The sequence below is a fragment of the Pinus tabuliformis genome, chromosome 5_1 (assembly GCF_031772625.1).
Source record: "Pinus tabuliformis cultivar Carrire ecotype Pingquan chromosome 5_1, CPIR1, whole genome shotgun sequence".
NCBI classification, from domain to species: domain Eukaryota; kingdom Viridiplantae; phylum Streptophyta; class Pinopsida; order Pinales; family Pinaceae; genus Pinus; species Pinus tabuliformis.
The window spans coordinates 983,135,097-983,279,275 of record NC_142305.1 but is presented as its reverse complement, the minus strand read 5'-3'; positions in this window follow the sequence as shown (position 1 = coordinate 983,279,275).

Sequence of the window (144,179 nt, the reverse complement as noted above, 5' to 3'; positions counted from 1 at the left end):
ATATTGACAATGGTTTTTCCTAGCCTTTCCATTTCTTGGATGGCCATGGTGTTTTGTATTTCTTTCCTCTTATTTTCAGCTAATTGGTTCTCATGTTCCTTATGGTTGTGGGTTGAGTTACTAGTTCCTAGAGCCTTGGTTGGACAAACGCTTTGGAGCCCTTAGTGGGTTGAGTTACTAGTCCTGGAAACCCTGGTTGGACAAATGATTTGCATCCTAACATTAACTGTGGGTTGATTTACTAGTACTGGAAGCCTTGGTAGGACCAAATGATCTAGAGCCCTAGATGGCTTGGGTAGAGACTGATATGGTGATGGTTAGTGATGTTCGATCATGAGGTGGAATCACTGGTTGAGGGTTGAGGTGGTTTGGTCTCTGGAAGCCATGGTTTGGTTTTGTTTGATTTGTTTCAAGAGATCCCACATTCATGCTTGGAATATGGCGCGGGGGTGATTGACTAAAAGAGAGATTTGGTTTAGTTCAATTTATGGTCAGGTGGTACGTGGAAGTCCTGACTTGGTTGGATTTGCGTATGTTAATAAGAGTTTCCTCGATATTTTCATGAGAAAAATTGCTTGATATTATGTGTATTTAATAGTTGTTTCCTCATTGATATATCCCTCGCTATTTGTTGGTTATAAGTATGTTTTATGACAGTTATGGTGTATGCCTCTCATCATGTTTTGGTTAATATATGAAATTTTAATGAATGAATGACCTACTAGATAACAAGGAAGCTATTGTGAGGAGATATCAGTCCTCTTTGACGATTATCAGATAAGTATGAGACCCCTATGGTCATATCTATTGTTATGACATGTAGATTACATGTTTATGATATGTTTGACGAAATTCATGTCATGCCTAGTAGGGGTCAGATCAAGTCCTTGTTCAAGTGTTTGAATTAGTAACCTTGTTTCAATGTTATTTATCTTTTCTAAAAGTTTCATGAAGTTCTGCGCAGTGGATTGAGCCTTGGCCCTAAAAAGATGGCACAAAATTCGAGGTCGTTGGCACTGAACTACCTAAAAAAGGCCACAATTGCATGGATGCCTTGTTGTGGGAGTGATTGGAGGGTCCCAGTAACATGCATGCCTTGTCATGGGAGCGATTGAGGATCTAGGTTAGTGAAAAAGAAAGTTATCTCAGGGGTTGGACAACTGAAGGGGTTGGTTGGCTCCTGAAGGTTCTGAAGCTTCTTAGGAAGGTTTGATTGGTCTTGTCGTGCCAATTCCACTTCCTTAATTATACATGGGAATTTGAATCATATCATAGTAACTCTTCATCACATGTTTAACCCGATGGACTGGTTAGCTTGGGTAAATGTGGGAGGAGGGTGTTACAATAGACCTAACAGATTCTAAATCAAGATCCCTATTCAGTTGCAAAGCTAGCAAAGGTGTCTTCAGTCCAAATATGCGTTCTTTTAATCCTTAGATTGAAACTATAAAGGAATAAATCATTATTGTGCTAAAAGGATTAAGAGAAATTTCATTCAATAAAGTGAGATCATTTTCTCAAAGAAAACAAGATGAATCTCACATAAATTTCAAGTACAAGCCATAAGATTTTCCATATGTCATAAAACAAATCCAAGAGTGAAGAATTTTTTGAAAGGGATTGTACATAGAAGAAGGGATTGGATTAATGTCTCAGTTTGAAGTGTTTGATGACCTCATGTCAAATTCCCATTGAATATTTGATATGGCTACAATTTGTCTAAGAAGAAGGATTGTTATTTTAGTGTAAATGGAAAGTTTCATGTAACTCGTGGTTTTGGCTACCGGGTCTGATATAGGATACAATTCATATTGTTTAAATACATCATTTCCATACAAGATCATTACAATTATGTTCAATGATAATTATGAGGCTTGGGAATTCAGATGCCAAGAAAAGCTATAAAGAAGTCTTCCAAAAGTCTAAATTTTGGTGCTTGGAATATAAGGTATGTCTCATCACTCACTTCTTTTGAAATGATTTTGCTTGTGATCAAAGGTTCTTAGAATTCATCTAGAAGGAATGATCTCTAAATAACCTTGTCAATGAATATGCTTGACCTGTATTAAAGTTGTTTCACAAGATATTAAACAGGACTATGATATGTCTGTCAGTTAGATAATAGGTCTGTGTCAAAGATCCAATTTGTTTTCTCACATTAAGGGATCCTTGAAGAGAAATTATCATAACAATTAAAGGAGTCATTTTATCTACAAGTTCATTAATGAGATTCTCAAACGATATTCAATTATGCTTGTGAAATATACAATGAATCTGTAGCATAAATTCATCACAAATTCATATTGTGGTTCAAGGCAAGACAAGGCCATTTAAGGTAAATATGTTCACATATGCTAAACATTTGAATAACAAAAATATGTTTTCCTTGAAAGTGATTAGAAGAAGGATATTGAAGCTACAAATATTTTTAAAAGTCTTGGAAGATGCATTACATATGATGATGCTAAGGCACATATAATATTCACAAGTACATCCACAAGGAATAATTTATATGAACATATTCTTTGCACATCAAGGAAAGAAAAGAAAAAGGGACAACTATAACTAGTATGCCTTTGATTAAGAACAACATTTGATGAAGGAAGTTCACTTATAGTGAAAAAAGGATAAATATCTCTTAAAATTTAGAGTTCAAATATCTCTTGATAAGTTTGAGTCACTTGTAGATATAGTATTGTCCTATCATAGCAGGCCAAGGATATAAATGTTTGAAGACATATTGGATTGAAGTTTTTGAATGAACTTGTTGTTATACTGTTGGGAATCTTGCATCTACTACTGATTCTATGGTTATTTGGGTTCTATGATGTAGGTTTAACCCCGTACAGAAATTACCTGCATACGAATTCTAAAAAACAAAAAATAAACAATGGCAAGAGAATAAAACATAAAACAAATATACACAAAGATTTTCCCCTGGATCCCAAAACTGGGACTACCAGATTGATTTTCATTATGTTCCTTTCAATGTTACAATACATATTTATACATGCCGAAGCATTCATAAACCCAATCCATTTACCCTGGATTAGAACATAACTATAGTTCCCTTGACTAGATCTACAAAATACCATGGACAGAAAACCATCATGCTCAAAACCATGTGTAAAATCCATGCACAAAACCATAGCTAGGTCCACCCACCTAATATAGGGTCCATTTTCCTAGGGCACTGCCCCAGACCCCGTGCAAGGGGGCTACCACCCCCTGCTTACCCTCTGACAAAGGGGCTAGCCACCCCCCTTGTGACCCCTCAGCAACGCCTTGCGCAACATACAGGGGAGCGTACCACCGCCCCGTGTGGGGTAGTCATGGAAAGAATATAACACAACCCAAGATTATCCCAACTATTTTTTTCTTTCCATAGGGGGCCATAAGAGATATTAGTCATTGATTTGCCCATGAAATTCCCATTGTTTCTCTACACCAAGAAAAATTCTTAGTGCTCACAAAATTTTTCAATGCATCTGTACTATTCTTCAAAGTGTCCACCTTTACCAACAACATCTTTTTGTCCTCAACCATATCCCTCACAAAGTGATACTGCACATCACTGTGCTTTGTCTTTGAATTATAAGAAGGGTTATTTGCCAAGAAAATTGCACTTTGGCTGTCACAATATATCCTTATAGCTCGCTATACTAACCCCATACTTAAACATAATCTTTGCAACCAAAATATTTCCTTGCTTGCATGAGTGGATGCCATGTATTCTGCCTCTGACTACAGACTGTCTCTTACTCATCCAACTGACTGCACCTCCAAATAGGTTAAACACATACCCACTCGTAGATATTCTCTGATCCATATCTCTAGCCCAGTATCTACTAACAAAGCCACAAATGTCCAAAACTCTGTCCAATCCTGGTCTTCCTTGGTAGCACAAACCATAATCACTAGTTCCATGCAAATGCCTGAAAACCCACTTCACTATTGTTCAATGATCCTTCCCTAGTTTTGAAATAAAAATTCTTAATACTCCCACTACATGTGTAATGTCTGGTCTAGTACAAACCATTGCATAGATCAGGCTACCGACTGCACTTGCATATGGAACACGAGACATGTCCTCTTCCTCTTCTTGTGTCATGGGACATTGTTTAGCAGATAAATTTACACCTACAAGAATAAGAACCTTCATCGGTTTACTATCCTGCATATTAAACCTCTGTAGTATTGTCTCAACATACTTTGTCTGGTTTAACTAGAGCTTCCTCTTTGCCCGATATCGTTTAATTTCCATGCCCAAAATATAGTTTGCAACACCAAGATCTTTCATGTCGAATTTGGAGGACAATTGGGTCTTCAAATCTCGGATAATTTCTTTGTCATTTCTAACCAGCAACATATCATCCACACACAAGACTAGATAAAGAACATAGTCACCAATTGATTTAAAATACACATAGTGTTCTGCTTTGCTTCTGGTGAAGCCAAGTCCCCGTATAAATGTATCAAATTTCTGATACCACATCCTTGGTGACTGTTTTAACCCATACAAAGAATTTTTTAACTTGCATACTAGTTCTTTATTACCCTTCACTGCAAAGACTTTAGGTTGATTCATGTAGATCTCTTCTTACAAATCCCCATGAAGAAATGTTGTCTTAAAATCCATCTTCTCTACCTCAAAATCAAAAGCAACAACAATAGATAAAAGTAATCTAATAGAAGCTACCTTGGCAACAGGAGAAAAAATAGTGGTTTGCAGATTTCTGTGGTGTGGTTTTTGTAGGAATTTACAGGGTAAGTTCCTCAGAAAGAACACCAAAAGGACACCGCTCACAACCAGATCACAGATCAATACGCCAGTATTTTTGACGTGGTTAAAACCCTCAAAGAGGGAAACAGTACACGGCCTGTCCCAACGTGGGTACTACAGGCAATTTATTAATCAAAGAATGAAAATTTACATAAGCTTCTCTCATGCACGGATTACTCGAACAATGACCCTCCATGCGCTTTAAATAGAACTCATGGACCAATCGGGTGTCAAGCCACGGATCAAGTGTCGATAATACCGAGGAGAGAATGAACCGTCGGATCACTACATATCGTGACCGTTGGATTGAAGTTACAAAATGTACAACGGTAAAGAAACACACTTTACCTAACTCTATACCTAACTCTATACTAGACCAAGTTGAACTTAACTATTTCCTATGTGTCGGAATATCCTAACATCCCCCCTTAAGAACAACTTGGGATAGGATTGAAGGATTTACAAATATGACACAATAGGAGAAGGAAGGAGGCACTAGAGCCTATCCCCCTTAGTGACAACTTCCTGAACTCCAAGCATATATCGAAGTTTAGTGAACTTCGCCTCTGTGAGAGCCTTTGTGAAGATGTCTGCAACTTGATCATCTGTTGAACAATATTGCACTTCAAGAACATGGTCATGAATGAGCTTTCTGATGAAGTGCATGTGTAGTTCAATGTGTTTGCTGCGCTGATGCTGGACTGGATCTTTGCATAGCTGAATGGCACTTTGATTATCACACCAAAGTGTGGTTGGATGCTGCTGCTCAAAGCCAAACTCTGATAGGATCTGACGAAGCCACAAGGCTTCCTTACTAGCTTCCACGGCACCACGATACTCTGCTTCTACTGACAAAAGAGAAATGGCAGCCTGTTTCTTACAAGCCCATGTAATAGGTCCTGAACCAAGAGTGAAGACATAACCGGCAGTAGACTTCCGATCATCAGGGTCACCAGCCCAATCAGAATCAGTGAAACCAACTAACAGAGGAGCTGTTTTGGCACTGTAATGAATCCCAAACTGTACTGTACCTCGAACATAACGAAGTATTCTTTTAGCTGCTTTCCAATGACTTTCACGGGGATTTTGCATAAAACGAGCAACAAGGCCAACAACAAAGGAAAGATCAGGACGAGTATGGGTTAAATACAAGAGTTTTCCTACAAGTTGACGGTATAAGGTAGCATCAACTTCAGGAGAAGTACAAGAGACTAAAAGTGTGACTCCAGACTGAAAGAGAGAAGGGGCTGGCTTACAGTCTTCCATGTGAAAATGACGAAGAATATCACAAGCATACTTGGACTGGGAAAGGAAATACCCTCCTTGGATTGCAAGACTTGAAGACCGAGAAATAGTGTAAGTGTCCTAAGTCTGTCATTTCAAATTTCTTTTTAAGGCTGGACTTCACATGGTTTATAAGGTTGAGATCACTACCAGTAAGAATAAGATCATCAACATAAAGAACAAGGATGATAAGAGAGTTGCCCACTTTCTTGGTGTAGACAATATTGTTAGAATGACACCTAGAAAAGCCAGATTCTAAAAGAAAGCTATCCATTTTGGCATACCAAGCCCGAGGAGCTTGCTTGAGGCCATAAAGGGATTTCTTAAGTCGACAAACAAGGTTGGAGTCTGTTTGTATGAAGCCAATGGGTTGTTCCATATAGATTTCTTCCTGCAAGTCCCCATGCAAGAAGGCAGATTTAACATCCATCTGATGGAATTCCCATTTTAAAGAGGCAGCAGCAAGGGAAGAACAAGGCGGATAGAGTTCATTTTGGCAACAGGGGAGAAGGTTTCAGTGTAGTCAATGCCTTCAACCTGTGAAAAGCCCTTAGCAACGAGACGAGCTTTATGTTTATCAACTTTCCCATCTGGTCCATACTTGGTTCTGTAAACCCATTTACATCTAACAAGTTTGCGTCCCTTTGGTAGAGGAACAAGATCCCATGTATCATTTGTCATCAATGAATGATTATTCTTCATTCATAGCTACTTCCCAATGTGGATGGCCTGAAGCTTCTGTAAAAGTGTCAGGATCATGATTTACTGGAGCTTGAGCCAGTAAAGAAGAAGCTCTTTCAAACTGAGAATGTGTACGTCGCTGATCTGTAGGATCACCGGCAAGATCACCTGCTGCATCCCGAGTAGCACGGACCCATCTTGGAAGTTGAGGATCCTGAGAAGGTGGAGGAGGATTATCATCCTCGCTTTCATCATCTGAAGAAGAAATGTTTTCAAAAGTAGAAGAGATAGGAAGAGGTGGCACATCCGCCGGACTAGGCTCGCAGGCCGATTTATTTTCATCAAATTTTACATCTCTTCTAATGATAACATTTTTGGACTTAAATGGAATAAGTCTATAACCTTTTACATCTTCAGAATATCCAACAAAAGTACATTTCTCACTCTTAGGTTCTAAAGCTTTATGCTTTTCATCTGGAATATGGGCCCATGCTTCACTTCCAAACACACGAAAGTGACTTACATCTGGTTTAATGGAACTCCAAGCTTCTTCTGGAGTGATATTCTCTAGAACCTTAGTAGGAGTGCGATTGATTATATAATTTGCACAATTAATTGCTTCGGCCCAAAAACTAAGACTGAGTCCTTTAGATTGCAGCATACAATTAGCCATTTCCTTTAAGGTGCGATTTTTCCTTTCAGCTACACCATTTTGTTGTGGAGTGTATGGAACAGTATGTTGCATTTGAATTCCATTTCGGTGCAAAAGTTGATGAATGTGTTTTTAACATATTCTCCACCATTATCAGTTCTTAGCTTAAGAATTTGATGTCCAGATTGTTTTTCAACAAAGGCTTTGAAGGCCAAAAATGTGTTAAATACTTCGCTCTTGAGTTTTAAGAAGTATACCCAAGTGCGTCTGGAGAAATCATCAATGAAAGTTAAGAAGTACTTGCAGCCAGAGAATGAAGCAACAGGAAGAGGACCACATAAATCACTGTGCACAAGCTGTAAAGGGGCTGAGGCGTGCCAAGAGGCACGTTTGTCAAAACTGTCCCGATGATGTTTTCTGAGTACACATCTGGAACAAACACCATCTCTGCAAGATACCATAGGAAGACCTGTCACCATATTTTCTTTACATAGATGCTGAAGGGAGCGATAGTTTAAGTGACCAAATTGCTCATGCCAAAGTTTGCTCACTTCATCATTATGAGCAACAAATACTGAGGGAAGATTTGATGACCCAAAGTTGTGAAACTTATACAACCTTGTGGAATCATCAGCAAGACCAGTAGCTAGAATCTGTTTAGGATCTTTTAGATCCTTGATTACAACATCATGAGGTGAAAATTCAACAATTTTACCTTCACCTGAATGAGTTATCTGATAGACAGATAGAAGGTTGCAGGATAAGGTTGGAACACATAATACATCATTAAACTGACCATTGTCTAGATGAACAGTTCCAGTCCCTACAACATTAAGAGATCTATCATCACCAACATATATATTTTTGGTGTTACAATCATTTAAAGAAGAAAACATGGCTTGGTTTTTGGCCATGTGATAAGAGGCTCCAGAATCAATGAGCCACTCATGAGAATGAGAAGAAGAAGAAGATACATTTAATGCATAACCAGACTGAGATGATTGACAACGACATGCAGAAAGTGCCATTCCGGAAGTTGAAGTTGAAGTAGGCTCCACATGGATGTTATGTTTCTTCATTGCGGCTTCCAAGGCTTCCATCTTCTTAAAGCATTTAGATTCTAAGTGGCCATCTCGATTACAAAAGTTACAATGTCTATCAGTCTTCTTCCATTTGTTTTTATTGGTCTTATCATTTTGCTGAAATGATCTTTCATGTTGAGGCTGAGTTGGTTTAGGACCATTCTTTTGAGGATATGACTTCTTAGGATTCTTTGAATTTGGTTGCTGCTGGGCGGCTAACGCTTTCGTAGAAGAGTTTCCAAGATTAAGAAGACCAAGGTGTAAGAGTTTTTCTTGTTCTCTTATTAAGGAATCACAAAAGGAGTCAAACGAAGGGGCCTTGTAGTCTTTTCCTTGACAAATGAAAGCTTCCCTTGTAGAATGGAAAGTGGAAACAAATACAGAGTAGGCTGGTCCCAACTTAGTAAGGATGGAATAAATAAGGTTACCATCTTCTTCCTTAACTTTAACACCTTCCAAGAGATATCTAAGGGTCTTGAATTTGGACAAGAAATCTTCAATGCAAGAAAAATTATTAGGATCCAAAGTAAGCAACTCATTTTCAAGTTGATGGGCTCTAATTTCATTTTTAATCTCAAAAACTTTAGCGAGTTTTTCTAATGCTTCATGAGGAGTCTCAAGTTCTGCAATGTGGAATCTAAGATCAGGAGAAATAGACATCCCTATCAAACCACGTGCTTGATCTTGTCTATTTTCCCATTTTGCAGCCTTGTCTTCATCTTTTGGTTTCTTCTCTTGGTCTGTGGCTATTCTGAAGAGACCTTTACTTCTAAGTAAATCTTCCATGTAGGCTAACCATTGGAAGTAGTTAGTGTTGTAAAGAATGACTTGGCATGGACTTTCCATTTAAAAAAAAAAAAAACTGAAGCTGAAGATGCTGAAAGTAAGTGTTCCAATGGATAGATCTCGAAAAAATAGGCGGATTTAAAAAAAACGGCTCTGAAAAAGGCTTCCGGATGAAGAAGTTATGGCTTTTTGAAAAAGAAATTGTTGATGTTGCCGGCAAAGTGCGCGAATGTGTGGGAATGAAAAAATCTGCCCCCACAAAATGGAGACTTGAACTCAAGACCTCTACTCTCTTAAAATAGCTTTGAACCAATTGATCTATACAAAAAATTTGAGAGAGAGAGAGAGAGAGAGAGAGAGAGAGAGAGAGAGAGAGAGAGAGAGAGAGAGAGAGAGGAGAGAGAGAGAGAGAGAAGAGAGAGAGAGAGAGAGAGAGAGAGAGAGAGAGAGAGAGAGAGAGAGAGAGAGAGAGAGAGAGAGAGAGGGGCTTGGTTTGCGTGCTTGCCTTGAGAAAGCTCTTTTTCCTACAAAACACAACACAAAACCCAACACGAATATGCAAAGAAAAACGAACCTTGCGGCTCGAAGTTAGCTTTAGCCAAAAAACTAGAAATTTAAAAAAAAAATCTCAAAGTTAGCTTTAGCCGAAAAACTAAATATTTTTCTCAATGTTTCTGATTTTCCGAGATCACACTAAGGTGCAGGGAAAAGAGCATACGCATGAGAAAAATCCTTCCTTTCTGTTTCTGATTTGCCCAGATCGCACAGAGTCGCAGGGCAAAGAGCATACGCAGAAATGAAAGGTATAGATCCATTTAAAAAAAAAGGGCTAAATAAACCGAAACCAAAATAAGCAAAGAGAAAATAACAGTAAACTGCAAAAAAAAACACTGTATACCTCCCGATCTGAAAAATGACGCAGCTAGGGCTACCGGAAACCTTTTCGCGTGAAACGAAAGGGGTCACTGGAACAGATGCTCCGAACGCAACAGAGTAGTCCTCTCGGCCCGAAAGCAGTCAGAAACAGCAGATCTAGGAAACGACAGCCGCATGCAGTTCTACCGGCTTCAGATTTGGATCACAAACGGACGCGGCCCTCAAATAGCTCTGATACCATGTAGGAATTTACAGGGTAAGTTCCTCAGAAAGAACACCAAAAGGACACCGCTCACAACCAGATCACAGATCAATACGCCAGTATTTTTGACGTGGTTAAAACCCTCAAAGAGGGAAACAGTCCATGGCCTGTCCCAACGTGGGTACTACAGGCAATTTATTAATCAAAGAATGAAAATTTACATAAGCTTCTCTCATGCACGGATTACTCGAACAATGACCCTCCATGCGCTTTAAATAGAACTCATGGACCAATCGGGTGTCAAGCCACGGATCAAGTGTCGGTAATACCGAGGAGAGAATGAACCGTCGGATCACTACATATCGTGACCGTCGGATTGAAGTTACAAAATGTACAACGGTAAAGAAACACACTTTACCTAACTCTATACCTAGACCAAGTTGAACTTAACTATTTCCTATGTGTCGGAATATCCTAACAGTTTTTGTGCATTTGGATTAGGATATTCCACAGTCTTCATTTTCGCACTGTCTACGTTTCGAGTCTAGATCAAGACTCAATTATCGACACCTGCAAATGACCGTTTTCAACCAAACGATAAAAGTAATCTAATAGAAGTTACCTTGGCAATAGGAGAAAAAATATCACCAAAATCAATTCCTGACACCTGTGGATAACCGTTTGCTACCAAATGAGCTTTGTATTTCTCCACTTTTCCTTATGCATCCATCTTCTTCTTGAGCACCCATTTTCTGCCCATGGGTTTCCTTCCAGTAAACAACTCCTCCAGATCCCAAGCCTCAGTTTTGTGGAAATATGCCATTTCATCAACCATGGCCTCTTTCCATAGTCTTCCATCCTCTGAATCTACTGCTTCCCTCACAGTTCTGGGATCATCATCAATAATAGATAAAGCAAAATTTGAACAAAAAGTAGATGGAATATACCTTTCTGGGTTCCTTCTTTCTCGAACTAATCTTCTCACAAATGGGGTTTGTGGCTCTTCATCTTCTGATTCCTCTTTTGTTGTAGAGTTTGATTCTTCCTCCTTTAGCTCAAACTCTATATTCTCAGGTTCCTTTGGTAGGACTTCATGTTTAATAACATATTTCACCTCTCTAAGCACCAAATATCAGCTGTACACAACCTTCCTTGTTTCTGGGTTCCAAAGATTATAACCTTTTAAACCATTCTTATACCCAATAAAGATGCACTTTTCAGATTTACTAACCAACTTTATTATTTTCTCCTTTGGAACATGTAGAAAGTTTCTTACCAGTCCATACCTCTCGTGGAGTCTTACCCTCCAACATTGATGAATGTGATACCTTGACCAGGTAACATGCAGTCTCCACTGCCTCTGCCCTAAATTCCTATCCTAACTCAACACCACTGAGCACACTTCTTTCCCTTTCCATCAATGTCTTGTTCATTCTTTCTGCGACTCCATTTTTCTCAGGTGTGTATGGAGTAGTCTTCTTCCATGCTATACCACACTTCCTACAAAACTCTTCAAATTCCTTCTTGCAAAACTCTCCACCGTTATCTGTTCTCAACACCTTTATCTTCTTCTTTGTTTGGTTTTCCAGCAGAGCCTTAAATTATTTAAACTTATCAAAGAATTTAGATTTATTCCCGAGGAAATATATCCATGTATTCCTTGAGAAGTCATCTATAAATGATACATAGTACACAAACTTTCCCAGTGATGGAACTGACATAGGTCCAAACATATCACTATGCACAAGCTCTAATATTTTTTTCACCCTCATACCACCAGAGGGGAAACTCACCCGATTCAGCTTCCCCTATACACAATTTTCATAGAAATAAAAATCCAGCGAGCTATTAGACATACCTTCTACCATACCATTACCATGAAGTATTCGAAGGCCCTTCTCTCCAATATGTCCAAGACTTTGATGCCTTAGCATGGTCTTTTCTCCGGAGACCACTAGATTTTATGCTCCACTTTCAGGAACCATAGAACTGTTGCACCCATCAATCACAATGCTACCTTGAAGCTTGTACAGAGTTCTAACATGAACTCCCTGCATCAATACCAGTGATTCCCGAACCATCTTGCAGGTATATTTCTCGAACACTGTTTTTACACCTGCATCATCCAACTTGCTTACAGAAATAAGATTTATGGCCAATGTAAGAATATGAAAAACACCTGAAAGTGTTATAATCCTTCCACCTTGCAACTTCAAATTGACTTTTCCACAACTAATGATTCTAGTCTTGCTATCATGCCCTAAGAAGACATCACCACCATCATATTTCTCATACTTGTAGAACCACTCTCTGTGGGGAGTGAAGTCAAAGGATGCACGTGAGTCAATCAACCATGCCTCATGATCTAGATGTGTACTTGAAGAAGAAGCCAAGTACACATCCCCACCTTCATCTGAGGTGGTTTTTGCCTCTACAGAAGGATCATCATCAGATCCCTTTCCTTTCTTAGGAGCTTTACATTTACAATCCATTTTTAAGTGCCCTTCCTTTCCTCATTTCCAGCACACTTTTACAGGTTTTCTTGGAGATTTAGATCTCCCACTCGAGGAATTATTTTTGTTTCTGTTATGGGACCGTCCTTATAACGACAAGGCATCACCATTCTAGACCTCCATATTTTTCCGTCTCATCTCCTCCGACAACAAGGATGAGAGTATTTAATCAAACTGAAAGGCAGTTGCATTGCTACCTGTTGCAACAACCAGACTATCCCAAGAATCTGGTAGAGAACACAACAAACTGATGCACTTATCTTCATCTTAAATTTTAATATCAACATATAGTAACTGGCTTACCACAGTATTAAATGCATTCATATGCTCTGTCACCGAGTCTCCATATTTCATCTAAGGTTATAAAGCTTTTTTTGTAGGAACATTTTATTCACCAGAGACTTAGATTGGTACAAATTCCCTAACTTGTCCCACAAAGCCTTTGCCGAAGCTTCCCCTGATACATCCATACATATTGAATCTGAGACACACAATCGTATTGTGCTCTTTTCCTTCCGATCCAATTTCGCCCAGTCTTCAGTCGACATTGTTGTTGGTTTAGTACCTGGATCTACCATGATCGACTGATGTTTATCCACTAGTAGATCCTCCATCTTGAGTATCCACAACTCAAAACTTTGACCATTAAATTTCTCGATCTCTATCTTTCCACTTCTTGCCATCTTCTTTCACCACAAGAATCGATCTCGCAGATCTCCCACTGAACAAGGTGTGCCACAGGCCCGAGCATAAAACCCCTTAGCAGCAAAGGCATCCCCTTGAAGCAAAAATAACTTTGATACCAAATGTAGGTTTTAACCCCGTACATAAATTACCTACATATGAATTTAAAAAAATAGAAAATAAACAATGGCAAGAGAATAAAACATAAAACATATATACACATAGATTTTCCCCTGGATCCCAAAAACGGGACTACTAGATTGATTTTTCATTATGTTGCTTTCAATGTTACAATACATATATATACATGCCGAAGCATCCATAAACCCCAATCCATTAACCCTGGATTAGAACATAAGTGTATTTCCCTTGACCAGATCTACAAAATACCATCGACAGAAAACCATCATGCCCAAAACCATGTGCGAAATCCATGCACAAAACCATAGGTATGTCTGCGCACCTAATATAGGGTCCAAAAAAAAATTTCCCAACGCGCTTCCACAGATGCCGTGTAGGGGGTCTACCACCCCCTTTCTTACCCCCCGACAATGCTCAACACTATGTACAGTGGAGGCTACTTCCCCCCGCACGTGGGGTAGCTGTGGAAAGACTATAACACAACCCAACATAAGATCTATGTAATACTCAGTTTGGAATGATGGAGTCTATTGAAATGAAGAATGAGATCACTATCATTGATGACCATGTCTTTAAAACAAAATGTTACTCCCATCACAATGTTTTAAAGAAAGCAGAGATACATGGTTTATCAAAACTAAGGATAATCATTGGATGAAACATCCTTGTTTGATTGATGCCAATGATGGATTTCATCACATGTGTAAAGAGCATATCGATCCTAAGTTTTTCACACATGGATATGAAAATTGGAAATCTAGGTTTTGAAGATCCTAGCAAGATAAAAAGGCTTGGATAAGAAAACCTTAAGGTTTATGGATAAAACCCTGTAATTGAACCTAGATCAACATTTCCATTTAAAGAAGAAACCATAGCTCATGCAAGGAAGGAATGAAAATATAATGATGAGGAGGAAGAGCTTAATAAATTTGCAAGATGGATGCAAGAAGGCTAAGATAAAGATGGAGCTGACATTTTCAAAATAAAAGTAAAATATATCTCTCTACTTTGATTATTATTATTATTGTTTTAACTATTAGTTAGTCTCTTGTCTTTATATCCTTTGATTAGTTATAATTGTTCTTCCATGGCCTCCTAGTGAGGATTCATATACGTAATGAAAGTTTCCAAGGCTATGGTAGCATATTAAAGAAGTGGAAGAGTGAAACAAAGCCTATGACAAGAGGACTTTCCCAAAATCAGTGATTGGTATTGAGAGATATTGCATTGGATGATATCTAAGCCAAAATGGAGCATGAATATAAAAAAGGATGAAGTATATCTTGATTGTAAGGTAGTGGTGAATTCCAAATAGATCTACAAGATCTAGTGTGCACTAAATGGAAACATAAAGAAATATTTGAGAGCTCTTCCAAAAAGGGAGAGATTTTTTTTCTCTAGTTGACATGTACGCTTCTATTAGAATTATTGTGGATTTTGTCATGGAATTACATCAGATGGATGTAGAGGCAATTTTTGAGGAAGAAATGTACATGGGATCATATTAAGGCTTTGAGGGTCATGAATGAATTATCTTGCATGCAAATAGAATATTGTACCTCAGACTTGGATTGATGGATCAAGGTTGATCCTGTATGATTTGTTTCTTACGAGAGTAGAATGACTCATGAGTCAGAGGGAGTAGCTGTGGAAGAAATATTTTCTATCGTAATAAAGGGAGCAGTTAGGGAGCCTTGTTTTAGCTCCAGAGGGAGTTTACCTCTGAGTCTAAGATGAATGACCTAGATTTCATGCATTATCTCCTTGAAGAATACTATTGAGATCCATCAGAAATTTTTTGGATGATGGAATACCATTAATATTGTCAAACTAGATAGTTGATATGCTACAGTATATAGAAAAAAATAATGGTAGAGGGAGTGGATAGGATTTCCACAAAAAAATCTATCAACTTATGGTTGGGCCAAGGCATGTGGCTTAACATGTGTTGAAGTACCATCATGGTACAGTTGGTCATGTCATAGTCAGTTATGGTTTGAGATAAGTATCAAACAATGAACTACATCTATAGGAATACATAGAATCAGATTGGGAATAGAGTGAAAAAGAAAAAAAAAAAGAGTTTATATTGCTTCAGTTTGGGCTCCATTATGATTTCTTGGATGAGAATAAAAGAAGACATATGTCAAACTTAGTACTGTTGAGGCCAAGTATATTATAGCTTGGTTGGAAAGTTGAGAAGAAGTATGGATTTAGAGGCTACTTATAGGATTTTCTTGATCAGGTGCAGATGATGACCATGACGAAAAGTCGAAGCACAATGAAATCTAGTATCAAGACATGGTACAAAAGGAAGTAGTGTGGCTTTAGTACTATTCCTTGGTCACAAGCATATTGCTGAAAAATATTTTCTTCCAGGATGAAGTCTATAAACTTCAAGCACAAGATTGGATTGATTTAGCATGTCTCTCTCAGTAAGAGGGAGTGATGAAATTGTAGCATCTAAGACAATCATTCTTTGTGGGTCAAGTTTACTAGGATCAGGGAAAATGGTCCATAGTGATAACATCAAGGACATACCTTCTCCTTGTGTTAAATATGAATAGAATTAGGGAGAATGGTATAGCAGAGGATACTCATTCTTCCTATGTAAATTATATTAACTGGAATTAGGAAGAATGGTCCTAGAGGCCCAGGATCACTTAGTTGAGTGGGTTCCTTTCAACATCAAGTTTGGAACTCTCTAGATAGGTTGAGTGAGCTCATTTACCACTAGGTCTGGAATTACTCAAGTAGAGTGTGGCCTTTGGAGACTTGCCATGTGTCAAAGATATCAGACCAGAATGATGGTGAACCAAGACTAGTTAGTATACCATGTGTCAGATACACCAGAATTGTGGTGACTAGTTGATGCTAATGATGTACCATGTGTCAGGAGTACTGATCAGGATTATGGTGAGGATACATCATAAGTTAGAGGTACCAACTAAAATTATGGTACTTTGTTGATGTTGTTGATTTACCATGTGTCAAATTTGTTTGACCAAGATTATGATAATTGAATGATGTTGATTATGAATTGTTATAACCTTTTCTTAGAGAAATTTTTCAACATGAGAACATCTATATAAGTCATTATGAATACCTCCCTAGCTAAGAGGGAGCGTTGAATTTTGTAGCAATGGTCGGTCTTCATAATGAATATTTTAAATTTTGATGTATTTGTAATGATAAATATAATGCATGTTCTTCATGGTATTGTCAAAAGAAATTTGCATGTTCTTCATATCATTTTCAAAAGAGAAAACTCATATTTTGAAAATTGATTTTTTTGGCTCAAAACAAGCCAAGTCATTCCAATTGGCACCTAATTGGCCATCCAGAAGTGTATTATAAAGCACTCAACCTACTCCTAGGAGCACAACTCAAATATTTTTTATTCAAGAAAAATTAAAATCATCTGAGGTATGAGAATAAGATGAATATGAAGCACATCTATGTTGAAGATGGATGAATTTCTGTGATATTATTATGATGAGGAAAATGATGAATATCAGATGAAGGAGGACGAATTCCTGAGGAAAACAAGGATAAAATTTTGAGACATAATATGGACAAAGTTTTTAGCATATCATGGCAGCAGGACCAATATATTAGGATACAGAAGTAGGTCGAATTTTGACCCTAGCAGAGTAGAGAAGACTAATCTCTTAGGTAAGATGTTTGACTTGACTAGGAAGGAGTTGGACCAAGTTCGACCAAGTCTACTTTTCTAGTTAGTTTGACCTTGTGATTGAGAAGATGATCTAGGTGTGTCTCTTATTGAATTGGAGAATTTCTCTAAGAAAACAGTTGTTGGGTTTTTCTCCCATGTGGGTTTTCCCAAGGTAACTTTGTGCTCTTGTTTCGATGTCTCTTTATGATCATACTAGAATTTTGTTTTACTATTGATATACTCTAGGTAATTTCTTTCTGATGAATATGAATGAAAGAAAATATTAGCCTAAAAAAATCATAAGAGGTGATTATCAATTTAGAGGATGCTTGAAAAATCAACAAACCACCTGAACTAAACCCAATTGACTTAAAAAATTTAGGCATTGGGGATTTCTTGGGAAATCAAGCAGCCTCGTTCTCACCTTGAAGGAAAATGTGAGGTCGCCGGTAGGTGCAAACTCCACATTATCTCATTTAAGAATGGAATCTCAATTAAGAGCATAAACATGTCTTTCATAGGGTTTGAACCTGGGTGGGGAGGTTAATAATTATTCCTCCTAATCACTCGAGATAAACCTAATTCACACACACATAATATGTTGTATCATTATAATTTTATTATTTTAGGTTATGTTAAAGTAAAGAACACATAACACACACACATAACTCAATATCCATTGAGCTATGGTATATCAACAACTTCGATTGGTTATTGTTGAGATTAGCTAAGTTCAAATATTGGTGGGCTAGATCCTCCTCTACACGGGGACTACTAATTATGGCTTGTGGCTTCATTATGTTTATGGTGTCGAGAAATCAATGTATGTAGATATTAGGGTTTTGATTCCTCTATTCTTGATAATTACTTATGATATGTGTTGGATTCTCTTACTTCTTTATTATGTTATCTTCTATCAAGCAATTACCAAATAAAAATATGTGAATATCATAAGAACAAGAGATAAAAGATGTAGGCACTCATCTAGGGAAAAGCACCTTTCTAGGGGAAAACATAGTCAAACTCTTCTTCTCTAATAGAACCAAGTCAAAGTGATACAATCCAAGACCTTTTGACCAAGACAAAGACCTCCTCCAATCACTAAGTCAACCCTCCTTTCAAGAAGACAAACTTTGCCAAAGTCAACAAGAGTCAATACCCTTCAAATTTTATCCAACTAGAATTTTGGCCCCTTGAAACTCAGAATTTTGGACGTGTAGTCACTACAGAAATTTCAGCCCCTGCAACTTGTCCAAAAACCCTAGAAAAACTCACACATGTGAGAGAGAGATGCCCAAAAATTTTGATTTTTGTTCTTCATTTGATTTATCCTTCTTGTCCTTAGCTTCACACTTATTTTTCTTCTTCCTTCACTGCAAATTGAACTTGTGGATGGATATATGCCAAAGAAATCGAATTATCCTTCTATTTATATTGCTTTCATAGGGTTTAATTTCCATAAACATGGTCGAATTCATCAAGGTAGGGACAACTTAGGGAGGAGGTGAAATATGATTGTTTTAACTCAATTTTTTTATTTTCATGATACAAAAGCCCAAGAAAGGTCTAATATATATAATAATGACTCTTATGACGCGAGAAAAACCTAGAAGACTACAATGGAGGCTTGAACCTAATGAAAAAGTGAAAAGAGCATGAAACACATGCTTCAAAATAATTTTTCTTTTTCTTCTCTTTCAAATAATCAATAAATACATAATGATAAAGTACAATAGAAATTATGAAGACCAACCACAGTTACATTTTCAACACTCCCTCTTAACTAGGTAGGTATTCATAATTGTACAAATAGGTACAAGGATGAACTCAAATTGACATGTTCTTAGAAGAGTATCAACATACACAATTCTAGGGATTTAGATACCATAACTGCCAAGGTATCCTCCCAACAGGGACTAAGGTGTCATCAAGGCAACTTGCCACTATAGGTACCATTAGGCTACAACCCTGGTATCAAGTCTAATTGTATATATGTATGAATAATTAATTCATAAATAGATAAATAATTTTAAATAAATGATGAATAATAATTAAATAGATAGTTAATTAATTATTTAAGTATTTTAATTATTATTAAGTTATAAAATGTTATCATCAAAAGTTGTGACCAATTGTTGGGCACAACCCAATTTGGCCTAGTTTTTGGCAAAGTGAAGCATAAAAACTAATAGCTTGTAGACTTGAATGTAAAAGTCTACAATGACGATGAATGTCACAATGACGACCCACATATATATATACCTAAGCAGGTGCCCTTTCGTGACTAGGCATGTCTTTTAGACATGCCTTTTCACTTAATGAATATTTAACATAATCAATATTTAGTTATTTAATATTTACATTTATTTTATTTATTTACTCGTTATGAATTATATTCATAACATAGCCCCTTCCTTCAGAAGTTTTGTCCTCAAAGCTATATTGTTGGCAATTTTCTTTGTAGTTGTCATCTCAGCATATGGAAACTCGCTGTCACTAGTGGCTCAGCTTCTATAATTCGTTAGTAACTCTATTTTGAGTCCAGGGTTATGTCTACTCTTAAACCCATGGTTATGTCTATTTTTTTTTTAATAAGAGGTTTTTTTTAAGAACTCCGATTTTTTTTGTTTTTTAATTAATAATAATAATAATAATAATATTAGCATATAATTTTTTTAATCGAACTAATTCATAACAGTAAATTATATGTTATAGATTAATATTTTAATGTCATGTAAAATTCACACTATTTGGTTGACCTATCATGACGCATAGCTCTCTCTGTATGCATTTATTGGAATCCTTTCCTGGATGCATGACACATAGCCCTCACTGTATTTACCATTACACCATCCGTAGCGTCAATGGCTAAGATGGCTCCATCTGCGAGTCTGAGAGCTACAATCATCTCGTTTGAAAAGTTAACATGGCCTTGAGTCCTCCAGAGATAATAAATGGCATTTCCATCCCCCAAAACAAGAGACATGGTGTCAGTATACCACAGGTGCTTCTCGTTGTGCACATCTAATGTCACGATATGATGGGTTTGCTCAATCAACGTTGTTAGCCTCACTCTCATGTGATGAAAACAATTTTAAGTCCAAAACAATTAAATTAATTAAAATCAAGAAAGTTGGATTTAATCCTACCTTTCTAGATTGAGTTTGTTCCTCATGGTTAGAAGTCAGTTTAGGCCTAGTTGGTTGAGATATTCTCTCCAGCTAGTTAGGCTCCTAGATTAGTATTTGATTGAGAGATTTTCTCAACCATAGTGTCCAAAATAGACGTACTATCTTGAGACAAACTTCCTCATGTATTTATTTGTATTATTATCATTATTTGTGCATTGCATTATGAGAGAGGAATATAGTGAGGCTGAGGCTGAGGCCTTTTTCACCATTTCTATGTCTCTGGTATTTTTTCATATGTGTTAATTTTGTTTAGTATTCTACACGTGGTATTAAAGCAGGCTGCTTGGTGACTAGCATGGATCAAACACAGATATTTTGTGGATATTTTGAAAGAATTTGCGGCATTTGAGGTCTTGGCGACTAAATTATTGAATGTCCACCATTCAACCTGAATTGTTGTTCTAGAACTAAATTTGTTGATTGTTGAGTATCATTGTTGAGGAAACCCATAGTTAGACTACCCTCCTGCATATGAAGAGCTCCTCCTGCAAATAAAGAGATGTGTTGGCATAATTATAATGAAAACAAAGCGTTGAAAAGACTCTGGAGCTGCTGCGTCAGAATATTTTGAAATTTGTTTGATCACTGTGCATCACAGATTTTGTAGTGGATCGACGCTGCTACATTTTGTGTGATTGTTGACTTTGAAGCAGTGGCCAGATGAATGTGATGAAGAGTTGTTATGTTTTTTTTGGGTCATCGTTTGACCCACAAAAGTAATTATGGTACGATAAAATGGGCATTCATGTGTTCAATGTCACTTCTAATAGTGTAGTGTTGATACACAGATCCCCATCAGAACGCAACGAGTCTCTCTTTCAGGGAATGTGTTGGTGCTTTCGATCATCTACGCATTGTGCTGTGTGTTGCCCTTTTCTTATGGCAACAATGCTATTGCGACTTTACGTTGCCTTTAAAGTTGCGTAATCAAGGCCGAAGGAGTGAGGACAAAACCAATTTTTCTTTGCAACGCCAGTGGATTCAACCTACATGCCCGCATTTGCTTGAAGAATTACTTTATGTCTGTGATAGTAACAATTATGGGATTCTCACACACAACGATATGTGCTGAAAATGAGCCAACATCACGGAGAAACTAGCGGAAAAGAAAGACCAGCGTTGAGCGCCATCGTGGAATCCATTTTGGAAAGGATGGAATCCATATGTATGGTTTTTTATATGCTTAGAGTTTAAAGCTTGAAACATTAATTCACTTTTTAAAAGTGATTTCAGGAAGGTTAATTCACTTTTTAAAGTGACTTTATTTTAAAAATTTAATGGAACCTAAAAAAACGAAAAAGGTTGATTATTAAAGATTTTTAATGGAGAAATAAGGTGTGTTTTCTTATTTAAGGTTGATTATTAAAGATTTTTAATGGAGAAATAAGGTGTGTTTTCTTATTTATAGTTTTGAAGTGAATTTTTTTTGGAGTGATAAGGGATTTTGTAATATTTATGGAGAAATAAGGTGCATTTTTTTTAAAATTTGGAGTGATAAGTTGAATGTCGAAGTCTTGAAGTGATTTTGTGGAGTGATATGGTGAATTTTTTTTGTAATTTTGGAGTGATAAGTTTTTTGTAAATTTGGAGAGATAAGTGAATATTTTTACTTTAAGAGAGATTGAGTCAGTGAACATCTAGTTTTTGAAGACAATTTGCCTCCAAGGAGTTCTCAACCTTTGTGTTTAAGAAGTATTCAACGAAGATGTTGTAAAGATGAAAAGTTGATGTACTCAAATATTTAATAAAGACATATTTTTTGTGGTGTTGATGTGTCCTAGATTCGCCTGAAATTGAATAACAGGATTTTAGGTACACCTTGTGTAGTGATTGATTGTGCATGTTTTGTGTCTAGTTTTTACACTACAATTATCTTATCTAACACACACAAGGAGTCTAAATAAAGTGAATGAAGCAAGCACATTAATCAAATCATCTGAAATTAAGAGGCTACAACGAGCATTGAATCAAGCATAAACAATCACATGCATTTGCACAACTACAACACATAATCAAAGTTGGCAACATCAGCGTTCTACATCAACGAGAAAATTCATGGAAGGCAATCAAGTTAATGCAACTACAAACTCATGCATTTCAAAAGACTACATCAACATTCAACCACAATTAGTCATTGTGTAACTTGCCAAATCATAATTTGTAAGTTAAGTTGTAAACAAATTCAAATAAAATTGAGTTGAATTGTAAAGGTGCATTCTCGGTCGACACCGACACCCAAATTGTGAATTTATAGGAGGTAAAGTGAGTCGATTCTCTTCAACTGAGTCAATTAAGTGAGTCAATTCTCTTCAAGTGAGTCAATATCATTTGAACTTGTCATTGTTGAAATTGGGTGCATTTTTGGTGGTATCTAACATCCTCATTCTAGTACAAAATTCAAGCGAGCGAGATTTTCAAATCTTGCAAGTATTACAAGAAACCGTTAAGAAAAATTAAGCAAGAAAGCGAGAAAGTACAAGCGAGCGTTTCAAAACTCATAATGGGTAAAGGAGGAAAACGTCTTCAAAGTGTAGAACTGGAGATTAAAGATTTGCAAGATTTCAATCATGAGTTATAGAAAAAAGTTGAAACACTGGAATGTAAGTTGAAGCATAATCAAACCTTAACCAATCAAATTCCTAGTACATTAGAAGCAGTGAAAGACTTTCAAATTGAGCTCGAAGTGAAGAAAAAACTCATTCATGAAATTCAAATTAAGTTAAGTGAAAATAAAGATTTACTAGATGCACAATGTGTAGAGAAGACAAATGCAAGTTGTGACACAGAAGACCTCATCACAACAACAGATGAAATTTGTGATACAAGTGATCTTATTCATCATATTGATGAAGGTTGCGACACAAATTATCTAAGAAAATAGGTTGATATAGGTTGTGACACAAGTGATTTCATCCAATCAGTTGTACTACTAAATGATGCAACAATTAGTACCAAAGATCAAATTGATCAGTTTGATGCAGCATGTCAAACCGATGAGTTGTTAATGCTTGATGCCCAATGTGACATAGAAGGTTTAGTAAATCAAGGACAAAATGTTAGAAGCAGCAACAAGTATGAAGAAGAACAAAAGGATATTCTTTCCAAGAAATTGATCAGACCTTGGGAAGAAATCTCCTTCAACAAAGATCGACATGGCCTAGGATACAACAAAGAAAACACTTTGTTTGTTCTAGATTTCTCAAAACCGGTTCAATTTGTAAATGCTGGTTTTCTCGACAATGATCAGAATATGGTTAAGTGTAGCCATTGTAAACAAAATGGACATATGGAGAGTAAATGCTTTGAACTCCATCCTTGTCACCATTGTGGCACGAAAAATCATTCATCCGAAAGATGCTGCAAGCGAAATCAACCACATAGAGTGAAGATCAATTACGCATGGATTGATCCTTGGAAGTGGTCATCTACAGTCAAACAATTGTATATGTGTTACCGAAGGATTCAGTCTCACATGAAGACCAATTCTACAGTAAAATGAATATGGTGAAACTCTCCTACACCTGAAGGGGGGTGTTATACAGTAATTTGTCACTGTCTTCATTTCAGTCTTTCTACTGTGTCATGTGTCCAAGTCAAACATGCTCACATTAGACAGATGCTCTATGATGTTGTCAAATGACCCACTTTTCCTAAGTTATCTGCCTCATCGCATATGTTGGCTAAATAAACGCACTGAAGAGTGCTCCTAAATAGTCCAGAAGTGCTGCCATCACGGAAGTACACCTGATTCCCGTGATGGTTTGATTTTATGTGCCAGCACGAGGTTGCTTGTAATCTTTAGCGATGACTTGACTAGCTATGTTACTCAAGATCAGTTATGTCCCCGCGATGATCTAGATTGGGCAAATTTGTTCCAATAGTCGGCCTTCCAGATGACTCCAGACCTGGTTGTTGGCATTGTTTGTATCGCCCTCTTTTCTCTGGCGTGGCTGTTCCGTCATTTGTGCTACCTTCCTTGGAGATAAGCTCACTCTTCCACCTTTCATGGAGACTCCTTCTACTATTTAAACTCTCACCATTGCTATGCATTGCTAGTTTTTGATAGTTGGCTAGTTAAGCAGTGTTGTTAGTGTTTTTGAGTTTGCTAGATAGCTGGTGTGAGTGTGACAAGTGTGGGATTGTTAATAGTTTGTGGAAGGTTGTGAAGTGCTCTTAATCTTGTGTGAAACTTATGAGTGAGAGAGACTTGTGTGTTGGGAGATCCACCTTCAAAGAGTGAATGCTTGAGGAACATGTTGGCTGAACCCTTCTGAGAAGGCTTGTGACGTTAAGACTTCGGTTGTAAGCTTACTCTTATTTCATTATTAATACAATCAATGATGTTTTCTATGTCTTGTATGTAATGTACTTGATAGCTCATGACTTCTTGACTTTGTGAGTAAATAGTTCATTGTTGTTTCCGGTTACGTGCTTTGTTGTATTTCCTTTGCATTGTTTCAGGTTGATCACTCGTTAAGGAGAAGGAAGCGGAAGCTGGAGCAGCGCAACGGAACTCCATCGACCTTCGGTTGAGGTAAGCCTCCAACTATGACTATTTAAGGAAAGCTATTGTTTATCTGTCCGTGTTTGTGACTAGACCCACTCTAGGGCTAGAGGGGTTGCCTCTGTCCGCAAAGGGAACACTTTCTTGCATCACAGGGGGGAGTTCAGAAATCAAGTGCAAATGATTGTCTCTCCTTTCAACTGACAAAATTGAAGGTGGTTGTCAAACTGAAAGTCTCGACGACATTAGAAAAAGCAGAAAATGGGAAGTCTTCATCAAATTAGCCAGTGGGCATCGACAAAGCATCCAGTGGGCATCATCAACAAATTCACCAGTGGGAGATCAAAAATTTTTGCCATCATCAACATCACATATCTAGTGGGAAGTTCCACATAAAAAATTCGCTAATAGGAATTCAAAAAAAAAAGCAACAATGAGTAGTTTCCAACAAACAACAGTGATAAGTTTTGACATCAGCAAATTTTCCAGTGGGCATTGTCAATATTTTGTCGTTGGACAAAGCAAATTCGCCAGTGGGCGTCATCAACATTTTATCAGTAGACAAAGGATGCTGATTGAAAGAAAAGGATAGATGGATCCTTTTGTAGCTTAGCATGTGATGGAGTTGTAAAGAAAAATCTAGAGATGAATCAGACTTGCAATTGATTCATGTTCTCTTTAGATTGGAGATTTTTTTCAGCATCCAGGTTTGGCGGTTTTTCAGGCAATGTTTTTGGAGGATCGACAATTTCAACATGAGAACTTGGAAGATGGTTCCTGGTTCTTATTTTGGACTTATCATTGAGGGGGGGAATGTTAGCCTGACTCTCATGTGATGAAAACAATTCTAAGCCCAAAACAATTAAATTAATTAAAATCAAGAAGGTTGGATTTAATCCTACCTTTCTAGATTGAGTCTGTTCCTCATGGTTAGGAGTCAGTTTAGGACTAGTTGGTTGGGATATTCTATCCAACTAGTTAGGCTCCTAGATTAGTGTTTGGTTGAGAGATTTTCTCAACCATAGTGTCCAAGATAGACATACTATATTGAGACAAACTTCCTCATGTATTTATTTGTATTATTATCATTATTTGTGCATTGCATTATCAGATAGGAATACAGTAAGGTTGAGGCCTTTTCTGCCGTTTCTATGTCTTTGGTATTTTTTCATGTGTGTTAATTTTGTTTAGTATTGTACAAGCATGTCCATGAATAGGGTTTTTCTGTGTTGAAGGTGCTTGGCAAGTGCCATGCTTCTGACCAGAGTAGGGTTTGACGTCAAGCCCAACAATAAGTCTGTGGAAACATATGTGGTGGAGTCCTTGACACCCACCTCGAATTTAATGTTTCTGATCGGATCAATGATGGGTTGCTCTAAAGTTTGGGTGTCCTCCTCCATGACCAGAGTTTCGATGCCCTTGCCATATCAAATTGGACAAGTGGAAGTAATATTTTTATTGTTATTCACATGCTCCTCCGAAATCGTTATGTTACGCAACTGTTGAAAAATGTCTATGCCATCATCATCTAATAAGACAAAGGGCGATTCTAGGTCATGACCAATTTCTTCTATCTCATTATACTCTAATAAGTGCAAGGCCAAATCTATCTCACCACCAAGTTCTTCTTCGATGTGATTATGGAAGTCCAGTAACAGTTCGTCTGAGAGGCTTACGCTATCATCTTCAGAATCCGTTGAATTGATATTATTGGATGATGAATGAGTTGAGGAAGTTGACCTTCTTCCACCCTACACACTTCTGCTTCTTTGCCGTATTGACCCGCTTCCTCCATGGTATTCCATATCGAAATATTTCAAAAATGAATTGATGTTTTCAAGTATTTTGGACCTAATTTTATCCAGCATTTGCTTTGTGTTCTTATTTTCTTGTTCCTCAAGATAGTCTTCGTCCACATCAAGACTAGTTGAAAATTTAGAGATTTCAACTTCTACACATGGAAATGTGGAAGAAACCCCAATTTCTGAGTATAGCATACTAGTAGCCCCATCACTTTCAGATACATTAGGCACAAATTTGTTTTCAATGTGAAATGCAACAAGAGAAAATGAATTTTCAGATTCAAACATGGCTATTGAATTGGGCTCGAAATTAGGAAGAATTGCAAAGCTATCCAGATTCTTAGATATGGTAGTGGTTTTGGAATCATGTAGTGGAATAGATACCACATCATTGTTGTCAATAACTGGCACGAACTTAATTGGACCAAATTCAAGCTCTTTCAGTTCCACTTTTTGAATGGAGACATCCATAGTAGAAATACTCACATCACCCTCACCGCGTTCAAATCTCAGACCGTTAGTTTCCTCATGAAGAAGAAAGGACTAGTTTGTACCTATAGTCTCATGCAGTTCACTTGAAACTTCTGTATCTTCCTCATTGTTATGATATTGTTCATCTTCTTTCCCTGCTTTGCCTAGTTTCGTTTCTTCATTGTCGTTATTGTCTTCCTCTGCATAAATTTTCTTTAGACATGCTGAAACTTCTGCACATGATTTTTCTAATTGTTGAAACACTTCTTGAATTTTGATAAACTTCTCAATGCATTCAGGACATGAATGTAATGGCACATTGTGCAGCGAACAACGTTCAAAGACCCACATGATTATATTGTGTGCCATGCCTCTGATACCACTAAAGCATAAAAACCGATAGCTTGTAGAATTGAATGTATAAATACACAAGAGGTATATAATAATAATAATTTATTATATATGAAAATGTATAAGTGATGAATTTTACAATGAGGATTTGCATATATACCTAAGAAAGTGTCCTTTCGTGACTATTTAACATAATCAATATTTAATTATTTAATATTTACATTTATTTTATTTAGTTACTTGTTATGAATTATATTCATAACACGAAGACACCGAGTTTTGTGGAGTGGAGCATGCAGTAGAGCAGTTTGAATATACCATTCGGTATAAGGGCTTTGGGATAAGGATAAACCCTTACTTTTTGTAATAATGTAAAATATCAATGGGTTTTGGGACCATAGCTGCTTGTTTTAGGGAGTCCATGGTATTTGGACCATGGTATTGTAACGATGTAACCCTTGATGTAATAGTATATATAGGGTCAAATAATAAGAAGAAAATCATCAGTTGTGATCCAGATCTGTGTTATGGTTGAAATTTTGTGATCTGTTGTTTGGGAAAAGAAGGCAAGGCTCTGTAGCTGAGTGCGTAGGGGTGTGAGTCTGCAACTGAGTGCATAGATGACCTACAATTTAGTGTGCAGGTTAAGAACTATTTATTGTACAAAGAATCATTATATTAGAAACAATTCTTGTGGATGTAGCCCCACATTAAGGTGAACCATGGTAATTTTGTGTCTTCATGTGTATATTTTCTTATTATTTGTTGTAGCGTAACAATTTATTACAATTGCACTTTATTTAAGGACAATGATGATTTTGGATTTATATGATATGTTTAAGTGGTTAAATTAATGCAGTGAAGTAATTTATGAATGTTAGGAGTAAGAAAACATAATAATACCCCATATCCACATCCTTCAAGGCTACAAAAACCTGGTTCTACATCCTCCCATAGTCACTTCTAGTGAGACTGTGATCTTCTTGCAGGTCGTTGCCAAAAGGGCCAGTGATTGAGGGTTTTGTTGGTGCGCAGTATAGATCAAACCCAGGTCAGCCAAAATCATAACCAAAAAATGGTTCTGTTGTGGCACCCTTCGAAGAAAGAGATTCAAGACTGGCTAGAACTAAAAGAGTGAGAATTTGAAGAACAAGAGAGCAAAAACCCTCGTCTGACATCTAAATCTTGGTTACAGAAGTATATTTTCACAGATCAATACGAAATTTCCTTCGCATAATTTCTCGTTGATTTGTATGGGTGGATATCAATGTTGACTAAAATAAAGACCTGTTTTAAAGGCAGAGAACCTTTAGTGTGGACTCTTGAACTGATACAATGACTCAAGAGCACTGGCAATAGGATTTCAAGGGATGTCAGTTTCTCGATTGATAGCATCTTGGGAGGATTCATTACTGAGTTCACAGTAGACTTGACTGTATCCTACAACGAAGTAGAATGACAATTCCTTAAAGGACCGTGAGTTAAGTATTTGAAATCTATGAAACTTTGGATTAAGATGCTTCTATGTGAAAAGGGAGTTTTACGGATACAATCAGATTGCTAGTTTACTTATGCTTGGAAGAAAAGAAAATAAATTTGAGCCAGAGATCGTAGTAATGCTAAGTGGAAAGAGATATAGAATATATACTAGAAATAGAGCTTGTGGACAAGTCCCGAAGACCTTTGTAGAGACTAAGTATAGTCCTCTTTTGAGTGAATCTGAAAGTGAAAGAGAAGATAGCCACCTTGATAAACCCCAGGTAACTTTGCAATATTCACCTTCCTAGCCTGAGAGTTCACAAAATCCAGAATCCAATAATATCTATGGTGATTTTGGCTCTCCCCATCCCCCTCCTCCTCCCCCTTCCCCCCCTACTCCCCCTACCTCACATCCCCCTCCCCTTACTCAACCCCCTCCCCCTCCAAGAAGAAATATGATTGATGATATTAAGCTGTCTATTTTCAAAGGAACTGGATCGGAGGATCCATAACATTTTTTTGTTCTTATACAAATCTGTATGGACCATGAATCAAATCAATGATGAAAATATAAGGAAAGCGCACCTCGTTACGAAATTTTGAGATATATAATTGACATGGTATATGAAGTATTCAAATAATTAGATCAGAAAGTTTATAGATATTAAAGAAGCGCTAATCAGAGAATTTAAGAAGCCGAAGTCTAAGTCACAGTGTATCACTGTGTTAAAAGAAATTAAAGAGAAACCTACTGAGTTTATTTGGGAATTTGATCAGAGATTTAAGGTATTTTTGGATCAAGTGAGCTTCGAAATAGCTTCGTAGAAACATCGAGAATGACTTATAGTTGTGCTATTACTGCATATCAGATTACCATTGACACAACAAAAGATAACAAGTCAAGATGAAGCTCTACAAATTGCGATGAAGTTGGAAGCTTCACCTATAGGAGATACTAATGCATGTATGCAACATATTCAAAGTTATTTGGTGAAACTAACCCTGCAGATACAAGATATCAAGAAAAGAAAAGAAGTCAGAGAAGAAGTATGGTGTATGAAGTGTAGATTGGAGGGCCATTCTAAAGAGAAATGTCCTATCTTTAGGGATTACATGGCTAGTGGGGCACCGAATCCATTAAATGCAAGATCCAGCTTGTGGTACAATATATGTAAGAGAAGAGGCCAAAAATGCTCAGAAGATTGTTACCTGTTACAGAAATATGTGCAGACTCCAAGGAACCTATATTGCAAATTCTATAAATCAGTAGGACATGATGAGAATAATTGTTGAGCTTATGAACTAATGATGGAACGCGGTGTTGACACTTATAGAATGCAAGAAGAAGAACATGGACATGAAGGTAGTGGACATTGCGGTGGTCAAGGAGGCTACCAAGGAAGAGGTTGAGGTGCTGGAGTTGGTCAAGGATGTGGATAGATCATTTTTAATAATTGCAGCTAGGCAGGTCATTTTTGTGAGGGATTGTCAGAACCCCATGACAACATGTAAGTACTGTAAATCCTTTGACCATGTCATTTAAGAATTCCATATACTTATGGCGAAGATGCAAGAAAAAAGGAATCAACAGCTGACACAAAATATTCAAATGATGACTGCTGAAAGGAGGACCGATGAACCTCAAATTAGTATTTTCAAAATTAGAGTTGTGACCAGAAGTGATAAAGTAGATGAGAAGAAACAATATGAAAGTACATGGGTTAGAAAAATTGTTGAGAAAGTTCTTGTTTTTTATATTCAAAAGGAAAAAGAAGTATTTATGGAAGAAAAGTGAAGCTTTATGGATATTGGAGCTTCGACCTCTAGTGTGCATCCAAAGCAAAGAACTAGTTGTGATGGGTCATCAGCTTCAGAACTGAATCAAGCTTCGATGCAGAACCAGGCTTCAACATAGGATTGAGCTCCGACACATGACCAAGATTCATGAAACCAAGCAGGTATTATAAAGTTTTTTCTATAGACTTGTATGAAATTGTTAAGAGATAAAAAGGTTGTAGAAGGGATTTAGGAGTTGATAGATTCTTGTGAATCCAAAGAAACACTGGGAAGTGAGAGGCATGTAGTCAATAATTTGTACCGACAAAAAATAACCGAAAGAGAGATGAGGCTTAGTGCATAGATAGGAGTATATGAGATGGATCCAGTTATCCTGGATATGGGATATGATGCTAATGTCTTAACGAAGTAGACATGGGAGTTAATGGGTAAGTCGAAGCTACAGTGGTCACCTATTCACTTAAGGATGGCAGATCAACAAAATATATTCTCCTTAGGAAGACTGCCAGGTGTAACAATGGACTGTTAGCATTATAAGACAAGTGTTGTCCTTGATGGAAAATCACACAGATGATAAATTATAGTGCAGCAAAGTTATTTTCAAGTTCACGCACTTTCATGCAGAGAAAAGTTTCTTTCATGTAGAGAAAAGTTCACGCACTTTCATGCAGAGAAAAGTTTCTTTCATGTAGAGAAAAGTTCACACACTTTCATGTAGAGAAAAGTTCACGCACTTTCATGTAGAGAAAAGTTCACGCACTTTCATGTAGAGAAAAGTTTCTTTCATGTAGAGAAAAGTTCACGCGCTTTCATGCAGAAAAAAGTTCCTTTCATGAAGAGAAAAGTTCATGCACTTTTATGCAGAGAAAAGTTCTTTTCATGCAAAGAAAAGTCCACGCACTTTCATGGTTGGTTCATTGTATTAGTCCGACAGTTTTTGATCCTATGGTTTTGGTCCGTGGTATTGCATCCAAAAGTGTTGATCCCAAGTATTGGGTCCATGGTATTGTTTTGTTATGGTTTTGGACCATGGTATTGAGTAAGGCCTAAGACTATAAAAGGAGAGGAAGATCATTAGGCAAAGGCATTCAGAAAGTCTTGAATATCTGATGAAGGATGAGATCCAGTATGCAGGTTATGGGTTGATGATGCATTGCTTGATCTGAGCTAAGGAGGGATCTCACCGGTTGATGGAGAACAAGATCTAAGGATAGATCGGGATCAAATGGTTTGAAATGAACTATCTCTATATGATTGATTATGTTTATTCTAGATTTGTATACTGACGCATGTAATGATCTGAACTGGGTATAACTTAAGTTTGAAATCGCTGCAAGTCATGATTGAATATTATAGATTTGTATGCGGGTTGGCTTTGGTGTAAGCGCGTATGTACGCGGGTTTGGTTCATTGTAGTAGCGTACACCATTTGAGCTATGATGTTTGAAGTTACAGGTGGTTCTGGTTGTTGATGAGTTCTGATGACAATTTAATGGTGTCAGTATTCTGCATATCCTATTTGGTTGATTGTGTTTAGCTTCAGTATTGATGGATGAGAACTAATATTGGATCAGGATCATAATGACTCATATTTATGTGATCTGATGGACTAGAACTGGGTGCTAACACATATATTATCCTTGTATATGTAATAATCTGGATATGTCTGAAGTCAGGAAGTGCATCAAGTTATAAGTAAGTAATTGATGACATATACGCTGGTTCACTTTGGTGAAGTTGCGTATACACGCTGGTTCAGCACTTCCAAGTAGCATATGCACTCTGATGCATGATTTTGATGATATAGTTGGTTCTGAATATTGTTGCAGAGTTCAGTGTTCTGCTCTGTGTTCTGGTGACTGTGTTGTTGACAGGGTTTCAATGTTTCAGTGATTCGGAAATTGATGATGCTAGTATTGATTGTTTTGTGCTTCAATGATATTTATGGTTCCAGTATGAAAATTTGATGAAACGTGGCCTTCAGATTATAGTTTTGTGCTTCAGGAGTATCCAGTCTGAAAATATATGAAATGTGGTCCCTGGAGGATGAAAGGAGATTGTAGGCCGGCGCCTACGTACTAGTACATCAGCTAGTACAAGAGCTAAGGGGGTTGTAGCTCCCATCCAGGAGAGTCTAGAGAACGAGAGAAGGTTGTAGCCTTCTACAGGTAGAAGCCTGTGTACTGATATAAGACTACACCAGTACAGAAATATTGTAAAATGAAGTTTCTTATTAAAGGAAGATAGTGATGACTTGCAGCAGGTGGTTTTCACCCACATTGGGTTTCCACCTTATATCATGGTGTTCATGTGTGCTTCTATTCTATTTTACTGCACCTGCTTACTGTTCATATGGTTAATGAAGTTCTGATGCACTAACTAAAGATCAACATTTAATGGATTAACTGAATCATAAGTATTCTGGATATACACTAGTTGCATTAGACACAGTTGCGTATACATGTGGGTTCCCTTAACTGAAGTAGCGTATATGTATCTAAGTATGTAAATGAAAAAGTTTTATTGATTTGATAATACTGATTCACCCCCCCCCCCCCTCAGTATTATTTCCAACATGGACATTGAAGGAGTTCACACTACTGCTGATTTTGAAGTAATAGAGATCATTGATGATGATAATCCTTATCCTGCATTACTTGGACTTGATTGGTTGGCTATAATGATTTTGAAGAAGAGACATATGATATTTGAAGGGAATAATATGAGAGTAACTGTTCCCTTGGATCCAACAAAAGGGGTAATATATACAGAACTAGTTAGAGAATAATACTGCACAACTGATATAGATAATCTATCAAATGGAAGCAAAGGAACAAGATTGGGTTAACCCTATTCCAGAAGGCAAGTTGACTCGGGAGCATGATAGTTCTTGTACCTCAGACAAGAAGAGTTGGAAAAATGGCATAATAGGTTGCATGAAGTATCCACAAGGCGATGTGCAAAAATTACCAAATTATTTCATTGTATGATATCCAAGGCATGTAATATGCCTTCTTATGATGGCTTGGGTGATGTAAATACTTTTCTTGATGATTATAAAGAACATGTTCTAGAGAATGAAAGGTTGTTAGCCTTGGATATAGCCCTGAAACCTACCCTTGCTAGATGGTGGGGTGCACATAAGAAGAATATAGAAGGTTGGCAAGAATGTTGAAGATTGATGTGGATAAGGTTTGGACAAATAGATACAGAGGCATATCCAGCTATGCACTACAACATGGAAGGAAATTCCACAACAAGAATGGGTACATGGATTCATTCATACATTAGAGACAATCTGTAAGAATTGGTACCTAGAAACAAAGCTTCGACATGGCACCATGAACTGGGTAGACATGGTTGATGGTTTCATATTAACATTCAACTTTGAGGATGATTTCCCATACATAGGTTTGGCCCTTCAGGGGGTTAAGAAGAATTCTTTGAGAATGTAACCCCACTAACATAGAAGCAACTTGATTTGGTTGCGTAGATAGAAAATGCACTGGAATTCTATAACCTTACTGCAGATGAAGAAGAAGATCCTCAAACATCGACATAGTAGAATTAGAAGGATACCGCGAAGTAGCTGGATTTGAGTGAGAAATACCAGATATAGTGAAGCCACTGAAGACCAACAAGGTGAATATAGGATAAAAGAAGGAACCTAAGTTTGCAACAATAGGAGACTATTGGGATGAAGAGACAATCAATAAAGTTATAGAGTTACTTCAGGAATACCAAGAACTATTTCCCACCAAGTTCTTAGAGATGAAGGGTATAATAGGAGATCTAGGAGTCATGAAGATTCCCCTTAAGCCTAATTGGAAGTCAATCAAACAAAGACCTTACAGACCTAACTTGAAGTATAGGTTGAAAGTAAAGGTAGAGCTTGATAAGATGATAGCAGTAGGAATTATTGAACTAGTACAAGAATCAAAATGGGTGAGTCCCATGGTGATGCAAGAAAAGAATAATCAAGGAGAAATTAGGATCTATGTTATCTGAGGAAGTTGAATGATGCAATTTTACATTATCCCTTCCCTATCCCTTTCACATATGAAGTTCTAGACAATTTAGGATGTCAAGAAGCTTATTGATTTACAAATGGTTTTTCAGGGTATCATCAGATTAGGATTGCACCTAAAGATCAACATAAGACCACATTTTCTACATAATGGGGCTCATATTAATACATAGTAATGCCTTTTGGATTAAAGAATACCCCTGCTATATTTTCTAGAGTGGTGGTTGTAGCTTTTAAGGAATAAATCCATAAGTTTTTAGAAGTATACTTTTATGATTAGACAATATTCGGATTGTTAAGAAAGCATGTTGGAAGCTTAAGGCTTGTGCTCGACACATGTAGACAATATCAGATCTCTTTGAACCTAAAGAAGTGCATATTTTGTGTAACTTTTGGAATATTGTTGGGACATATTGTTTGTAAGCAAGGACTAATGGTGGACCCTGCTAATATTTCTATCATTGTGAATTTTCCTCCACCTAAGATAGTAAGACAACTTCACACTACATTGGGACATACTGGGTATTACAAGAAATTCATTAAGGGATATGCACAGATCACTATGCCTATGGAGAAATTTTTAAAGAAGGATGTAACTTTTTAGTGGAATGAAGAATGTCAGAAGAGCATCAGAATATTGAAAGAAAAAATGGTAGTTGTGCCTATATTAATGTTCCCTGATTGGAATAAGGAATTCCATGTCCATGTGGATGCCTCTTGTATAGCTTTGGGAGTAGTATTGGCACAACCTGGTGCAGGAGAAATTGATCATCCTATAGCTTTTTCAAGTAAAAAGTTATCTAAAGTAGAAAATAATTTCACCACTATAGAAAGGGAAGGACTGGCCATGGTATATGCTTTGCAGAAGTTTAGAAACTATTTGTTTGGATCACACTTTAAAATGTTTACAAATCATTCTGCACTGAAGTATTTGGTTAATAAGCCTGTATTAAGAGGAAATATTTGCAGATGGTTACTGTTATTCCAGAAATATGACTTTGAAATCATTGTTAAACCAGGAAGACTGAACACAAAACCTGATCATTTTTCAAGATTGGAAAGAGGGGAAGAACCAACTAGCATAGAGGATAATCTCCCTAATGCACAATTATTTTCAATCAGAGTTGCAAATGACCATTTTGTAGATATCAATCAGTTTTTTACCACAGGGATGGCTCCTTCAGAGTATACTACACATCAAAAGAAAGAATTAGTGGTTAAGGAAACTTATTTTTCATTAATAGAAAGACACTTATATAATATGGGACCTGATGAGATACTACACAGATATGTCCTTGAACATGAAAGACAAATGAATTTAGCAGAAGCTCATGGTAGCGCAGCTGGTGGACACTATGTAGGAAAAACTACCGTGCCGAATATTTTGAGAGCAAGATTGTGTTGGCCTACACTATACAAATATGCAAATGAATATTGTAGAACATGTGATGTGTGTCAAAAAACAAGAAAACCTTCAAGAAGAGATGAGATGCCTTTAGTACCACAAGTTACATTGTAGGCCTTTGATAAGTGGGCCATTGATTTTGTTGGACCCATCAACTCACTTATAAAGTGGACTGGTGCGAAGTACATAATTACAACAAATTTATTACATGACAAGATGTGTCGCATCACAACCAGTAAGGGACTGCAACGCATAAATTGCTGCAAAGTTTATTTTTGAGTACATATTGTCTAGATTTGGATGTCCAAGGATTTTGATGAGTGACTAAGGTTCACACTTCTTGAATAAGACTATTGAAGCATTAACGAAGGAGTTCCAAGTTTATCATAAAAAAATTACCCCTTATCATCCTCAGGCAAATGGAACAGTAGAATAATTTAATAAGATTTTGGAAAATGCACTTACTAAGGTATGCAATGTGAATAGAGATGATTGGGACGTTAGAATTCCAACAATTTTATGGGCTTATATGACCACATGAAAAACGTTGACAGGTTAGACACCATTCAAGTTAGCTTATGGGAAAGAAGCTGTGATGCCCATGGAGTACATCATCCCTAGCTTGAGGATTGCAAATTTTACAGATATGGCAGACCCTAACATAATGAAGGAAAGAATGTCACAGTTGATTTCTTTGGAAGAAGAAAAATTTATAGCAGGGTTTCATCAACACGTATAAAAATAAAGAGAAAAGTCTTGGCATGACAGACATATCAAGTAGAAGAAGTTCTAGATAGGATACTTTGTTCTCCTCTATAACAATAAGTTTATGAAATTTCTAGGAAAATTCAAGATGCATTAGTTGGGCCCCTACATTATCAAGCATATTACTGATGGAGGCACAGTTCAATTAGTGAAGTTAAATGAAGAATTGATCCAAGGAAGAGTAAATGGTAGCAGTTTGAATCTGTACAGGGACAACCCTGTCCCTACAACCAAGCTCTCTAGAAGAAATGAGAAAATTCTTAGTTCCACTTGCAGTTGAAAGTGAGAACTGGACTATAGAATACACTACAAAGACCTTTGACATAGGAAGTTACTTCACTACAATCTATATTATGTTGAAGTACATAGGATATGTGACATAAGAAGGGTTGTTTGCTACAATATGGATGTGTCAAAGTTTTATGGAAAAACGAAAACATGACTATCAAAATGGAAAGTTAACATAAAACACACGGAAAGTTGCATTTATGAGGACAGATTAAAAGATCTAAGGATAGATATGAAATTAATGAACACATTCTAAACACAATTTGAATAAAATCTAAGCTAATGATGGGGTCAAATATTCAGAATTTCTATAAAATGCCACGTCCCGCCCAGATTTGGAACTTTTCTGAATTGAGAGTTCGAGTGTTGATAGTGCGAAGAAGTTACACAAATTTTCATTGTCATATGTTGTATGAGCATTCTTGGGAAGAAATTGGCCTTAATTTTTGTGAGAAGGGCTTACCTGGAATCATAGAAGCAGTCGCAGCAACCACTGGTATGTCTACAACAGCATCAACTGCAACAACATCATCATAAAAACAACGAAGATCTCCATGGAAGAAACCAACAAAGAACAAAGAAAAAAGAAGAAGCAAGACAAGAAACCTGTTGAACCTCAACAAGAAGCTGAACAAGTCAAAGACAATGAAGAAGAAGCAGAGGACATGCAGATGGAAACAAATGGTGAAACATTTACATCACCTCTACCACCATACATTCCACCGAGAAAATGAATGCCAAACCACTAAAAGACTCAAAGGATGCAAAGTTTGGCACCTTCACACCCTTGTTGCCAAGAGGAAGTAGCATTGACTGGGTAATTACTTGGGAAAATACTGTAGCTGAAGTTTGCAGACTACGAATTCAACAACAGGAAGAAATACCCACAGTTCACACCAGACTGATACTTGAAACATGTAAACTACCTAGACAATGGTGTGACGAGGTTAGAGTTGTAACAATGGGAAAATGGATTGGCGTAGTCAAGATTGATGAACATGTTGAATGTGTCGCACTTCGGCATATGTCCAGGGAGCACAACTTGTGTGCGACAGTTGCTCCTGCTGGTGCATGATGGATGCTTGTGGATGGGAAATAAGATCTATATGGATCCAATGTTGATATGGAGAATCACCATACTGCCATATAAAGGGCAGAACCCCACAGAAGAATTTGTTTGAAAATATTAGGATCATGCAATATCCAGAAACATGAAGAAGAAGTTTGGTTTCAAAAAAGGAAAGAGGGGATATGATATAAAATCGATCGGTGACTAGGAAGTTTGCTTCCCATCACACATATTGGCTGAGAAGATCATGAGAAATTGTCGGGCTAATGAAGTCCCTATAGCAGTAGTTTCATTCGCTACGCAATGCGCTAATGGGGTTCAGTACAACTTGGCGGAATACCTGTCATGCGGAAAGAGTCAATTTTGCGGACAAAACCGACCTCCCTAGAAAACAAGGCTTTTCTAGTGACAAACAAAACAATCAAGCACTATCTTTCCCTAAATATGCATTTAAAATAAAAGCAACCAGGTGTTTAAGGCTTACCTTTAGTCCAACGCTGTTTGTAGTAGCCATGCCTCTTCGATCCAGATGAGCTCCTTCTCCTTGAAGGCTGCATACACTAACAAGCAAACGATTACATAGCACCTGAATAACTCATATAATAAAACATATTCATCATAAAGACCAAGGAGTTTATGAAACAAATCATATATAACAACTTGTTGAGAAAAATGAACTTAATTGTATTAATTGGAAACAAAAGAAACCTTACAACCAGTGCCTTGGTGTTGTGCAGGTCCCTCCCAGGGTCCAGCAAGAGTTCTCCTCTACTTTGATCAGCTCACCCACTTCCAAATGAAGCTAAGAAAGGAATGTGATCTATCCTCTCAAGCTCTATAAGGGAGTCCTAATTTCAGCAACATCTACCCTTAGGAATGTTCAGCTTTCAACCTCCCCTCCCTCTGGCCCAATGCCTGTATTTATAATTCTTTGGAGGAAGTTAAACAGGTCCACCATCAACGGGATAAGCCCCTCTTTCAAAGGGATAGTTCCCCACTTCATGGGATAAGTTCCTCTTTCATTGGGATGCATGAACCATCTGGAGGCGCTCAATCCACGTCAAACCATCTTCTAGAATGCTCTAGAATCGACCGCAAGTAAGTCTTTTGAAGTAAAACTTGTGCCTTTTGACTTTTACAGGGGTACGCACCCACCCCTTTACAGACAGAGCGTACAAGTACACAGGTATTATATACTTGAGGTGCGTGCACGAAAGTAAGAGTAAGAGAAAGTGTGGAACCAGAGTTATATTGATTTTTTAAAGGCTTTCTCTCTTTTTTGGAATTTGACATGAGGAGCAGAGGTATAAGACTTGCCAAGGAGGACAGTATGGTTATTGATGGAGCCATATTGACTGCAAATAGTCATGGTGACAAATTTTAGTGTAACAGATTGCCCCCTAAAGTGCGAGGTCTGTAGTAGATTAGGGTTTCATATCATCTAGGAAGGGTGAAGCACTTTATCATTTCGAGGATTATCTTGTGGAGAGCCCAGTCGGAACCTGCAAATATTCAACACAAAATACATATATGAGATCATATCATCGCTGAGGTAGGCATTCCCATACTCAGATCAAAAACTTAACTAACAAACTAACTACTGCTCTGACATAGGAATGATTTCGCAATACATCATAATCATAGACACATGTAGACACAGTATGGACGCAGCCATCTGTTTATAATTAGTCTACTATATAATGAATACAAAACTCCTCGTAGCCTGGATGGCAGAAACTAGATCCAGGGTCTTCATTTCCGCTTCCCGAAATAGTACGATTCTATCCATGCGAATAAATGAGTTGATGTCGAACATGGTAGAAACCACTTGATTACCAGTCAATGATGTAAACTGTTAACAAGTGTGAGAGAGACCACCAGTGATGTCAATGGTTCTCAAAGTACCCAGTACAATCCATGAGATGTGAATGAATGTGTTGATGTCGAACATGTCACAGAATCCTTTGATCGAAGGTCATTGATGTAACCTGTCGTCGAAGGCGAGAAACCTGCCATTGAGGCATGCAGATTTCAAGGTACTGATGATTCCTAGATCATCTTTCTAGATAATGTGCTGATGTCAATAGAAAGCGACCCGTTGCAGGCAAGCCCACAACACGAAATCATAGATCAAGTTGAAGAAATGTAGCTGTAAGGACTGACTCAGGGATGGTCAAGATGGATGACAGATATTTTGCAGATGAATGGTTTATTTGCAGTGACCTCTTGAACACATAACGACACAAAAGATGGCTTGGTGACAATTGACCCAAAGTTAATACCCAGAAACCGGCTGAAGACTTTCAATGTGGTTTGATCAACTGTTAGGCAAATGATTTCCCAACGAAAAGTGTCGTGTTAAAGAGTGGTGATAAGGTTTTTTTGAAACAAAGTATAACAAATAGGCTCATTTTCCTCTCTTTTCCCCCACCATTTCTGGCAAGTACCTCTTTATTTTTTACAAGCTTGAGGAGGATAACATTTTTTTGATTATAAGCTCACCCTTCGGATGAGTCCAACTTAGTTTAGATTCGAACCCTAAGAAGGAGTGGTCCGTTCCTGTTTGTAATCAAACAGGTCCTTTACTGTGAAATTTTAACGAGTCCAGTATAGGAGAAACTCGGCGTTTTTCAATTTTAGAGAGTCTGAAAAACTTAAGAAGACTCCAGGGTTGACTTTTTTCGTAAATTTGTGTCTCCCAAGCCCGAAAAAGTATAAAATAATACTTGAGAGAACCGCTTGATCTTTACGACCAAGGAGTACTTTCATGATTAGTGTCTCTGACCTGAAAAGTAAAAAGCGATCAAGGACACGTCGTTTTATTTCCAATATCGAATTTGAAACGACAAAAATCCGACAATCTTTTCATGTTTTTACGGTTAGAAAAGGGCTGTAAGAGGACCGTCTTTTAATTCCGTTTTAATGAGTGTAAAAGAAACGCTCGGCAATCTTTTCATGTTTTAGGAGTCAGAAAAGGGCTTAAAGATGACTCTGATGTTTTTGTTTGTAAAAAATGACAATTTTCCCTGAAAATCCTTTATCCTGCACAAAAACCAACACATTACTCATACCTGTTGAAGATAGATAAAAATACTTTGAAAAATACCTTTTCATGGTGAAAAATAAACAAATTTACCATTTATTTACCCAAAAAACCTATAAAAAGGGCTTTTACCAATTCATTTTTACCATTTTACTGTTGAGGAGAGAAAAAGGGCTTTTGGCAAGAAACTTCCCATGGACACTGCGGAGAATCCGACCGTCGAAACCAAACGCCATCTCTTCCAGGTAATTTTCAACATCCTCCTCTTTAATTTCATCCGTTTAGAATTCTTTTTAAGGCCCCAGATTTCATTTTTGGGAGGTTTTGGGGTTTCAAAGACCGCCTCTCGGCATACGCAGGCACCACACTAGGGACCCGCGTACCCCGACATTTTCTCAGTTGGAAAAATTTCGGGGGTACACACCTTGCATTCAGGGACCCTGTGTACCCACGCTCTGTTCCTAAAGGCGGGATGTGTACTCCGCGCAACAAGTTTTTAAACCCTAAATTCTCCAAAAAGGACCAATTTTTTTTGATTTTATGGAATCTAATGGATGTTTCATGCTTGTAGATTGTTCACCATGCTTGATTGGCGTGAGAGAGAGCACGAAGATGTTGATTTGGCCGCCCTTAATCATCAACCGTCAATTGATGCTTTGAAGGCATGCGACCTTTATAAATACTGGGCCATACCTGGCATGAGGGCCCAAGTGATCTTTCTAGAGTGGCTGGTAGAAAGATGGAACGTTCAGGACCAGTGTTTTTATATTGGAGGTCACCAGCTTGAGATGGAGCCGGCAGATATCTACTTTCTCACTGGTTTGCCCAAGAGAGGCGAACACTTGACTCTGTTCGGGACTAGGCCAGGTGGCCAGTCTGTCGCTAGTCTCCGACAAGAGTGGTGTAACACTCAGTCTCAGGAGAAGGGGATAGAGATCAAAACTATATCCCGTCCTGAACTTATGGTGATTGCCTTTACAGTTACCAGACTTTGCGGGGCTGCCGCTTTACACATTGCCACTGGATCCCAGATGTGGATGGCGATTGACTGCTATCGAGGTACCATTTTCAACTGGTGTGATGTTGTGTTGGCCAATGTAAAAGGCCAACTAACTAGAGCCAAAAACGGACAGCTAAAGACCTTTGGTTATGGGGCTTTAGTTGTGAGTTTTGGCTTAGAGAGGGTTCCGATGCTGATCCCATAGCAGCTCACTGTTGAGGTTGGGCTTCCTCGAGAGCCCAAATTGATGCGATGGGTTGCGGTTATGGCCCGTCATCCTGATGAGGGGACGAATATTGTCCGATTTACTCCGGAGTACTTTCACTGGTTAGAAGACCAGGTCTTTTTCTATACAGGATTTTACTTATGCCGGAGTTGATTTTCGTGGAGATTCAGACATGGTTCTTCCACCAGGAGAACAATGGGATGATACAGGTAACTTCATTTTTCACAAGTTTTTTAAACTATCTATTATTTTTGTTTGTTTTATATCGTCTCAAAACTGATAGTAATAATTTTCAAAATGCAGATGTAGGCCCATGTCGTCTAGCCAATCTCTGGCCTTACGAAAGGAGACTACCAGTTGCAGCGGCACCGGCCCCACAGGACGAGGCCACAGAGACTTTGGCTGAGTTGGAAAGTGACCTAGAGCGTCTTACAGCAGATATACTGGAGACTACTATAGATGACATTCCAATCAGGCTTCAGTGCTATGTAGTCGGGGTCCCAGGACCTTTTAGGAGGTTCTTGTGTAGGGTGGCCCGTGCAGTGGTGTCATATAGAGATCATCACCAGTGATTGGATGGTCGTTTTGTAGACACATGTGACATTTTGGTTTTTTGTACTTATAATTTTTGCCGATCATAAGGTGTTTTTCAACCTATGATCGAAGACGATGTATTTTTTGACACACTCCTATATATATATATATATATATCATTATTACCAGCTTATCTTGTAAATCATGTTATGGAATGGTTTTAAATTTACATGTATGATTATTGCAAATGTCTATTTAACATTCGAGAAGCAATTGCATCTGCTAATGTATTTAAAGGCCTTGGAATATGCTGATATTCGATGTAATCAAACTCACGTTCCAAGAGACGCACTCTCAAAAATAACCTTAATAACACTGGATTTCTAATGGCATACACTCTATTAAGCTGTAATACAACGAGTTCAGAATCTAACCTCACTATCAAACGCCAAATCCCAAATGAAATAGATTCAGACAATAACTCAATCACTGCACTGTACTCGGCAATGTTGTTTGTTGTTTGACCGAGGCTCACCCCATGCATAGATACTAACTCGTCAGAGGGCGAATAGATAACCCAAGCTGCGGAAGAGATATTCCGTGTACTATGACAAGCACCATCAGCAAATCCAATGTATGTTTGGAGAGGCATCGACATCTGCAATATCAAGAGTAAAACCAAGATAAGCCAGAATAATGACGAAAAACACACTCTCTAAGCTAAGCACACTGTCTAAACTAACAAACACACCAGCTAGAAAGAGAAACTAACCTAACTAAAAATCTCCATACCCATTCTTTTAAGCATAATACCTCTTCAAGTAAAGACCATTTTTGGGTTTACCTAAAGAGTCCCTGTCAAAGTCTACCAACTCATAGGCCCCTTTTGCTAGCTTTCGCTTGACAATATAGGGCCCATGCCACATAGGAACGAATTTTCCAGCACCTAATTTATCATTAGCTTGATCATATAATAACACTAGGTCTCCTTCCGAAAAATTTCGAGGGGTCACATTTCGATCATACTGAGCTTTCATACGTTTTGCGTGAGTCTCGATCGCCAATGCAGCATCACGTCGATTCTCATCTAATTGAGCTAAGTATAATAAACGCTTTTCCTCTTCGGAAGTAGCTGGAAGTAACTCGATGGCCATTTGCAGTGACGGGATTTCACATTCAATGGGTAGCACAGCTTCCAAACCATAAACTAGTTGGAAAGGAGTGAACACTGTTGATGTTTTCATTGAGGTTCGGTACGCCCAAAGCGCTGAAAATAACATGTTGTGCCAATTCGACCGATGAATACCAATGATTCGTCGGATCATGATAACTAAAACTTTGTTGATGGACTCAACCAGACCATTCGCTTGTGGATAATAAGGAGTTGAACTATCGTGACGCAAACCAAGCTGGCCTGTAAGTTCTGTCATCATAACGTTTCGAAAATGGCGCCCATGGTCAGTGATTATCGCTTGTGGGACACCAAACCTAGCAATTATATGATTGAACACGAAAATTGCAGCTGTCTTTTCTTCTGCCTCAAATGTAGGCATCGCCTCGGCCCACTTAGTAAAATAATCTACCGCAAGGATGATATACGCATGCCCCCCGCCGAGTGAGGGTTACATGTAATAAAATCGATACCCCATTTGGCAAAAGGACCAACGAAAATTATAGGGTGGAGAGGAGTAGGTGGAGCACGCATCTTTCGATCAAACACTTGACAGTTGTGGCATTTTCGGACCACAGTAATACAATCTTTAAACAAGGACGGCCAGAAGTAGCCAGCGCGCAATATCTTTTGGGCTGTGGCATACCCAGACATATGACCACCACACGCTCCAGAGTGACAGTCATTCAAAACCCTTTCAGCTTCCTCATGTGTTAAGCAACGTCGAAAAACCATGTCTGCCCCACGGCGATAAAGAGTATCTCCAATAATTTTGTATTGTTGGGACTGGAATCGAATTTTCCGACGTTCCGACTTTGAAACTTCGGGCCGAAAGGATTGGGTTTGGAGATAGACGATGATATCCCCATACCATGGATCTAAAGTGCTGATTAGAAACAAAGATTCGTCCGCAATGGGCTCCTCTGCCACAGTTTCCGTGTCAGCACGCGGAAAGTCACACATTAACTCTGCAAAAACTAAAGATTTCTTAGACTTAGATTTTTCAAACTCCAAGTCGAACTCCTGCAGGATAACAATCCATTTAGAGTACTTGCCCCCTAGCAATTGTTTGGTCAAAATATAGATCATAGGGTTGCAATCTGAAATGACTGTAGTTTTACGGAGTAAAATGTAGTGACGAAAACGTTGGACAGCTTGAACGGCTGCCAATGCCAATTTCTCCACATGTGCGTATTTTAGCTCAGTTGGGTTTAACGTCCGACTAAGGTAATATATCACATGTTCCATTCCGAATTCCTCTTCCTAAACTAAGACCATTCCAATGGTGGAATGGGAGGCGGCGAGATACAAAAAATAATCCTGGTTGTAGTTGGGAGGATGCAGCAACGGTGCATGGGTCAACGCGTGCTTGAGTGCATCAAAAGATTTCTGAGCTATCTCATCCCAAGAGAATTAAGCATTCTGTTTCAACAACCGTGTAAAACCCTTTGTAACCTCGGCGTAGTGAGGAATGAATCGTCGTAAAAAGTTTTCTTTCCCCTGCAAACTTTGGAGTTGGCGAAGACTCGAAGGAGGAGGCAATTTGATGATAGCTTCGACCTTCGAGGGATCAACGCGAATGCCGGCTTTTGAAACTACAAACCCCAGCAATCGACCCGTTTCTATACAGAAGACACATTTGTGTGGGTTCAACCGAATACGATAATGCCTACACCTCATGAAGATTGCACGTAAGTGGACAAGGTGATCAGCTCGGTGTAATGAATGAGCGGGAAAATCATCGAGATACGGTTGCACAATGTGTTTGATGTCATGAAACGCATAAGACATCGCCCTTTGAAAAGTTTCTCCGGCATTCTTGAGCCCAAAAGGTAATTTGCAATAAGGAAATGTCCCCCATGGAAAAATGAAAGCCGTTTTTGGTTGATCGGCAGGTAGAATATTGATTTGATTGTAACCGGAAAAACCGTCCATAAAGGAAAATATTTCGCTGCCGGCACAATCATCAATGATTTGATCGATATAGGGAGTTGGGTAGTTGTCCTTTGGACAAGCTCGATTAATGTCCCTATAATCGATGCATATTCTTATTGTTCCCTATTTTTTGTTAACCGGAACAATATTCGATACCCAATCCGTTAACGGGATCGGATAAATGAAACCTGCTTTCAACAGTTTTTCGACTTCTGCTTTGATTGCAGCAGCTTTTCTTGGGTGAATCTGACGCAAACGTTGCCGGACGGGTTTAGCGTCTCGGTAAGTTTTGATCTCATGAGCAACAATCGCGGGATCAATTCCTGGCATTTCCTCATAGGACCAGGCAAACACGTCGCGGAATTCTTGAAATAGGGCCTTGTATGTCTGAATTTCGTCATCCGTACACGAGGCTTCATAGGCAATTTCATATGGACTCAAAGGCATAGCATCACCAAATGAGTCTATCTCAGATTCAGAAGGAACAATCCAAGGATCATCATAAACAATGGTGTCTGATGTAATCATATGAATGGATGCAAATGAAGACAATGCGTTGATTGGAGGAAAAGGAAAAGTTCCCAGTAAACCGGCGTCTTTAACTAATCCTACTCCAACATCCTTATATGGGATAGTCGTTTTACCGACATGCTGAATACTCTCTGAAGAGGTTGGGTCGGATGAAAAGTAAGCCAGCTGATCTATTGTTACGATCTTTCCATTATGTGGGAACTTTATTACTCGGAAGACTGACGAAACGACCGCTGTCATAGCGTAAGACCAACTTCGACCCAAGAGAAGGTTGTAGTCTAGAGGGGCATCAACCACCTCCACATCTAGACTAACGGTTTTTCCTTCAACCCCTATAGGTAAATCCTGTAGAATTCCAAAAGGATGAAACCCACGACCATCAAAGCCCTTAAGAATTGTCGGGGATTGATTTAGTGAAGGAGAACCAAGCGATCTCCAACACTGTATCGACATAATACACGTTGAAGCTCCCTCATCAATTACAGTCCGATGAATAGGCCCGTTTTTGACTATCACTGGGATCTGGAAAGCCATTTGATGAGGCAAACACGGTGTACTATTTTCTAGATCAAAGATTATTAGGTTCGGGTCCTGAACATCAACAGCTCCTATAGCCAACAAAAGTAATTTACGCTGTGCTGGGCATGATTGCAGCACTTCCAAAGTCGACATTGCTGAGGGTGAAACAACTAAGTCCTCAACAATGTTATAATTCTGGGCCGCTCTCGCATGTGGGTTGAAAGCAGACTTTCGAAGTATACCCTTGGCGGGCGGTTTGATTACTAAGTCTGGATTAGGCTTCTCGATCTGTAGTGGATCGGGACCGGGAGCTGAGGTTGATGGATTAGAATGAGAAGATTCTGCTTCTTTGCCATCAACAGGACTTTTACTACCATAATCTTGCGATCGAGTCGCAATCCTTACATGGGACATCATCAATATGGGTTCTTCATTGGCATTCGAGGAAGAACCTATCATCTTGCTATCTTGATTTGGAAATGGATCCCTCAAAACAGCAGGAGTTTGGGAACCTTTGACGATTTTCGCAACCTCTGCCCGATGAGGGCAGTCTCTTGTAAAATGATCCTCTTCACAAATAAGACAAGGATATCGAGGTTTGCGTTTTTCCTCATTGGTTTCCGATTTTTCAGTTTTCTCCTTTGGATTTTTGTCTACTTTATTCTTCTTCTTTCCTTTCTTCTTTCCACCGGATTTTGATTTAGCCGTAGATGATTCTACAACGTGAACATCGGCAAAAACCTATGCAGAAGAATCTCCTGTCGGGGAATCAGGCAAGGTTATGATAGGAGAAGAATTCTTGGAGGATTTCTTCTTACTTTTAGTGTTCACCGTACCAATCATGCCATCAGTAGCATGAGACCCTGAGGGAGCAACAGCTATTTGATTTGACTTGGGAAGATCGGGGATCTTTTCATGTAACGTACCTGACTGAGTATAAACTAAGTCAAGGTACTGTGCTTGAGCAATCACTTGCTCCTCAGTAACTACTCCGGCCTTAGCTACGTCTTCAGTAATCTTCGGTAACAATGATTTAACAAACCATTCAGCTAAGATCTGGTTTGGGATAAAAACTTTCACTAACCGCCTTCAACGTCTCCATTCATGAATATGATCGGAAATATAAGTGGACGTCGATTTCTTTAATGAAGTTAGTAACTCCTTGCCATTATCATATATGACCGGCAATTGAAAATGAGTTAAAAACGAGGTAGCTAACTGGCTAAAATTATAAAAAGAGGCCCGTGGTAACTCAATATACCACTTGGCCGCAAGACCAATGAGAGTGCGCTGGAAAAGACGTAAGCGGATCGAATCATCGGAGATGGAATTAGAGGCACACCAGAGGTGGTAAGTCATCACATGATTCGACGGGTCCTCTCCAAATTTACCTTCGAACTTGGGAATGTCACTGGGAAACTTATTCGGCATTGGCGGCCAAAACAGAAGATAATTAATTGGATCGTTCGTTAGGAGCGACAAGTCAGGTAAGTCCAAAGTTGCGATAAACGGTAACTGCCGATTAGGATCCCTAAAACTCTGGGTCACGAGACCAACCCCAGGAGGAGGATATCCGGGATAACTTGGAATAGGAATTGCGTTCGGGATATTGTATCCTCCTGGAAAACCAGGATTAACCGAACCATACTGGGGTTGTTGAGGTTGTTGATAAGTGTACCTAGGGTACGGTTGATACTGATAAACTGGCTGCTGGACAGTAGGACCGAATTGGTACTGTCCCTGGTACGGTTGATAAGTGAATTGTGGTTGACTTGTGACAACCGTACTTAAACTAGGTTGTCCTACAGGCATCTGAACCGTAGTTTGAATCGTGGATCCAGACGATGGTAAAGATGTCTGAGGAGTAGATACAGTAACAGTAGAAACCAGAGCTGTCGATACTCCAGAAGTAGGTGGGGTAGATTGAACAGATGTTGCGGCAGTTGCAGCAGTCGTTTGAGATGGAGTACTAGGTGCAATAGGCCCAGACTGAGAAACTACCAAAGGTACAGAAGTTTGAATATTAGACTGGACTGGTTGCTGGGGTGAACCAGAAACTAAGGGTTGTCCAGTTTGAGATGACAACTGTACACTTGGCTGCAACACCTGTTGAATTTGCGATGGATCCCACACTAAGTTCATTCCAGGGTACTAACCCATAACAGGTTGAGGATATGGGGGACCATAACTAGGTTGAGGGTAGGATTGATAATTGAAAGGTACATTTCCCGTTCCTTGAACATAAGATTGACCTTGGGGTGGTTGGAAACCTTGGTTCGAGTACTGACCTTGGGGTAGATACCCTTGAGGCATGTACTGATACTGGGGTTGACCTTGAGGTATAAACTGATACTGAGGTTGACCTTGGGGTACATATTGAGGCTGGGGTTGACCTTGAGGAATGTACTGCACCATGGGTACATACTGTCCTTGAGATTGCCCCCCAGGCGTTAATTGAGGCTGCCCCCCAGGCGGTAACTGGCCACCTTGAGGTTGAGAATTGGGAATAGAACCTGACATCATAAGAATGTTTTCTACGCTCAACGGTTTATTACCATTGTTTCCAGTTAATAACCCATGTTCAATGGGTTGAGGAGATGCTCCCGCAAAAGTACCAGAAAGTGACTGATACTCAGAGGGAACAGAAGGACCGCCGTACAAAAAGGATTCAGGCGATTGAGTAAAAATGGACGACTGACCAGACATATTTACAGGAGTATAAAGACCTCTAGGTGGATAAGGAGCACGAGGTGGTGAAAAACTTAACACTGGGTTTTCCAAATAATTAGTTAAAGAAAGATACCAAGTAGTACTTCTAGGTGGACTGTAAAAAATTGATTCACGCTCCCTTAGATCAATAACAGGTTGATTTTCAGGGATAGGGATGCCTATTTCTTCTTCTGGAGCAAGTTCTTCAATAGCTATCAAACCATAAGGAAGATTCTCGGTGATTACTCTTTCTACCCTAGGTGAATTAGGAGCACTAGAAGTTGGAGAGACAAACCCCGATGTTGGAGTAACAGGTTCAGATATCTCAGGTTCTTCGCCTATATCACTAGTAGATGAAAAGCTACCAGCAAGTTCGGAAACCAAAATAGCTTCAGGATTATAACCTGTTTCTAGAGTTTGGTAATTAGGATGAACAACCAACGAAGACTCTCCTTCTTCAGGCGACCCAACTTTACTGCCACTAGGAGTTACGAGGACTTTCAAATCTTCGTAATGACCTGGGACTTCTTCAGGAGGTTGGCCCCGAAGTCTATGGGACTTCCTCAACAAATCAGCCACGGTTACAACCTCAGGAGACTGGCCCTGAAGTCTACGGGACTGTCTTGGTAATTCAGCCACAGCTAAAAACTTTTAACTACTGCACACGCAAACAAAGTAAAATCTCAAAGCAAACCGCCTAAAGTCTCTAAAGAACCAAACAAATTCGAATCACACGCCTAAAGAATCTAGGGCGTCAAACCACACACAAACAGTAACTTTCCGGACCAAAAACACTAGTTGGTGATGAAATCCAACATCGCAGAATTCAGTACAGAAATGGCGGGTGGAATAGTTACCCCGGCAACCTGCTTAATGAATAGACTGGCACAAGTTCCTCCACTTTAACCGTCTCGAGTGAAGTGAACCGCCCAGAAAATCCAAGTGAGTCTAGCCGACGTCTGCTCCAGGTACAGTGGGATCTTCCCTCCACCGTCACCTTAGGAAGAATCCTAAAGATAATAGTCACTAAGGTCACCAACAGCAACAAATATACCTGGGGGAACAGTCTACAATCCGATACGCACGCAAGGGCAGAGTAACAAGCTCAATCCCCTTGCCGGCTCCTTGACAATAATCCAAGGTTTACCGACAAGTGACCCCAGGCTTCTCGACAATGGTTAATCCGAGGTTTACCGTTTGTAGTACGTGCATATCTGGCGTCGTTCCCAATGAAGGAGGATTGATCCCCTCATTGGTTCGGACACGATCTCGTGCTTCTCCTTTAAGAGGAGCTTTCCCAGAGCATAAATGTAACAATTGGATTTATCCTACCGCAAGATAAGCTACTTGTTTGTTTTTACTGTCTTGGAGAGTTAATTACTCTCCTACTCCAAGACACTAGCCTGATCTATGTTGGTGTATCAGAGCCCTAGTAAATAAAAAGTTACTAAGTTAATTTTACTTTAAGCGTTATTTTTTATGGCTTTTCTTTAGGACAAAAGGTAGCGGAGATGAAACTTATGATGTGTAGACTCGACTCAAATCCACTAAAAAGATGCACCTAGGATGAAAAAACAATCTTTCCTTTTCAATGAATTCCCTAGCTAAGAGAGTTGGAGAATGCAAAATTTATAAAGACAACTTTCTGAGCAATGAAAATCAAAGAAAAAATCTCTTTATCTTTTCCAAAGCACACAACACAAGACCACTAATTATTTCACGAAAACTTCCTTTCTCTTTTCAAAGACTTCAAACGCTACTAAAACAAACTTTCTTCAAAAGAGATTTTGTATTTTTTCCTATTTTAACAAAGCATGTAAAACTACTTAACAAAAATCAATTTTAAGATCTATGAAAATCTAAGAGAAATTTACCTAAAAGCAAAATCAATGAGGTGAAAGCCTACAAAATATAATTCCAGGTTTTTTTACTCAGTTACAATTCAACCAAGTACTAATTCATGCAGAATCATAAATCAGTCAAAAACAAAAATAAAAAGCTTTTGTTCTTTTTCTTAAGAATGAAATTCACAGCTTAACAAACAAGCCTTCTCGAAATTCCGCAAAGAGACAACACAACGGTAGGTTTCTCACAAAGGTGGATTTTACGAATGGTCTGACTCCTAAGAAGACTGAAAAGACCAGGGATATCCAAGGTTTCTACAACTTCTAAATCCAGAGTCACTACAAGACCAATACAAAAATCAAACCTAGGGCTAGAATTTCTATGAACTTCACTAAAACCCTTGATGCTAATGAAACAAGTCTAGATGAAAACTTCTGACAGGTAACCAGTGGATCTGGGCAGCAACAAACAAGCTATAAACAAAATCTAATAGGTAAAAAGGAAAAAATGGAAATTTTCTAAACTTTTGACAGGGTACGCAGGCAGCCCGTTTGCACAGGTGCAGACACGCTCTGTGCGCAAAGCAGAAGTGCGTACAGGTACGCACTGTGCTTAACTCAGAGGGTGCGTACTGCTCTCAAAAACAAGAAAAGTAAAAACTAACTCAATCCTAAGCTATTCCACCCAAATTCACAGTCAATCAGTCAAAAACTAGAAAGAAATTAATATTTCTCAAATCAAAGTATCAATCAAAAGAGAAATCAATCAAATCCATGGAATCCCCAGTGGAGTCGCCATTTTGTCATGCGGAAAGAGTAAATTTTGCGGACAAAACCGACCTCCCTAGAAAACAAGGCTTTTCTAGTGACAAACAAAACAATCAAGCACTATCTTTCCCTAAATATGCACTTAAAATAAAAGCAACCAGGTGTTTAAGGCTTACCTTTAGTCCAACGCTGTTTGTAGTAGCCAAGCCTCTTCGATCCAGATGAGCTCCAAGGATTTTATGAAACAAATTATATATAACAACTTGTTGAGAAAAATGAACTTAATTGTATTAATTGGAAACAAAAGAAACCTTACAACCAGTGCCTTGGTGTTGTGCAGGTCCCTCCTAGGGTCCAGCAAGAGTTCTCCTCTACTTTGATCAGCTCACCCACTTCCAAATGAAGCTAAGAAAGGAATGTGATCTATCCTCTCAAGCTCTATAAGGGAGTCCTAATTTCAGCAGCATCTACCCTTAGGAATGTTCAGCTTTCAACCTCCCCTCCCTCTGGCCCAATGCCTGTATTTATAATTCTTTGGAGGAAGTTAAACAGGTCCACCATCAATGGGATAAGCCCCTCTTTCAAAGGGATAGTTCCCCACTTCATGGGATAAGTTCCTCTTTCATTGGGATGCATGAACCATCTGGAGGCGCTCAATCCACGTCAAACCATCTTCTAGAATGCTCTAGAATCGACAGCAAGTAAGTTTTTTGAAGTAAAACTTGCGCCTTTTGACTTTTACAGGGGTACGCACCCACCCCTTTACAGAAAGAGCGTACAAGTACGCAGGTATTATATACTTGAGGTGCGTGCACACAGGTAAGAGTAAGAGAAAGTGCGGAACCAGAGTTATATTGATTTTTTAAAGGCTTTCTCTCTTTTTTGGAGTTTGACATGAGGAGCAGAGGTATAAGACTTGCCAAGGAGGACAATATGGTTATTGATGGAGCCATACTGACTGAAAATAGTCATGGTGACAAATTTTAGTGTAACAATACCTTTGCAAAGAATTTCTGGATGACTACCGCGAGGTCTAGGAGAAAGGTACCACATTCCATTATGCATGGTTGATATTGATAATTGCAATGTTGTCATGGAGAGAGCTAGAGGATTCACAGTTCCCTCTGATAGCTTCAAATGTATGTGAAGTCACACGATATGCTTCACTTTGGTATACCACTCAACCATCATGAGCAATGTAGAACAAGATGCTTTTCATGTTATATCACATGGATTTACATATGTTAGTGAACCAACATCCTCACCTCTTGCCGAGCCTATACGAGCAGTATAGCTTTGCTGCAAAGTTCAAAGCTGATTTCTGCAAATTCCATATATAGGGTTGCAGGGACACAAAGAAGAAATGACATCCACAGCCATACGTAGTAATATAAGATGATCTCCTTACGCAGGTACAATAGTTGCCCACAGAATGGATGACTGCACTCGAGGTAGAGGCAGAAGATAATGCGAGGTAGGAGGACACCTCATAGCATAGTGAAGTGAGTGGAAAGGAAAAAGATAAGGATGAGAAGGAATCAGAGGAAGAGGAGCAACATGAAGAGGGTCACTAGGATCGTCCTGAAGGAGATGAGAATAATAAGGAGTCTGAAAAGATAGAAATAGAACAAGCTATTGCAAAAAAGAGGAAGGCACAGGGCGAAGCTCAAGAAGAAGCAGAAGGAAGATAAGAAGAAGGATATCACGCCAATGGTACTTAATAATGGGGACATGGAGTAGAATGGGGATAGGATTCAGGAGGTGACAACAAATTCATGGAATAAGTGGGAAGATTGCTACGACGCACTTCTCACAGGTGTGCAGGAGTGGATCACAGAACTTAAAATTCTAGCGCAGATAGTTAGACAACCAACATAGGTCATGGAGAGGATTAAAGAAGAAAGGAAAATAGAGGCTACACTTGTAGCAAGGATAACATCGATACCTGTCGTAGCCTTGCAGTTTCACTCAGTCGAGGTTTAGTAGTAGGAAAAGGAATGGAGGAATGTCAATATATACATCACAACAATACTATTGTAAATACTACACAATCTGCATAAGGAAATAATAGATGAGTTGAAGTTTCCCGAACAACATACCTCATAGTTGAATATTCAGGTAGAAAGAGAGCAAGCTTTGCTACAACAAAATCTTGACCAGGCAATCCAGGAAAGGTATTAAGAAGTTTAGCAGCAACATACTATCAAGGAAGTAGTCAAAGCCACATGCAGAGAAGTCCCAAACCTTGATGTCCGAGAAGAGGATCCAATAGAAGACAAGGTCACAAAGCTCGAACTTGTAGTGAAAGGGTAAAAGGAAAATATTGTCACAATACAATTTAAATATGAAATGCATATAAGTGATTTGCAAATGAAGCTGCAACCAACCACGCCACAGGAAGTGCAGGAGCAGAGGAAGAATGACCTAAAGGATGCAATGGTTAGCATCTCCACAACTGTGGTAGAATGTGGGAAACTTTTAAACGAGAGTTTACAGATTTAGAATTCGCTGCAAGAATGTACAAAAAATGCAGGAAGAAAATTAGCAGAGGCAACAACAGTTGAAAGGGATTTGGGTAACTACAAAGACCTTACCATTCTCGCAGAAGCTGACCAAAATCAATGAGGGAAAGGCCCTCCATAATAATATTGAGGAACTAAAGAAGGAAGAATAGGTTTTAACAAAGATGACTCAACCATGACATGATGAGGCTCTCCAACTATCACAGGTTGTCGATGAGGAGCTTCAAGAGCTTCAACAAAGGGAGACAATAATGGTGCAGAAGGTTGTAGAGCCTGCGACGAAAGCACTGTTGGAGGAAGTTCCCAGTGAAGAAAAGAAGGTAACAAAGATTCTACAACAGTTCAACAATACCTACAACAGTATTGCAAAAAACATCAGAGGCAAAGTAGTTGAGTGACTCAGGATGAGTCACATGTAAGTGTTGGGGGCCTGTTGGGCACAACCCAACTTGGACTAGTTTTTGGTAAAGATTTCATGTTTTGTGGAGCAGAGCATGTTGGGATGGGGACTCCTAGGTCTAATTTTTGTCTAAGTTTTAAGTCAATTTTGATGTAAGATTGTAAAGTCTATGCATTTTGAGGAGAGAAGCGCACAGAATGTTAAGAGTCAAAGGGTCTTTTAGGTAGGTCAAATCCTTCTATCTTATAAAGGGATGGGTTGTTTTAATTATACATTGAGCTCTGCCCAGGTAATGTAATGTAAAAGATATAAAAGGGAGTCATCTAGGAGTCATTAAGCAACTTATGAATAATTGGTGAGTAAGATTTTGAGTCCGTAATTCTGTATTCTGGAAAAGGGGAAGGCTCCTATAGTTGAGTGTGCGGAGACCTTAGTAAGTCCATGACTGAGTGCACAAACCCCTGCAACTATGTGCATAGGGTCAAAAGAAGTGTCTTTGTTGAAGATATGGAATAATAAAGCATAATTGAAGCAATTTTATGTGTTCTCTATATATTTATCTATTTCTGTGTTTATGCTTACCTATAATTTGATTCTCTATGATATTATCATAATTGCATTGTGAAGGTCCATATCTTCTTTTATGTGGTAAATTACTTATGTTAGAACAATTAGGTGAAGCTTGTAGATCTAATTAAGTAGAAACCGATTTAAGTATATGGTTCTAAAGGTAAGGGTTTGCGAAGGTAAAATCAGGCCCTAGATTAAGGAAATGCCTCGCTACTACATCAAATAGCCTTCTGGATGTAGAAACCTGGTTCTAGCATCCCCCAATACTGCCTTGAGTGAGACTGCATTTTGCTCTAAGCGGACTATTTCCGAAAGGGTTGATAGTGTAGGGTTTTTTTGGTTAGCATAGTTAACTCTAAACCTGGGTCTAAGCTCACTCAAGGGAAAAAATGGTTCTGTTTCCAGGACCGAGATCTATCTGAGGGATGTGTGATGTGGCATTTGTGGATACCAACTAAGAAAGAACTTGAGAAGTGGGTAGATCAAAAGTTGCACGAGTTTGCAACTCAGGAAAATCGGAACCCGCGCTGATCTAAAGAGAGGTGGCTACAAAGTTATCTCTTCAAAAAAGATCACAAAGTTTTCTTTACATCATTCCCTTGAAAATTACACGAGTGGTTTTCTACACTAGCAGAAAACAAACCTACTTGGAAACACGACGATCCTATTATATGGACTCCTGAACTAATCAAGCATCTTGAAGGGTATGATTATAAGGTTGCAAGGGCTATCGACTATTGGATTGATAGTATTTTGGGTGGTTTCATCACTAAATTTTCAATTGAAAAATCTGTATCTTATAGCAAAGTTGAATGCCGATTCTTTAAGGGGCTGAGAGGTAAGTACCTGAGATCGTTAAAAACTTGGATTAAAATATTGTTTTGCGAAAAGGGTGTTATGCATTTGAATTGATGTTTAAAAGAGGTCATACCAGATCTAAGCGAAGCAGAAACATATTCATAGCCGATTGGGACAAATATATTGAGGGCGCGTATAATCCATTATTGGGTGAATTAAACAGCGAAGGAGAAAGGACTAGCCCTAAAACACCTGGAGGTGTGCTGCAGATAGAAGGTTAGGGAAATTCTGGGATTCCACATCCATCCACCCCATCTCCACCTTCATCACCACCTCATACACCTATGCCTCCACCTCCACCTCCACCTCCACCTTCATTTTTCAGTATGGCGAATACAATGAAAATTCCTGTATTCAAGGGTCAGGGATCAGAGGATCTTGATCAGTTTTGGTTCATAGCAGAAGCTATGTGGAAGGTGTAGTAGATCAATGATAATGACATGAAGAAAGAAAAATTGGTTACAACACTACAGGATAGAGCGCTTACATGGTATATCAAATATAATACAACCAATTTGAATTCTACATTGGCTGAGACAAAGACTATGCTAAACGCATAATTTAGAAAGATGAAATCAAAAGCTCAATGTGTTATTGAAATAAAGGAGATAAAGAAAACAACTAACGAGTCTACGTGGGATATAGATCAGAGCTTTAATCTTTAGATTTCAGAAGAAAAACATAAGGAATGGTACATCTCTTTACTATTTCCACCCTTATAACTGCCTTTGTCTCAAAAGAAGATCAGATCTTAGGCCAAATCATTAGCGACCGCGACAAAGATGAAGGATTCATTGACCCAGGATACGCATATAGGAGTCTAATAGATCTAGTCACAGTTAGCAAAGCCTGCATATGGAATTGCAGGATCTGAAGAAGGGAAAGGAGGTTCAATCGAGACTATGCCTTACAATTTGGTGCATGAAGTGAAAGGCTGTAGGCCACTATAAGGATCAATGCCCTGTGTACCAGGACTTTATGATCTAGATGGATCTCTAGACACAGTGCAAAGGAAAATGCTCAACATTAAAAGCGGTGGAAAGGTAATTAACTTGACATTAGATCGAAGTGCTTGTTGCCTTGATTCCAATGGTGTGAACGACACTCCAATCCGAGTCCGGATGAAGAAGATAGAGGCAGTGAAAGTTGGGTTGACTTTTGATGACTAGGAAAGATTAACAAAGGTGCAATTTGGAATTTTTCCAGCAGATGGAATCCAGCGAACTTCGGCCAGATTTCGGGAAAAATTGTTGCCTTGTTAAAAGGACTCCTTCGGTCCAAAACCAAAATTTCAAAAACGCACGGGTTGTTTTTTGATAACAAAAATATATTAAAAAAGGGTGGTAGGCCACCAACCCCACCACCCAAAAATAAACACATAACCAAAGGAGGGGCGGGCCATGACCCCTGGCCGCTCCCCCGACCACAGAACTATCAATATAAGATGGGAGGGATCAGCCATGACCCTGACCCCTCCACTGCTCCCACGGAGCCACCACATCCAACAACAAAGAAATGGGTGGGTTGGCCCTTCGGGCACGAACCCTACCCAAAAGGGCGGCCGCATTAATAAACAAACTGTCATTACCAAAAAATTTGGAGCATGGAGGTACGGTGGGCAGGCCTGACCCAACCACTATTTTAATTTAAAAATGAATTGGTTTGTGGTGTATAAAAAAAGGAGGAGGCAGGGTTTGACCTCTCGACCTCCTCCCTATTAACTGAATCTTCAACCAATGCACCACAATAGAAACTTGGGAAAATCAGCCACCCATTTTTTATTCAAAATGCAGTTTTAGTGCGCTCAGGCAAAGGAGGCAGTGCATGCAGTTTTGAGGTAGAATTTTGCAGGAGGGCTGAATTTTCACTTTGTCAGAATTTGACAAGTTTTATATGGTTTTAGCACTTCTTAATGCCATGAGCGCAATGGAACTGTCCATTTCTCCATCAAATTTCTGCATTTTTCGGCCGTTTTTCAGTATGGAGGCATAAAACTCCTTTTTGTAACTGATTCTTGTACTCTTCTTTCTTATGCCACTTAATGAATGAAGGCATCCCCATTGATCAAGTAGGGCCCAGAGATGTAGTCCAAGTCGGACGAACTCTGTTATCAAGTCTTGTTGTCTTCTTTCATGCTTTATATGTTTCTCCTCTTCTCTCATGTGCACATTAAATTTTCTATGTTAAGCTATAATTTATGCATGTAATTCTTTAACACATCTATAAGCAAAAGATTTTGGATCACTATATAGCTACGGGAGGTCCCAACCCGTTGAAACGAGAGTCTCCTGTTGGATCATGTGTTGGTTCAAGTGTCCGGTGTAGTATCTTCCAAGTGTCAGGAATGCATATGACAGACACTTATTATCTATTGTAAAGGTGTTTACAATCACCAAAGAAACTATTTTGCAAGTTTTGTAAATCAGTTGGCCACGATGAAAGAGAGTGTCGAAGCTATGACTTGATGATAGACAGAACCCAAATGTATGGGATGCAGGATGAAACCAGCGTGCAGAATGACCTGCGGCTCGTGGAGGATTCCAAGGATGTGGAAGAGGACGAGGACGAGGCACTGGAAGAGTTCAAGGCCAAATTGCATACTACAACTGCAGAGAACTAAGACATTTTGCATATGACTGTTAGAATCCAACTCATCCTTATTGTCAATACTGTAAGAAATTTGATCATGTTATAAAATAGTGTCTTGTATTAATAAAAAAGATGCAGGAAAAGAAGAACAAAAAACCCACGTAGAACATTTAGATGATGAGATCTGAACTGTGGGAAGACAATCCTAGTGTCAATATAGTCATGCGAAGTGGTATAGCCATTGGTGAAGACAAGGTAGAAGACAAATTAGTTACATGGGTTCGCAGGGCTATCGAGAAGAGTATTGGATTTGACTTACAAAGAAAAAAGGGGACATTTATGGAGGCAAGAAAAATTCTTATGGATCTAGGTGCTTCTATGTTTAAAACTTAGATACCGATTGTCCCACGACAAGGGAAATCTAAAGAAAGTACTACGATAGGGAACTCTATCCCATGGTGCTGAAATTGTTTTTACAGACATGCATGAAATTGTTGAGGGATCAGAAGGCAGTTGAAGGACTATAAGAAATGATAGATAGTTGTGCTAGCAAGGAAAAGCCATTACCATAACAATGCACACTGAATAAGGTGAAACAAATCAAGAAGAGGATTGCTAGGGAAATGTGGTTGACATCACAAATTAGTGATTTTGACATGGACCAGATAATTCTAGACTTAGAATCTGATGCTAATGTACTGCCAAAACAGACTTGGGAATGTATGGGGAAACCTAAGTTGCAGTGGTCGCCAATTCAGTTGCACATGGGAAACCAACAAAAGATAATCCTGATGGGTCACCTGAATGGAGTGACTGTAGATATTGAGGGAGCCAGTGTGATTGCAGATTTTGAAGTTATTGAAATAGTCAATGACAGTAATCGTTACCTAGCCTGACTCGAGATTGATTAGGCTTTTGACATGAATGTTATTATTAATTTGAAGAAGTGAAGCATGGTGTTTGAAAATAATGGCCTCGGAGTGGTTGTTCCATTGGATCCAGTTGAAGGTGTGCGATACACAGAGCCAGTCCGTGATGACTATGACTGCGCGAGATAAAGAATGGATTAATCCCACTGCAGATGGACATATCAGTTGGGAGAAGGACAATTCGTGCCAATCAGACTTAAATGAAGAATTAGAAAATTGGAAGAATCGGTTGCATGCGGTCTCTACACTACGATGCAATAGGCTTTCAAAGTCTTTGCATTATATATCAACTGAGGTACGTAAATTACCTTATTATGATGGGCTAAGGATGTCAATATTTTTCTTGACCATTTTGAAAGAGATGTACCAGAGGAATATAGGTTCCAGACTATATATTTGGCTTTAAGAGCTACTCTTGCAAAATGGTGGGGAACCCACAACGATAATATTTTTGATTGGAAGGAATATCATAGAATGATGAGACTATGATTTGGCTCCACAACAACATGGCTCAGTGAAAAGTACACAGGTAAAAATGACCCGCGCGAAGATTTGATTTGATGGACTAAGGCTTGGGGTGAGGTACCTAAACCGAAGTGGGTACATATCTATATTCATACCTTAGATGTTATACCGATGAACTTATTTGGAGATGGAGCTGTGACATAGAGTTGCTGATTGGGATGAAATAAAGGCGAGTTTCCTGCTGACATTCAACTTTACAGATGAGTTCGAATGCATTGATGGGGTGCTTCAGGCAATTAAGGCAATGATATTCTGAATGCCAATAGAACATATAACTTGGATGCAACCTTACTAGAGCATGCAGATACAACATGCGTTGGAATGCTACAATGTTACTACAGAAGAAGGCGATGAGGATCCAAAAAAGACCAATATTCTTGAGTCAAAGGGACTGTGTGAAGTTGCGAGACCTGATGCAAACATCCCTAATATATCACAATTGGTAAAGAAAAAACAAGTAAATATTAGCTCAAAATCAGAACCAAAGTTCACACATATTGGTGACTATTGGGATTAAGATACGATAGGCAAGGTTGTTGAATTACTGCATGAATATCAAGACATATTTCCAACAAAGTTCTCTAAATTGAAGGGTATAGTAGGTGATTTTGGTATGATAAATATCAATTTAAATCCATATGCAAAGCCGGTTAGGCAGTGCCCATATCGACTGAACCCCAAGTATAAGGAAAAGGTAAGAGAAGAGATGGACAAGATGCTCATGACAAGTATAATTGAGCCAGTAGAAGAGTTAGAATGGGTCATTCTGATGGTGGTCCAGGAAAAGAAAACAAAGGTTGATATAAGGATTTGTGTAGTTCTGCAAAAGTTAAATGATGCATGCATGCATGACCCCTTTCCTATGCCTTTTATAGATGAAGTTCTAGAAAACGTTGGCAGATAGGAGGCTTGTTTGTTCACAGATGAATTTTTGGGATATCACCAAATTAAGATTGTGCCACAGGATAAAAGCATGACTACCTTCGTTATCGTGTGGGGTTTATTCCAATATATAGTTATGCCTTTCAGATTAAAAAATTCTCCTGCAATATTTTCAAGGGTGGTAGTCGCAACATTCAAGGAATTTATTCACAAGTTTTTTGAGGTCTACTTCAATGATTGGATAATATTTGGGCTAGTTAAGAAACATGTTTATAGTCTACGCCTAATGTTGGCTACATGCAGGGAGTATCAAATTTCATTTAATTTGAAGAAATGTATTTTCTGTGTACCTTATGGAATACTATTGGGACATGTTGTATGAAAGTAGGGATTGATGGTCGACCCTATGAAGATCACTGTAATAATCAATATGGATCCACCCAAGAATGTAAAACAATTATGTGAAATTTTGGGTCATATATGGTATTACAGGAAGTTTATAAAGGCATATGTGCAGATCACTGTGCCAATGGAGCGGTTGTTGAAGAAGGATGCTTCGTTTTGCTGGGATAACGATTGTCAGAAGAGCTTGGATGTTCTTAAGGAGAATATGGTTACTGTGCCAATCCTAGTATTCCTGGATTGGAAGAAATAATTTCATGTGCACGTGGATGCATCTTGTATAGCGTTGGGCATTGTTTTAACTCAACCAGGTGAAGGAGACATTGACCATTTGTTGGCTTGAGGGGGCATGACCCAGGTTCAACGTTAATTAGCCAAACAAATCCCTACACTATTGGCCCTTTCAGCATCAACCCGCAGAGCACGAATTGAAGTCTCACCCGAAACAGTATGGGGGGATGTTGGAACCAAGTTTCCGTAGCCTGAGATGGTCGTGATTTTTTTAATTCCTCCTATCCCTGCCTTCGCGTTGGTTGCTTCGCTCTAGGGCTTGCAAGACAAACCCTGTGTTCCATTCTTCAATACCTCTGTGAAAGGATAGGATCATCCTTCGCGCAGCCTGACCTGCTGCTCAGGTACTTTCATGTTGCTATGGTAGCATGCCGTACAAATTCCCCAATTAATCTAAGTGCCTTTCTTATATTATCAAACAATTATAGCTATCCCCGCGTAAATGGATATTCGTATATGCATTTAATTATTCAATGTAATTGGATTCATTCGTGCACCATATAAGAATAATAAAGAAAATTCATACATAACATATCAAGATGCATCAATAGAATAAAGACACAGAAATTGTAGAATATCTCTCTTTATTAATATCTCCCAAGTGGTTACAAACTCTATCCGCCCTGCGCACACAACTATAGGGGTTTGCGCACTAAGTTGTAGATTTATACCCTAAGCCTCTGTGCACTCAGCTGCAAAGCCTTTACCTACACTACAACCCAATACTTAGACTTATTGCTCTAAAGCTATGATTCTATTACATCATCCATCATTGTCTGTCCCCTCCAAACTACTTAGAGCTTAGCTCTTTTTATACAATCCCATGGTCTGCGGACCATGGGTAGTTCTCTTATAGCCGAATTTACTTTTACAAAACTATGGGTGGACTACCCTTTATGACACATAAAACCTTTGCGCTCCGCAACCACAAATTGTGGATTATTTACAATAATATTACAAAAATTGACTTAAACCTGGGGTTTTAGCCCCAAAACTGCCCTTGGGGGATCCCGCTCCCAACAAGCCCCCAACACAAACATCATAACTCGCCCTTGAGTCACTCCGTAGGCATGAAGATATTTGCATGAAGCGCATCTAGCTCAACCATGATGACCACAAATTCGGCTATGCATTGAGCTAATGCCTACTTCGCATATTCGACTGTTTTCTTGGTTACTGTCCCTGCGCTGTCAGCCTGAAGTTATTGTTGTGTCGCATCTTTGACTATTTTTGACTAGTTGCGCCATCTTCAGCTTGGCCTCTTCCTTCTTCTTCTATGCGGTGGACTTGCTTCCACCCATCGCCAAGTTCATGGTGGTGCACCACTCCGTCGACCATTTATCCAACACTGCTTCGATGGCATCATATGTGACTAGGTATGACAAATTGTACCAATTCTGTGCAGGGTCCTTCTGTGCCCTGATTGATATCCGATGGAAATCAGCTTTAAATTCAGCATAGCTTTGCAAGTTAGCATATATTGTGGGTGAAAATCACGGCTTGCAATTGATGGCCATCCTGATATTCATTTCTATCAAGATCCAGAAGATCTTGTTGTCCCGAACGTGATCCACGTCCTTGGTTGCCCACAACGAAGTGTACTTCGCTGCTTTAGGAAAGTCTGGTGCAACCGAGGTGAAGTGGCTCTCTTTTGGTAGCTCCTATGCTAGGAGCATGATTGATAGCAAGAACCATGCATAGTGGAAGGTCTTGCTCTACTCTTGCGCTTTATGGAAGTTCGCCATGAACTCTCTGCAAAGGTAGTTTGACCAGTTAAACTAGACTCCTTCCGCACACTGCTGTGCAAGCACGATGACAAGCGCTGACACCTCATCGGCGTGACACTTCCGTGTCACCTTCCCTACAAGGACCTACATTTCCACCTTCACAATGGGGTTGCAAATGTCGGATATAGCGTACCTGCGTGACTTCTTTACCAATTTGAACTTCTATCTCATTAATTCTGCGAGAACCTGCTTGCCACCCTTGCTGCCAAAGATCATAGCAGGATTTTCGCCTATATACGGCAGATGCATTATGTAGTGAATCAACATATTGGTGATGGGTATCAGCTCCTCCAACCACAGACACCCATCATGCACCAAGCGTAACAACTGCTTGATGACCAACACTATCACGGGGGTACGGTTATAGTGTGGCACCTAAAGCAGGTTGAGTAATCCTGCCTTCTCTACTCCTCTGAGCCACTCCTACGGCTTGAATTCAGTCATCCCTATATTTGTGTTTATGATGTGGCACATCAGCTATTCGGTCGCCAGGTGCGGGAACTTCTCATGGTCCACCAAGTCCTAGTCTTCAAGCTTCAATGTGGGCATCTGTGCCAAACGCGAACCATCAAAAGAGATTTCATCCAGTAGCAGAGGGGTTCGCAGGGGAGTCTTACTTTCATCAATGTCATTTGGGACCTTAGACTTAGGCTTTCACGGAGGGACATACTTTGACAATCGTGTGATAGGGTTCGCACCCTGGGCTTCGATCTCCTCTATTTATACTCCCACATCCTCATCGTCCATGGAGATGTCTTTGATATCCTCCTCCTTTGCTTCTAGTTTTATAGCTCCTTTCTCCTGGGCAGTGGGCTTTTGTGGGTTTCATCTTGGAGACGTGCACATCGATATGTCTAGCTTCTTTCCCTTCTTGTCTTTCATAGTCTCCTTGGTTGGGGTTGGCTTCGGTGTCGGCGTTCTCGGATATTTAGGGACTTCCGCCAGTACTTCGGCCACTTCTAGGGTAGCTACTTTGGCCCCCATATCAATCTCTTGCACATTCTCCTCAACGACCACTCCTTCGGTGTCCATAGCTCCTATGCATGTCGATATGACGCTATTCACTAGTGCTTGTGTCTCTTTGACAATTGTTCAAATGCCGGAGTTGCTACTAGATCATGAAATAATTCACAGTTCATGTGCACCTAAGAGCGCAACAACTCAATTCTCAAAATGCCAAGTGTTTTTCGCTAGATAGCCACTTGAAATTTATAGGGAATTTTGAATTCAAATCCGATCGTTCCCCTCAAAATCAGTTCATTAATGCTGGATTGGCGGCAGATTTTCAAGGATATAAGCCATAAATTTCATCTTAAATGCCGGTCGCTCGCTCCATTTGGTCTCACTTCTGTTGTCTTTTGATGAATAGTGAATTTAATGGTCACTTTCTAGTTGACCTACGTGATTTCTCCTTGGGTAGCACAACTCCCTCCATGTTGCTACGGACCTAATGGCACATCCTTGCTTCGCACCATCATCTAATCACACAACTCCCCAATCTGGGCAATGTAGTTTACAGTCCCACGCCTCCTTTCAGCTGTCTAGAGCGCTAAGATTGTGCTTCTTTCATTTAGTCACATGACTGGACTGCCAGTGTATGGCTTCAAGTGACTGCCATTCACATTTCTTGGGAAGGGTTCTCCATTTAATTTCACCAACTGTACCGCTCCTCCGTTAGTAATCTCCTTAATAACATGAGGCCCTAACCAGTGCATCCTGAATTTCCCTGGAAATTTATCATATAACCAAACTAGGTCATTTACCTTAAATGTGCGTAGCTTGATGTGTCGATCATGCCATTCCTTTTCGCGCTGCTTTTGGACTTATTGGTGAAATCCAGCCAAAAATATTTTTTCTTCAAGCTCATCCAGCTGCGCGACCCTCTCCACTAGGGCTCCGTGATCCGTCATACCTATGAGCACTGCTATGCATAGACTAGGTATAATGTATTCCATAGGCATTACTGCTTCCACACCATAGGCAAGCCTAAAAGGGGTTTGTCCAGTCAACTTCTTCCATGTTGTTCAATAAGCCCACAATATTGTGGGTATGCATAGGTCACAATCACTTCGTTGAGCATTGAAAACCTTGGTCAGTGCATTTTTGAGCACTTTTTTGAATGCCTCCACCATTCCGTTAGCCTGTGGGTGATAAGGCATGCTTTTCTAATGATATACCTGAAATTCCTCCATCAGCGTGCTGATCGTCTCATTCAGGAAGTACGTACCATGATCACTCATCAAGATATTTGGGCATCCAAATCACGTCAGTTTATGCTCAAATAGGAACTTTGCAGTAGTCGTGCCCATGTAATCCTTCACCGGCTGCGCTTTTGCCCAACGAGTCAAATACTCCATCGCAGTGATAATGTATCTTGCTCCTATCTTTCCTTATGGCTGAATGGGTCCTACAAAATTGATCGCCCACTTCTCGAAGGGTTGCAACATCATTTGTGGATTCAATGACATTTCATCCCTCCGTGATGGCCTACCTGTTCTTTGACATACATCACATGCCTTGCAATATGCTTTAGAATCTCGATGAAGGGTTGGCCACCACAACCCTGTGCATAGAATATTTTGTGTGGTTACTCTCCCTACATAATTTCCTCCCACGGCACCTCGATGAGCGTCTGCGAGGATGAAGCTTCTTTCGTACTCAGGTACATACTGTCACAATATCTCATCAGTCCCCATTTTGTACAAATGCCCAACAATGACAGAGAAATCTGCTACGGGCACCACTAATTCCTTCTTTTGCTGGACAATTTATCCTTTCGGTGCAGTTCCTGTTGTTAGAAAGTGTATTATATCCTCGAAGTGACCATCTGCAACATGCACTACAAATAGCTACGCGTCAAGAAATCCTTCTTTGAAGTTAGTAGGTTCCTCCCCCATTTCGATGTGCGAAAGATGATCAGGTCTCATGTGAGTGATCCGTATTCTTCTTAAAATGGCCTCCTAGCAAGTAGTGCCGATACATCTAGAGCACATACACCGTAGCTAGTCCTTCGCGCTCAATGGTGGAATAGTTATTCTCTTCTTTGGATAACCTGCAACTTGCAAATGCGATAGGATGGTCCAAGCCTTCTCCACCAGCCTGTGTTAGTATTGCTCCCAGCGCTATACATGACGTGTCGACATGTACATGAAACTCTTTCTTCCAATCCGGGAAGACTAGAATTGGTGTGGTAACCATCTTTTCTTTCAATATGTCCAAGCCCTTCTTACAGTCATCGTTCCAGTAGAATGTGATATCCCTCTTCAATAGTTTCTCCATAGGCCGGTGCTCTGGGCATAGCTTTTGATAAACTTTCTGTAATATCCCGTATGTCCTAGAGTAGCGCGTAACTATTTCAGACTCCTCAGCGCTTCCAAGTTCAGTGTCACCACGATCTTCGTGGGGTCAACCATCAGTCATGGTATTCAAACCAAATGCCCCAATAGGTTTCCAAAAGGGATGCAAAATAGACACTTTTTGAGATTGAGCGCGATCTGGTATCTTTGACAGGTATCCAAAATCAAGCACAAGCTTGCTACATGGCGCTTAACCAGCCCAAATATAGTCCAGTCATTAAAATATACCTCCAGGAACTTATGAATAAATTCCTTGAATGCTGCAACAACCACACGCGAAAAGATTGCAGGCGCATTCTTCAATCCAAATGGCATTACAGTGCATTGAAAAAACCGCACTCAGTTGCGAAGGTTGTCTTGCTCCTATCCTCCGACGCAATTTTGATTTGGTGGTACCTATAGAACCCATCAGTGAAGGAATATGCTTCCTGACCGCCTACATTTTCCAACACTTCATCCGTGAATGGAGTCGGGAAAGGATCATGCACACAAGCGTCATTCAATTTTCTAAGATCCACACATATCCTTATCTCATCCTTCTGCTTCTTCTCTTGCACCACCATTTGGCTTACCCAATCAGATCCTTCCACGGGCTCAATGATTCCTGCTGCAAGCATCTTGTCTATCTCTAAGTGGACCTTCTCCTTATATTTCAGATTGAGATGGTAAGGCCTTTGCTTAGCTGGCTTCGTGTTAGGATTTAATGTGATCTTCGTCATTCTTAGGTCCCTGATTATTCCTTTCAGATCTGTAGAATAAGTCCTGGTATTCGCGGAGAAATTCAATGACCTTATCCACCGTCACGTCATCTCAGTAGTGTCCAATCTTTGCGAATTTGGGTTCTGCCTCCGTACCAATGCTTACTTGTTTCATTTTCAGCAGCACAATTATATCATGATTCTCAACCTGTGACCCTTGAACCTCATGGTGACCTTCTGTTTCTGTAATGTTAATCCTCCGTGGATCCTCGTCCTCTTCTCCAACAGTTATATTATATCATTCTAGCACGTGGCTCAGCTAAGTAGCCCATTCAGACTGAGCCAGGTCTAAAGGATCCCGCGGTATCCTAAAGATAGCTGCTTTCACCTCTTGCAGCGCTTCATCAATACTGTCAAACCCATCCTCAAAACTGAAGGTCATCATGAATCATTCACGTAGGATATCCCATTCACCTGTCCTGTGGCGGAGCTTTGTTTCTATATACCAATTCATTGGGATAGCATCCAGGGTATGACAGAATAGGTGCACCCACTTGTTAGTAAATTATATATTACAGAGCAATGGAACACATAGAATATTGCAAAAATATAAACACAAGAAATGCATAAAACTAGAGAGACACAAATATATGTGGTTCACCTGGTTTGGGCTATGTCCACCCTGAACAACCAGTCCTTCCTTTCTATTATCCAGCAAAATGAAGAGACACAACCTACAACAGATCTGCTGTAATATCCTCTGTTTTCTCTCATAGTCTCACCTCTCTGTTTCTCGCTCAGAGAATACACATCTATTACACAACCTCAATACAATGCCCTCATACAAAGAGAGGGGTTGCCTTCTAGGGCAAAAACCCTAAACTAAACATAAGTTCTACCGTCAGATCATCCAGCTAATGAACAACCCAGATTGACTAGAAATTACTATACTTTACAAGGCAATTTTACATCTGTTTTTAGCTTTGGGGGCACTGCCCCTGAAACCCCCACTGGGGGACCGCTGGCCCTCGGGCCCCCCAGTGGGGGGGGATTGACCCCCCCCAAACCCCCACGGGGGGCACAAGTCCCCCCTGTACCCCTTCGCATGGAGGGGTGTACAAACTTCCTGGGGTATACATCTGGCTAAAACAAAGACCTCTAAATAATCATGCTCCACACCCAACAATCTCCCACTTGGAGAATGATTGTAGCAACTCCACCACTGCTTCAATTGCTGGACAATGACTCCTCTTTGGACCTGGTTGTTTCTCATCTTCATCATCATCCTTGAAGATCAATTGAAACTGAGCATATTCTCGGTTTCTCCATGGTTACAACTTTTGTTATCATATCTGCAGGATTCTGACTAGTGTGTATCTTTTCCAGCTTCAACTCTCCATCTTCCAACATTGATCGTATGAAATGGTACTTGAGCTGTATGTGTTTAGTCCTGGAATGAAATGTTGAGTTCTTTGCAAGATGAATGGCACTTTGGCTATCTCTGTATAATGTTCGCATATCATGCTTTTTACCCAATTCACCCATAAACCTTTGTAACCAAATCATCTCTTTACTAGCCTTTGTAGCAGCAACATACTCTGCTTCTGTTGTTGAAAGTGCAACAACACTTTGGATTTTTGAAACCCAACCGATAGTTGTTCCACCTACAGTAAATACATATCCTGTAGTTCTCCTACTGTTATCTCTGTCACCTGCCATATCTGCATCAACATATCCCTGTAGAGAAATGTTTGAACTAGCAAAGCATAATGCTTGATTTGTGGTACCTTTCAAATATCTGAGAATCCATTTCACTTCCATCCAATGTTCATTTCCTGGATTGTTCATGTACATGATTACAACTCCCATTGCATGTGTAATATCAGGACTTGTGCAGACCATTGCATACATTAAGCTTCCAACTGCTGATGCATATGGAACTTTAGACATATAATCCATGTCTTCTTGGGTCTTTGGGCACATTTCCTTACTAAGTTTGAAATGGCTAGCAAAAGGTGTACTAATTGGTTTTTCATTGTGCATATTAAATATTTTCAACACCTTTTGTATGTACTCATTATGAGACAATGTTAATTTGCGATTTTTCTTGTCTCTAGTTATTCTCATACCAAGGATTTGTTTTGCAGCTCCCAAATCATTCATTGCAAATGAATTTGCCAATTTTATTTTGAGCACATTTATTTCCTGCATGTTAGACCCTGCAACAAGCATGTCATCTACATACAATAACGATATAATATAGCTACCATCATTTTGATTTTTCAGATAAACAAAATGATCATAGTGACATCTAGTATAACCTTGTTCAGACATAAACTTATCAAATTTTAGATACCACTGCCTTGGAGTCTGTTTTAAGCCATACAAGCTCTTCTTCAACCTGCACACTAGTTTCTCCTTCCCTTTCACCTCATATCCTTGTGGTTGCTACATATATATCTCTTCCTCCAAATCCCCATGGAGAAAGGCTGTCCTTACATCTAACTGCTCAAGATGCAAATCTTCAACTGCTACTAGACTTAAAATAGTTATGATTGAAGTCATTTTAACAACTGGAGAAAATATTTCATCAAAATCAATACCTTTCTTCTATGCAAACCCCTTCACCACAAGTCTAGCTTTGTACCTCTATTTTCCTCCATCTTCTTCCTTCAGCCTATAAACCCATTTATTCTACAATGTAGTTTTACCTGCGGGCAACCTAACTAAGTCCCAAGTCTGGTTATGCATTAAGCAGTCCATCTCTTCTTCCATGGCTAGCTCCCACTTCTTCCCGCTTTCAACCTGCATTGCTTCTTCATAACATTCGGGTTCAACAGAATCAGTCAACAATAAATAATATAATGAAGGAGTATTGTTCAGGGGGTATACTTATCCTATTAGATCTTATAACACCACTTTCAGGTGTTTGGGGTGCCTATTGCTGTTGTGGTTGTTGATTATTATTATTTTCAGGCACCTTTACTTTTTCAGTGATCTCGTCAAGAACTGTGTATTCCTTGTTTTCTTTTTCCTGTTTCTTTTCCTGCAACTGCTTCTTATACAATACATTTTCATTGAATATTACATCTCTGCTCCTAATGATTTTGTGATTTTCATAATCATATAAGTGATAACCAAAATCATTAACACCATATCCAATAAAGGTACATTTCTTTGATTTTGCCTCAAGCTTTGTTCTATTTTCTTTATTAATATGGACAAAGTCCTCACAACCTAAAGGCTTTAAAAAAGAATAGTTTAACTTTTTACCTGTCCATGCTTCCTCTGGAACACCACCATCCAAGGAACTTGAAGGCCCTCTATTTATTAGATAAACAACAGTATCTACAACATCTGCCCAAAATTGTAAAGGAAATCCTGCATGCAATCTCATGCACCTTGCACGCTCCATGATTGTTCTGTTCATCCTTTCTGACACACCATTTTCTTGTGGTGTTCTTGGAACTGTCTTCTCTCTACAAATTCCATGCTCTGAATAGTACCTATCAAACTCTTCGCTGCAATATGCACCTCCATTTTCTGATTTGAGACACTTCAATTTCTTTCCTGTCTCAATCTCAACCAAAGCTTTCCATTTCTTGAAAATATCAAATACATCAGATTTATTCTGAATACAATAAATCCAAGTTTTTCTAGTTGCATCATCAATAAAAGTAACATAATAATGAGAGCCACTGAGAGATGATACCTGAGAAGATCCCCATACATCTGTATGCAAAAGCTCTAATTTTTCACTCTTCTTTTCTTTCCCAACTCTGAGAAATCTAACTCTCTTTTGTTTTCCATAAATGAAATTCTCATAGAAGTCCAAATCAACATTCTTCAAACCTGGCAACAAATTCCTTGAGTGAAGGATATTCATCCCCTTCTCACTCATGTGTTCGAGCCTATGATGCCATAATGTTGCATCTGCTCCTTTGTAAGTTAAAGCATTAACAGAGTTAGAAATACCATTGCATAAATACAATGTACCAATCTTTTCGCCTTTTGCTATTAGCAGTGCTCCTTTGGTGACCTTCCAAGCTTTATCTGTGAAAGTTGTCACACAACCTTCATTGCCTAACTACCCTGTTGAAATCAGATTTTTCTTCATATCTGGAAAATGCCTTACCTCCTTTAGTAGCCATTGGTTTCCATTTTGTTGTTTTACAAGAACCTTACCCATTCCAACAATTTTACAGGGTTTATCATCACCCAAATGGACTTGTCCAAAATCTCCTTGAACATAGTCATGAAAATATTTCTTATCAGGTGTGGCATGGAATGAGGCTCCTGAATCTACCACCCAGGGATCAGTAATATTTTCGAAAGAAAGAATCAAAGCATCTTGTAACACTTGACCTGTCACATTTGCTTCATGATTGTTTTCTTGTTGTGCATATCCTTCTTTTCCCTTCTGAGATCTACAGTCTTTCTTTAGATGTCCTTTCTTTCCGCATTTCCAGCACACTATCCCCGATCTGGACTTGGATCTTCCTTTCCATGATTTATTGCAATATCTTGAGCTCTTTCCTCTTTCCATTTTTCTTCCCCTAGACTCTGCACTCAAAGAATTACCGGATGTCTCACCGGAGCTTTTCTATCGCATTTCCTTGCTAAGGATAACATCGACAACATCATCAAACTTTAAAGTACTAGATCTAGAAACAGAGTTACTAATGGCCGTTACTAAACCATTCCAACTTTCTAGCAATGAGCACAAGAATAACAGAGCTCTAACTTCATCTTCAAAGTTTACCCCTATAGGACTTAACTGAATTGTAACTGTATTAAAATCATTTAAATGGTCTACAACAGATCCACCTTCCGACATCTTCATATTAAATAACCATTTCATAATAAATACCTTGTTTGAGGCCGAGGGTTTTTCATATAGCTTCGCCAACGCCTGAATCAAACCCTCTGTCATTGTTTCCTTCGAAATGTTGAAGGCGACTGACACTACGAGGCACAACCGTATTGTTTCGAGTGCCTTTCTATTGAGAAGGTTCCATTCTTCATTTGTCATAGCCGTCAGCTTCTTTTTTTTTTCCACTCAATGGTAGGTACAGATCTTTCTGATACAAATAATCTTCCATCTGCATCTTCCACAGTGAGAAGTTTTGGCCGTTAAATTTCTCGACCCTAAACTTACCATCTTCTGCCATTTCTCCCACTTGAACCAGGAACCATTCTCTCCTGCGAGTTTGTCAGCCAAACAGACCTTCGGATCTGATACTAGTTGTTAGTAAATTATATATTACAGAGCAATGGAACACATAGAATATTGCATAAATATAAACACAAAAAACGTATAAAACTAGAGAGACATAGATATACGTGGTTCACCCAGTTTAGGCTACGTCCACCCCAAACAGCCAGTCCTTCCTTTTGTATTATCCAGCAAAATGAAGAGACACAACCTACAACAGATCCGTTGTAATATCCTCTGTTTTCTTTCACAATCTCACCTCTCTATTTCTCGCTCGGAGAATACACATATATTACACAGCCTCAATACAATGCCCTCATACAAAGAGAGGGGTTGCCTTCTGTTAGTGTCAGTCTTTCCAGCCTTCCTCCAGTGATCAAATGTGCTCTTAAAAAGTGATTTTGAAGTGTCAAGGTCAAATTTTGTCATTTCAGTGAGTCTTCAAGCAAAATTTGGTCACTAGGCATTAGGTCTAGGGTTTGCCCAAATGTCAGTCCATGTCATCATTCAGCTGAGCCTATCATCATTCATAGGGTTGTCATTATCATGTCAGTGCCGAATGAGTCATTTTACACCTTATTCATGCTTCAGTTGCGCCTAGGCAAGCTCATTTCCCTCTCCTAGGGTTTTGAAAGCCAATTTCTCTTGGACGGTCAAATCATCGGCAAAACTTGTTTCCTGATGTTTATACACCTTCCCCTATCCTTAAAGTGCCTTATAAAACACTTCCCATCCCTTAGATCCACTAAAATCCTCATTTTTGCACAAACCCTAGTTTCTAGCTACAACTTGGCAATTTTCTAGGTTTGGCCTGTGTTTTGCCCTTTTGGACCCCTTCCCCTCACTCAATCTCTGAGATTCCACTTTCCCCTGCTTCCTAACATCCCTCCCTACTCCCCAAAATTTCCCCAAGAATTTAGAAGCCCCCTATCCCCTTCATTTCGCTTCATTTCGACAAAATTCCTTGTTTCACACATCGGGACAAGTCGCACTCAAATGATGTTCCAGAGAAATAAAAGATGAATTTTGGAAAAATGAGAGAGGTTTTTGTCCATAACATGCCAAAGAAGAAAAACCTCCTTCACTTTTTGCACAGGTGTCATGGTTTTAGAGAAATGTCAAAATTACAATCGCCGGATCCAAGGCGGTTGGCCAAGGCACAAAAAAGGAGAAAGAGGCCCGATCCCCTCCATATCTTGGCTGAGGCCTCACTGAAGGATCAAGGCACTCAATAGCCTAGCCACAGCTCAAATCCCAAAATTTTTTGAGAATTTTGGGTAATTTTGGCATTTTTTGGAAATTTACAGGTTTTAGCTTCTCAACGGGTCTCACCCCCGGTGAGACCCTTTGTCATGGCAACTCCTCTTGGCAAAAACTCAGCATTTCTAGATTTTTCATGTAAAATTACATATGCCTATGGATGGACTTGAGTTTTTATGGAGTTTTGGGCCTCCAGAAGGTCAAAATACATGTAAATTTTGACTTTCTGCCACTTTTTTGAACTGCAGAAAGCTGTCTTGGGAGATTTGATGTTTGACAAGGAAAATGAACTCCAAATTGAAAAATTCTAGCTGGGTTGGAAAGTAGACTCAAATACCTTTCCAACGAGCTATCCTGCACCTAATTCTGACACTGGAAAGTGCCTCAAACATAGCTCCCAATGTGCGCGACCCGTTGAGAAGATGTGTGCGACCCGTTGAGCAGACTTTGCCAGATTTCACTGTACAGCTCGGAAAAGCACAGTTTGACTTGGTTTGACTTTTTGGGGTGGAAGATGATTATCTTTGATGTAATTATTGTAACTCTAAGACACTTTTACTCTTGTTTAACACTTCTAGAAGATTCATTCATGTCAAGGGTAAATATTTAATGAATGGATTGGTTTCCTAGCTTATAGAGGCAAGTTGTTTTGACTGCCTAGATTTTAGTGCTCAGTTTAGAGTTAGTTGAAACAGCTCCTAGAAGGATGAGCTCGACCCCTAGAGGTAAGGGAAGAGGTTGGCTTGCCTATATTATGTATTTTCTTAATCATTTTCAGGGGTTGGAGAGGTTGGACTCTTGAGGGAGAAGTTATCACTGTATTATTTCACTTGTATCTCTGCAATTTTTGGCTAAGGAAGACCAGGGTTTTGCAGTCATCTTTGGGATTCTTGTGGACTCATGTCTTGATGGTGTGTTTCTTCATGTTCTTGTAAGCTTTGTTATGTGATTCATTTCCTTTCTTTACTGATGCACATTAAACAAATGAAGTGTTAAAGTATGAATTCATGCTAGCCATGCTCTGCTTTTAAATTTGTTTAATTTCAATGTTTTCTTCTGTCTAAAGAGAATTCAAAGTGATTGTTTGCTCTCTTTAGCTCCTCATCTTTCATTCCTGACCATTCATTTCAGTTAAAGACATCAATACAGGCTCCTACCTCGCCCCAAAGACCCCCCTGCAGAAACTGTGTCAAATCCCCGCACCCTAAATTGCAGCTCCTCAATTTGCCACCAAAAAACCCCAAAAATCCCCAAATCAACCTTTTTAATCAGTTTACTAGCCTAATATCAGTGTTACTTTGTTGGTCATCTCATTCTATTGAAAAAATCTACCGAGATTGACCGGAGAGAGCCTTCTCCTGCCTCGTAGGGCTAGCTACGAGGCTGAATGGTTTGATTTAGCTTTGAAGTTTGCCTTTTTCAGCCTGAGGTGAAATTTCAAGTGCTAACACTTTCTAGGGCAAAAAACCCTAAACTAAACATAAGTTCTACCATCAAATCATCCGCCTAATGAACGGCCTAGATTGAATAGAAATTACTATACTTTTACAAGGCAATTTTACATTTGTTTTTAGCTTCGGGGGTGCTGCCCCCGAAGCCCCCATCGGGGGATCGCTGGCCCCCGCACCCCCCAGTAGGGGGGGATCGGCCCCCTTGAAACCCCGCAGGGGGGATAAGTCCCCCCCGCACCCCCCCCCCCCCTCTGTGGAGGGGTGTACAAACTTCCAGGGATATACATCTGGTTGAAACAAAGACCTCTAAATAATCATGCTCCACACCCAACACCACTTAGGTTGGGGTTTTTCTCCATAAGCTTGGGTCCATTTGGCCAGATGTGCACGCAGATTATTCTGCCCATCATACTTGTCTGTCAGTTGCAGCTTAGGCTTCCCAAATCATGTTCTCATCATCCTCCTACATTCATGCCAATTGTCAAAGCTTCCCTCGTGCATACCCCACCATCATGTGGGCATAGCGCATAGTGCCTAGTCCAAGGCCTGGAAGCACTGCTTTTCTGGTACCTCCCTTTCAAATTCATCCAAAAAGATATCTACCTCATTCAGACCATCATAATTAGGTAGATTTCTTACCTCTGATGACACACAATGTAGTGACCGGGTCATCATGTTGCAATTTAGTGTAGTTACTTCATGTAACCAATTTTGCCAGTGTTCTATTTCTTTGTCGGTGTCTGAAGTGCAGGAACTCTCGTGATCCCATGTAATTCGTCCATCTGCGGTGGGATTCACCCAATCTTAGTTTCACGCTATTATCTTATAGATACAGTCCAGGTCTTCATCACTCTCATAACCGTGGATAGGTTCAATGTAGTGCGATCCTTCAGTAGGATTGAGGGGTACTATTATGCACAATGATTTCTTCTTAAAGATCATCTCTTGCTTCTTCAAATTGATTACCCTGTTCATATCAATAGCCCAGTAAATTCCTAGGAGCTCTGGATAGGGATTGATGTCATCCACTATCTTTGTTACTTCAAAGTTCACTAGTGCCCTCACTCCCTCAATATCCACAGTCACCCCCTGCAGCCACCCCACGGGGATGATCTTCTGCTGAGTCGCCATCCTTAGCTGAATCGGAGACCATTGCAGTGTAGGTCTCCCCATCCGTTTCCAAGTCTATTTTGGTAGGACATTCACATCTGACTCGAGGTCCAAAATGACCCGATCCATTTCATACTCTCTTATCTATGCGGTCAGTCTCATCTCCCGTCCCATCCTTGTTTTATGCTTGCCAATATTTTGTATTATGCGCAGCTCACCTGGTGCGGTTCCAACGCATCTATTAATGAGTTCCTATAACCGTTTCATAGCCTTACTGTCGTGCAACAACTTCATACAAGTTTCCAGGAAAGTTGTGAGCATAGAGGGGTCCATCTCCTGCTTCCTGAGGTGGAGGCCTCAGTGAAGCTCTTCTTAGCTTCCATGAAGGTTTCACGTGCACACTCCAAATCGAACTCAGCCTCCTTCATCGGAGCTTTGTAGACCAACACACTGTCTTCGAATTGTTTCCCTTTGTCATCTCCCGTCACAATTCCACTTTTGAGCACTATATTTACGTTTGGATCTTCTTCGCGTGGCTGAGACTGTTTCCCTTTGTCATCTCCCGTCACAATTCCACTTCTGAGCACTATATTTACGTTTGGATCTTCTTCGCGTGGCTGAGACGTCATCATCTGTAGGTTCTTAGTTAGCGGAGGTGGTAGTGCCCCTTTGTCACATATCCTAGCTATTAGCATAGGATAGTCTTCCGTTTCATGATCAAACAATGTGCAATACTTGCACGATGGATGTTTTGGGTTAGGGCAATCGTGGATGTAGTGTCCTGATCCCCCACAATTGTAGCAGATCAACTTTCCTCGACCTCTGCCAGGTCCTCCTCTGCCTTGGCCTCGTCCACGTCCCTGAAAGCCTGTCTGTGCCATCCCTGCACTCTGGTCATGGGGCTGCATTTCGGCCTGAACCCTATATGCGGGAGTTCTATCTATCATCAGTTCATAACTCGTACAATTACACTCATCATGCCCTACCAATCTACAAAAGCTGTAGAACAACTGTTGCGGTGTCTGTACATAATTCTATAGCATATGACAGTTATCCGTGGCATGTTTTCCTACTACTTGACAGATAGCGCACCATAATGTAGGCCTCACGCTAGGTCCTGCTTGAGCTTTTGGCTTTAAAGGCATCGGTCCTCCTCCTGCAATATAGTTCTCAAATACCGGGCAATGTTCTTTTTCATGACCCTGACTCTTGCATTTTATGCACCATATTTCCTCACGTACCTCTGGCCGAACCTTCTTGTCCTACTTCAGAGTTTGCATCTATGGGCATAGATTCTCCAGCTGCACATGGATCTGCTAAACTCCTAGATTAGGATCTTGCATTGGAGTTTCATGTAGTCTATGGCAATCTCCAAGGTCTTAGCCTGGGTTGTTATCTTCTGCTACGACAACGCACTCCTTAAGTGTGGTAGTAACGAGGCCACAAACCACTCACGATGCTGTCCATCTGTCAAATTCATTTTGGCTTCGCGGATTGTATATTTTAGCCTTTGATCTAGTTCCCAAGGCATCTCGCTTGGTTGCATCGCGATCTCTTTTAATCCCATAATCGACTACACCTCCGATTTAGGCCTACTAAATTCCCTATTTAGTGTTGTCTGGATGTCTGCCACTCCAACATTCGGGTTATCATTCGAGTACTTGATATACCAGGCTAGCGCGTGATCTTGCATGGCACTAACCAATGTTTCCTTCTTTATATGATCATCTGTAACACCTTGTTCTTCCCATACAACTTTCACAATGAACCAGAATTGGTTCGGATCCTCATTTCCCAAGCCTTTGAACAAAGGAAGCTTTACTGCGTTTTCCATACTGAACTGCGGTGGAGGTGGAGGTGGTATGGTGAAGTTGGAGGTTATGGTGGTGAAGTTGGAGGTGGTGTGGGTGGACGTGGTATTCACGAGAGTGAAATCAATGAACTATACACCAGACCCTTTTTCCTTCATTCCTGTAAGTTTTTCCACTTCGCGTAGTTCCCAACATCAAGGTAGCTGCGTGACCCATTTTTTGCACAATAGCATTTTAATCCAAGTATTCAAGGATTTCACGTACTTACCTCATGGTCCTTTGAAAAAGCGTCACTCCGCCTCGCTATACCTGACTGAGGTGTTGACTGCGAATTCAATGAAAAATCCCCTATGATGCGATCGAGCCAATGATCGACGGTGCGAGCGATATTATCCTCTGATGCTTCCAAACTTCGCACTAGTTCCGGTGTCCACACAATAGGACCGTCAAGTTTCCACCTTCATTGGCTATCCGCTAGCTTCGTGATCCACTCATATAACTCAATAGGGAAGGAGGAGAAAAAGATTCCGTGGATCTCTATATATAAGTATTTGTCCAACCACTATTCCTTTGTCAATTGCGGATTTCTGTTTTGTTGTATCGCGAATTCATGGATCTTTCTATCCAATCAGTCTCCAATCTCCTTCTTAGTTGGATTCCAATGATACGACATCACACATCTCTCATGCAGATTTTGGTCCCAGAAACGGAACCATTTTTTTGGATTGAGGGGACCTAACCTAGGTTCAACGTTAATTAGCCAAACAAATCCCTACACTACTGGCCCTTTTGGCATCAGCTCGAGGAGCAAGGACTGAAGTCTCACAAGAAGCAGTATGGGGGGATGTTGGAACCAAGTTTCCGCACCCTGAGATGGTCGTGATGTCGTTTAATTCTCCCTATCCCTACCTTCGCAGATTACTTCGCTATAGGGCTTGCAAGACAAAACCTGTGTTCCATTCTTCAATACCTCCATGAAAGGATAGGATCGTCCTTCGCGCAGCCCGAGCCTGTTGCTCAGGTACTGTTTCACTGCTATAGTAGCGTGTCGTACAAATTCCCCAATTAGTCTAAGTGCCTTGCTTATCTTATCAAAAAATTATAGTTATCCCCACGTAAACAAATATTCATATATGTGTTCAGTTATTCATGTAATTGCATCATTCACGCACCATATAAGCGTAAGAAACAAAATTCATACATAACATATCAAGATGCATCAACAGAAAAAAGACACAAAAATTGCAGAATATCTCTCTTTATTAATATCTCCCAAGTGGTTGCAAACTCTTTCTGTGCTACGCACACAGTTGCAGGGGTTTATACACTCAGTTGCGGACTTCTACCATAGGCCTTTACGCACTCAGCTGCAGAGCCTTTACCTATGCTACAACCCAAGACTTAGACTTCTTTCTCTAAAGATATGATTCTATTACATCATCCATCATTGTCTGTCTCTCCAAACTACTAGAGCTTAGCCCTTTTTATACAATCCCATGGTCCCCAGACCATGGGTAGTTCTCTTACAACCGACTTTACTTTCACAAAACTAAGGGCGGACTACCCTTTATGACACATAACACCTTCGCGCTCCACAACGACAAATTGCAGAGTCTGTACAATAATATTACAAAAAATGACTTAAACCTAGGCTTTTAGCCCCAAAACTACCCTTGGGGGATCTTTCTCCCAACACCATCCAATTTCCTTTTCAAGTAGGAAACTATCTAAGGTGGAGCGAAACTATTCAACCATAGAACGAGAAGGATTAACCATGGTATATGTGCTACAAAAATTCAAGCATTATCTGTTAGGTGAACACTTTAAAATGTACACAGATCATTCTGCATTGAAATATTTGGTCAATAAGCCTATGTTGGGGGGGAATGTCTATAGATGGTTGCTTCTCTTCAAGAAGTATGATTTTGTCGTGATAGTTAAGCCAGGAAGGTTGAATGCTAGTCTTGATCACCTCTCTGTAGGTTTTAACCCTGTACAAAAATTACCTACATACGAATTCTAAAACACATAAAATAAACAATGCAAGATCATAACACATAAAATACATATACACAGAGATTTTCCCCTAGATCCCAAAACTGGGACTACCAGCTTGATTTTTCATTATATTCCTTTCAATGTTACATAAATATTTATACATGCCGAAGTGTCCAATACCATGGACCAAAAACCATCGCATCCAAAACCAGGACCGAAAACCATCGCGTGCAAAACAATGGGCCGAAAACCATCGCGTCCAAAACCATGTGCGAAAATCATGCACAAAACCATAGGTAGGTCCGCCCAACCTAATATAGGGTCCACAAACAAAATTTTCTGGGGCACTTCCCTGGACCCCATAGAGGGGGGTTACCTACACCACTCAAACCCCCTATGACTCCCCCGACTACGTAATCGGCACAATGAAGGGGGGGCTCCACCCCCCTTCTAACCCCCGAGTTAACTATGTGGACTAGTCATGGAAAGAATATAACACAACCCAACATTCTCCCACTTGTTGTTTTCTTTCCACAGGGGGCCACAAGAGAGATTAGTCATTTATCCAGACCTATTGTGGTGTAGGTAAAGTTCCCTATGCGGACAGAGGCAACCCCTCTAGCCTAGTGGGTCTAGTCACAACAAAACAAATACAACAGCTAAATCCTTAAATAGTCATCGTTGAAAGAGCCTACCTTATGTCGATGTTCGATGCAGTCTTCATTATGCTGCTCCAGATGTTGTTTTCTTATCCTTGTTGAGTGGTTCACCTGAAACAACATAAGAGAACAATGAAACACATAATAGAGCACAACAATGAACTATTCACTTACAGAGTCAAGGAACCATAAGCTATCAAATATATCTCATACATGATATAGGAAACAACCATTGATTGTATTAATATGAGAAAAATTAAAGCTTACAACCATGCCTTGACATCGCAAGCTTCCTTGAAGGGTCTAGTCAGTATGTCTCCAAAATCATTCACTCTCAAAGGTCTCCTAGAAAGGCTGATGACTCTCTCTCTCACCCAAAAGCACTAGTATAAGGCTAAGGCAATCACAACCAAGCTTCCTTCTTATAAAACCATTTCACACTAACAATCCACAACCAATTGCTAGACTATCAACAATTCACAATGCAAACTATCAATCCAACACCAAGAACTAGCTAATTTGCTCACTCCAAAAAACCAGTTGATCATAGCAATGGGGGATGCCTTTATAAGAGGAGGAGCCTCCGTAAATAAGGGAGAGGAAGCTTATATTCATGGGAGGTTACTCAAAAGGCGGAACCACCATCCCAAATGAGGAAAGGTGAACTTTCTTGACCCAACAACCAGTTCCAGAACCACCCAGAAGCATTCTGTTTGAACTAATTCTCCATATCTAGGTCGTCGCGAGTCAAACACTAAGACTCAGAGATGGCATCACTAGGCAACAATGTATTCAGAGATATCATCGCAAGCAGGATACTGATTACTTGCGACGATTCCTAAAATCTGACCATTGCTAAGAACAGATGTACTCTTGCGACAATGTCGCAAGGTTCTGGTTCACTCTGGTTCATCGTCACAAACAAGATACTGATGTCCTGCGACGATATTGAAACATGGGTAAAAAGGGTCAAATTTAGAATTAATGAGCATAGTTAATCTTCTTGAGTGATTTGGAAGATGTGGACACATATTTTGATGTATGACACAGAGCAGATGCCATTCAGGGACCAACTTTACCCGGGATCAGGGAATACGGGGTCGGTGACAAAATACTATGTAACGATGCCCCCTAAAGCATGAAGGCCGAGAGAGTGGGAGGGGTGAAATGATTTATGAACCCATAATTGAGCCGGAACCATCAATACCAGTGCTCCCTGAACCATCTTGCAGGTATCCTTCTCAAACATTGTTTTTACACCTGCATCATCGAGCTTGCTTACAGAAATAAGATTTTTGGCCAATGCAGGGATATGCAGAACACCCAGAAGTGTTCTAACCCTTCCACATTGCAACTTCAACTTTAATTTTCCACGACCAATGATTCTAGCCTTTCTGTCATCCCCCAAGAAGACATCACCACCATCATATTTCTCATACTCACAAAACCACTGTCTATGGGGAGTGAAGTGAAAGGATGCACCTGAGTCAATCAACCATGCCTCATGATATACATGTGTACTTGAAGAAGCCAAGTACACATCCCCACCTTCATCTGAGGTGGTTTTTGTCTCTGCAGAAGGAGCATCATCAGATTCATTTCCTTTATTAAGAGCTTTAGATTTACAGTCCCTTTTGTAGTGCCCTTCCTTTCAGCATTTCTAGCACACCACCTTCACTGGTTTTCCTGGAGATTTAGATCTCCCTCAAGATTTAGATCTCCCACTCCATGACTTATTTTTGTTTCTATGCTTGGACCATCCTTGTACAGACAAGGCATCACCATTCTGGCTCTCCACATTTTTCCGTCTCATCTCCTCCATCAGCAGGGATGAGACTATTTCATCAAAATGCAAGGCAGTTGTATTGCTATCTATTTTAGTAACTAGACTATCCCACGAATCTGGTAGAGAACACAAAAAACTGATGCACTTATCTTCATCTGAAATTTTAATATCAATATATAATAAATGACTTACCACAGTTTAAATGCATTCAAATGCTCTATCACCGAGTCTCCATCATTCAGCCTCAGTTTATACAGATTTTTCCGCAGGAACAGGTTATTCACTAGAGACTTAGATTGGTACAAAGTCCCTAACTTGTCCCACAAAGCCTTCATCATAGCTTCCCTTGATACATTCAAAAATACTGAATCTAAGACACACAATCGTATTGTGCTCTTTTCCTTCTCATCCAACTTCTTCCATTCTTCATCGGACACTCCCATTAGTTTAGTACCCATATCTACCATGATCCACTGATCTTTATCCACCAACAGATCCTCCATCTTGAGTTTCCACGACTCAAAAATCTGACCATTAAATTTCTCGATCTCTGTCTTTCCACTGCTCGCCATCTTCTTTCACCTCCTGTTATAGACATTTTTGGGCCCTACAACCCCAAGCATGAAATGTCCATAAACCAAGGGCTCCTAAGTCCCTAAAAGTGTTGTTCTAACCCCTAAAGGAACAAGGTCGACAAATTACAGCTTCTCCCAGAAGTTCTCCATGAGAAACTGCTCAGAATTGGTCAAAACAGGATCATTGCAGCTGCTCCACTGGCTAAGTGCGTTGCATCTCACCTAAATACACTGTGAGGGTGCGTTGCATTTCAAAAGTCCCTTCTGTGGGGTGCGATGGGCAAGAAATGAAAAATGGCAGTGTCATTCCGCGAGGTGGAGAGGCAATGGAAGCTTCCAGAATCTTCTCCTGTGACACTTGCCTCACTGAATTTGACCAAGGATGAGTAAGAGGCCATCAATCTCCAAGTGGAAGCAAGAACTATCAGAGAGAAGACACTAATCAAATCACAAGCTGACTCATCCCCCTTACAGATATCTATATATGGATCCCTCATCCCAGAGATCCAGAGGCTGGAATTTTTCATATTGTAAGGAATTGCTGTTGGTTTCTTGTGACAAACATCAGATTGTTGGGTGATCTAAGCTTTGTTTGAGGTGAAGAGGGGATTCTTTTCTAGGAGGTTGATGATGGGTCAGAACAACTGGTTGTAACTCCTCTTGGCTATTTTCTTGTTTATCAATAAAAGCTATTTGAGTTTTCCTCCATGCTTTTGTGTCATTGATGCTTGTTACATTTGTATGGTCAATTTACATCTGATCCTAGATTGTTTATGATTATAGATCCATGTCTTTGTATAGTGCTATGCTTCGGTGATCTTACAGGTACTTTGTGAAGTTGGGCGTGCAAGGGAGCAGGTAGCTGAGGACTATCAAAGAAGAGAGGGATCAAATCGGGAGATTAGCGCAAGACATAGGTTGGTCTTTCTGTTCCTCTCTATCTATAATTCATAAAGGAAAAACGAAAGTAGCTTTTCTCTGTTTGTTTCTAAGGCAGCTGTCACACCTTAGTGGGATAGAGCAGTTCTATATAAACACTTTTCCTTGTAACAAAATGGCGACTCCACTGGGGACATAATTAGTTTGTTTGTTTATCATTCTTTGTTGTTTGTTTCATAAACTTACAAGTAGCATTCGAACAACATTTGCCATAACAAATGCAAAGTAGATAACTGCTGCTTCAATCCATCCACTGGATCTGTTTATGATTTAAACAACTGATTCACAAACTATCTGATTGCCCTTGTGATAGCTCTTAGATCCTCCTTAGATCTACCCCTGATTGTTGCATTACTGATTGCTTTTTGCTTGGCCAAAACCAAAGAACTGAACTGCAAACTGTGACCCGGAACCCGAACAGAGTCTCGTTTCTGGCCCAGTGCAGGTACTATTCAGAGATTCTGAATTTCAGCGCACTTCCCAAGTGGACAACTTGCGCTGCATTTCAGATTCTCTGTGTTACAGGTGCACTGATCAGACTAGCTCTGTGCAGTTGTGGCTTCTGTGGTTCATTCTTTCCAGTTCTATTCCTGAATTTTGCTGCCTGTGATCAGTATATGTCTGTTTGAAACCCCTTTTTCCTTGCTGTTATTCCGCCTCCTTTGTACAAAAGAACTGTAGATGCTTTTGTGTGTTTGTTGAGTCATTTACAGTTCTCCTTTGCAAAAGTAGCGTAATCGTATTGTCGTCCTTTGATTTGAATCTGTCGCAAGTGTCGATTTCAGTCGTAGGAAAGAGTTTGATTGCTGTTGATGGTCGATTATCCTGTTACTATTGCTTTTGGTCTGAATTTGTAATTTTCTAGTGTCAAGAATAAGTATTCATTTCAAAATCGTAAGGTGTTGTGATCGTCTCCATTTTTTTGATTTCGAAAAGAAACTTGTTGATATTTGTCGCTTGAAAAGAAATTTAGATTTGTACATCAACTTTCTTTTTAGCATACAAACCCTAAGAAAGTCGAAAACAAATACATGCATGTGCATTTGCATATAGACAGTCTGATTGGCTTGATTTAGGAAAGTGCATTTAGAGTGTGCTCTTTGCTCTTTGTGAAAAGATTCTGTCTTTCTTTTCCCTAGTAGCTAGGATTTTCATTGCGTAAAGGAGATAAAAAGTTTGTTTATCATTGATGAACCCCAAAAATGGATAATTATTTGGGCTCATTCAACCTCCTAATTCGACTTAATCCACCATTCTCATTAGTTTATTGCATGTTTTTGATTATATTTATGCTAATAGAGTGAATTGGGTTAGTCATTATGCCAACAAGTCTAATGTGTGCTTTGTGTAGCCTTTTTGGTCAATTTGGAGACAAAATCAATGGTTGAAATGAGCACTTGGCAGCCAAATTCGTGGAGAGTATTTTTAGGAAGGTGTTCCCTTCATTTATGGTCCCTTAACTCGAATTCTCCACCATCAGCTCGGAGTTCAAGCGCCACCAAATCAATTAGCACAAGGGCAGCCAAGCAAGTCAAGTAGGACTGCTGTTAACTACAAGTTTTGGGTAGCCGAGTCTCTAAAGTTTAGGAGGACTGTTGGGGTCCTCAATTTGTATAAATAAGAAGGCTTAGGGCCTCATTTGGGTTAGCTGGTAGTTAGCCAATGGTTAGTAATTTTGTAGGCAGAAGTTAGCTAGTTTGTATTTCGATTTTGAGGCAATAGATTAGCTTTTCTTTCAGCTCATTTTCAAGTTCTCCTTGTGGACAGTTTTGATGTAACTCTTCTTTTCTTGCTCAATAAAGATGAATCCAGCTTTGCACCAGCTCTAAATCTCTCTTAGGAGGTTGTAGCTCTTGGGGTTGGGCCCATCTCAAGTGCCCAGTACCTCCTTTGTTTATATTTATGTGTTTTTGCTGCATTCTTAGAATAAAATCTGCTATTTAAATTTAAATATTGTGTTGTTATTTAGGTTGCTTTCGATGATTAAAAAGGTTCTTCATGTTCAGATTTACTTGATAGGTTAATCACATGGAATATATTCAGAAAAAGGCTACCAAGTACTTTGGATCTCACCTCCCCTTCAGTGGAATCATGAGCTGGGACCAATGTAACTTTGCTGCCCACAAAAACACATTCTTTGCTTCACCATGCAATTATTAGTGTTCGAATCTCATTTGTAGAACTTGATATCAGTTTTGGATGCATGTTTAGGTTTATGATTGCTTAGTTGCATAGTTGTTTCACATGGTTTCCTTGCAAATAAACTTCTGTTAATTTCCTTTTGATGTTAGGTCAGATTAGAGTGAAGTAACTAGGTCATAGGTTTTATAAGTGTTTGTTTGTTTAGTTTGAAAAACCACTTGCAGAGTACCTGTTATCCTTCCTTACCTGCCCATACTCCATCCAACCTACTTGCTTCACCCTTCACTTAGAACCCTTACCTTACATTTGCCTCATCCGCTTACTTTGCCATGATTCTCATATTCTTGTGCAACATCGTTTCATCCCTCCTTGAACAGATCTCACCATCTACGCCACTCCTCAACTCCATCCTCCAAGTCTTGAACTCCCCTACACCCCTATTTCACCTCCATACTCATTCCTCTACCTTTTTTCCTCCATCCATGCTTCAAAACCCCATTTCTGAACATCCTGTAGAAAAATTACATAACATCCTGTAGAAATCCTAAACATCCTATAGAACCCCTGCAGACTTCCTGTAGAAGCTCACGAATGAGGTTTCTTGATAGCCGAACTCTATGAAACTCTCTGGAAGGGTGTTGGGACTCCTTAGACCCTATCTGAACCTTCCTGACCTCTTCCAAGTATTTCTCCTCCTTGATCCACCTCTGCACAGTCAAAAATAGTTAAAAGCGCATGCATGATAATTCCAACAACTTAATCAAAAATACAAAAAGATGTTTTCTTCAGATAGAGGTAGTCTAGACACATGTATTTTACCTTCATAGAAGTAATGGCATCTCTTTCAGTAGTTTGCATGCTCTCCTTTGCGTCAGTAGGACTAGCTGGTAGAATTATGGTTTGCTAGGTTTTGTGTTTCTTTTTGGCTTTCAGTTTCTTTTTGCAATTAGATTAGCTTCCTTCGAGTTAGCTTTCATCCATCAATTAAAAAGCTTCTTCTAAGAGCTCATAGAAGTTGGCTTAAGCTCCTAGTGGACTTGTGCCAGCTGACCAAGTGACAGTTGCGGCAAGAGCTAGTACTTGTGCATACAGCACCGTCTCTTCCAAGTTTGTTACGAACTACCGGGTTGATAAAATTAAAGAAGGGAGCTCCAGGAGTTGTAGCATTATTGCTACAATACTGGAGTCCACCATCTTTTTGGCGCCGTTGCCGGGGAAGCGTCAGAGTATTGGTGATTGCTGCTTTTCTTCTATTTTCCACTACAACCTTCTGCTAAGTAGTTTATTTCATTTCCATTATGCAATTTCGTTTTTGCAAAAGTAGATTAGCATTTCCCGCTTTCATAGATTAGCATTTCAATTCCGCAATTTCATTTCTGCAAGCATAGATTAGCATTTCAATTCCGCAAGTGTAGACTAGCATTTCATTCCTGCAATTTCATTTGAGAAAAATAGATTAGTCCTTTCCTGCTTTCATTTCAATTCCACATTTTCATTTTAGCAAGATAGTTAGTTTCAGTTCAATCTATTTCAGTTTTGCAGGTAGAAGTAGAAAAAAGCAAAAATCAACCAAAAAGATTTCCTTTCATGCCTTGTAGGAGTAGAGATAATTTAGAAAAATGATTGCACAACACCCCCACTGCATCACATGGCCAACATTCTCTCTTCTTCGATGGCTGTGATTATAGAACCCTTAGGTGGACAACAAGACATATTTGAAGAACCTCAAGGGAAGAAGAAGAAGAAAACATTGCTCTGGAGCAAATGGCTGCAAGCAGAAATGTTCGGAGCAGTAACTTGTCCAAAAACGAATTTGAAAATCAGATGGAAGATTTCAAGAGTGATATGAGGCAGTTTCTTGCCATGCAATTGGATACCCTATGGATCGAAGGGAAGAAAGAGGAAGCCAAGAGGGCTTTGGCCATTTTTTGTCCTAGGTGCACTAGAAAGCATCCTAGGAACGAAACTCCATTGTACTCCATAGAAGTGTGTTTTGTCTGTGAAGAATACCATCCTACAGATCAGTGCCCTTCCTTACCCAAAATCAAAGCTGCATATCAGAGAGCCAAAGGAGCCACTGAATCACTCTATTATATGAACCAAAGGAGGCCACATGAACCTAGATCTTATCAGCAGGAACTGCAAGGGACATCTGAGACCTATTATGACCCCTATCAAGCCACTTTGTCCCCCTGATCATCCTTCCTAGTTCACACCTCCTCCTTGTTCCTTCATAGATCCATATTATGCCCAACCAGCTGCTCATTCGTTCCACTCTTATGCTCAACCACAACCTTAGTGGAATGCACCTCATCAGGGGTGGAGGCCCCAATACAACACTCCTCCCGCTTCTTTTCCTCCACCACCTGCTCGTCCACAACCATCGCCTCCTGCTCCACAAAGGCAACCCCAAATGCCTGCCCAACCACAACCCCATCCACATCCATCTCAAATATACACCCCCACTCAGCTACCCATACCACCATTTCCAAACCGGCACATTGGAATAGCTCAACCTAATTGCAAAGCTGAGGCACAACATATCCAAATGACTCCTCTTGAGCTTAATGATCTTCACCATAGCTCAGGAAAAGAATTGCAAAAAAGAGATTATCTTGAAAGCATTGAAGGACCACATCCGAAAAAGAAGATTCAAAAGAGGAGATCAAAGAACCATGGGCTGCACTTGATGAAGAGAAGAGATCAGAATTAGAGATCGAGAGAGTTCCCTCATGGTTACCATCAAATCCTCCATGTACTCAAGAGAAAGATCAGCAAAAAGAGGAAGATGAGAAGGTCATGATAGAAGGTGACATGAAGAATGATCCAGATCAGCAAAAGGACCAAGGATATCAAAGCTATATTGAGACATGGTTCCAGACAGTCACTAAGTTGCAGCAGTACTCTCTTCCTTAGCTATGTTTGATCCCTTCAAAGTCAGATCATTTTGTCTCTAAAATCTGGATAGCTGTCAAAGCATGCATTTCGAGCCTTCACATCATCTTGTCTCTAATCTCGATGTGCACATGGATCCATTGGAAGTATTCTTATACTTGAAAATGATTTTGTTTTTCAAGTAGGGTAGGGTAGAAAAAAAAAAAAAGAGAAAAAGAGAAAAAATGAAAATAAGAGGAAAAATAAAAATCTAAGGTGAAAACCTCCTCGTAGGCGCCTTAGATTGGCTCATTGATTGAAAACCTCCATGAGGCGGTCAATGGGTTGGGAAAAAAGAGAAAAGAGAATAAGATCTCTGGGTGAAAACCTCCCTTGGAGGCGCCCAGGGCAGGAAATTAGGGTGAAAACCTCCATGAGGCGCCCTAGTTGTTTTTCAAAAAAAAAAAGAGAAAAAGAAAAAGAAAAAGAAATCTAATTTCCATTGAATAATTTCAGGTTGCAGCAATGACATTGCAGGTCAGGAGGATCACTCAAAACAAAGACAAAGGAGTTTTTGTGCCTTCTAGAGGAAGTTCTATATTTCTACAGGAAACATCCTGTAGAACCTTCAAGCGAGCCAGATTCGATTTTGGAAGGGGATCTAAAGCTTGGAATCCATTGGTTATGCCTGCAAGCATCCATGTTCCCATTCCTCACCCTTTTCCATCATCTTTTCCACCTCATTGTGCTTCTTCATTGTGCTTCTACAGGAAGTTCTTGTAGAAATTGTAGGAAGCTAGAAATGGATTTCAAAAAGGTGGTTTGGCGAACATGGTAGCTTCCTCAAGGGTTCAGAAATCCTCCTGCACTTTTCAAACTCCTCCTCCATCATCTCCATGCCTGCATCACAACCCAAGCTCAATTTTTCATACCATGCAACAAAACTGCAAAATGCCTTGAAGCAAAAATACCTAGAACAGAATTTGTTTCTTCCATAACTTGAAAACCATGCATCCATTTGAAAAACCATTTTACGGGGAATTGTACTGGGGTGACGGCAACATGCCTGAGCAGTTTCAGCCAATTCTGGTGCACAGTTTCCAAGAAATCAGCCTCCATCACCATAAGCCATTTTTGCATTTTCTCCATATCCATGCATCCGTTTTAAAACCTGTTTCATGGGGAGATGCACATAGGTGGTAGTAGCCTACCCAAGCAGTTTCAGCCAATTCCGATGCACGGTTTCTGAGAAATTGATCTCTGAAATCTTCAGCCATTTTCCATTTTTCTCGAAATCTGTGCATCCATTGATCGCGATTTTACTATGGGAGGTGCATCATGATGATAGAAACATGCTCGGAAATTTTTAGATCGATCCGGTTTACCATTTGGGAGCAATGGCGAAAACAAGTTCTGGTCCTGTGAAAATTCAGCAGCAGCAGCTTGAAGTTGCAGATTTGAACGTGGAAACAAATGCTTGTAGCTTAGATCTGGTCAAAGGACACCTACATAAGGAGAACAAACAAAAAAAATCAGCAGCCAAGCCACATGCAACCGCAAAAACCAGTGCATGCAGCAAATGACAGGCCACAACACCTCACAGCAGCCATTGGACTTCCAGGTACATGACTGAAACTCATTCCTCTGGTTGCATGAATGTAATTTAGAAACTGCATGAGCAATGAGATGGTCGGGATTAAAAAAATCAGTGGCCAGCTAACTGACCACCGTCATCCAGTTCAATAGCGCTCGGTGGGTGAATGAGACACGTGCGCTCAGCCATCTCAGGAGGGAATTAGAAAACAGGTAGTGATGGACAGTTAAACTTCAGCGTGATTGATGGATGAAATTACAGGCAGATGGCACTGCAGGGGACCAACAGTTTGCATGAGCAGCGCACGTCTCTGCCGCCTCACCACAAATCACGCAGTAATTAAAGGAATGCTCGGCTGAAGACTCACGTTAACTGTTGATTCATTTACACTTACAAACCTCTTCAGCTGAATCCTCTGCCTCTGAATTCTATTAAACTAATGTCTTTCTCCAAGTCTTTCGGCTTGTTAAAAATTAACCCGCATACCAAGATCATTCAAAGGCGCAGATACATCCTACAGGCGTTTCTACAGGAAACGTAGAAAACAACCATGCAAAAAGAAAACCTGCGATTTTCGGCGAATTTCAAGCTCCAAACAAGGTAGGAGTGGGGAAGCTTCGTTGTGCATGATTTGTTGGTGCAAAATGGTGAATTGAACATGGAATTAAATTTTAGAAATGAGAGTAAAAGTTTGCTTGCACATTGAAAAAATGTGAAAAGTCTGCTTGCATATTTTCTGAGTTCTACACAGTACTTTTTTCCTCTGCATTCGAAGCCTGGCTTCTTCCTTCTCACCTTCTTCTGAAAAGAGAGATGCAACCATAGGAACTAGGCTTGTGTGAAAGAATGAATTTGCAAGACTGACCACTTTCTAGAAGGAAAAGAAAACTATGTTATTTGGTCTCTGTTTTGTCAAAAAAAAAAAATTGATTTCTTTTCAAAAACTAAGGAGCAAATTCAGGTTGGAAAAGTTTGAAGAGAGAAAAAATTGGAAGTTGTTGTTGTGAAAAACATGAAAATTCCAGGAGAAATAACAAGTTTACAAGAGGGGCAATGAGCTATCTTTTTAGAAGAAAACACAGGTTTTTGCAAAATTCTTGGCTTCAAGAGAAGAAGAAAACAATTAGTTTTATTTGTTGCATGTTTATGCAAAAGCAGCGATGCAATTCTAGGGAAGAATCAGGCCTGGAGAATGTGAAAAAACCAATGATGATGGAGAACAAATCATTCAAGAAGAGGGCAAAACAAAGGCAGAACATAGAAAAAAGGCTACAGTAGAGAAGGCAGAAGCTAAACAAGATGAGAAGAAAGCCAAAACAGAGCATGAGGAAGCAAGCTAACAGAGGCAGAAAAGACCAAAGAAGAGGAAAAAAAGGAGGAAGAGACACACCATGAGATATCAGTGATAGTAGACCGAAATAGTTTCTACAGGAAGCCAGAAAACGACCACTATAGAAATTTCTACAGGAAGTTTGGGGAAAGGGCAACAGAAGAAGAAATTGGCCGAGATTTTAGCTAGGGAGGCAGCACCTGTGCTGGCCACCCTAAGCACATCCATCCCCTCCATGAACACTCATTTTTTTTCAGGGTTCGGACACAATTTAGTCATGGTTCAACCTTCTACAGGAAGCTACAGGACTTTCTACAGGAAGTTCTGTATTTTTACCAGAAACATCCTGTAGAAGCCTTTGGGCAGGCCAAAATCAATTATGGAGAGGGATTTGAAGCTTGAAGTTTGTTGAGGAGGCATGCAACCACTCTTTTCTTCCATCCTCCACTGGTTTCATCTCCTTTCACCACCATTGCCACCATCATATTGAATATACTTGCACAATCATACCAAAGTTGAGAATTCTCTAGGAAAAGAAGCACAGGCAGTGGGAAGAAGCAAAGAGAAAAGCATGGTTTCATGACAGAGAAGAGGGCATCACTTCAGAAGCTTGGCATCACAGGGAGGCCACCAAGGCCATCAAAGATGAGGAGATAGATTGGTTGCTCAGAGGATGAGCAACACTTTCAGTAGGGGGGTGATGATGAGCCCCAAAAATGGATAATTATTTGGGCTCATTCAACCTCCTAATTCGACTTAATCCACCATTCTCATTAGTTTATTGCATGTTTTTTATTATATTTATGCTAATAGAGTGAATTGGGTTAGTCATTATGCCAACAAGTCTAATGTGTGCTTTGTGTAGCCTTTTTGGTCAATTTGGAGACAAAATCAATGGTTGAAATGAGAACTTGGCAGCCAAATTCGTGGAGAGTATTTTTAGGAAGGTGTTCCCTTCATTTATGGGCCCTTACCTCGAATTCTCCACCATCAGCTCGGAGTTCAAGGGCCACCAAATCAATTAGCACAAGGGCAGCCAAGCAAGTCAAGTAGGACTGCTGTTAACTACAAGTTTTGGGCAGCCGAGTCCCTAAAGTTTAGGAGGACTGTTGGGTCCTCAATTTGTATAAATAAGAAGTCTTAGGGCCTCATTTGGGTTAGTTGGTAATTAGCCAATGGTTAGTCATTTTGTAGGTAGAAGTTAGCTAGTTTGTATTTCGATTTTGAGGCAATAGATTAGCTTTGCTTTCAGCTCATTTTCAAGTTCTCCTTGTGGACAATTTTGATGTAACTCTTCTTTTCTTGCTCAATAAAGATGAATCCAGCTTTGCACCAGCTCTAAATCTCTCTTAGGAGGCTGTAGCTCTTGGGGTTGGGCCCATCTCAAGTGCCCAGTACCTCCTTTGTTTATATTTATGTGTTTTTGTTTCATTCTTAGAATAAAATCTGCTATTAGATTTAAATATTGTGTTGTTATTTAGGTTGCTTTCGATGATTAAAAAGGTTCTTCATGTTCAGATTTACTTGATAGGTTAATCACATGGAATATATTCAGAAAAAGGCTACCAAGTACTTTGGATCTCACCTCCCCTTCAGTGGAATCATGAACTGGGACCAATGTAACTTTGCTGCCCACAAAAACACATTCTTTTCTTCACCATGCAATTATTAGTGTTCGAATCTCATTTGCAGAACTTGATATCAGTTTTGGATGCATGTTTAGGTTTATGATTGCTTAGTTGCATAGTTGTTTCACATGGTTTCCTTGCAAATAAACTTCTGTTCATTTCCTTTTTCTGTTAGGTCAGATTAGAGTGAAGTAACTAGGTCATAGGTTTTATAAGTGTTTGTTTGTTTAGTTTGAAAAACCACTTGCAGAGTACCTGTTATCCTTCCTTACCTGCCCATACTCCATCCAACCTACCTGCTTCACCCTTCACTTAGAACTCTTACCTTACATTTGCCTCATCCGCTTACTTTGCCATGATTCTCATATTCTTGTGCAACATCGCTTCATCCCTCCTTGAACAGATCTCACCATCTACGCCACTCCTCAACTCCATCCTCAAAGTCTTGAACTCCCCTACACCCCTATTTCACCTCCATACTCATTCCTCCACCTTTTTTCCTCCATCCATGCTTCAAAACCCCATTTCTGAACATCCTGTAGAAAAATTACAGAACATCCTGTAGAAATCCTAAACATCCTGTAGAACCCCTGCAGACTTCCTGTAGAAGCTCAAGAATGAGGTTTCTTGATAGCCAAACTCTGTGAAACTCTCTGGAAGGGTGTTGGGGACTCCTTAGACCCTCTCTGAACCTTCCCGACCTCTTCCAAGCATTTCTCCTCCTTGATCCACCACTGCACAGTCAAAAATAGTTAAAAGCGCATGCATGATAATTCCAACAACTTAATCAAAAATACAAAAAGATGTTTTCTTCAGATAGAGGTAGTCTAGACACATGTATTTTACCTTCATAGAAGTAATGGAATCTCTTTCAGTAGTTTTCATGCTCTCCTTTGCGTCAATAGGACTAGCTGGTAGAATTAGGGTTTGCTAGGTTTTGCGTTTCTTTTTGGCTTTCAGTTTCTTTTTGCAATTAGATTAGCTTCCTTCGAGTTAGCTTTCATCCATCAATTAAAAATCTTCTTCTAAGAGCTCATAGAAGTTGGCTTAAGCTCCTAGTGGACTTGTGCCAGCTGACCAAGTGACAGCTGCGGCAAGAGCTAGTACTTGTGCATACAGCACCGTCACTTCCAAGTTTGTTACGAACTACCGGGTTGATAAAATTAAAGAAGGGAGCTCCAGGAGTTGTAGCATTATTGCTACAATACTGGAGTCCACCAATCATCTTAGATTGCATTTTAGGAATTACATCTACATCTCGTGGTGAACCCGAAAGGCAAACTTCATAAACAAGATCAACTTAAAATAAATTCAACGAATCTAACAACGCTTTGGAACTTAACGCACAACATTTAGATGTCTAGGCTAGAGACATATTCCAGTGTCGTAAAGCTTGGTAACTGTTGCTCCCACTGATGGTTGGGTGATTCCTCCACTTTGAGACGATAAGTGGCAGTACGGACTTGTGCTCCCATGTACCATCGAGTATATTTTGGGAGACCCCAATAGGCTTAATCCTTTATCCATAGGAAGCCGTGTCTGCTTCCCTATCGATCGCAATGCACTGAACACAACATTCGGGAAGATTGACTGCCATACCGTAAAAAGTATTCTGCAGTTTTGTGATTGGTTTGGTAATCCCTCTACCTAGATTTCCAGAGTAGTCCCTTTCGTTCCTTTTCAGACTCCTTAACGGAAAAGGTCCATCTGAGCACTTGTCACTTCAGGCTCATTAAAAATCGAAGGAGACTAGAGTCATCTTTTGTTTTTTCTCGACTCTTTAAAATTGAAAAAACAAGTTGTGTCAAAGCGTCTAAAATTTATTTTAAACGGAATATTCATTACCCTTTCCTACGTTGATCTTGGGTTGAGAAAATGGAATCCACCAACCAAGGAATTCCCCTTGGAGGAAATCCTAGTCCCTTCTCCTCTTGGGGAGATGTTGGTGCACCCCATATGGCCACATTGTCGCTTCCAGGACTGACAATTGGTTTGCCTGTATGGCTCTTCTCAACCTCTGTCGTTCAGAACACCACAATTCCCGAACAATCGAATCAGCAACTAGACGAGTCCAGAGTTACCCAACAACCTTCTACTTCCTCTAATTCTTCCTCTCCTCCTTCCTCTTCGCTTGATGGGGCTGGTAAAGCCAAAAGTCAAGTACCTAAGGAGAAGAAGGAAAAGAAGAAGAAAGAGAAGAAGAAGAAAGAGAAGAAGAAGAAGGAGCCAAAAGCGAATGGGGGCAAACGAGTGTCGTCTAGCGAAAATCCACACACTGCACCGACCAAGCCTAAATCGCCATGTGTCATTTGCAAAGGAGACCACTATCACAGAGATTGTCCTTGCATCCCTCGGATCTTAAGGGACTGGTCTCCTCGTTTGCACAACCCGGTGTCGTCAATCTCTAATGATCATGTTGAAAACGCACCGTCAACTAGTGAAAGTGAATCCCTAGGAAAAAAAGGAAAATATAGATTTCCTTGTAAACTGTGCGAAGGCGATCATGCCGTCCACCGTTGTCCCTTCTTAGACGAAGCTAAAAGAGTTTTGGATGATCGTCCGTTTTCGCCGTTACGACTTCCTCCTGGATATAAAACACTCTTGTCGAGTCCGTCACTAGTTGAAAATCCGGCTGGCCCGCACAGGTGGTCGGCCGAAGCATCTATCAATGAAGATAAACCATCTGAATCCATACCAGATGAAAGTCAAAAGGTCGAGGCAGCAGTTGACCTGGTCTTGCCTTCAGAGGTTCCATCTTCAGATGATACAATCACTGAAAAGAACAAGGATGACACCGTCCAAATTCTTTTCATAAGCACAGACTCCAACGAACATGGGGGCAATTTACCCATTCCTTTACCGCAGGAAGGAAATTCGTCAGATTCATACCCGGCCGTCTATTCGGTCCCACCTCCAAGCAACCTAGTTGTCTCCTTCGACTGGAATCAACTAGGCAGACCCCATTTACCAGCTAGTATACCATTCCGAATTATTGTTCAAATATATAGAATGGTTATGGTTGGTACCATCATAGATGAGGGGGCTTCTGTGAGTATCCTTTCCTCAACTGCTTGGAAAGCGCTTGGTTCGCCATCGCTTTTGCCTGAGATGAGAAATCTAACAGGTTTTGATAAAGGAACCAGTCGACCATTAGGGATCCTTCCCAATGTGCCCATAACATTGAGAGGGAAAACCGTTCACATGAACGTTATGGTAGTTAAAAGACCCCTGGATTACAATCTACTCCTTGGACGAGACTATATTTATTGCATGAGAGCCATTGTCTCATCACTCTTTAGAGTGATGTGTTTTCCACACGAAGGAAGAGTGGTCAAGCTCGTAGACCAGCTTTCATTTCTCGGATCACGCATAGCAAATAGTCATATACCATCCTTGAATGGTCTTTTCACACAAGAAATGTCTCAATCCCCAGTCCATCCACTCGATGAGCGCGAGTGATTCGAGGGACATGACTGAAACCCAGGGGGCATGCACCCTGGTCTGCTTCGGCAGGAAAACCTCGGGTATAGGGTAGGTTTCCACAAGAGTATATGACCTTCGTACTCCCGTCCGTGATTGGAAGAGGGAGTTGGACTGGAATAAGATCCTCTTGTCAAAGTTATGTGAGTTGGCGAGCATCGCCGCTCACCTTTGTTTATCTCGGTAGACATCACCGAAGAGGTGTTTTGTTTACGCCGTAAATAGAACAATCTTTGGTAACCCGTAAGAGGTAGGCCTCTCTCGGTAAAACAAATGTTTTAACGGACTAAAGAAGGGGTAACCTTGAAACTCTGTTTTATACCTGGGGGCATGCAAACCTTTTGGCATGCAAGCAAAGAGTGACTATTTATTTTTTTAAATTTGTAGGACCTCTAACCCTTTAAACTCGTAGGATTGGTCATTTCCTAACTTGCATAAAGAAAGGATGTGGGGCAAAACTCTAATAATTGCCATTTTTATATGAGACATTCTTATCACACGACTGGATTAATCGAGCAGTTTTAGCACATAGTTCAAGCTTGTTAAAAAATAAACATAAGACATGAGAAAATGTTTCCCCCCGCGTTTAAGCTCGTTAAAAAATGAACTATTCCCCGGTAAATAACCATCATGAATGTAGTACTTCAGCCATTAAAGCCTTGGTCGTGTTTGCACCGTCACCTCCACTTTGTTATTGGCCGATCATTCACCTCCATTTGATTGTTTACCCATTTTGAGGAACAGCTGCGAAGAGTGATTTAACTAGCCATCCTTGTGACACTGCCGTGATTGGAAAATTCCAAACCTTACCTGGAATTAGCTGCTACCCATTTTATCACTTGTTCCTCAAAAGACGAGTCTCCTTTAAGCTCTTTTCAACTGACTCGTAAAATATGAAAAGATTGCTGAGCCATTGGCCTCTCCAGCTCGTTAAAGGGACAAGAAGTGCTATCCCTCCTCTAGATTTTAACCTTTTTAGACCTGAGGGATTATTACACAAAATATCGAGTGCTTGTTTTGTTCGGCTCGTTAAAAGTATCGAAAATTCATCCCTTCTATATTGTTTTATACTTTTTCAGACTTAAGGGATTAGATGACGAAAAAAGAATTTTGGAGTTACCTTTACGTTCCTTTTCAGACTCTCTAAAATTGAAAAGGGCTGAGTTATCTTTGTCGTTAAACTCGTTAAAAAGATTAATAGCGACAAACTTGTCTATAGACGAGAACGAGTTTCACTATCACTAGGCTCGTTAAAACATAGCGATGGGTTTGCCCGAAGGGAAAATTATAGAACAAGCATATGTTATCCTCCTCAAGCTTGACAAAAATAAAGAGGTACTGGTCAGCAATGACTGGGGAAAATTGGGAAGAAAACTTGAAGAAACTTTATTGGTAGCAAGTCGCTCTTGAACATGACACTTCCACTCCGTGTCCGAGTCGGGTTGGGTTGTTTCATTCATCGGTCACATCACCATGGTCACGCCATACCATCCACATTTGGGGTTAATGCTACCAATCCATCACATCAGTGTCGCCGATATGTTCAAGAGAATTCATTCAGAGAATTCACCTGTGTCTCACCCACTACCATACATTATACTCCATTCTTTCATGACCGCCACCCTGAACCTTATATCACCAGATCGTTTTCACCTCCATTAAAATCATTTGCTCTGTTCCGTGTCATTGATGTGGGATTCATTAAGGCCCTCCTGTGATGGATCACTTCTTGTCGACATCAGCTCATTATCTAAGAAGTTGATCTAGGAACACCCCATTCAGTACTTTGAAGCTTGCATGCCTCAATGACAAGTTTCTCACTTTCGGCCACAGGTTTACATCAATGGCATTCGACCGAAAGATTTTGCGTGGTGTTCGACGCCAAGTCCTTTACTCACACCACGTGAATTGTACTGCAGTACCTTGAGGGTCATTATCATTATTGGTGATTCCTCTCGCGCTTATTAACAGTTTACATCATTGACTGGTAATCAAGCGATGTCTTTCCATTTTCGACTTCAGAACATTTCTCACATGGATCGACTTGTACTTTGAGTGAAGATCAAACGAGATTGAAGACCCCGGATCTAGTTTCATCCATCCGGGCTGCGATATATATTTAGGGAAATAAAGACATTAAATGTACATCATTGTTGCACAGATAATCATCCACTCAAAAGGATGATGGCTCTATCAGAATCATCAGTCTACACTCAGACGATTGTCTGTCCTATGTACATGAAAATGAATTTATAAAGTTGAGCATGGGAATGCCCGCCTCAGCTAGATCATGAAAATATTATGAAGATAATGTATTGTATTGTATCTTATTACAGGTCTCCTCTCAGCATTGAAGGAACTTCGGATCCTCATAATAAAGCATTTCACCCGACATCAAAAGATTAATGGCCTCACGCTTTAGGGGGCAACTGTTATAGACATTTTTGGGCCCTACAACCCCAAGCATGAAATGTCCATAAACCAAGGGCTCCTAAGTCCCTAAAAGTGTTGTTCTAACCCCTAAAGGAACAAGGTCAACAGATTACAGCTTCTCCCAGAAGTTCTCCATGAGAAACTGCTCAGAATTGGTCAAAATAGGATCATTGCAGCTGCTCCACTGGCTAAGTGCGTTGCATCTCACCTAAATACACTATGAGGGTGCGTTGCATTTCAAAAGTCCCTTCTGTGGGGTGCGATGGGCGAGAAATGACAAATGGTAGTGTCATTCCGCGAGGTGGAGAGGCAATGGAAGCTTCCAGAATCTTCTCCTGTGACACTTGCCTCACTGAATTCGACCAAGGATGAGTAAGAGGCCATCAATCTCTAAGTGGAAGCAAGAACTATCAGAGAGAAGACACTAATCAAATCACAAGCTGACTCATCCCCCTTACAGATATCTATATATGGATCCCTCATCCTAGAGATCCAGAGGCTGGAATTTTGCATATTGTAAGGAATTGCTGTTGGTTTCTTGAGACAAACATCAGATTGTTGGGTGATCTAAGCTTTGTTTGAGGTGAAGAGGGGCTTCTTTGCTGGGAGGTTGTTGCTGGGTCAGAACAACTGGTTGTAACTCCTCTTGGCTCTTTTCTTGTTTATCAATAAAAGCTATTTGAGTTTTCCTCCATGCTTTTGTGTCATTGATGCTTGTTACATTTGTATGGTCAATTTACATCTGATCCTAGATTGTTTATGATTATAGATCCATGTCTTTGTATAGTGCTATGCTTCTGTGATCTTACAGGTACTTTGTGAAGCTAGGCGTGCAAGGGAGCAGGTAGCTGAGGACTATCAAAGAAGAGAGGGATCAAATCAGGAGATTAGTGCAAGACAGAGGTTGGTCTTTCTATTCCTCTCTATCTATAATTCATAAAGGAAAAACGAAAGTAGCTTTTCTCTGTTTGTTTCTAAGGCAGCTGTCACACCTTAGTGGGATAGAGTAGTTCTATATAAACACTTTTCCCTGTAACACCCCCAGAATCGATCTCACAGATCTCCCACTGAACAGGGTCTACCACAGGCATGAGCGAAACCCCTCAGCAACAAAGGTGTCCCCTTGAAGCCAAAACAACTCTAATACCAAATGTAGGTTTTAACCCTATGCAGAAATTACCTGCATACAAATTTTGAAACACAAAAAATAAACAATGCGAGAGTATAACACATAAAACACATATACAGAGAGATTTTTCCTTGGATCCCAAAACCAATACTACCATCGCATCCAAAACTATGGACTTAAAACCATCGCGTCCAAAACCATGAGTGAAAATCATGCACAAAACCTTAGGTAGGTCCGCCCAACCTAATATAGGGTCGAAAAACAAAATTTTCTGGGGCGCTGTCATGGACCCCATAGAGGGGTGTTACTTGCACCCCTCAAACCCCTATGACTCCCCCCGCTACACAATCAGTGCAACGAAGGGGGGGCTCCGCCCCCCTTCTAACCCCCCGGTTAACTACATGTCCTAGTCGTGGAAAGAATATAACACAATCCAACACTCTCTAGGATCGAAAACAGTGAAGAACACACTAATATTGATGAGGGGTTACCTAACGCACAACACTTCACTGTCAATTTTGTTGATGAACATTTTGCGGACAAATTTTTTTTTTTTCTACTGGCGTAGCTGCTGAAGGATACATAACGCAACAAAAAAAGGAACTAGTAGTCAGGGCTGCAGATTTTTCAGTGATTGCAGGGCACTTATATAAGATGGGACTGAATGAAGTTGATTCAGATTTAAATAGGAAAGCAACAAATTAAATATATAACCATAAATACAAATATGCAGTAGAATACCACTTCATTTCATTAATATCAAATACTGAAATATGCTTACAAACAAAATGGAAATTAGATTAGCTCAGGCGATGGTAGCTTATCTCTGAGAAGAGATGTGGTGGCTACATGCCTTTGAACTATGTTACAATGAGGCTTAAAGGCCTATTTATTATTGAGAAACAATGGAAAACCATAAACATCCAAAAACCTAACCCTAGGAGATGAAGTGCCAAACTATGGGCCTCATTTGGGTAAATTGGTACATCAACTTCCTGGGGTCGTAACTTTGGCAGGCGATCTCCGTTTGATGTCCACAATACCTCGTTAGAAAGACTTATCCAAGGACTACAACTTTTGAATGATAAACATTAGTCAAAGCCCCATGTTGGTCTCATTTTTCCCAAAAAACGTAGTTTAGGGCCTCAAAATGGCTTTGAAGTTCAGGACCTGAAAAAATGCCAAAAATAGTAAATTGTGCTACAAATAAGGAAACTGAAAAACTGAAAGAAACAATCGTGGTGTTCCAAGTGGAATAGGTGGGTGGACATCAATATCCACTTGGATCATTCCTCCTCCCTTAGGAAGCAATGGTCCCCATTGCGTTGAGTTCCTCCATGAGATGAGGAAACTTCTGCTGAACTTGGTCCCTGGTGAGCCACTTGCCCTGGTGAAGGAGTTGTCCTATTTTGACAACTTGATATAGTTGGATCCTTTGTTGTTAGGTGTTCTTGATATACATTTCCATGATCCGATCAGTTGTGGCTTGTTCCATGCAATCTAGATTTAACTCTGCAGGTGTGAGTTGTTCTGCAATGTCTGATGTGTCTGGTAATTGTGGGAAGTATGGTCGAAGGCCATCCACATTGAACACTAGGTGCAGGCCAAGAAATGGGGGAATGTTGAGATCAAATGCATTATCTCCCACAACCTTGGTAATGGTGTAAGGACCATATCAGAGTGGTCTTATTTTTCGATAGACTGCGGTAAGGCGTTCCTTCTACAAATGCAACCAAAATTTGTCGCCCACCTGAAACTTGTGTGGCACCCGATGTTGATCATGTCATTGCTTGTACTTGGCATTCAATTTCTATAGAATTTCATGGAACTGCTGGAAGATATGTTGGATGTGCTTAATGAATCTATTTACCTTATCAGCTTCACACTGGACATGAGCCAAATCTGCTTGAGTAGCAGCAAATGGTATGGCCACATCAATGGGACATAGTGGTTGGAATCCCAAGCCCACCTAAAAAGGGCTATGTCCAGTCGAGCTATGGAGAGCCTGGTTATAGCTGCGTTGGACATAGGGAAGGCTCTCATCCCATGTGCATGGATGCTTTGAGTTGTGTAGGATGTGTACGGTCATCCTGTTGACTACCTCTATTTGGCCATCAATTTGGGGATGGAAAGTTGTGGACTTAGTGAGCTTGGTGTCCAACATCAACCACAAACTAGACTAAAATGTATTGAGGAACCTGCTGTACTGATATGAGATGATAGACTATGGGATCCCAAAGTGTACCCACACTTGTTCAAAGAAGAGTTTAGTAGCGGCTTCTGCTGTGATATTCTTCTTGCAGGACACCCTAATGGCCATCTTCGAGAATCTGTCGATGACCACAAAAACACAATCATTGCCATGCTTAGTAGAAGGAAGGCCCGACATGTAATCCATGGAGATGGATTCCCAAGGTCAACTAGGGGTAGGAAAGAGAGTGTAGAGGTCTTGCTTCTTGATGGTTGGTTTGGCAATGGCATAGGTAGTGCAGGATCTAATGTAATTCCCGACATCCTGTAGAAGATTCGACCAATAGAAATACTTTTGTAGTATTGCCATCGTTTTCTGGACCCCAAAATGCCCAACAACCCGATTGTAGTGTGCTTCCCAAATCATCTTGGCATGCTCGCTTGAAGGAACACAAAGGTGTCCCAGGTGGCATAATAGGGCATCCTGGAGGTGAAAACCTGGAACTTGCTGACCCTCCAAGAGCGTCTGGTATGTGTGGATGAATTTTGGGTCTCTTTTGTAGAGAAGTGGCCAATCAAAAGTCTCATGCCCACAAGAGTTGAGCACGATGGTTAACGCCATGATCGGTGGTCAATTGAGGTAGTCTGCAACATTATTGGTTCTTCCCTTCTTATACTTGATATTCAAATGGAATTGTTGCAGGTAGCTGGACCAATTCTTATGGCAACCATTCTGCAACTTCCCTTGTGTCTATATGAATTGCAGGGGTCAGTGATCTATGTGGATGACCGTTTCCTTCCCCATAATGTAATGCTTCCACTATCGGTAGGCCTGCACAATGGAATGCATCTCTTTTTCATAATTGAGATACTTTTGGATTGTGTCTAAAAGTGTCTCACTATGATATTCCACTAGATTTCCTATTGAGCAAGGGCTACCCCAATAGCATAGTTAGAGCAATCTTTCTTGATCTAAAATGGTTGTTGCAAGTATGGTAATGTGAGCACTGGTGTAGAGAAAAGGCAATGTTTCAACCCTGTGAATGCCTTCTATTGAGATTCAGACCAAAAGAATTTTTCTTTGACTCCTCCCTTGGTGACTTGACTCAAGGGCCAAGTGATATGAGAGAATCCCAACATGAACCTGTGGTATAAATTGGCAAGACCTAGAAATTTGTGGAGCTCTGTTAGAGTGGTTGGGGCTGACCAATCCCAAATGACTTGGATCTTGGTTGGATCCACATGCACCCCCCATTCATCAATAATGTATCCCAAATACTGAACCTGGGTCATGCCATAAGTGTATTTCCCCAAATTGGCAGATAGCTTGTGTTGCCGCAATGTTTGGAGAACTTGTCGGATGTAGTGGAGGTGCTATTCCCAACTCTAGCTGAAGATTAGGATGTCATCCAAGTATACCACTACAAATGAGTTGGTGAATGGACGCAAGATGTCATCCATCAAACTCATGAAAGTTGCAGGAGAATTCTTCAACCTGAAAGCCATAACCAACCATTCAAAAAGGCCCTCCTTGGCTTTGAAGGAAGTCTTCCACACATCGGAGGGTTCGATTGGTACCTGGTGATATCCGGACTTCAAGTCAATCTTGCAAAAATATTCACTCCCCTTGAGTTGGTCTAGAAGGCCATCAATCCATGGGATCAAGTACCTATTTAAGACAATGATCTTGTTCAACACCCAATAGTCAATACAGAGTCGCCAAGTCCCATCCTTCTTCTGTACCAATACTATCAGGTTCCCATAGGACGATGAACTTGGCTGGATGTGACCTTTTTGCAACAACTCCCGAATCTGCCTCTTGATTTCTTCGTTCTCCAGAATGGAGTGTCGATATATTGGTCCATTGGGAAATGACACGCCTTGGGTCAGATCAATGGATTTCTTGACCTGACAGTGCAGAGGCACCCCTTCGGGGGAGGTGAAAATGTCCTCATACTCCTACACAACCTTGTCTATCTGTTTTTGTCATGTAGAGGGGCTATGTCTGGAGGTCGTGGCCACTGTTTTCTTCTTTCCCTGAGAGCATATCACCAGGGAAAAAATATTATAAGTTTTGGAAATTATCTTACTGCATTGTTTTGCAGTAACTAAAGAGATGGTGATAGGTGTTGCTACCTCCATTATCCTATACAAATTATTTCCCAAACTAACAATAACAATGCGAGGCCTTGACTCATACAAAACATGTCACTTCCACAAGTATGGTTGGCCTAATAATACATCACAAACATCAATGGGAGCAATGTCACATAGTACCTCATCCATGAAGGTCTTGATGTTGTCTAGAAGGCGACACTGTTGGCTCACATGAAGATCTTGTCCTTGGTGAAGCCACCCGATTGTGTATGGTTGTGGGTGTGCTATGGTCGGTAAGCCCGACCACTTCATGACCTCTGCCAAAATGAGGTTCTTTTGGATCCCGCTGTTGACAATGAATTGTAGCGAGGAACCCTTTACCCACATCTAGGAGTGGAAGAGGTGCTCCTCCTCCTCTGGATCTTCAGGTTCCTCCTTCTGGATCTTCACAGTGGAAATGGTGGCATTGGGCTCCGCATCGATAATATTCTTCCCTTTATCATTCCCCTTGTTGGGTTCTGACTCAGAGTCAGAACATGCATATGATTCTAAGGCCTTTAGCTTGGCCACCAGTGATTTCTTAGCTCGACACTCACTTGTGTTGTGAGTGGAGCTCTTATGGAACTCACACCACTTTCATGTGTCCTTCTTCGGTTTCACAATGTTGTTCTTTGCTTTCGGCTTTGGTGGGTTGTTTTGGGCCACCTCGCCTTGGCTTTGTCCTTTGTTCTGCGGTTTGGGGGCACCTTTCCCTTGCTTCAGATTCACATATCCAAAGTCTCACTTCTTCTGTTTAAACTTCTGCTCGATCTTGACGGTGTATTAGTACGTCATGCTGAGCGAGGACACGTCTAGGAAATCCATCTCATCCTAGATGTACATGTGTAGGCATCCGCAGTACTTTAGTACCAAATGTTTCTCAGAATCCTTGATACAAAACTTCATGGGAAGGGTATGAAAAACATTGGTAAACTCCGACACATCTTAGTCCCTTCCCTGTTGTAGTGTTGTCCACTTTATGCATTTATCCTCGTAGCTCCCGACAGAGTAGTACTACTCCTTGATGGCATCCCAGAACGAATTCCAAGTGGGTGCAGCTGAGAAAATTGAGGTCGTACTTTCATCCTTTTTCTCACAGTAGGTTTCCCACCAGTCCTTGATGTGGAGGGCAGCTTTGAGAAGAGAAAAAGTAATATTTTCTCGGCTAGAAAAATAATGAACAAAAAAATATCCTTCTAGCAGATTTAAAAATTTATCTACAAAATTTTCATCTATTTGGACCTCAAATATGGGAATTTGAAAGTTCACTTGTACCTTAAAAGGAGTGGATCCTCCAAAGTGGCTGCTGGATGTGGATGCGTCATCGGTGGGCAACCGTTGAAGGATCTGGGAAAGTTATCCATCATCGCATTCCTTTGTTTCTTGAGGGCCTCCTTGAGAAATATTTTGATAGGATCTCTTGTCCCCTCATCTTTCTTTTCTTCCCCCATGGGTGGTCGGCGAGGTTTGTGAGGCTGATCTTGCAAAGGTTCAACCAGATTGAGCCCTAACTCCTTATATCTCGACCTAGTTGGGGACATGCAAAGAAAAACAAAGAAAGAGCGAACCAATTTGAAACCACTGCTCCAGATTTAAAAGAATGCAAAAATTACAGATATAGCCATAAATACAAAGATCAGTAGAAATAACACTTTATTTCATTAATATCAAATATTGAAACATGCTTACAAACATAATGGAAATAAGACTAGCTCAGGCAATGGTAGCTTATCTCTGAGAAGAGATGTGGTGGCTACATGCCTTTGAACTGTGTTAAAATGAGGCTCAAAGGCCCATTTATTATTGAGAAACAATGGAAAACCCTAAACATCAAAAAATCTAACCCTAGGATATGAAACACCGAAATATGGGCCCCGTTTGGGTAAATTGGTACATCAACTTCCTGGGGTCGTAACTTTGGAATGCAATCTCTATTTGATGCGCACAATACCTCATTAGAAATATATATCCAAGGACTAAAACTTTTGAATGACCAACATCGGTCAACAACCCATGTTGGTCCTGGTTTTACTAAAAAATGTCGTTTAGGGCCTCAAAAATGACTCCGAAAGTTCAGGACTCGAAAAAATGCCAGAAATAATAAATTGTGCTACAAATAAGGAAATTGAAAAAATCAAAGAAACAATGGTGGGGGTCCAAGTGGAATAGGTGGGTGGCCACCAATATCCACGTGGATTAGAATTTCTTTGCTGATATCTACCTGAGTATGAACAACATAGTATTGTAGTTGAAGCGCATGGTGGTGTCGCAGGAAGACACTATGCAGGTAAGGAAACTACACAGAAGATTCTACGAGCAAGATTATGTTGGCCTATGGTACATAAATATTCTAAGGAGTACTATAGTGCATGTGATGTGTGTCAAAGGATTGAGAGACCATCACGAAGGGATGGATTTCCCTTAAATCGCAAGTCACGCTACAAGCATTTGCTAAATGGGCAATTGACTTCGTTGGACCAATTAATCCAGCAGGGAAGAATATGGGTGCATGTTATATTATCACTGCAACAAATTACTTGACCTGATGGGCCAAGGCATAACCCCTGAAGGACTGTAGTGCAAAAATTGTTGCAAAGTTTATATTCAAGTATATTCTATCATGATTTGGATGCCCAAATATCCTAATGAGTGACCAAGGTTCACACTTCTTGAATGAAACAATTAAGGCATTGACAGAAGAGTTCCAAATGCACCATCAGAAGAGTACATTGTATCATCCTCAGGTGAATGGAACTATCAAATATTTTAACAAAATATTGGAGAATGCCTTAATGAAGATCTGTAATGTTAATAGGAATTATTGGGATGTGCGCATACCAACGGTTCTGTGTGCATATAGGATGAATTGTAAGAAATTGACAGGGAAAACACCGTTTAGACTAGTATATGAAAAAGAAGCAGTGATGCAAATGGAGTGTATAGTGCCCAACTTAAGGATCATAATAGTAACTAAGATGGCAGATCGTGACTTCATGGAGGAACATTTAGTGCAGCTGCTTGCACTGGAGGAGGATCACTTTTTGGTTGGTTTTCATTAGTAGGTGCAAAAATCTAGGGAAAATGCATAGCATGATTTCCACATTAAGTAGCACACTTTTAAGAATGGAGGTTTGGTCCTGATGTATGACATCAAGTTCACAAAGTTTCCAAGGAACTTTGAGATGCATTGGCTGGGACCCTATGTGATCCAGAATATTTCAGATGGTGGCACAATTCAACTTGCAAAGATGAATGGGGAATTTCTTCCTGGAAGGATTAATGGAATTAGATTGAAGGACTACAAGGATGATCCCATCCCTACAAGGATGCGATGACTATATGACAAAAGGAAAGTCTTCATGCTTCAGATAGCTAAAAGAAATTGTAGGACTATAAACTACTTTGCCGAGAAATGGTTTCGTCAAAGAAGGAGGGTTGCATGATGTTTAGGGAGATGGAGCAAGTGGAGAAATCCATGAAAATGTAGATGCACCATAAGGCTGGATCCCATGCAACTTTCCCAAAATGTGATCGTTGGAAAAACTATAGTTGATTTGACCGTGTTTTTTCCGTTAAAGGGAGTGGGGGAAGTGCATTTAAGTAACATATCTATGAAAATTTGCTGCCAAATTCGCATTTATGAGGAGGATACGAAGGCATTCGAATTTTAATGTGGCTATAAATATGTAATCCCACTCCACATTTGGAAAATTTTCCTCTTGATTAAATCTGGCGAGATTTTGCGCCTAAGTCTAAGCCGAGAGAAGTTTACATGTTTAGAAGACTGGCATGACGTCTACTGGGAATTTTTGGAACACGGTTTAACAAACATCATGACTACTACCCCTCCTACACAAATCACAACTCCTAGATGGCCAAGGCTAAATCCCACAACTACAAGAGTAGAAACAACATCGGTAGAACCAGTATAAGCAACAACAATAAAGAAGCAGAATAAACCACAAAAGCCACCAGTAAGATAATCGCCTAGGAAGGTGGCTGTTGAGTAGCGGAGCAAGGAAAAGATGGAAACAGAGAAAAAGAAGCAACCAATGGAACTGATTGACTTAGAGGAGGAATAAATTGGGATAGGATTTGAGGATATCAGTGTTGATGAGGCCGAGCCAATTTTGCAGTTACCTCCATATATGCCATCGAGAAAGTTGATTGCTAAGGTGACAAAGGACCCTGATGTAGTGAAATTTTCCATTTGTACACCTTTGTTGCCCAAAGATGTGCCCTTTGAAGGAGCGTTGCTGGTGCAGGTACTGCAACTACGCATGGAGGATTAGATTTGGCAGACAAGGCCAAATTCCCTCATTTTGAGCCAAGAAAATACCTAAAGATGGTATACTATGAGGAGGCCAGTGTAACACGAGTAGAACCAATGACATGGGTGGTTGGGATTCAACACACCGGTTTACTGAACATGTTGATTGTGCCTCATTTTGGGTGCAACAACATCAATATAATATGTGTACACCAGTTGCTGACTTTGATGTGTGACAGAGCCCTACGGCTTGGGGAGAGGATCGCAATTGATGCCACGTTGATTAGGAGGACCACTGCACTACCATGTGCAGGAGCATACCCTACCAACACTTTTTTTGGCAAGTCCCAAGAAAAGAACCTCACAGACTAGGTGAAGAAAGATTTCAAAGTCATCAAGAAGTCGCGGGGATATGTTGTTAACTCGATTTTCGATAAGGCTATCACCTTTGCTGCATCCATTATTGCCAATAAGATTATGAGGAAGTATAGGGCAGATGAGGTGCCAACCCCAGTAATTGAGTTGGTCGTGCAGTGTAGACAAGGGGTGTAGTTTAATTGGGCAGGATACCTCTACCAAGAATTTCTGGATGATTGTCACGAGGCCCAAGAAGATGGGAAACCGTTCCAATATGCATGGTTGTTGTTGTTGATTTCTTTGATAGCCTAGAGTACCCACAACGAGTCGCAGTTACCTAATGTTGACCCAGATTTGTGCAAAGCTGCGAGGTACGCTTCACTATGGGCGTCGAAAGATCCAAGTTGGGTGGTCGAGAATAAGTTATTTTGGGTGGTTTTCGAGATGGATCTATGCACCATAGTCAGCTAGAAGCCACAATCACCATCGGTGTTATTTACCCAATATCATGGAGTTGTGAACTTCAAAATAGATTTCCATAATGTATACATACATGTGAAGAAAGATGCAAAGGGTATATGGTATGAGTTACCCTATTTGGTCATAGAGCAGGATATATTTCCGTAATATCTAACTGGTCAAGCACGTGGCTAGACCCTAGCAAGGAAGCCGAAGGAGACTAGGCAGGTACCAGAAAAATAAAAGGTACACCGATGAAAGACCCCAAGAAGGTGCCTCAAAAGGTCACTATGGACCTTGGGAAGAATACCGCATAGGAGCCAGAGCGTGTAGACAAAGAGCAGCTCGACACAGAGGAACTAGAGTAGGGTGGAGCAAACCCTTTTAAGGATACAGAAGATATTGAGTCTCCTTTCAATCTTAAAGAAGTAGAAGAAACCCACCACTAGAGGTGTGCGCAAGAAGAAAATGTTTGAAAAGACCTCCAGTGTTGAATTGATTGTCCTCACTAAGGGGCACATTGATGATATTGGTGACACTATGCACTCTATCATCAAGGACATGTGGGGATACATAGAGGATTAGTACAATTCAGTATTGATGCAGGTCCAACAAGGCCTCAAAGAACTACAAGTACAAGTGTGTGCGATTCAAGTGAGCGTGGTTCAGGCGAGCGAGAATCAAGCGAGCATGGGGACAACAAGTGCGACACCAACATTACCTTCAACATTGGTGGTAACCACAAAGGTCTGCACACAGCCCATTCTAGGAGGGTTGTTGCACTTTACTACCATGGCGGATTAGGCAGCAATGCCATATGGGAGGAACTCAGAGCTGAAGTTAGCGACACTTCCCGTTCAATCATTATGTGAACGCCACTAGGGAGTATCTGTTGAATTGAAAATATAAGAAGAGTGAGCTCTCTTCTTGATCAAGGACATCAAGAGCCACAATGAGCAGTTAGCTAAGGAAGATTCCAGGGCGATGCAGGATGGGGACGCAACCACTATGTGCAGGCCAGAGCTGGAGGACGCCATCAATTAGACTTATATTTAACTGCCAAAGCTCCTCATATAGACTGAAGAAAATTATGAAGAGAAGCTCCACAAGCTGGCAACTGCAATGAAGGAGTCCAAAGTGGAGGTTGAATGGGTCAAATTTGAGATGCAGATGCAGGTCGCAGAGCTGCAGATGAAGCTACAACCAACAACACCTCTAGAAGTTTAAGAGAAGCGTGAGGCTGATATTAAGGAAGATATGGAAGTACTAGAAGCTTTAACTAAGGAATGAAGCCAACACCATGGAGATATGGGCCTCACTGCAGGAGGACTCACATGTACAGAAGATTGAATCCAACATCAGGGGAAAAAACTACAGTTCGATGAAATCAAGGAAACAGTGCAGACCTTAGCACATGTGCAACAATTTTCCAGACTACAGCAAGGAAAGGCCATTCAAGCCCATATATAAGAGTTGCGATGCAAAGCATCCATCATTTCAACAAGAATGCAACCTTGGGCCGACAAAGCTAGTCAACTCTCTTAGTTTGTTGAAAGTGAACTGAAAGGAATGCAACAGATGCAGAGGACCATTGGCTTAGCAGTAGAGGGGCCAACTACTGAGAAGTTGGTTGAGGAGGTTCGGAAGTCCATTGCACAGTGCACATCAGAGCTTCAAGCATTGAAGGTGGGTATATTTCAGTGGCCTTAAAGTGCTAGTCAAGGATGTACCAACAAAGTGACTCAGGACAAGTCATGTCTTTGTGTTGGGGGCCTGTTGGGACGGGGACCCCCAAGTCTAATTTTTTTCTAAGTTTTGAGTCAATTTTGATGTAAGACTGTAACGTCTTCACATTTTGAGGAGAAGAGCAACAGAATGTTAAGAGTCAAAGGGGATTTTAGGCATGTCAAAGCCCCTTATTTTGTAAAGGGATGGGCTGTTTTGATTATACAATGAGCTCCACCCATGGTTCGCAGACCGTGGTAATGTAATGTAAAAGAAATAAAAGGGAGTCATCTAGGAGTCATTAAGCAGCTTATGAATAATTTATGAGTAATATTTTGAGCCTGTAATTCTGTATTCTGGCGAAGGGGAAGGCTCTTGCAGTTGAGTGCATGAAGACCTTAGTAAGTCTACAACTGAGTGCGCGGACCCTTGCAGCTATGTGCGCATGGTTAGAACAAGTCTATTCTTTGAAGATATAGAATAATAAAGCATAATTGAATCAATTCTATGTGTTCTCTATATATTTATCTATTTCTGTGTTTATGCTTATCTATAATTTGATTATTTGTGATATTTTCTTAATTACATCGCGAAGGTCCAAATCTACTTTTATATGGCAACTTATGCGTGTTATAACAATTAGGTGAAGCTCGTAGATCTAATTAAGTAGAAACCGATTTAAGTTTTTGGTTCTAAAGATAAGGGTTTTCGAAGGTCAAATCAGCCCTTAGACTAAGGAAACACCTCACTGCCACATCACATATCCTTTTGGATGCAGAAACCTGATTCTAGCATCCCCCAATACTACCTCGGGTGAGACTGCAGTCTGTGCTAAGAAGACTATTACCGAAAGGGCCAGTAGTGTAGGGTTTTGTTGGTTAGCACAACTAACTTTGAACTTGGGTCCAAGCCCCCTCAAGATAAGAGAGCGCACATCGGAGTGTAAAGTAGACCATGCAATGGAGCAGTTTGAATATACCATGTTGTATAAGAGCTTCGGGATAGGGCGAAGCCCATTATTTTTGTAATAATGTAAAATATCAATGGGTTTTGGGACCATGGCTGCTTGTTTTAGGGATTCCATGGTATTTTGGACCAATGTATTGTAATGATGTAACCCTTGATGCAATAGTATATAGGGTCAAATAATAAGAAGAAAATCATTAGTTGTGATCCAGATCTATGTTATGGTTGAACTTTAGTGATCTATTGTTTGGGAAAAGAAGGTGAGGCTCTGCAGATGAGTGCGTAGATGACCTGCAGCTTAGTGCGCAGGTCAAGAACTATTTGTTATACAAAGAATCATTATATTAGAAATAATTCTTGTGGACGTAGCCCCACATTGGGGCAAACCACGATAATTTGGTGTCTTCATGTGTATATTTTCTTATTATTTGTTGTAGCATAACAGTTTATTACAGTTGCACTTTATTTTAGCACAATGATGATTTACGGCTTTATACGATATGTTTAAGTGGTTAAATGAATGTGGCGAAGTAATTTATGAATTTTAGGAATAAGGAAACATAATAATACCATATCTCCACATCCTTCAAGGCTACAAAATCTTGGTTCTGCATCCTCCCATAGCCACTTTGGGTGAGATTGGATCTTCTTGCAGGTTATTGCCAAAAGGGCTAGTGATTGAGGATTTTTTTGGTGCGCAGTATAGATTGAACCTAGGTCAGCCCAAATCATAACCAACACCAATCAACCTCATGACCAATCACTGCCTATTTATGCATATCTCCCAAGGGTTTGTAAGCATCATTCACTCATTAGTAACACACACACACACACACACAAACACACACATATATATATGATAATATGAAACTAAATTCAAGCATGCATTTTTGGGTTCCTAACATTGGATCAGAGACATTCGATGTTGTGATGTGTTGTTCCACTGTTCATCATTCCACTCAATCTGTATCTACGTTTTGTTACCACTTCTCTTCCAGATTCTCCTCCATTAATGCCTCGACCTGTTGAAGGCTCAAGATTCTCTGCCTCAACATCGGGGAAAACCACCCGGTCATAAACTTAGGGCAACTCCTTTTACATTTGGAATGGTGGCTCCGATTGGGTTTACTAGGACCAATTTCCCTTAATAAAAGATATAAAAATGGATGAGAAATATAAGTGTGGGGCTAATTATGTAAATGAAAATAAGAAATATAAATAAATAGACTTAAAATATCTATCCCGGAAAAGCTTTCTCTATATATGTGGCTTTAGAAATATCTCGCATTAAACATGACAATGTAGATCATCAAGTCCTTTGTGAGGTTAAAAAACAAATAAAGATAACTAATTTAATTAAATTATTTTTTGAAACACATTGCACATACAAGATATCATTGTTCATGCATATACTTGAAATATTTCAATTAAACACATCAATAGTGATAAAGATTAATTGCTTGCAAAAACATATATTATAAACACAATTAAAATGACCATTCAACTCATAAACATAGTATTAATACAAAGATAGTAGTACCTGATATATGTTGACTTTTCTCATACGTAAAACAATAATGGTTCTGATTCCTATTAAGATTGCTTCAAGTTATAGTAGTGTAAACCAAAAGATTTCTTGCCAAAATTCAGAACCCCTTCTTCATAACAATGAAGGGGATTTATAGTTTGTAATCAAAATACAAATATAGAAAAGTTCCATAAAATATTGAGAGTGGTTTTAACAAACCACACTTAAAATAAAGTACAAAGATAATAATAGATTGCAGTTGCAACAACTTGACTATGACTGAGATGAAGGTTGCTTTATATACACTACCGAAGCTCACATATATCTAACATTGGCTTTAATTTAGGTGGATGATGAGGTTGTATGCACATCTGTGCAGTGAATAACGCATCGTTGAGTGCTGGAAGCATATGAATGGTTGTGTTGGAGAGACACCTCAACATCAACCACTGACTATACGTTTAACTAGGAAATGCCAATGGCATTCCAAGTCAACCTTTGACATATTTTTGATCCTCTCAGCCTTCTTTTTCAATGATTCTTGCCATGCTTTAGTCAACAATTTTACATCAGGTAAAGTATCCTTAGGGAAGTCCGAAATCAGGTTGGCCTGTAATAGGTTGTCACTGATTGATTTTATGATATTGTTTGAAATGTCTCTGGCATTGAAAATTTCCATTTTTGCATGTTTGAGTCTTATTTCCCACTCTTGGAAAATAATCTCTTTTTTTATTCTTCAATTTTAGGGAGATCAACTGATCTTCCCTCAGTACTATCCTACCAGTCTATAAAATAAGAAATCTTCTCCTCAATTTTCCTACAGTATGCCCTCAGATCATACAATTGATTCACTAGTGAATTTCTTGATTGGCACAAGTCTTGGATAATGGCCAGTTTATGATAGAAAGAAACTTTTTGTTGAGCAAGGAGATTGTTTAGTTCTCCTACTTCCTTCTTGAACTCAACTATCTTGGGATTGACTTTTAATTGCTCAATATTTTGTTGAAGTTCCTGGATTTGAATATCCCTGCTTTTTATATCAGATTCATGTTGAATATTTAAATTATCAAAGTTCATTTGCAGTTCTGCAAGTTGTGCTTGCCATTGTTGAGCAATTTCTTGTTTTTCACTTTCAAAACCCTGTTCTAACTACCTGATCCTTTCATCTTTCTCTCTTAGGAGTTGCTGCACTTCATAGGCTTTATTAATAGTTGCATTGGCATATGCTCCTACAAATTGTGAAATCCTTCCTAGATCCTTAGCATGAGTAGCTTGAGCATCTTTTGAAAGTACTTCAAAGGAAGAAATACCAGGGACTAAGGCCTAGGTTTGTTCAGTTCTCTTTCTTTTTCTTTGTCTGCTAACCATCGCTTTATGTTTCAGATTGTAAAATACATCAAGAAGAGGAACTTCATCAATCTTCAGAATGGCATCAAAGGTTGGAAATATTGGGATAACGTCCAAATCACTAGTTTCCATAGGTTTATCGGAAGCCTCAATAGTAAGTGAGGTTTTCTCTGTGACTTCGGGATTCTTTCTGATCTTCATCTGGAATGGAGTCTTCAGATTCTTAGGATTTGTTTCCTTAGTGAATTTCTCCCAATTCGCATATAGATTTATGTTTGTTTCTTCATCTCGTGAGGAATAAGAAGTCCCTATCTCTTTTGTTTCAGATAGATTAGGGACCTATGATGTACTAGCTGAAATTTTATCCTGATTTGTATTTTGTTGATGAAGCTTTAACTGATCCATAGGAAAGTGAGAAGTCCTTTCATCCCTGTACTATTTAAACTAAATTAATTCTTCAGGACTTGGTTGTGTTGTTGCATCTTTTTCAACATCTGAATAAATGGAAACTGATGCAAATAGGTCACCAAATATGTCCAGCTCATTTGTGAATTTCCTGAGCTTAGCTTTTATAGTAACATTATTAGTTGTATCATTAGGGCTTTACTATCTATTTGGAATGGTTGGGAAATTTAGACACTAAATTTCTTCTATCTCAATAGTAGCATGCCTGAAATTTTCAAGAGTATAGACACCACATTGAATAGGAAAGGTAGGCCACATTGTCTTTTTATTATCTTTCATGAATTTTGAAAGGCCATTCCCTATAGTTTGGTATGCTTTCTCTCGGGCTAGGAGTTTATCAGGAACATAAAGGGGTAACACATGAAATTTTTCAAGAATTCTAATATCCAGATATAAGTGAAGGATTCTTCACCAAACCATCTTCCAATTGATAACAAATCATTTTTGGCCTCAGGTGAGAGTCTAGGAGCTCTCTCATTAAAAACACTTTGGAAATGGGCAACATAACTCCATGGAAATTTTTATAAAGGTGAGTTTTGTATTTGGATTCCCAGATTATGTTGTGATAGATATGGATAGGCATAAGGTCTTCTATGGTTGATTTCCATCCCATATATGTAAAAAATAAGTGAAACATATACCATCCATAATATAAGCACTCATATAGAAAGGGGGAACAATGTTTTTAGAACAAAAAAGTGTGTCTTTTCCTATAACTCAGGATTTGCATACTTATATTATCAGATAATATGGTTCCCCAATCCATAACATATCCATCTGAAGCAACATCAATTAAGGGTACCCATTTTTCTAAATATTTCTAGGTATTATCATAACAAAACATTCTAAACATCACAACAACTATATAACAATATGGTACGACAATGGAAGCAATAGCATACATACTCTTGTCCTCACACATGTGTTTATTGGGATCCATTATGTTGTACCTGTTTCTTGTAGGTAGTCGTTGGATGCAAAAACTATGCTAGGAAACCAACTCAACTAGCCTTTAGGTTCAAGATGGCCCTTGAACTAGAGGGGGCTCCCTCAGTGATTACGAGGCTTTGTTTAACGCTGCTCACTTGTCATTGAAAAGCAGCCTTTGAAGCACAATGGCTAGATTTATGGTTTTAATTGGGGTTGGTTGGCGATTAATGGAAATCCCTATCCATGATTTAAGGCCTCTCTCACAAGGTCCCTTTAGAACGTGTCAGCTTCTAGCCTGATAGCATGACTTAGATTTTCAAGGATTATGATAGAAGAATGTAAGGAGATTCCTAATAATTAAGCAGTCAGACAGACTTCTTAACAATTAGGGAAATTTAGATGCGTGTAGAATATATCTACAGCCCAAAAAAATATCTTCAAAGGAAACTAAAGGTCAAACTGAAACCAATTCTAAGAGGAGATATTTCGAATAGATAGTCCAATAAGCTAATATATTTTAATGGCTATCAGAAGGCATAAAGCAAAAACTAGTCAAAGAGGAGTTATCTTGGACAAACAATCCAATAAGCTAACCTCTTTCTAAAGGTTATGATTTTACAGGGGATTTCAGAGAGATTAAGACTTAATCTACACTTACCCACACCTTCATATAAATGCTTTGAACATGTGTAGAAATAAGATATGAAACACTAGAAAAACATACTAGAAAACACAAAATTCTGTCAAACTGGAGCCAGAAGGCTTTCATTAGAAATCCTATAATAGAAGCTATTACAAAGTGAAGAGCCTTGGCATCAAAATCCCACACATATTACTTCAATTGATGAAGTATTTATACAATTTCCTCACAAAATATCTTGATAAAAATATCAAGAGCTATTACAAATATCTAAAAATTGTATTACAAAAATAGAACACAAATAAAGGTAATTAAAACTATTTGAAGAGTTCTAGTACTATCCTTGAGGATTTCTATTGATAAATAAGAGAAATTCGAATTTGATTGAAACTCATATTTGATGAGGTGGCATCCAAGTCACTAACTGTCTTTGAGCTTTTTCCTCCAGAAATTATGAAAACTAGGGCCCTGTGATACCTTTGTTCCTCCCAAACCATAACAGACGTTAGAAACCTGAGAGATATTTTTGTAAATGATGATGTTGGAAATGAATACCTCTTTCATATTTTGAAAATTCATTTCCACCTGCTCAGAAACCGCATTTGAAAACACTGGTTGAAACAAAAAAATTCATCGGAATCTCCCAAACCATAACCCCTGTTACAAAAATAAGAGAGGTTTTTGTATATTAGAATCTGAGGAATAAAACCCTCCTCCAATGTACCACAATTCATTTCTAATTATCCACAATATTCTATGAAAAAAGGCGGCTGAAACAGGTAATTTCTAGAAAAATATTCCTTTAAAAATCATTAGAATATCCAAAATAATAATAGTTTTTAGAAAACAAAGAGAGGTTTTTTACATGAGGATGTTATCAACAAAAACCTCTTTCCGTTTCTGAAAATTCATTCTCAATGGTTTGTAAACCATGTTTTAATTTACTTTATTACATCACTTAATCATGTTTAAATGCATGATTAACTAAATCAACCAGCTAATGAGACTTAAATTTACATTTTGAGGGCGCATTTACTCTTGCAGACCCATTTATTATTTTTAGACTACTAAAACCTATTATTAAGAAAATTTAAATTATCAAAACTATCATGTTACAATACCTTCTCCATCCTTTGATGACCTCTGACTGATCCTCATTTTATTTCATGAATTTCTCTAAAAACTACTTGTTGTATTTTTTCTAAGGCAGTGGTAGATGATAAATCTTGCTCAAGTAATTACTGGTAAATGACCCAATAACGTTGTTCCTTTTAGTCATGAAATTTCTCTATACAATTTTCAAATGGTCAATAACCCATTTGACCATGTTTGTCTAGGGAAAACTATTGGGCTGAGATGCAATTATGTGCATGAATGAATTGGCGACGTCACTATACGTAGTTTCAGAAACATGGATAGAATCCTATGTTGTGATTGTTTTTCCTGTGACCATGGGTTTTCCGTCTTCAAAGAGCTTATAAATGGCCTCCTAAGAAGAACTTCCAGCATCGGGGGTGTAGGTTATATCTGAGAATAGAGCAGGAATTTCAATAGCCTCAGGTGGGGGAGCGATTGGCTGTTGTTGAGCAACTGGTTTCTTCCCGGGTTTAGTTTCCCTAGACATTTATGTTGAGTTTTGCTAATCGATACTGGACTGCAAAGAGAAATACAAGAACAAGTGGAAAATTTCTAATTGAAGAATTACTTAGAGTGAATAACTAATTTCATATGAATCTATGTCTTTTATGAGAAAAATCTTATGATATCATTTAGAAATAATGAAACCATTAATAACTTTGAAATCATACTTTCGTTACATGGGTACACGTTAGCATATCGGAGGATTTTATCGAAGAAATCTTATGGTTGTATCATTGAAACATGTGATATTCTCATCCTCTGATAGACTTTTAGAGTGTAACAACTAAAAATATAGCCGGGAAGAGATATAAGAGATCTTGTATTATAGGTTTGATATCAGGGGTGTGAAAAAATAATAGCTGATTGGAAGTACCGATATGAAAGTTCTGATATGAGTGTTAGGAGGTTTATCGGAAATCAGAGGTTTGGGAATATTAGAGATCGGCGATCGGTGTATCGGAGATGTGTGGATATCACAATATCGACAAAGTTACTTATCAGACGATGAGCGGGAAGGGATATCGGTGATCAGTGACATGAGGTTCATATTGATAACTCTGATATTTAGGAGCTTCGATAATGCTATGTGGAAATTTTATGGGGTCAGGATTTTATTATTATATTCGCAAAGAAGTGCTTTATCACTTTTAGGCTTAAAACATTTGAAAACTTCAATCGGGGAAATTTTAATCGCAACTTATCCTAAGGGGACATGTTACAATGTTTCGATAAAATTCTTTCGATAATAATTTTTAAACGAAAGCTAATGGGTAGTTTATTTGCGAATATGTCTTGTGGGCCTAAGCTCCGATATAAAGGTTCCAATAAGGGATATTTCTCATTTAGTCAAGTTTTTTGGAAAAATGAAACTAATATTGTCTTATTTTATTGAAACTTAAAGGATTTTATCCTAAATTTAAAAGGGTCCCATTATTTATTAGTTCTACTATTAACCTTAATGGGGGTTGTTGAGTAGTACAACAATTGGCAACATACTAGGCGAAACAATTATCTCTGTTAAAAATAAATGAAGTTTTAAACTATTAAAGAAAAAGACTTAGAAAGGTAAAAATACTTGAAGTTTTGATTGATAAAGATTACTCTGAATAAAAGAACTCATCATTTTGCGAATTATCTGATAACCTATTTATTGATGAAAATATTTATTACCTTTATTGGTTATTTAATCAGCTATAAAGATAAAGTTAAGGACTATATGTAGAAATTTTGAATAATTTAACACATATTCAACAGAGATTATCCTGATCATGTACTATTGCGGAATACATACACAATACATAAGCTCCTGTACGTTGATCATCAATATAGCAGCATCAATAACAATAAAACATCAAGAGCATTCACACATTAACACAGTATGTAACCCAGGGGAAAGCATCTTGCTAAAAACCCCACACTATCTGTATATTAATGATTGAGACTTACAAAGTACAATGCTTATCACAAGCAATCTAGTACCATCTCCACCTGTTACACACAATACAGCTAAGATCTGATCTCCAAATCTATTCCACTGCTTGCCTGCCTCCACTACTCAATACCTGCTCAAGAATTGATGAGAATGGCTTACCAAACTCGTATTTCACCTCAAAATAATCACTCACACTTTTTTGGATGTGAGAAAAGGCTAAAATACTGGGCAAATACGTGAGCAAACTCATTGGCATACTCAATCCCTTGATTGTGCAAGATCTGGTGCACAACTATAGTCACAACTGATAGTAATCTGATTCTCTACCACCTGTCCCTGTTGAACTGAACATGCACTGACATGCAACTGAGTTAACTGATGTATTCATTAGTTGCATCATGAGTTAATAATTAGTTTAACAACTCATCATTAGTCTATTTGCAGTTAGACTAATTACAACTAGTTTAACCGAGTCAAACTGAACACAACTCCATCAACTCCACAATCAACTCCACCAAACTCAACTGATTGAGTTCTAACTGAAGTCATGCATGCAACAACTCAACTGACTCATAAGAAAAGCGTATTTCCTTCTGACAGCTGCATGTGCCACCTTTGTAGCTCAAACTGAAGTGCTCCAAGAGAATAAGATCAAGTTTATAGTCCAAATATTATTATGAGATAATAATATTTGACTTTTCTATTTTTGACAGCCAGTCTAAAAATAGACTTTGATCACCCACACTTTGATCAAAAATAGAAGTCCATCTATTTTTCCCAACTTGACCAATCATCCATAAACAGCAACCTGCATTCCATAGACATGATCCATATGTCTAAAAATAGACTTGCGCTAAAAATAGCCTGCGGGCCCACTTAGTGAAGGCGACTCTTTTCACTAAGCTCCATCATCTTGTTGCAATCTCAACACTCCCTCTCGACAAGATATGGATTATCAGCAACCCCTATCCTGCCTCAGTGGTACTCGAATTTGCTCCTGGTGAGAGCCTTCGTCAGAATATCAGCATCCTGATCCTCCGTTGGAATGTACGAAAGTAACATGATCCTCCGCTGCACACAATCTCTGATATGATGGTACCTGATGTCAATATGTTTATATCTATCATGAAATACAGGATTAGCCGAGAGTTTAATGCAACTCTGGTTATCACAGTAAATCACAGTAGGATCCAAATGAGAACCGAACAAACCAACCAGGATCTTCCTCATCCATATAGCCTCGCATGCAGCCAAACTTGCTGCCATATACTCGACCTCCGCTAAACTGAGTGCCACGGATCTCTGCTTCCTGCTGTACCAAGAAACTGCTGTTGATCCGATACTGAAGACCCCTCCTGATGTGCTCTTTCTGTCCGTTGGGCTCCTTGCCCAATCTGCATCCGTGAAGCCACATAGCTTCACCTCATCCTCCTGTCTGTACCACAAACCATATCCCAATGTGCCTCTCAAGTACCGCAATACATGCTTGCCCCCTTCCAGAAGAGCTTGGTAGGCTTAACCATAGCTTGTGAAAGCTGGTTAACTGCACTGCATAGCTATCAGGTCGTGTATTGACCAAATACATTAGCGACCCCACCAACCTGTCGATAAACAGTGGCATCCACTTCTTCTCCCGAAGTGGCATCCTCCTTCCTCCAACCTCCAGGAAGAGGAGTATCAACAGGCTTGCATCCATGCATGTTGAACTTCTCCAGTATCTCCCGAGCATACTTTCCCTGAGAAACAAACAGTCCACCACTGCGCTGCCATATTTCCAATCCTAGGAAATAGTGAAGGAGGTCCAAGTCCTTCATCTCAAACTTTGTAGCAAGATCCTTCCTGCATGACAGTATCAATAGCTCATTACCCGTTAGAATCAAGTCATCAACATACAGTACAATGATAAGCAACTTACCCTCCACCACAATATGGTATAGGTTAGGATCCGCCTCGCTCTTGGAGAATCCAAGTCCTGTGAAATAACTGTCTATCCGTGTGTACCAAGCACGTGGTGCTTGCTTCAACCCATACAGCGCTCTCTTGAGCCTGCACACATGCGATTCACTGCTGAAGACTTCAAAGCCTTCGGGTTGCTCAATGTACACCTCCTCCTCAATGACTCCATTGAGGAACGTAGTCTTCACATCCATCTGATGAATGTGCCATCCCATCTGCGCTGAGAGAGCAAGAATCGTCCGTATGGAAGAATACCTTGCGACAGGTGCAAAGGTCTCCTCATAATAAATCCCCTCAATCTGTGAAAAGCCTCGGGCAACAAATCTTGCCTTGTACTTCTCCACACTCCCGTCAGCTGCCTGCTTAACTTTGTAGATCCATCTCGAACCCACCACTAATTTCCCTTCCGGTCTAGGAACAATCTCCCATGCACTCTTTCTGACAATAGAATCATACTCTTCCACCATGGCATCTACCCATGCGGGATCCTCCACAGCTTCCTCGAAAGAGGATGGCTCAGTCACAACACACTTGCTCATAAGAGCCATGTATCCAGTGTATCGATTAGGTGACTGTCTCTGCCTGCGTTGGGCTGTAGGTGGTCCTACAACTTTCTCTACATCTTGAGCCAGTCGCTCAGCTTCTGTCAAGCGCTTTCGCCCTCTGATGGTTGGCGCTGCATGAGTGGTCTCTTCCATTCCATGAACCTCGTCCTGTGGCTGATCCACGTCCTGAAGCTCATCCTTAGGAACTAATAGCTCCTCATCTGAATGCAAGTGTAGCTCCCTCTCAAGCGAACACTTCATGGCTTTCTCCTCCTGAAATTTTATATCCCGTCACACAATAGTTTTACCACTGTCTGGCAAATACACACGATAGTTGTGGGGCGTATCAATGTACCCCACAAATATCCCAACCTCTGCGGTCGGCTCCAACTTCTTCCTGACATCCTTCGTCACATGCACGTAAATGTTAGCACCAAAAATCCTCAAATGAGAAAGATCAGGCTTCTTAACCAGAATAAGCCTCCTCGGGTGTACTCATGCCAAGTATCCTATGAGGACAACGGTTCTGCACATAAATTGTTGTATTGCATGCTTCCGCCCACAAGTGAAGGGGTAGGCCCTGATCATGCAACATTGCCCATGCAGCACCCTCAATCGTTCTGTTCTTCCACTCAGCTACCCTGTTCTGCTGTGGGTTATGGGGAGCTATGAGCTCTCTACAAATCCCTTCTGCCTTGTAGAAATCCTTGAACTTGTCCGAGATGTATTCACCACCATTATCACTCCTAAGAGCCTTCACCTTCTTCCCCGACTCCTTCTCGACCAGTGCTTTGAATTCATAGAACTTTGAATATGTCTCGCTCTTCTTCTGCATGAAGAAGATCCAGCACTTACGAGAGAAATCATCAACAAAAATCACATAATACCTGTGTTTTGCTGTCGAAGCAACTGAGAAAGGTCCACACACGTCTATGTGAATTCTCTCAAGGATCGTCGTGGCGCGACTATCCTTCTCGTGAAAGGTGGCTTTCACAAACTTCCCCAAAGTACACCCCTTGCACTGATCTGACTGTGCAAGTGTGTCTTTAGGAAGCCTTGTAGTGATCTGCTGCAGTATCTTCAAGGCTCCATGGTGAAGGTGACCCAATCTCCTGTGCCACAACTCGCCATCATCCCAGCTCACCAATCCTTCTGCCTTGCTTGCCATTGCTGCGCATCCATCTACATGCAACTGATAAAGGTTCCTCACTCGAACCCCTATCTTCCGGGTCTCACCAGTTGTCTTGCTGCGTAGGAAAGCCTTTCCCTCGCTGAAAACAACATCATACCCCTTGTCTTCTAACATCGCCACTGAGATAAGATTCTTCTTCAATCCTGGAACATGCATGACTTCCTTCAATACGAAGGGTTTACCAGACTCCCTCTCAAAGGAAATGGTACCGATACCGGTCGCATTGTATCTACCATCATCGCCCATCTCGATGTGCACTCCAAGATCTTTGTCCTCCAGATCAGAGAACAAATCTTTATCTCCCGTCATGTGAAAAGACGCACCACTGTCCAAGAACCACACGGATCCCATCACACTTGAAACCAAGCATGCGATCAGTGAAAAATCAAGCTCAAACTGAGAAGCTAAGGCCTCTCCCCCTGCAGATCCAGAAGCTTGCTTGTTCTTCTTCTTCTGCGGACAATTTGTGGCATAGTGTCCGTGCATATCCTGCTTCTTGCCTTTCGCACCAGACTGAGAAGATTTCTTGCTCTTCCCTTTCTTTGCTTTGGCAGCCAAAGCATAATTCTCTTCATCAGCTCCCTTTGACGAAGATCCGTCCCTGGTACTCCGCCTGATCTCCTCCTGCACAAGATCTGACCATAGTCTTTCCCATCCTGGCAATTTCTCCCGACCATTGATAGAGTCCTGATAGGAATGCCAACTCTTCGGAAGACCAAGGAGAGCCAAGCTCACAAAGTCCTCATCATCGACAGTAACCCCCACACTTCCCAGCTCATCTCGACACTGAGTGAACTTCGTGAGATACTTGGGAATACTGTCACCCTTCTCGCATTTGATGTTTCTGAGTTTATCTTTGAGCGCCAGCTTCCTCTGATCGCTCTTGCTTTGGAATAATTTTGTTAATGATTTCCACATCAAATATGGAGTAGCCTTTCCATGGAGGCTGGACACAATGTGATCCTTCACGCCCTCCAACAGAATCCTTCGACATTTTGCGATCTTCTTTTGCCAAGCATCAGCTTGAGTAGCATCAGTAGGCTTTGGGATATCCGTATCTATGAACTCCTTGAGCCCGTTATCATCCAATACTGCCTCCATCCTGTCCTTCCATGCAATATAGTTTGAGCTGCCCTCAAGAGCATACTCAATCACAATCCGTTGAAAGACATTGTTGCGTTGTCACCAAGAAAACACTGCTGCAAATTCGAATTCCACCAGCAACCAACTCAACCGCCTCGGATCTAAGATTCGTGAGAACACAATATTTCTCGTACAGAGATTGACTGTATGGGAATTCACCGGATATCTCACCTTCCAAAGGAAGGATGAATCCAGAGGCTACCTGGCCCGATTACAGACTCTGCTTGAAGAAATAGAATGTAGACACTTCCTGAATAGTAGATCTGATGATCAACAACTCTGATACCATGTAGAAACTTTTTCTACAATTATCTAGCTCACTCTGATACCATGTAGAAATTTTGAATAATTTAACACATATTCAACATAGATTATCCTGATCATGTACTATTGCGGAATACATACACAATACATAAGCTCCTCTACGTTGATCATCAATATAGCAGCATCAATAACAACAAAACATCAAGAGCATTCACACATTAACATAGTATGTAACCCGGGGAAAGCATCTCGCTAAAAACCCCACACTATATGTATATTAATGATTGAGACCATGTAACATTACAAAGTACAATGCTTATCACAAGCAATCTAGTACCAGCTCCACCTGTTACACACAATACAACTAAGATCTGATCTCCAAATCTATTCCACTGCTTGCCTGCCTCCACTGCTCAATACCTGCTCAAGAATTGATGAGAATGGCTTACCAAACTTGTATTTCACCTCAAAATAATCACTCACACTTTTTTGGACGTGAGCAAAGGCTACAATACTGGGAAAATACGTGAGCAAACTCATTGGCATACTCAATCCCTGATTGTGCAAGATCTGGTGCACAACTATAGTCACAACTGATAGCAATCTGATTCTCTACCACCTGTCCCTGTTGAACTGAACATGCACTGACATGCAACTAAGTTAACCGATGTATTCATTATTTGCATCATGAGTTAATAATTAGTTTAACAACTCATCATTAGTCTATTTGCAGTTAGACTAATTACAACTAGTTTAACCGAGTCAAACTGAACACAACTCCATCAACTCCACAATCAACTCCACCAAACTCAACTGATTGAGTTCTAACTGAAGTCATGCATGCAACAACTCAACTGACTCATAAGAAAAGCGTATTTCCTTCTAACAGCTGCATGTGCCACCTTTGTAGCTCAAACTGAAGTGCTCCAAGAGAATAAGATCAAGTTTATAGTCCAAATATTATTATGAGATAATAATATTTGACTTTTCTATTTTTGACAGCCAGTCTAAAAATAGACTTTGATCACTCACACTGTGATCACTCACACTTTGATCAAAAATAGAAGTCCATCTATTTTTCCCAACTTGACCAATCATCCATAAACAACAACCTGCATTCCATAGACATGATCCATATGTCTAAAAATAGACATAGTCTAAAAATAGACTTGCGCCAAAAATAGCCTGCGGGCTCACTTAGTGAAGGCGACTCTTTTCACTAAGCTCCATCATCTTGTTGCAATCTCAACACTATAGAAGCTTAACTTTAAAGATAGACCTTTTGTCACTGGTAGAGCCACTACTTTCAGCAAGCATCCATAGCCTCAACGGGGTTACCATTTAACCAAAGATATACCAGTATCCCATCCACTTATACTAATATTGTTAGAGGTATTTAATTTTTTCTCTTAGAATTTTGTTTTGAAATTTACTTGAAAGCCATTGTCCTAGCTTGGTAACTAGATTATGACAATTTCATTCACAAGTTATCATGATATTGAACAAGTCGGTTCATGATGATACCTCTTGTCTTATAGTTATATAATTGTAATCCATTATCTTGGTTTGGTGACCAATATTGATAATGTCAATATCATTGGTTCCCATGATCGTGGTAAGTCGGGTCATGTTAAGACCTCTTATCTTACAAGTTTTATATATTTTTGAATTACACTCTAGAAAATCTTAAAATTAGTGGATAGGGAGGTATATTTACTCCTTAAGAGTAATGGATGACAATTGAAGCCAAAATATGCTAAAACTTCACAATAGCCTTTACTTTTGTAAAGAATACCTTTTCATGATGAATTAAAGGATAACTAGACTTTATAAAGTTTTTCAAGTTATAAACATTTACAATTTAATGGACATAAAAATTTCAGGGTTTTGTAATAGATGCAATACTAAACTTCAATGTTATAATTAGCTTTCTAAGATCTCTTCTTTAATTATTCAAATTTCATGTAAATGATGAGAGACCCCAATGTGAAGGCAAAGGTGTATTACCTAACATTACCAAAGCTACAAAAAATGGTATATACATGTGATTATTTACATATTTACAGGAGGATAGGTATCCTTAAGAAAAATATTTTTTCAAAACTAGCCCATTAATGGGAAGAGCATCCCTCTTTCCCTGTAAATCTTGGAGGATAAAGGTTGATGGGCCTAGTTTTTCAACGATCTGAAATGGACCTAGCCATAATTTCTGGAACTTTGTGTGTTTGCATTTTTCTTCATGAGCTTTGTCCCATTTCAGAACTAGATCGCCAATTTCAAAAAAAAATTTATTAACTAAACTTGCATCAAATGAATATTTAACCAATTGTTGATGATGGGCATGAACTTCTCTAGCTTTATCCCTTTCTCCCTCTAGCTTAAGAACTCAAGACATTCTTAATTGTGGAGCTGAAGAAGGCTTTTCTTTAATGGATTGGTCTAGGGCTAGCGATGGAATACCTAGATTAGGGGGTAGAATAGCTTCTTTTCCATACACTAATTGAAAAGGAGAAGTGCGTATAGAGACATTTTGTGTGATTCTGTCAACCCATAAAGCAAATGCTAGTGCTTTGTGCCAATTTCTTTGATTTTAGTCAACTATTCTTTTGATTATTCTAATGAGGTTTTGTTAGTAGATTCTGCTAAGTCGTTTCCTTGAGGGTAATAATTTGGAAAAATAATTAAGTTTAAAACCTATTTTAAGGGAAAATTCAGTAATGGTATTTCCTGAAAAATAAGATGCATTATAAAAAATAAGGGCATGACAAAGACCAAACCTGGTAACAATGAATTGGTCAATAAATTCAATAATGTTTTCAAAATTGGCCACCTTTAGGGGTATTTCTTCCACCCATTTTGTGAACTAGTCCATAGCAGTCAAGATGTATTTATGATGCTTGGAAGAGTTAGGAACAATATCACCTATTATATCCAGTCCCCATTGTTCGAAAGGTTGCTCAATGTTAACTGGCTGCAAAAGTAAGGTTGGTTTCTTTTGTATTCCTGAAGCAGTATGGCAGACTTTACATTTTATGGCATAGGCATGAGTGTCCCTGAATAAAGTTGGCCAATAGTATCCAACATGCAAAGTTTTGTGAGCGGTGGTGTCTCCACTATAGTGTCTGCCAACTAGTCCATCATGTAGCTCTTGCAAGACCTTTTCAGCTTCAGACTTTTATAGACATCTTAACAAAACAAAATCATAATTTATTTTAAATAAGACATCATTGACAAGATGCTATTCATTAGATTTAAGTGTAAGAGATATTTTCTTCTTGTAATTGAGTTTCAATGGAGCATAACCATTTTTCAAATAAAAGATCAGATCAACATATTGAGATTTAGTGTCGATGCGACATAACTCTATGATTTGAACATTATTACTTGAATCTTCATGAGTTGAATTGTCATAATCTCTAGATATCAATTTGCAAAAACCTTGACCTCTTACTATTTTAGTTGGTTTGATATCTAGGTCATATTCTTGCAGGGAAGTAACACAATTCTCTCTTTTGTCTCCTAATTCTTTCTGGATAAGCAATTGTCTAACTGTAGGGAAATGAACAATTAATTTTGTATGTGTTTTCAGGAGGAAAGGCTTGAATTATTTATGGACTTAAATACTGCAAAGGCTTGCTTCTCAACCTCTGAGTAATTTAGCTCATCTCCCTGTAAATTGGAACTAAAAAAGGAAATTGGAGCTTCAATTTGTTGTTCATTAAGTTGAGTTAAAAGTGTAGGATTGCTTGGAAGAAAAATTATAAAGAACAATTTGTTTGGAAAAATTAGGGGTTGATAACGAGGGGGCATCAATGATTTCCTATTTTATTGACTAAAATTATTTTCTTTCAATAAACCCCGATTTGAAAATTGACTTCTTCTTAATCATAGCCTATAATGGAAGTACAATTTGAGAGAAGTCCGGAACACATATTTTAACAAAATTAATCTGCACAAGGATGGATTGCATGGATTTTTTGTTCCATGGTAAGGGGATTTTAGATATCACCTTCGTCAAGAGAAAAAAATGACTTTTTACTATTTAGGGAGATTCGAAACTTTATACATCTTTCAAAGTTCTGTTTTAAATCATGTAAATGATTACCTCTTTGTTTGGAATAAATTGTAATGTCATCTAGATACACTACAACTATATTATTGATCAAACCTCTGAAAGCAATATCCATAGCTCTTTGGAAAGTGGCTCCAACATTAATCAGTTTGAAAGGAATTTTTTGATAAGCATAGGTCCCCCACTTAGTCCTGAATGTGGTTTTCAGTCTATCATCTCGACGTACAAGAATATGATTGTAGCTTGAAAAACCATGTAAGAAAGATATTAGTTTGAAACCAGCAACAGATTGGAAAATTTGTTCCATTGGAGGTAAACGAAAATTATATTTTCACAACCTTTGTTTAAATTTCTAAAATATATACAAATATGAATATCTCCATTTTTCTTTCTAACTAGCACAAGGTTTGAGACTCACTTGGAATGTTTGACTGGAAAAATTATTTTATATTTAAGAAGCATATTCAGTTCAATTTTAATCTGAGCCTCCAAGTTAGGGTATTTTTTCTTAATATTTTGTTGAATTGGCTTGACATCTGGCAACATAGGAATGGTGTGTTGAATGATGGATGTGTCATAGGTTTGTAGATCATCATAATTCCATGCAAATATATCTTTTTATTTTTTCAACAAATGTATGAAAGTAAACCTTTCATCTAGTGAAAGTCCAAGGCCTAAATTGATGTTTTGAGGCTTATGATCAGATCCTAAGTTAACCAATTCAAATCTCAAAGCTGAACTTTGAAGCTTGCAATTAGTTACCTGTTGTAGCGGCTAAAACCACCCTCCAAAATTTTTCCTATGCTTTGTTTTGGAGCCTCCCTACTAAAATCCAAACAAATTACATTACACTGACATGGTACTTGTGCTTTCATTGAAATTTTATCTTTTCTTTATAGCTTGTGCTTGCTTACTTGATTTGTTATCTAACCACAAGCTGAACTCTTCACTCAGTTGCAATTTTTGGTTCTAGCATTGCCTTGATGATTTGCACAATCCTAGAGGGAAACCAACCTTTCTCTCTGAAAATGCACAGTTCAACCCTTCAGTGAGCTTCGACTCTAGAATTGAACAGACCCAGCTAGTTTCTTGTCTTCAGTTGGGAATCTATACAGAGCATGAGAGGCATCCAAAGCTACTCAACCCAGGAATTGTGTAGAAGAATTCCCTCAGCATCTGCTCAGTGCATGTGTCGATGAGTTGCCCAGTTCTCCTTCGAACTCTATAATTTATCCATGCATGCATGGAAGCCTTTCCCGAAAAAGAAAAATAAAAAAGCAAAAATGCATCCCTAAAAATAGGGGTCTATTTTTAGCAATCAGAGTTACACTTCAGTTAATTTTAGAAATTGTCGCCATGTGTCACTTTTTCCTAGATTTTTGGCCTTCACGTCATAAACCCTAAATCGATCAAATATATTTAATGGAAGTTGCGAGAGATAATTTTCACATTTGATCTTGGAGCTCTAGAATTCCCAAGGAGATCTAGGAACCTTTAGCACAATCATCGCAACTTTTCTGGGTAAGTCTTGCTTTTCTAGTCTTTTGCTGCTTTTTTTGTCACTTTTATTTCCTTGGCTTGTGAGAGTGTTGTTTTACCCATTTTATTGAATGAACGTTGGCATTTTGATCTGTTTTAGCTTGTAGAAGTGTTGTTTTAAGTTTTGCGTTGCCTTTCCTAAGTGTCTCATGCATAAGCTAGTTTTTGCACTAATGGTCATCATTGCAGTGAATCTCTTCATAAGCTTCAATGTTCTTCCATTTGAATGATTCTCACCCTTTTTTTGGTTGCATGCATCACCATTCACTCATATCTTCACAAACCTTCACTCACACATTCAAATATGCTCATTTTCATGTTGCCCCTGGGCAGATCTGGGTTGTCTTGGCTCAGATCTAGCTCTTCCCGGCATGCACTTCACATTTCTGGATCTGAAGGCTCTACCTTGGCTCCAGGAGTTGCATAGAGGATACCAGTGATTGGCTCCAAATACGCAATATGAAATTACATGAGTGAATCCCAGAGTCTTTCCCACTGGGATTGCACAATGCAATCTCCCAACTAGCATCAAAGCCAGACTTAACTACGCATTGCGCAATTCCAGTCATAAAAAAGCCTCACTGGACTGTGCATTGCACAGTTCCAATCATCATCACCTCTCACTGGATGCTATGACTACGCAATGCACAGATCCAGCTGACATTCCCTCACCTCTGAACATAAAATTATGCAATCTTGTCAAGCAGTTGCCCAGTTTGTTGCATGGTCTGTCTTGAAGTGATTTTTGATTTCAAACTAAAATTTCCATACCATGAGTGTCCTATCTATCTCAAGTACATCATTTGTTGAGAAACTTTTCAGCAATACAGGTAACATGGCTTCCAAGAGAGCTGAATCAAAGGATACTGTCGAGAGCAGCACTGGGGATGTAGTTAAATAGGTGTCAATGAACTTGCTAGTCTATGCAAACACACAATTGTTCATAGAGAAGGAAATGAAGATAACATGGCAGGAAATTAAGGATATCTTTGCAAGCAACTTCAAGGAAAATCTGGAAGATCGACAGGTCTATGTCAACATTAACAAGTCACGCTTGTATAAGGTTGAATGCAGGTACCCAGCCTTCTCATGTGTGAACATCATTCATTGGATTGTCTCACATACCGATCCTGAGACGGTGAAATTGAGAAGTGCCAGTGGAACAAAACTTGCTACCTTTAGGAAGGAAAACTATCATTAGATGTATCACTTACCATAGCTAGTGAATCGCATGGATGCACTCTTCTATACCCCCAAAAATAATGTGAACACTAGAGACATCATGAAGCATTCGGTGAAGGAGCCATCAAAGTTTAGGTCAACACCAAATTAGGTCTACAAGAATAAGTCACTCAGCAGGCTTGCAAACTCTTGATCATGTTTGCATGCCTCTTGTACGGTCAAGTGAGTACGAAGACCTTTCTGCAAAATTGGGTGGTTGTGTTGGATCAGTTGGAAAATGAAGGAAGGTTATTCAATTGGTCGGATATGTTGGCTATTCAGCTGAAAGTGAATGTGACTAATGCCTAGAATGTGAAAGTGGATGAGCAAGCAAGATTCTATATGTCCACGTGCCTACTTGATGCAATCTGTGCCCAACATCGTTTTCCTAGCATGGGTTGGACATGGACACCATCGGAGAATGCTATGAACATTTATTGCAAGTTTCTTTTTGAGCGAAGCTATCGAGGAGTCACGGTGAAGCTGTCCGACCATTTCATCACCCTAGTTTACAAGATGATATTTGAGCAGGATCCACCTTACATGTCCCAAAAAGAGATGTAGGAATTACTTAACATTGCATATTGGTATGCCTCACCTGGTGGTTCTTTCATCAGGATGTTTGGAGGAGAGAAGCCTTTGCATGTGATACCAAGGTTTGCCACGGATAAGTTGGTCATGCAAGAGGTTGCATATCACATCTCCACATGGTTATCAACAGGACTACATAGGAAGAAGAAGGCACCATGGCCTACTCTTCCTTTGCGGATTGGATTGTATGAGATCTAGAGCTTAAAGGATGCAGATGTTGAGGTCAATGAATTAGAGAAGTTTGAGTTCGGCACCAAGGATTTCAATCTGTATGATCCCCATTACATATCCAAGAACCACTGTGTGAAGGTGTACTATCCATGGATCCACGGGGTATGTTATTTGATAGAGTAGGACCCTTGGAGGTATTGTTACAACTCCTCTACACTCAATGAACCGGGTAGCAACACAACATGAAGTAGCAACAACAATAGTAGTGAGAAGAAAACCGGCATAGGACAAAGGCAAGAGGAATATTGTTGAGAACCCGGAGGCTGAGCAAAGCTACAAGTTAAAAGAAGATCCTTTCATTGAGAGAGTAGCTTTGGAAGTGGAGGTAAAGAGGGAAGAGAGAGAAGCAAAGGTTGGATGATACAGAGAGGAAGTCGCAAGAAACAAAGAAGAAGTTGAAAGAAAAACAAGAGCTAAGAAGGAGAGAGGGAAGAGAAGTAGAAAAAGGAACAAGAAGAAGGGAAAGGCACAATGATAAAATAAACTATGGCCATACAAGTTGAGGAGTCAGAATAACTAGTAGACGAAGAAGAGGGTTAACAAATGCAGGATTGAGAGCTTCCTCAACAGATTGAGAAAATGGTTGAAGAAATGGACATGGAGTTGGGACAAGAACCACAAGACCAAGATACCAAACTCATGTCGAGAGCATCTAAGGTCATCTCGCAGTATCCACCACCTCTAGTATTAGAACTAGTCCCAAGCAAGCAAAGTGAGGTTGTTATCCTTGATGATGATATGGTGATGGATGTATACAATTTGTCATTTGATGAGTTACAGTAGAGGATTGTACAGGCACAAAGAAATAATTTCCTAGATGATCACGGATCACCTACATTTATGAAGGAAAGGGTGATAGTGCTAGATGTCAAGAAGCATCTAGTTGCCATGGTTGATGCCACTATGTATTATGCAAGAGCCATGAGCTTAAATGTCAAGTTATTGTTAGCAAAACATGAACAGATGGCTAAGAACTTACACGCGGGCAAGCAGAAAGTAAAACAATCTTCAGGATCTGCAATGGCATAAATGAGGAAGGTGATACTTGTTGAAGTATCAAATATTGAGGCCACCATGTAGAAACCCTATGATGGATATGTCACTAGGCATAAGGTGATTTTTCATCTATTTGGTTTACAGCTGCAGGGTAGAAATATTGTCGAAACTCTTAGATACATACACACTACTATCGCCCATGTGTAGAAATGGACAATGAGATACAAAGGAGCCCCACTTCACTTTCCCAAGATGATGAAGCCGTGGGAAGAGCTAGAAAAAGCAAAGATCCAGATGAAGATCTAGAACTATGAGAAACTCTATCATTCATCAGTAACATACATGATTCATATGCATGGTTTTTAAAGAGTTTTTATGTCATGGTGAGGACGCACATGATCCCATGAATCAGTTCCCTCATCGTAGCCAAGGAGAATAACCAAGTCCAACTAGAGATCGATAGGTACATGGAGCAGCTGAGGCCACCAACGATGACTTAGAGATGACTGTAGAAAACATGCAGAAGTAAATCTGTGGTCTCGTCATAGTCAAGACCATGCTGCACATGATTCAAGATGAGTTAGAAAAAGGTTCCCGGACCATATAACCACAAGCTATGGAGGCAAGAGTCCACTACCAGAAAGACACTATCAAGCAGTTGGGGACAACATAGTGCAATACCAAGCTTGGTATCAGTATGTCACCAAGAGTCATCAAGTGGATGTTGTCGAGTTGGTCTTTCCCCAAAATTCTGAGTCATAGTGTTTTGTCATGTTAGGTTGTCTCTAGCCTATTTCATCTCACATGGGTATATGTATAAAATGTATATTATTTGTAAATATGTTGTAAGTGAAATTCCAAATTTCATTAGTGGAATGTGAACAACCACTATGTAATGTAATGAGTTATTTGTAAAGAAGTTGAAGAGTCATGTAGATAGTCAAAGAGTCAAAGGGGAAGGTCAAGGGTCACCCCACCCTTTGTTATAAATAGAACCTCATAACTCATAGAGCAGACTTTTGGGAGCAAATATTTTGGCTAGGCATTGCTTAGAGAAGGCTTAGAGAGTATTGTGATGAGCCTTGGCTTCTCCACAACATAGAGTGAGTACAATTCTTTGGAGGAACAGGTGGTGTTGACTGTAACATTCCACTATTGGGGCTAGTAGTTGTAAATGGTGTATCTATGGATGGAACTTTCACTTAATAATATGACTAAGCCAACATGTTTGCATGCATGTGTTGTTATTGCAGTTGGACTATTCTGGTTGCTTTAGCAATGTATGTTGTTTAACTTATGCGTTTGTGTATGAACTATTTTATATAAAATTGTATGAATCTTGTTGAAGACGTGTTGTTGGATTAACTCGTCACTTTGGTTTGTGGACTATTTTGTTTCCATATTGTGATGTCATTCCTCTCGTGTGTTCCTTTCAGGCTGCATGCTATTACATGCTTCTAAGGGGTAAACTTCCATTCCCCTCCATGTGTTAGAACCCCCATGTATCTCACTTGACTCGCTGCAAGGTCACACACTTACTTTTGACCAAAGCTATCATACTTACCTCTTCGCGCTATCGCAATAAAGGCACTACATTACCACCCACTATTGGGACTCCTGCTCCAAATGGTGTAAGGTATAGTTGGGACATCTTACCAAGGATATCCCCTTGACATGTTGGCAGGTCCAACACCATCAACATTACCTTTTTCAACCTATATTTGAGATCATATAAATATTCTAATTTCACTACAGGTTTAGGCAAAAAAATTTATTCAGAAGATTTATTCAACTTCTTTTCATGCTCATCTTCATCAATAATATGATTAGAGTAAGACTCTTTGGATGTCAGGAAACTCAAGATGTCATTGTCATCATTAAACACTCGCTAATAAGTAATGTTATCAGGTTTGGAGGGGAAAAAACTAATTCAATAGAAAATCTATCTAGATTGAAATCTTCAGGTGGAATGAATTTGGAAGGAACATTTTCTAGGAGGTCATCACTAGAATTTTGTATTCTTGGGATAGGAGCTATGTTGAATGCAATGAAATGAGACATGATTTCTTGGATCAAAGATTGATAATGCTTAAGGTGACTAGAAACCGAATGGATGTTGTTTCTAACTTGTTTGATAACAATATCTGAGTCCCCAAAAACTTTAAGGTATTTGATATCAAGACTAATAGCCTTATGTAAGCCATGTACCAATGCTTCATATTAAGCAACGTTATTGATACAGTCAAACTTTATGCAAGCTAGCATAGTTTTTTCTCCATAAGGATTAACCAAAATTCAACCAGCTCTTGCACCTTCATTAGATTTCAATCCATCAAAATAAAGAGTCCAAAATAAACTGTCATGCTTATTTACAAGGTTTTATACAATATTAATACACTTAGAAGAATATGTTTGGGAGAAATTTTCAATTTGAGATGAAACAGAGTCAACTAAAAAAGGAGATTCTTGTGCTTGAAAATTTCCAAAGAAAGACTCAAAGGAGTAACTTCCAAGAATATTGTTTGTAAATACTACTAGTTCATTTTCTTCATCAAAATCAGTCACTAAATGTTTCATGTGTTTTTCCCTATCAACACAAATTTGATTGGGTTTTCCATTGTAGGGAAGCCACATGTGTGACCAATTAGTTGCAAAGTAACCATGTAGTTTTTCAGACCAGTCTCTACTTAGAATAAGACCATAAAATTCAAGAATGTCTACAACTAATATATCTATTATTTGACAAACCTTTGAATTGGAAGCTAATCTTATTAAAACATAATTCATTTCTCCCAAAACTTTGACTTTTGTGCAATCTAATTGAACAATCTGGACAACAGATTTCTGTGGTGAGATATTTAATTTAAGACATATCACATAAGGCATGACATTTGATGATGCACCATAATATATTAGACAATTATTAACATTATTGTTAAAAAACTCAAAAGTCAATAAAAAGGGAGGAGTATGGGAATTTGATATATCTCCGATCAAAATGGAATTTGATGAGTCAATCTTATCTGAAGAGACATTGGGAGGTTTTTATTTCCCTTTTGAGGCTTGTGCAATCACAACAGTAGGTAATGGAGATGTAGGAACTACATTCAATTCTTTAAGTAAAAGCTTCTATTGTTGTTAATTTACTAACCTCATAAAGAGAAATGTTGGCTTTGACCTTTTTCATGTTTCCAACAATATTATATTCCATAGTGTTAGAGATTATCAAAGTCTTGGATGAAGAAGGAGATTTAGAAGTAGCTAGAAGAGAATTTGAAGGAGTAGAAGACTTCTTAATTACACTTTTGTCCTTATTAGGGAGAGAAGGGGACTTCTATTTTTTGATTTGCTGGAGATGAATCAACAAGTCCCTTACTTCTAGTATTTACTGCCAGTGCCTCTTCTTCTTCTTTATTTTCTAAAGTATTTAGGATGAAATCCCATAAACCATAATCTTCTGCTAATTCTTCTTCTTGGGATTCTTTAGCAGATAATTTTGATTCTTCCTCTTCATCATCTTAATCAGATTCAACATTTGATATAATGGCAGGTGGTTGTGACTGTGATGGTTGAGTCCTTTTGAAAGGCCGAAAGGGATTTTTAGAGATTTCAACTACTTGTTTTTTAATTTATACCATTTCATTAGACATTGTCTTTAGAACCTTTTTTAATCCTTAAAATTCAAAAGGATCTTTGGGAGTTTTCTTCTTGGATTCATCCTTGAAAGTAACTATTTTGGTTTTATTTCTTTCATCAAGGGCAATTTTCTTTTCAAGAGAAATGATTCTCTTTTCTATAGATAGAGCTTCTTTCATGTTATCAAGCAATACTTTTTTGTTGACTCTATATATGAAGATAACAATGTTTGAAGGAAGAGTAGAGATATACCATTCAATATGTACATTGGTCCCTAGTCTAGAAGTGTCTGGGATCTTATTCAGCAATTTGTTGAATCTGGAATTACAATCTTTGATTCTTTCATTTGGATTGGTGTTAATATTGGATAAGTCATTAATCAAAGTTGCAGTTGTTCAGTCATCACCAAATTTCAACAAAATTTATCTTCGAACATATCCCAATTTGTTATTGATCCAACAGGAAGAGAAAAATACCCGGATAGTGCAAATCCTTCAAATGTGTATGGAAAAAGTCTAACAAAACAATATTCTTTTGTGACTCCATTCAAATTCACGACTAGCATGAAATTGAAAAGATGTTCCTCTGGAGGGAGGCCATCATCAGGATTAAACTTAGGAAGCCATTTCTCTAGGTGTTTGGGAAGAGGGTGTAATGGTGGAGCCATCTGTACTGGCCCAAGGTTATTTCATGATCTTTGGGCCATTATGGGAGTACTAGGAGTAGAGGAAGTAGTAGAGGGCAAGGGAGATGGTGGAGATTGAGTCATTATAGAAGCTGATCCTATAGTGCTACTGATTATAGTTACACTAGATGATTATGTTTGAGGAATGCAAATTGATGGGATGAGAGGTTGATTATAAGAAGGTAAAGAGGAAGAGGAAGAGGAAGGACAAAGAGAAGAAGTAAAAGGGGGAGATGGTGATGTAATCTCACTAGAAGAAGAATGAGTTTCTGGAGTAGTTTTCTTTCTCTAATGAGTGGCTAATGGGAATTCAAAAAGTTTAAATCCAAGTTTTTAACTCTGGGATCTAGTTAATACACTAGAAGACTGTAAGGATGATGAAACACTTCCTTCATATATATCGCTTCAGACATATTTTTCTCCAAAAATAGAAATTTATTCCAATTTTTGGATCAAATAATGAACTTCAGGAGGCTCAACTAGTATTTGAGAATAATTTTGGCCAACTGACTTTAGAAGTGTGCTAGGAGTTTTGGTGGCTTTTTGTACAACTTCAGATCTTGGGTTAGTAGATTTGGAATGTGATCTGGAAGTTGGTGGTGATTTTGAGGGAGACTGACTCTTAGAATGACCTTCTAGTTTAAGAGTGGATATTCTTGCCATTCATATTCTGAAAGCCCTCCTTCTAGTGCCAAAATTGTTGAAGGCTCGAAAGTCTCTACCTCAACATCAGGGAAAACCACCTGGTCGGGAAATTAGGGCATCTCCTTTTCCATTTGGAATGGTGGCTCTGATTGTGTTTATTGGGACCAGTTTCCCTTAATAATAGATATAAAAATGAATGAGATATATAAGTGTGGGGCTAATTATGTAAATGAAAATAAGAAATAGAAATAAATAGACTTAAAATATCTATCCCGGGAAAGCTTTGTCTATATATGTGACTTCAGAAAGATCTCACATTAAACATGACAATGTATATCATCAAGTCCTTTGTGAGGTTTGAAAATGAGTAAAGTTAACTAAATTAATTAAATAGTTAATTAAATCAGTTTTTGAAACACATTGCACATATAAGATATCGTTGTTCATGAATATACTTGAAAGTTTTCAATTAAACAAATCAATAGTGATAAAGCTTAATTGATTTCAAAAATATATATGATAAACACAATTAAAATGACCATTCAACTCATAAACACAATATTAATACAAAAATAGTAGTACCTGATATATGTTGACTCTGCTCATAAGTAAAATAGTAATGGATCCGATTTATATCAAGATTGCTTCAAGTTACAGTAGTGCAAACCAAAAGATTTCTTGCCAAAATTCAGAACCACTTCTTCATAACAATGAAGGGGATTTATAGTTTGTAATAAAAGTATAGAAAATTTCCATAAAATACCGGAGTGGTTTTAACAAACCACAATTAAAATAAAGTACAAAGATAATAATAGATTGCAGTTGCAACAACTTGAATATGAATTATATGAAGGTTTCTCTTCCATACATTGCCGAAGCTCACATATATCTATCATTGGCTTTAATTAAGGTGGATGATGAAGTTGTATGCACATCCATGTAGTGAATAACACATCATTGAGTTATGGAAGAAAATGAGTGGTTGTGTTGGAGAGTCACCTCAACATTAGCTACTGACTATGCAGTTTAACTAGGAAATGCCAATGGAATTCCACATAAACCTTTGATAGGTTTTTGATCCTCTTAGCCTTCTTTTTCAATGATTCTTGTCATGCTTTAGACAAAAATTTTACATCGGGTAAAGTATCCTCAAGGTAGTCTGAAATCAGGTTGGCATATAATAGGTTGTCACTGATTAATTCTGTGATATTATTTGAAATGTCTCTGGCACTGAAGATTTCCATTTATGCATGTTTGAGTCTTATTTCCCACTCTTGGAAAATAATCTCTTTTTTTTATTCTTCAATTTTAGGGAGATCAGCTGATCTTCCCTCAGTACTATCCTGCTAGTCTATAAAATCATAAATCTTCTCCTCGACTTCCCTACAGTATGTCCTCAGATCAGACAATTGATTCACTAGTGAATCGCTTGATTGACACAAGTCTTGGATAATGTCCTATTTATGACACAAAGCAACTTGTTGAGCAAGGAGATTGTTTAGTTCTCCTGTTTCATTATCCAGAGGTTTATCAGAAGCCTCAATAGTAAGTGAGGTCTTCTCTGTGACTTCGGGAGTTTGTTTGATCTTCATCTGTAATGGAGTCTTCAGATTCTTAGGATTTGTTTCCTTAATGAAAAATCCCAAATTACATCTAGATTTATGTCTATTTCTTATGTCTATGAGGAAGAAGAAGTCCACGTATCTTTTGTTTCAGATACATTAGGGACTTGTGATGTACTAGCTGAAATTTTATCCTGCTCTGTATTTTGTTGATGAAGCTTTAACTGATCCATAGGCAAGTGAGAAGTCCTTTTATCCCTATATTATTTAAACTGAATTAATTCTTCAGGACTTAACTATGTTGTTGCATGTTTCTCAACATCTAAATAAATGGAAACTGATTCAAATAGGTCATCAAATCTGTCTGGCTCATTTGTGAATTTCCTGAGCTTATCTTGTATACTAACATTCTTAGTTGTATCAGTAGGGTCATACTACCTATTTGGAATGGTCGGGAAATTTAGAAACTGAATTTATTCTATCTCAATAGTAGCATGCCTGAAATTTTCAATAGCATAGACACCACGTTGAATAGGAAAGGTAGCCTACATTCCCTTTTTATTATCTTTCATGACTTTTGAAAGGCCATTCCCTACAGTTTGGTAGCCTATCTCTCGAGCTAGGAGTTTATTAGGAACATAAAGGGGTAAAACATGTGGTTTTCCAATACTACCGAAGATCTAGATATAAGTGAAGGATTCTTCACCAAACCATCTTCCAATTGATGACAAATCATTGTTGGCCTCAAGTGAGAGTCTAGGAGCTATCTTAGTAAAAACACTTTGGTAAATGGGTGAGGCTGGTATTTGGATTCCTAGAGTATTTTGTGATAGATATGGATAGCATAGGGTCTTCTATGGTCCATTTCCATCCCATAGATGTAAAATCAAAAGTAAAAAAGGTAACATCCATAATATAAGCACTCATGTAGAAAGGGGGAACAATGCTCTCATAAAAAGTGTGTTTTTTCCTATGATTCATGATTTGGGTACTTATATTATCAAATAATATGGTTCCCAAATCCATAAACTATCCATCTAAATCAACATCAATTAAGGGTACCCATTGGTCTGAGAATTTCTGGGTATTATCATAACCAAACATTCTACACATCATAGTAGCTATATAACAATATGGTCTAGAAATGGAAGCAATAACATACATACACTTTTCCTCGTGCTTGTGTTTAATGGGATCCATTCTCCATTCTTTGATGACCTCTGATTGATCCTCATTTTCTTTCATGAATTTATTTCAAAACTGCTTATCATATTTTTTTCTGAGGCGGAGGTATTTGATACATCTTGGTCAAGTCATTACTGGTAAATGACCCAATAACAATGTTCCTTTTAGTCATGAAATTTCTCTCTGCAATGTTCAAATGGTCAATAACCCATTTAACCATGTTTGTATAGGGAAAAATGTTGGGTCGGGCTGCAATTCTGTGCAAGAACGAATTGGCGATGTCGCTATATGTAGTTTCAGAAATAGGGATAGAATCCTCTGTTGTGACTGTTTTGCCTATGACCCTGGGTTCTTCATCTTCAAAGAGCTTATAAATGGCCTCCCAAGAAGAAAGTCCAGCATCGGAGAAGCAGGTTGTATATGTGAATAACGTAGGCATTTCAGTAGCCTGAGGTGGAGGAGCGGTTCACTATTGTTGAGAAACTGGTTTCTTCTTAGGTTTAGTTGCCCAAGACATTTCTGCTGAGTTTTTCTTATCGAGACTAGCCTACAAAGAGAAATACAAGAATAAGCGAAAAATTTCTAACTAATTACTTAGAGTGAATAACCAATTTCATA